The 135,309-nt window shown below is 36.5% G+C and overlaps 7 protein-coding genes across 24 annotated transcripts; 3 read left to right on the top strand and 4 right to left on the bottom strand.

Moving 5' to 3' along the window:
- Nucleotides 1–6,144: 6,144 nt before the first annotated feature.
- LOC110616786 (E3 ubiquitin-protein ligase RHA2A) lies at nucleotides 6,145–7,046 on the bottom strand. Its single transcript, XM_021759277.2, has one exon. The coding sequence runs from the start codon at nucleotides 6,959–6,961 to the stop codon at nucleotides 6,452–6,454; it is 510 nt and encodes a 169-aa protein (XP_021614969.1). The 5' UTR covers nucleotides 6,962–7,046; the 3' UTR covers nucleotides 6,145–6,451.
- A 24,781-nt stretch (nucleotides 7,047–31,827) lies between these two features.
- Nucleotides 31,828–40,045, bottom strand: LOC110616970 (protein PHYTOCHROME-DEPENDENT LATE-FLOWERING). The gene is made up of 12 exons (XM_021759517.2): nucleotides 39,811–40,045; nucleotides 38,547–38,628; nucleotides 38,396–38,460; nucleotides 38,233–38,295; nucleotides 37,103–37,183; nucleotides 35,821–35,979; nucleotides 35,639–35,731; nucleotides 34,174–34,973; nucleotides 33,976–34,103; nucleotides 33,642–33,793; nucleotides 33,229–33,267; nucleotides 31,828–33,151 (listed from the first exon to the last, which is right to left on the bottom strand). The coding sequence occupies exons 1-12, from the start codon at nucleotides 39,937–39,939 to the stop codon at nucleotides 32,120–32,122; spliced, it is 2,823 nt and encodes a 940-aa protein (XP_021615209.1). The 5' UTR covers nucleotides 39,940–40,045; the 3' UTR covers nucleotides 31,828–32,119.
- Nucleotides 40,046–44,269: 4,224 nt separating this feature from the next.
- On the top strand, nucleotides 44,270–47,650 carry LOC110617465 (fructose-bisphosphate aldolase 3, chloroplastic). Its single transcript, XM_021760247.2, has 6 exons — nucleotides 44,270–44,616; nucleotides 45,291–45,560; nucleotides 45,677–45,786; nucleotides 45,898–45,988; nucleotides 46,438–46,707; nucleotides 47,099–47,650. Exons 1-6 carry the CDS (start codon nucleotides 44,452–44,454, stop codon nucleotides 47,375–47,377), a joined length of 1,185 nt encoding a protein of 394 aa, XP_021615939.1. The 5' UTR covers nucleotides 44,270–44,451; the 3' UTR covers nucleotides 47,378–47,650.
- A 154-nt stretch (nucleotides 47,651–47,804) lies between these two features.
- On the bottom strand, nucleotides 47,805–59,169 carry LOC110617467. Of its 4 annotated transcripts, none has more exons than XR_002488375.2 (3): nucleotides 58,182–59,169; nucleotides 49,301–49,366; nucleotides 47,805–49,106 (listed from the first exon to the last, which is right to left on the bottom strand). XR_002488375.2 is itself a non-coding variant. In XM_021760248.2 (2 exons), exons 1-2 carry the CDS (start codon nucleotides 58,606–58,608, stop codon nucleotides 49,337–49,339), a joined length of 447 nt encoding a protein of 148 aa, XP_021615940.1. In that variant the 5' UTR covers nucleotides 58,609–59,169; the 3' UTR covers nucleotides 49,185–49,336. The 4 variants fall into 4 exon arrangements, 1 of the variants encoding a protein (XP_021615940.1); XR_006351007.1 differs by having other exon boundaries at nucleotides 58,192–59,169; XR_002488376.2 differs by lacking the exon at nucleotides 49,301–49,366.
- An 18,696-nt stretch (nucleotides 59,170–77,865) lies between these two features.
- Nucleotides 77,866–87,517, top strand: LOC110617268 (CDP-diacylglycerol--serine O-phosphatidyltransferase 1). Of its 12 annotated transcripts, XR_006350998.1 has the most exons (16): nucleotides 77,872–78,445; nucleotides 80,511–80,704; nucleotides 81,538–81,603; nucleotides 81,689–81,748; nucleotides 82,314–82,404; nucleotides 82,904–82,958; nucleotides 83,092–83,171; nucleotides 83,299–83,415; nucleotides 83,504–83,588; nucleotides 84,801–84,892; nucleotides 85,146–85,399; nucleotides 85,515–85,603; nucleotides 85,722–85,864; nucleotides 86,275–86,363; nucleotides 86,805–86,894; nucleotides 86,987–87,517. XR_006350998.1 is itself a non-coding variant. In XM_043957446.1 (13 exons), exons 2-13 carry the CDS (start codon nucleotides 80,544–80,546, stop codon nucleotides 85,847–85,849), a joined length of 1,278 nt encoding a protein of 425 aa, XP_043813381.1. In that variant the 5' UTR covers nucleotides 77,872–78,445; nucleotides 80,511–80,543; the 3' UTR covers nucleotides 85,850–85,979. The 12 variants fall into 12 exon arrangements, 4 of the variants coding, with proteins under 4 accessions (XP_043813384.1, XP_043813381.1, XP_043813383.1 ...); XR_006351003.1 differs by lacking the exon at nucleotides 85,722–85,864 and adding an exon at nucleotides 86,683–86,738 and having other exon boundaries at nucleotides 77,866–78,445; nucleotides 86,805–87,517; XR_006351001.1 differs by lacking the exon at nucleotides 86,805–86,894.
- Nucleotides 87,518–88,265: 748 nt separating this feature from the next.
- Nucleotides 88,266–97,086, bottom strand: LOC110617664 (palmitoyl-acyl carrier protein thioesterase, chloroplastic). Of its 3 annotated transcripts, XM_021760609.2 has the most exons (7): nucleotides 94,285–94,439; nucleotides 90,535–92,658; nucleotides 90,308–90,441; nucleotides 90,108–90,221; nucleotides 89,848–90,016; nucleotides 89,681–89,749; nucleotides 88,266–89,591 (listed from the first exon to the last, which is right to left on the bottom strand). In XM_021760609.2, the coding sequence occupies exons 2-7, from the start codon at nucleotides 90,895–90,897 to the stop codon at nucleotides 89,247–89,249; spliced, it is 1,194 nt and encodes a 397-aa protein (XP_021616301.1). In that variant the 5' UTR covers nucleotides 90,898–92,658; nucleotides 94,285–94,439; the 3' UTR covers nucleotides 88,266–89,246. The 3 variants fall into 3 exon arrangements, 1 of the variants encoding a protein (XP_021616301.1); XR_002488415.2 differs by lacking the exons at nucleotides 88,266–89,591; nucleotides 89,681–89,749; nucleotides 89,848–90,016; nucleotides 90,108–90,221; nucleotides 90,308–90,441 and adding an exon at nucleotides 94,534–97,086 and having other exon boundaries at nucleotides 91,584–92,658; nucleotides 94,285–94,441; XR_002488414.2 differs by lacking the exons at nucleotides 88,266–89,591; nucleotides 89,681–89,749; nucleotides 89,848–90,016; ... (1 more) ...; nucleotides 90,308–90,441; nucleotides 90,535–92,658 and adding exons at nucleotides 92,999–93,282; nucleotides 94,534–97,086 and having other exon boundaries at nucleotides 94,285–94,441.
- Nucleotides 97,087–98,114: 1,028 nt separating this feature from the next.
- LOC110616508 (sec-independent protein translocase protein TATC, chloroplastic) lies at nucleotides 98,115–102,061 on the top strand. Of its 2 annotated transcripts, none has more exons than XM_021758886.2 (4): nucleotides 98,115–98,753; nucleotides 99,236–99,537; nucleotides 101,147–101,437; nucleotides 101,609–102,061. In XM_021758886.2, exons 1-4 carry the CDS (start codon nucleotides 98,291–98,293, stop codon nucleotides 101,822–101,824), a joined length of 1,272 nt encoding a protein of 423 aa, XP_021614578.1. In that variant the 5' UTR covers nucleotides 98,115–98,290; the 3' UTR covers nucleotides 101,825–102,061. The 2 variants fall into 2 exon arrangements, with proteins under 2 accessions (XP_021614578.1, XP_021614579.1); XM_021758887.2 differs by having other exon boundaries at nucleotides 98,122–98,753; nucleotides 99,242–99,537.
- Nucleotides 102,062–135,309: the final 33,248 nt, after the last annotated feature.

The following is a 135,309-nucleotide window of genomic DNA, read 5'->3' as shown; positions in this document are numbered from 1 at the left end:
TAAATAAAATCCACTCACGTTCAACAAAAAAAGCTCCAATCTCGCCTTTATATATGGCCCATCACGTCCCTTCATGATGCCCTATATCTAACTCCCTCTTTCTACTCTATCTTTGCTAGCTATAGCTTCTTAGCAATTATGCTTCTAGAAAAAATGTTTTAGCAAGAGCTAGTATTCTTTTTTCTTGATCTTGGCTGCTGTATTCAGAATGGTAACCAGCGCCTGGCAGGGCTCCGGCAACCATGGCATCGACTGCAAAGGAAGCAGTGGATGGCCGTGGTCGTGGTCTTGGTGGCACGAGGAAGGAGGGTTCTTTTGTAAATATGCATGAAACTTTATGGCAAAAGAACAAAAGAAAAATTTAGAAACAAGGCTTTGCAATTGCACTCTCCTGAGTTTCTTAATTAGCCTAGTGAAGAAAAAGGCAGAATTGGGAGAGTGACATTATTGCATCGCGGGGAATTGAGGGTAACGGTCCGATTTAGCTCAATGTTACTTAGGTCTTTTAATTTTCTTTTTATTCCTTGTTTGAGCTCATGTCTTTATGTTTATTTACATCTTTGCCTTTTCTTTTCTCCTTTTTCCTGGTTCGTGTTGGATCATGGGATGTAAGAGATGCATACGAGGTAGCAAGCTAAGGTAAGTTTTTGTTGAATTTTGGGGAGAGGAAATGTTTGTAATGCTGCTGCGCATGCATAGCTTACACCTATCATGTATTTGCTTTGTTTTATGTTTGATGATCAAAGAAAATTATTTCAGTTTCCCCTCTCTCTTTCTTGCTTAATTTTCTCAAAATAGTTTACAGGAAATGGATCTGATAGCCAAAAACTCGATAAAAGTTGGTAGCTGCATATTCTATGGTTTTTTTTTAAATTATTTTTTAAAAATAAAATTTACTGCACCCTTTTGATCCCTGATCACTTGAACTGTGATCTTCTTTTGGTAATTGAAAGACAAGTGAATATGTTGTCAGTTCTAAAGAAAGGGAAAGAAAAGAAAAGAAAAGAAAAGAAATATATGTGAATTGTCCATTTCAACTTCAGACTTGATAGGGGCATGTGATGTTTGCAATTCAAGAATTTTTGTTCATTTGGATTCCTCAAAAATGGTGGCCTATGAAGCTGTGCTGGGCTTTACTTAAATATCTGTGACTGACCGACTGACTCTCAACTGGTGCATTTTTTCCTTGACCACTCTTTATCTAAAGAAAAAGACAAAATGCTAAAGAAAAATGAATGACTTTACAAGATCATATTTATGATCTTACTGTATTAAGGGCTAGATTTTTATATCATTAAATTTATAGACTATTCAGATTAATCTCTCAGTTTGCTATAAATAAAAAATTTTCATTTTAAAATAAATTAAAATAAATATGATTTTATAAGAATTTCTTTGACTCAACTAGCGTTGAATTGATCAAAAAGAAAAATTTCAGCTTTTGAAAATGATAAAAAAAACAAGGTGCAGCTTTTTTTTAAGAAAAAGGAGCATTAGAGCATTTGCCTTGTTGCCACCACCCTCCTCCTGAGTTAGCGGTTGATCTACGGATTATTATTAACTCATCATTTCCAAATAATGAAACTGAGCCATGCAAAAATCAAAATTTAATTGATGAAATTATTATTATTATTATTATTATTTCAACACCACTACCTTGATCTAAACATGCAATAATTGCAATAAGAAAAGGCAAATCTTTAAGGAAATATAACTTGGGATTATAAATCTAGTCTTCTGTATGAAAAAGAAAAAGACACGTCTGCTACCAGCTCTTCTCAACTAAAAGGTTGCCTTAGTCTTTTTATTTTCCTGGACAGATTTTGCAGCTTTGTGAAAGAAAAGAAATTAGAGATATCAAGAACATGGGTCTCATGTTAAAAAAGTAATCTAAAGTTGTAAGAAGAGAATTCAGAGATTAATAAACAGACAGGATTTATTGTAAATATGCTTAAATCCTTAATTCTGTAGAAAGAACAGGAGAAAAGTTTCTTCTTTCCTAATGCGACTAACCAAGAACATATTCTAGCTTGAAGTTATTCATCATGATCCTGCTCAAACTAATCTAGAGAAGCCTGATTGCTTGGAATTTGAAAGAGATTCTTGTTCTTTGTGAAGCTCTAAGGCCAATTTTTTCAGTTTTTGATTGGGAAAATGAAGCTATAGTAAAAATAACCATATCCTTAACTTTGCCCAGTAGTCAAAACATTAAGCAACGAGGTTGCTGATTGGGTTGCTTCTGTTTTAAGCAACAAACTTCCTTGCATTTTGGACTGCATATTACATATCGCTTCTGGTTTTGGAAAAGTTGATGAATCCTTTTCTTAATGATCATGTCATGTTTGTTGTTCAAAAGAGAATTCAATCCTTCATTTTATATCAAAATTAATGACTATAATTTAATCTGAATGGATTATAACTCGAGATCCGTAGACTCTAAAAATAATTTCAAAGAATTTAAGATAGTAAGTAATGCAGTGATAAGCAAATAATAAAATTTAAGGTCCTCAATAATCAATTTCATAAATTTAAATTTGGATCATCATTTATAAATTATTAAAACAAAAGACTTGGATCGATTAGTTAGAAAGTCATTGCTTTTTTCAATTTTATTTGACTAGATTATTTTATAAATATTTACAAAATAATCGAGTTAAATAGAATTAAATTATTTATAAAAAAGAATTAAATTTTATTAAAAAAAGAATTAAATTTTATTAATAAAATTCAATTAATTTCTATTTATAAAAAATATATTTACTTTACTTGTTCATTCTCTGAAAAAGTGTGAACAATTATTTTGTAAAAATATAATGTAACATATGTATTATGAAATAAAGAAAGGAGGTAAGTTAGTTTGTGAATAGAATTAAAGAGAAGAGTGAGTAGGCCATTTGTAAAAGAATGAGTTTCAGTGTGGAGTTTATTTCATTTGAACGTAGAAAAAATGCTGCTATTTTCAAGTAATAATTTCTGATGGAAATAAAATTATACAAAAAAAAGTATATATATTTTTAAATTTTTTCAAAATTAATCGTTTCAAACAAAGTTTGAAACTTCAACTCTAAACCATTGGTCCATGTAATACTTTGATTTGGGCTCTGACGCTTTGGGCCATGTAGGTTCGACTTTTCAATGTTGTCGTAATTTTTCCCGATCTCAAGACCTGCTTAGCGGAATGCGAAGGAACCTCCGACAAACAAACAAAAAAAAATAAATAAAAAAAAAGGACGAAGGAACCAAACAAATTCAATAACAATACCCTGAAATTTCGAATTTGAAATCTGATTTTTTTTTATAAAAAAAAAAAAAATTGATGTTCCCTCTGAGCCTGTTTTGCAGCTGCTCCTCTCTCAATGGTTTTTCCAAAGATTAAACCTGAATTTTCGCATTTATAGCACAGTGGCCTTACCATTGTATTGAAATTTACCCATGTTTTCAATCGAACAGGCAAGAAATTAACTGGTCAGTTAACTTGCACACAAATTTTTTTTTTAAATGGCATTTTTCATTTCATACTTAATTTGTTTATAAAATTAAATCACATAAATATTAATTGCAATTATTTGAGCTCATTTTTTGAAACTAAAAATAAATATTAAGAAAATTTATTATTTAATCGTTATATTATAAAAAATTTATTATTTTTTTAAAAAATTATTAATTAGCTACTCAATTTTAAAAAATATATTAAAATATCTTTTAAATTTTACTAATTAATCATTCCTTTTTTTTAGTTTTAGAGGTTTAATTTTTTTACAATTTAATTCCTAAAGTTTGACAAAAAAATTTTTTAATTCTTATTTTTGTAAAAAGTCTACCACTTTATTTTTTTCATATTAAAAATATTTTAAATTTTTTATAATATTAAATAGATAAAAATTAACGAATTACTTAATTAATATATTTTTTAAAATTAAAAAACTAATTAATGTATTTTCTTAAATTACAATAATCAAATAGTAATTTTATTTAAATATTAATGTAAGTATGAAAAAAAAATTCTAAAACAATATTTGAATAAATTTTTACATAATAATATATTTTTAATATTTTTTAAAGTAAAAATTTTTAATTTAAAAGAGTTAACTATTTTTATTCTAAATAAGAAAATTTATTATAAAACAATTAAATTAATTTTTTTAATTAGATATTTTTATTCTCAATCAAGCTACTATATACTTATTGGTGAACTATGTTTGGATTATTTTTCACCTGGCCATAACATATTTAAATAAATTCTTCTCTACATTTAAATAAAAACTTCATAATTTTTCGTATATTTATTTTATTATTTTCACATATATGAACTATATAGCCTTTACCATTAAATTTGAAGCAAATGAATATTCATAGTTTCTTATGATAACCAGGTTTTAGAAGTCCGGGTTTTGGCAGAGTCATGTTAGAATGATTGAACCTAAATTCAATTAGAATTCAAGGCGTGACTCTATATCTTATGAAAGAAATTGGGTTAAAATCAATTTGAAAAGGCTTTAATTCTATAAATTCATTGGCCTACATGGAACAAAAAACCTCATAATGTATGAGATCGTGTCCCAAGATCGTCACATGAAATTAAATGATCGATAAAAGAAAATAACTAAATACCTCCATACCTATGACCAGCATGAATATGATAAAAAAAGTATTAACGTCGGTCGGTAGTTATACATCACTAAAAAAATAAAATAAAATAAATAAAAAAATGCTTAAAAAAAATTGAAATCAAACTTACAAAAATATATTCAAAATCTAATCCTAATTGCATTTAAGATATCAATTTCAAATAATACTTTTAATTTCTGCTCTCCCAACTCATTTAGAATCAAAGATTTCTTATATGTGATGAGAGGATTTAATTTCTTTTAGTTTGAAAAGTTTTTTTTAATAAAAAAAGGGAAAATTACTTCTTAGTCCCTGAGGTTTAACGTAATTAATACTTCTGTCCCTCTATTTTGGCGACCCAACATTTAAGTCCCTCACTTTCTCTTCTGTCCAAATTCGTAGTCCTTCCGTCTATTTAAACCGTTTGGTCAAAAAGTCAAAAGTGAGAGGTGATAATTTTTTCCAAAAATACCATTCTCTCGATGTGAAATTTCTATTTTTTTTTTCTATTTCATGTTTTCTCCAGTTGTAGAAGAAGAAGAACAAGTTGCAGAAAGGTAGGAAGAAGAAGAAGAAAGAAGAAGAAGAAAAAGAAGAAGTTGCAAAAAGGGTAGGAGGAAGAAGAAGAAGAAGAAGAAGAAGTTGCAGAAAGGGTAGGAAGAAGAAGAAGAAGAAGTTACAGAAAGGGTAGGAAGAAGAAGAAGAAGTTGGGTTTAGTGAGGGTTAATTTTGTCAATTCATGTGTCCTAAACGGCTATTTTGGACAGAAAGACTATGAATTTGGACAGAAAATAAAGTGAAGGACTTAAGTGTTGTGTCGCCAAAATAGAGGAACAGAAGTGTTAATTACGTTACACCTCAGGGACTAAAAAGTAATTTTTCCATAAAAAAAATTATAAAAATTTATTTGAATTCTTTTACCAATTATGTCATCAACAAATTAATATCTCTATTTTGTTTTTGTTTGTTTATTTATCTTTTCTTTCTTTTACCTGCTCATTTTTCTCACAAATCCCATTGTTTAGTTTTTCACTTGAAGTAGCAGTTGCAGAAACTGCAATGCATCTGGAAAAATAATTATATAAAATAATATTAAAGTCAATTATATATATATCTATTATTTCATAAATATTAAATGTGAGTATGGATTTAACTCGATTATAAATATATTAAACTAAATAGATTTTAGATTTAATCCCAATTGGCTGCTTTTTATCAAAAAGACTTTTTTGCTCTTAACATATCAAAATCTAAACATTCAACAAAAGTCCTTGACATTTTTTCCTTGTTTTTTTTTTAATTTGCATAGGAAAAGCCACATTCTAATTCCTAAAATTAATTAAGATTAATAAAAAAATTGCCAAAAATATAAATTTACTTTAATTCAGGGGTTAAAAATTAACAGTTAAAGATTAAAATTGAAAAAGTTCTGGAATTAAATTTTAATAATAAAAAATCGAAAAAGATATTTAAACCGACATTTTTGGAAGAAATAAGATTTTAAAAAATCTAGAAGCGGAATAATACGTCCGAATATTCTGCTAACAACAATAGCATACTGTATTTGTACGTCTCTAACAAGTGGTAATAGCCTTTGTACAAGACTACTCTCTCCTCTCATAACAAAACAAACTCTCAAATTTCAAAATTTACAATAATAATAATAATAAAAGAACCCTCGGGAGCTCTAAAAAAGATAAATAATTGGAAAAAAAGATAAAAAGAGAAATTCCATGGTCAAAACTGCCATAAAACTTTCAAATTTTACCCCCCAAAAAAATCGCGGACTGCCATCATCCACCGTAAACAGCCGTCATGAACGCCGCATCAGGAACAAAACGCATCAACTAGTAGAGAACCAATCCAGCAAATCCCCACCCACGCGCCTCCGCGTGAATTCGACGCGCTGATTGGAGACGAGCGGCGAGCGGCAGAGTGGACAGTTGAAATTGAGATGATCAAGCCAGCCATCAAAGCAGTCTTTGTGAAATACGTGACGGCAATCAAGCTTCCTGACCTGTTCCCCATCTCTCAGCGTACACAAGCACACCACACAATCCGATCCTACCTTATTGTTATCATCGCCTCCTCCACAACAATACCTGTAAGAGAAAACGCGGTTGAGATTGAGCTGCTCCGCAAGAACGATGAGGCCAGCAAGGCTAGAGCCCATTGAGGCCAAGAGACCATCGTCGATTACGCCGTGGGAAGAGCCGAATCGGGAAAGACCGAAAAAGTGAAAGAAGGTGAAGAGTAAAGAGCGGAGATGATCAACGCATTTAGCGATGAGTGCTATAAGCAATAAAGGGATGGAATCAGACGATACGTCGTTTAGCTGGTTCTGCAAGCCCATGTTGGTCTGTTGTATATCCAGGAAGAAGGAAGAAAAAGGAGAAGGGTTTCTTAATATATAAATATAAATATATATTAGACAGAGAGGGTAGCGTATATTTATAAGCATTAAAAGGAGAGAAAGGGAACGGTCATTCTTCTTTAACCAGTCGCTTTTTAGATCATCTCTGCGTACAGACAAACTTTAACATTTGGCAATTTATTAAATACTAACTTGCGCAATATTTATATTTTAAAAAAATAGAGTAATATTTAATAAATTTAAACTCAATATAATTATAATAACAAAAAATACCTATAAACACGGCGTAGTTCTGGGCTTATATATGCCCTTCTGTTTCAATACTATTACATTAAAAACACAAAGAATAGTTATACTGAGACTTTTATCGAACACCTAAAGTGCAATTCAATGAATTGAAAAGACTTGATCTTTATTCACATCAGAATTTTTTTTTTTTTTTAGTGAAGCATCAAAAGTTATTTTTCAAGTAAAAGAAATTGTAACAAATTTTCAATGAACAATTCTTCTTGTAAGAGGACTAGCTTTATACAATAATACCATCCTCTCTGTGGAAAAATCCAATTGATAATACCTTTCGATAATTACACCAAACTAATGAGTTTCTAACTAATCTCTTCATCCCTAGTTTCCTAAAATAACTGATTCTCAAATGAGATAAATTTATGATGAACTAAACCAAAGAAAGTAGTTATGTTATTGCATGAAACGAGAATATAGAGAATTTGAGAGGGTGAAAGAAAAGAGAGAAGTCACGCACAGTTTGTATTCGGGTTAGAGAGAGAAGTGAGGCACGCTTTGTGTTTGGGTTTTTGGCGTAGAAAGGGACGTGGAGGTCAGGTGGAAGCTGGCGTTGCCTAAAGAGTGGGGTGGAGATCGGGTTCCAGTCTCATCAGACGCCATGTGTAGTGGGCCCCTTAAGCAAATTGTCTTTCATTTATTTTACCAGGAATGAGGGAATATGTACTCCACTACCATTGTGTAATCTAATCTCCCCCTCATCACTGTATGCATGAATTTTCAATAATAATTTTAAATTATTTAATTTTAATTTTTTTAACTACGTCCACTAATATTTAAAGTTTATTTCGAATTGAATGAAATATTTAATTAGTTTTTTATATAATTAAAGGTATTAGGTCAGCATATTAAGAAATAAAACGCTCTTAATATTCATTAAATTCAAATAAGATCTTAAAATATAATTAATTATAATTACAATTTTTATTTTTTAAATAAAAATTGAAAATTGAGAAAGTAGAACTTGAGACTTCTCAAATGTTTTTGAATATACTTACCAAATTTAATGCACTTACCATAACTAAATTTGTGAGCAGTGGTTATTTTATTTTGTTGGTTTAATTTTTTTAATCATTATTAGATAACTAACTAATGCTTAACTCAAAAACAATTTATGTGTTGATTAATAACACCTCATGTGTAATTTTATTAATATATTTATTCAAAATAATTAATTTATCCCTTTTAAACTTTTATCCAAATTAACCTAAAAATTTAAATTTAATCCATCCTAAAAAAGGAAAATTTTAATATTTTTTTTAAATTAAATATTTTAAAAATTTAACTCAAAAACAAAAAATTGAGCTTCTAATTTTGGTTGTTAAATCACATGATAAGAAATTTATCTAGAAAAAAAAATATTTAGTTATATTGAATTTAAATTAATGTTTATTGAAATGACTTATAACTCGTTAAAAATATATCACATAATTTTATTGATTCAAATGGAGAGAATACTTGAATATTTATGATTTGTCATTTGAAAATGTGGAGTTAAAGCAAACATATTAAAAGTGTCCGGTTTAATATATCACATAATTTTATTAATCTAAGCAAAGAAAATATTTGAATATTTACGATTTATCATTTAAAAATGTGGAGTTAAGGCAAACACATTAAGAATGTCTGATTTTCACAAATACTAAAAGGGTTAATAGAATTTTCATAGTTTTATTTTTTACTGTTACAAAATAATCCACGGAATTTCAATTATCATGAAATTTTTTTTATCTATTAATTAGTATAATAAATTATTAACTAACCTAATCATCTTATAATATAAATATAAAATAAAATATTAATTTAAGGTACATGTACGCAGTTGTATTACTCTTATTCATCATTTCTTTCTGACAATTAAATAAAATACTGAATTTAGTATGAGAATAATTACTTCTAGACACCAACTGCTCACTTTTTTCCCTGCAAATTGCGAAGTCATATCCACACTATCACTTACAAAAAAAAGTTAAACAAAAATTAAAGATTTCTATTTGCCTATCACTAAAGAAATTGAACATATAGCTAATTTAAAACTATCATTATCTTTTGAAAATTGGACGAAGGTAAATTAAGTACTGTCCTTAATGAATGCAACCTATCATCGAATAAAATCAAATTATTGTTTTTTTAAAAGAAAAAACCCCTAAAAAAGAAATGATAATCACAACTAACTTTGGAAGTATGCATGAATTATTAAGCAATTTTAGTAGAAATAAGCAAAAAGTTGCTATCAAAGCTTGGTTTAAAATAAACTGTACATAACTTTCCCTCATCCTTTCACATGTACTTTTCAATTTTCCAAATTATCTTCTCATTTCCAAAGTATATTTAATTAATTATTCTAAAATTTATTAAATACATGCTAATGTACGCCCCTTCCCTGGCATGGTAGTAGTTAGGTTAAACATGTAGTTGGTATGGTGAAGGGGAGAATATATATTATTATATGAATAAAAAAATTTGATATTTTGAAAATTTAACCAATGAATGAATTGATATTGGGCAATTAAGAAGGGACCACAGCCATGTGCAAAGAATGATGTAAAGGAGAATCCATTAATTCTCTTCTTATTAGGGACCACCCCCACCATGTCTCTTTCTTCTCCCCCTACCTTCAAAGGCTTTGGGCATATCCTTAGAGCTCCATTTCTTCATATCCCAATAAATAAATAAATAAATCATTTTTCAGAGTGTATTTATAATATATAATTTTAATATTATTTAGTTAAAATTGGTTGGTGAATTTAGTTGATATTTAAATAAAGCAAATTTTATAAATTATTATACTTCAACGAAATGTGAGCATAATTTGGAACAGGAAGCATGTGTTGTTGAAGCAAAAGATGCGGTTGGGCGGTGGGGGAGATTAAGACACAGGCGATGGTAAGCTCTGACTGTCATAGATATTGCGTGATCTTCGCTCTTTATTTTACAAATTACTCCTTTAAACTATATCATTTGGATTTGTTGGTATCTCCCTTCTTTCAGATTTGCGTATCCAAATGTTCACACTGTCTGCCTAATTTTTATTTATTTTTTTATTTATTCCTATAGTATATAATATAACCAACTTGTGACTTTTTCCTATTTAATTATCACCTAAATATTTAATTATTAGGTTATTATTACTAGATCAACTCCTGAAAATCACACTACTCAGAGAAAAAATATTTACTTTTTATTGTTATAAAAAAAATATTTTTTATAAAATCATGTTATTTAATTTCTTTTCGAATGAAAATTTTTTATATTAAAAAAATCTCCTTCTGAAAATGAGAATTAATGGAAAAAAAAATCAATTTGATTAAATTTTTATAAAATTTTTCCTTCTAATATTTTTTTCTTTTTCCTATTTCCGTTTATCCAAATAAAAAATTACGAAAAGGTAATTTATCCTTAAAATCATGACAAACAAGTCCTTATAATTATGCCTCACAGCATCTGTAATAAAAGACTGGATATTGCATAAACAGTGATAAAAGAAATATTGACCTGGAAATTAATTTATATAAGGTATTTATTTGAATTATAATAGTCTTCGGTAGCCACCACATACGGCGGCAATCTTGATCCTCAGCTGACAGAAAAATTGCTCTGAAAGCTGTTTATTCAAGCAGGCCCTGTTGGCATTTGTTTATATACAATTTATCTAACAAATCTGTAAAACAACCATTCATGAAAAGCTTTAAGGATACGAGAGTTTCCGCATGAAAACTTTCAGACGTCACTCTTTTTTTTTTTAATAATTATGATTTTTTTTTGTATGAAATTTTCAGATCTGATGCTTTAAGGCTTTCTTTCTTTAGATATATGTTTCATGTGGAGTTATTTCTTATTTTTTGTGATTTTGTATTTTTGCATGCAAGTGGTTGCACCTTCTCTTCTCCTGCTTTAATGGTTAAAATCTTAGATAGACTTTTCCTCCCTCTTCTACCTTAATTCGACGTTGGTCGATGATGGTGGCTTCTTGAGTAGAGATTCGGAAGTTGCAACTTTAAATCACTGAATAATATACTTCGCTCACCTTCGTTGGTGCTTTTGTTAATCTATGGTAGCTCTTGACTGGGTACTTGATATGACGCTCATATTTCTTCTTAGTGACTATGGGTATTATATGATCAAGTGGTTATTAGGGTTATATTTTTGGAGATGTATTTGTTAATTCTATGAGTCTTTCTAAAAATTTGTTATGTTCATTTTTCTCTTTTATGTTTTGGTATATAAATAGATAGTTTTTACTAATTTTTCGATAGAGTTTTTCGGTCAATATTTTCAATTAAATACTGCGATTTTAAAAAAGCGACTCTTTTGACTCTTGCTGTTTTCTTTGTCATCGAATTAAATTCAGGTCAAATTTTTAAACTTTTAGAATTTAAATTTTATGTTACTCATAATATCTTTTTGAACCCTAAAAATTATTTTATGTAATTCTCTTAGTTTTTAGGCTTTTTAATGTAAATGATTTTAATGATTTTGAAAAACAACAAAGAATTTATAAAAAAAAGGGTAAAAAGCAGTGAAGTGGGAAATATAAAGAATGTCTTGAAGAGAGAGTGGTCCTGCTTTGGTCCTACCCCATTTTTCTTACTCCTAACTCTTTGTTTTTTTCATAAAAAAAAAAAAAAAAAACCCACTCTTTAAATTAATGGTGCATACAGGAGCATCTCAAAATAAGACAAAATTAATTAAATTTTGATTAGTTAAAGGTCCTTATAGAATTTGATTGATTAAATTGTGATAGTGAAATTTACAATGACATTTAGGCTTTTATATTATAGGTTTAATTATGACTTATAATGATACCCTTAGGCAAAAATTAGGTTTATTACTAAAATAATGCCAAAAAAACTATTTACCAACTTATTATGGTTTTGAAAAAATTTTTAAAAGTAGACTTAGCTTAATAAAACCTCATTTGAAAAAAATAATAATTTTCTTTTAAATTAGTACTCTTAAATACGCTAATAGAAACACTAATTTTATTATATGCTCTAAAAACATGCCACCTTAAAATTTTATCCATAATTTTTTTCTTTATTTTTAAAATTACTGATATTTTCAGAAATATTTGATACTCTAAAAAAATGCCATTTTGATTAGAGAAATTTTAACTTTAGTTGTCACATCAAATTTAAAATTACTTATCCACTTTGTATTTTTTATTGAATTTTAATCATCGTTGAATTTGAGGTGAGGTCCAGTCTCTGGAAAAAAAATATTCTAAGCCTAAAACCTATCAAAAGTTCAACCGGCCCAATATCACATACTTCAGTCAGTAATTAAGGCATGTCGGACAGGATAATGTCAGACTAATCCTGTGTGGATCTATTAGGAGATGGCCTAATCCAGTGATATGATGAAAGGTAAGAGAACAGGTCTAGTTACCTTGCAGCTTTATCAACATGCGCACCGAGAGAATTAAATAGCCGCTTGACAGATAAAAGTACACTAAAATATTCGTACGTACGGGTCTACGTGACAAAAATAGGTGGTACTATAGTAGAGAGGGAGAATAAGAAAAAAAGAATATAAAGGGAGAGACATGATCTTCTCAAACTAAACTTACTCTCATACTCTTTTGAATACAGAATATCAAATTTATTTTTTTTATTAGCATTTTAAAAAGTAAAGATTAATTTTATAAATAGTTTGAAAACTGTCTTATTTTTGTAAATTATTCTTTTTTTCAATTTACATTATTTAAATAATGAACCCTCATAGTGAAGATGGAAGTTTTTATTTTTTACATAAAATAACCCAGAAGATATTTTGTAGTAAGAACATAACATAAATAAATAAAAATGAAATGATATTACATGATAAAGGGAGTCCTATCTCTATTATAGAAATGAAAATTTTTACCATAAAAGTAAATAGATAGAGCATGGTGGGTACCCAATTCAAGATAAGATAAAGATGACACACTGTACGTACTATTACTACCATTAATTTTCAACAATCAATCTGATTTGATGGCAACTTCACACCTAAATCATCCATAGCTGTATCATTTTGATTGTGGGTCTTTGGATTTTGCAAGAAATTATGATTTTTAACCAATATATTAATTGATTGTTGATGGCTTGTGATAGGAGCTAACGAGAATACAAATTAAGTTGTGATTAAGAGGTTCATGCACTAATGGGGATTCCCAAACCCTGAGGAAAGGTTCTTGATTTGATTAATTAGGGCTTATTTGGAAAATTTTCTCTTTACGTTTCTTCTTTTTTCTTTAATAAGCATAAAAATTTAGTTGGTAAAATTTCTGGTTCTTTTCCTCGTTAGTTGCTATAGCAAAAGATTCAAATGGTCTTTGCTGTACTGTGTTATCTTATTATGGGTCTGAACTAATGCAGATAAGAACGAATTCAAGATTTAATTTTGGAGCGACAAATTTATTGCCAATTGATATATCTGATTTTCCTCTTACTCCATGATAGATTCAGTTTTCTTCTTGCTCCATCATATGGGTCTCTCAATATTTGATTTGATGAAAGAACCTGCAAAATAAGAAAAGATGGTTAGGGGTCGATCGGGGATGCCCCGGTGGAGACCCTCCGACGTTCAAGTCAGGTTCATGAACTAGTGTAGTACGGATAAACAAGAATGGTAGAGAAAAATAGAAAAAATGGAGTGGAGGAAGAACAAGGAAGAACCCCCAAAAGAATATTCCCCCTCCTTTTTACCCCTCCTCACATCTCCCGGTCTCCCTGCTATTGTGCTACCTGTCTATGTCACTTAGACCTGTACGTACGGACGTGTCAGACCCCCTCTCCATACCAGGCGGCCATTTAATTTCCCTGGTGCTCGTGCGGACAGGGCTACGAAGTGACTGGACCAGCTCCTCTCCCTCACGTCACATCACTAGGTTGGACTTTTTCTTGCTGGATCTGGACTCGCAGGTGACTCATCCGGCCCGGCGTGTCTGGATCGAGGCCTAAGATGCTGAGTTGGTCAATCTAAGGGGTTTTGTGGGTTTTGGACCAGCTAATTCACTTAGGCCTGGCCTCGCCCAGGGTGGATGAGGCCCAGCGGTCATCAATTACCCCTTTACCTCCTCAACAATTAATCCATGAGTGATGAGAGGGTAAATGTCTATTATGACTGCGCTGCCCTAGAATGGCTCTTGTCAAAACGTCTTTCCTTGCCTTTTTATTTTCTTGCTTCTTTACTTTAATGTTTGAATGTATGGTGATCTAGAGATGTGTATTCGATGATCAATGATATTTTACCTCGGTTTGTGCCTTGTTTATACTCAGATTATTTTGTTTAAGTTTTTTTTTTTTCACTGCGAGCTGATCCGGGCTGGGAACATGGCCTTTTGCTTTCGTTTATCCTTTTGTGCGTTTCGCATTTGTGGACCTTTTCATATAGGGAGCTCGGCTCTCCGCTATTTCTTCCATACTTAGCTTTATTCTATTTGGTTGTTTACTTGTTGTGCGTCCATCTGTACTGCGCGTTCGGGATCTCAAATTTTGTTCTTTGCTTAGGCTTTTGTGCCTATAGCCTATGATGCTAATTGTGCTATGAGCTCATGAGTTCGGGACTTAGTTTTCTTCACTAGCTCCCGAGCTCTTTTGTGAAGTCAGGCTTAATTTCTTGCTTTCTTATCTAGCCTTATACAGGCTATGTTTCAGCCTGTCTGCTTATTGGTTTAGCTTTAGCTTTTCTTTTATAGGTTTATAGCCTCGCCGGTATAGACATAAGGCTCAGCATGGAGATATGTGTGGCCCCTCTGGACTTTTGGGGAGATCAACCCCAGGTCGAAGAGGTTAGACTATCTATTTTGGGCTTGACCGTACTGGGGTTCGATTCTTTTATATCCAATGAGTCAAGGTGTTCTACTGCTCTGTCCGATCATTCAGAATGGTTTACTCGGCCTTTTACATTACTCCTGTTCCCTTGATTCTTTATCTGAGTATTTGGTTATCGGGTATGTCTCGGTTGTTTGGGTTTTTTGCCTCCGAGTGCTTTCCGGGCTATCTGCCCTCAAGCGTTTTGCAGGCTCTTTGCTGCTTAGACCTTTCTCTAGGCTAGTCGAGCTGGTTTAGTGCCAACGGTCAATTCTCAAGGCCAGTGCCTCTCATGGTTGCCCCTGGTCTTTTGTTTGGTTCTCTATCTCGGTATACATTTTGCTTAGGATTCGCTTTGCCTTAATTTGGTTTGCCTATTGGCTTTACCAGTATCGAGCTCATTTTCTTGAGATCGACATGGCGCTTTGGCGTTTTGGCTCCGTGAGCCTTGCATTGGCCATTAGTAGGCCACATTGCTACATGATACGGGCGTTGGGGCGCCTTAGTTTAATTTCTTTATACACCGGCTATTTTGCAAGATCGAGGTCTTACTAGCCTATAATCTGAGCTCTTTTGAGAGGTCGAATTCAGATTTTTTGTTCCAGCACCCTCTTGAGGTCAGCATAGCGCTTTGGCGCTTTTGGCTGTTGTGTGAGATCAAAGTATCTTTACCTTATGACCCGAGCTCCTTTGGGAGGTCGGATTTTAATTTTTCATTTGTGGTCCGGTGCCCCAATCTTTTACGTGAGGTTGGAATTGTGTTCTTATGTGTTGTTTTTATGCGTTGTTATCGTATGCTGCTGTTTACTGTGAGCATACGGTATTTTTTAATAAAAGGAGAAAGAATAGTTCCCTTCGTCCTCTCAACTTGGTTTTGTGGTGCAGGCGGTCTTTTTCCGAGACCAGTCACCTACCTCACTGGGGATTTGCTCAAGATTCAGACTCTTTGGCCTTATTGTCGCTTCCAGGCTCATCGGCCTTGCTCAAGATCCAGGCTCTTTGGCCTTACTGTCGTTTCATCCTCTCAGCTCGGTTTTGTGGCGTCGGGAGTCATTTTTCGAGGCCGGTCACCCACCTCACTTAGGGCTTACGCAAAATTCAGGCTCTTTGGCCTTACTGTCGCTTCCAGGCTCTCTAGCCCTGCATGGGATTCGGGCTCATTGGTCTTACTGTCGCTTCATCATCTCAGCTGGTTTTGTGGTGCAGGGGGTCATTTTCCGAGGCCGGTCACCTACCTCACTGAGGTCTTGCGCAAGATTCAGGCTCATTGGCCTTACTGTCACTTCCAGGCTCTCTAGCCTTGCATGGGATTCAGGCTCATTAGCTTTATTGTCGCTTCATCATCTCAGCCGATTTTGTGGTGCCGGAGTCATTTTTCGAGGCCGGTCACCTACCTCACTGAGGTCTTGCACAAGATTCAGGCTCATTAGCCTTACTGTCGCTTCATCATCTCAGCCGGTTTTGTGATGCCGGAGGTCATTTTCCGAGGCCGGTCACCTACCTCACTGAGGTCTTGCGCAAGATTCAGGCTCATTGGCCTTACTGTCGCTTCCAGGCTGTAATACCCGGCTAGACTCCGGTATCGGAATTTCTACCGTCTGGTGGAATCTCGGATGTCGGAAGCCTCTAGTAGGGTAGAAACATGTTTTCATAAAATGTTTCAATGTATTTCATGGTTTTAAGTAAAAAGGAAATGAGTTTTTGCATGAAAATAATCTTGGAGGAAGATCCAGGTTCGGCCACCGAACATGCATGCACTTCGGGAGTGCTTTAGGCCCCCAAAAGCATAAGTGAGGGAAGTCCAGGTTCGGCCGCCGAACATGGCATGCATGCGGAGGCACGTTCGGCTCCCGAATGTGGCCTGGCCAGCCACCTATAAAGGGGTCCCTTAACCGAAAACGGGCGAGTTTTTCTCCCCACTTTCGGCCAAGGTGAGCTCTCCGCCGTCCCTCACCGATCTTGAGTTTCTTCCTTCAAATCTTTCACGATTTTCACTAGTTTTCACTTTGTTTTGAAGATTTTCAAGTATAAAGCAAGTTTTGGAGCTTTGAGGTTCAAGAAACTCAAATCTCTCCCATCTCCGAGCTAGGGTCGTTTTCCTCTCGATCTTCAAGAGGTAAGGGCCGATCTTGAGCTCACTTTATGTTTTAAACAAGTTATAAGTTGTTTCATGAAGTAGAAATGCATGTTTAGGTTGTTTTGAGTTTATGGGTTTAATGTGTGTTTTTTAGCAATGTGGGTATGTTTGAGGTGTTGTAGTTGGGGTTTAGGCTAGTTTGAGACCCCTATGAGCTTGTATGCTTGATTGTGTATGTTGGGAGTGTTGTAGAATAGGTTTATGCATGTTTGAGAGGTTTGGGAGGCGTTTGTGCATATTGGAGCTGAGTTTCTGCCACTTTGGAGAAACTCAGGTTCGGCCGCCGAAGGAACTTTCGGCCGCCGAAGGAACTTTCGGCCGCCGAACCCGCTTGTGGAAGCAGCCTTCAGCTGCCGAAGCCTGCCCCCGAAAGAGGACTTTCGTCTCTGGAGGGCAGTTTCGGCCGCCGAAAGTGCCGCCGAACATGCATGAGTTTCGTCTCTGTCTGGGAGTTTCGACCGCCGAAGGTGCCGCCGAACCTGCCTGACTTTCGGCTCTGGAGGGACTTTCGGCCGCCGAACCTGCCGTCGAAAGTGCCCTGTTCAGCCTTCCTTTGCATGTATTCCATGAATGTTTTGAGGCATTTTTAGGGGGTTTTTGGGGAGTATTCTTGTAATACCTGGCTAGACTCCGGTATCGGAATTCCTACCGTCCGGTGGAATCTCGGATGTCGGAGACCTCTAGAAGGGTAAAACCATATTTTCATGAGATGTTTTAATGTTTTTGATGATTTTGAATGAAAAGAAAATGAGTTTTTGAATAAAAACAACCTTGGAGGAAAGCTCAGGTTCGGCCGCCGAACCTCAAGTTCGGCCGCCGAACATGCATGTGTTTCGGGTGAGCCTTAGGCCCCCGAAGGCATAAGTGAGGGAAGTCCAGGTTTGGCCGCCGAACCTCAAGTTCGGCCGCCGAACATGGCATGCATGCGGAGGCACATTCGGCCCCCGAACGTGGCCTGGCCAGCCACTATAAAAGGGTCCCTTAGCCGAAAACAGGCGAGTTTTTCCCCATTTTCGGCCAAGGTGAGCTTTCCGCCGCCCCTCACCGATCTTTGATGTTTTTCCTCTAGATCTTTCAAGTTTTTCACTTGCTTTAACTCTGTTTTGAAGATTTGAGCTTTTGAGCAAAGTTTAGGAGCTTTGAGGTTCAAGAACTCAAATCTCTCCCAACTCCAAGTTTGGTCGCCTCTACTCTCGATCTTCAAGAGGTAAGAGTCGATCTCTAGCTTATATTATGCTTTAAGTAAGTTTTATGAAGTTCGTGGGGGTAGAATGCATGTTTAGGTTAAAGTTATGTTTATGGGTATAAATGTATGTTCATGAACAATGTGGCTTGCAAATGCTTGTGTATGTGTGTTGTAGTTGGGGTTTAAGGTAGTTTGAGACCCCTAGGAGCTTGTATGCATGTTTTGGTTGAGCTAAATGCATGATGGTATGAGTTTGAGGCTTTTGTGCATGTTTGAACCAAGTTTCTACCATTTGGGAAGAAACCAGGTTCGGCAGCCGAAGGGACTTTCGGCCGCCGAACCCTCTTGTGGAGGCAGCCTTCGGCTGCCGAAGCTTGCCCCCGAAAGGAGACTTTCGTCTCTGTCTGGGAGTTTCGGCCGCCGAAAGTGCCGCCAAACATGCATGAGTTTCGCCTCTGTCTGGGAGTTTCGGCCGCCGAAGGTGCCGCCGAACCTGCCTGACTTTCGGCTCTGGAGGGACTTTCGGCCGCCGAACCTGCCGCCGAAAGTGCCCTGTCCAGCCTTTCTTTGCATGTTTTGCATGGATGTTTTGAGATGTTTTAGGGGGTTTTTGGGGGATGTTTTTAGAGTTATGTTCTAGTATGTTGGTCCCTCATTTGAGTCCACCTGTGTAGGTTTGGACCCGAGGAACCAAGGACCCCAGCAGTGAGTCAGCTGCTTCAGTCAGCGTCAGAGCTAGCCAGAGGTGAGTGGAATAACTCTTATGCTTTTAAATAAATAAATCAGTTTAGCATGATTCACGCATCATGAATGCCATGAGATAATAGGGTTTTGCATTAGACTCACGAATATGTTGCATTGCATATTACGTTTGATGATGTGGATGGATGTTGAATGATCCATTAGTCCCTCTATGCTATGATGATGATGATACGGTACGGAAGACCAGTGAGGCCCATTCTACGCCCCTGGCACTATGTAAGAGAAAGACCAGTGAGGCCCATTCTACGCCCCTGGCACAGTTGGACCATGTTATGTTATGTTATGTAAGAGAAAGACCAGTGAGGCCCATTCTACGCCCCTGGCACAGTTGGTCCATGTAGGGGACTATTGGTGACAAATTCATCCTTGATGTGATTAGCTGTGATGTGATGCATTTCATGTTATCATATGTTTTTAAATGTTTTACTATTCTGCTCACTGGGCTCTAGTAGCTCACCCCTCTCCCTTAACCCCCAGGCTTGCAGGTACAGGGTAGACCAGGAGGTCAGCAAGAGTAAAGAAGTCCTTGTTTTGTAATAGATAGAAAGTGGACATGACAAACTTTGTAATGATTTAATGATATGTTTAGCCATGTTATGTAATGATGGTATTAAGGTTTAGAAGTGTGCTTGACCATAGTCTATTGTAATCCCTTTTGTTATATACATGATCTTGATGTCTATTGATGTTTATGTTTTACCAACTCAACTTCTGATGTATCGCCCATTAGGGCAAATGATGAGATCCCACTGAGGGATTAATGTTTAAATTATGCTATGTTTAGTGCATACACAGGTTGAGTATGGTGTATGATGAAAGGAAAGTTTTAAAGTTTTAATTTTTATGTATGATTGTTGATCATGTATGGGATTAAACAGGTTCACAGGTTACATGTCAGGCTTGCTACGGGTCCCGGCGGCCTTAAGCCGATCTGGATCCTAGCGCCGGTAGCGGTCCGATTTTCGGGTCGTTACAGAATGGTATCAGAGCCCTAGGATCATATGGTCGGACCTAGAGTGTCGGGCTCATAGATGTTATAGAAGGTCAAGCACAGTAGGAAAGGTCATGTCCACTAGGATAGGATGTGGAGTCCTGTCTTACATGATGATGTGAAATGCTATGATATGAATGATATGCTATGATGTGTGATGCGGGTTCATGTGTGCCCACATGAACCATATGATGCTAATGTTTATGTGATGTGTACTGTTTTTTAGAAAACAGGATGAGAGGAACTCGTCGATCAGCAAGATTGACTGGAGTACCACCTGAGGATGAGGGCACGAGCGCCCGTCCTCCGGCATTGCCTAGAGCAATGTCTAGTAGGTCTAACAGAGAAAGAGCAGTAAGAGACCCTAGAAGGTCTTTGGATCTGGGAAGAAGCAGATCAATCAGAGGAACAGTTCAGGGAGGAGCGTCCGAGGACATGGGGGATGATATGGATGTAGAGCAGAGGAGGGATGGCAGTCTGGGAGTCAGTATGTCAGAAGAAGGAATGGGAGAATCCCAAGGAGGCACTCAGGCCTCGGGATTTGTTCAGCCACCTTACTACCCACCCTTCTCACAAAACCCTGGGTATTCGATGGGAGGCACGATGACTACCACAGCTTTAGCCCTTATCCCACACAGATGCCATACCCACCCTACTACCCACCATATTCACAGTACCCAATGTATCCACCTCCACCTTACTATCCAAATCCAGCAAACCCTACCCCAGGGGATGCTGCACCTCCTCCCCCAGCAGAACCAGCAGCCCCAGTTACCCAACCTCCTAGACCTAGCTCAGCCAGTGGGAGCAAGGTCAAGATGACCGACTATATGAAGTTGGGTGCTCCCCAGTATGAAAAAGGGGATGACCCGTTTGTGTATCTGGAGAGGGTCAAGGTGATCACAGATGAGATTGGGGCTGATGATAGTAGAGCCATTCAGATGGCTGGGTTCACACTTAAGTGCAAGAAGGCACGAGAGTGGTTCAAGAATTATGTGAACCCGAAAGTGGATAGCATGTCTTGGGAAGAGTTTGCAAACGAGTTTGCGGGATGGGCTTTCCCAGATAGTTCAAGGGAACTGAAGATGATTGAGTTTGAGCAGTTGAGGCAAACTGATGAGATGGGTGTAGAGGAGTTCACAGACAGATTTTTGGAGCTGTTGCCTTTTTCAGGGCAAAGCCTTGACACGGATCAGAAAAAGTCAAGGAGGTATATCATGAAACTCCACTCCAGATATTCCTCCTTGATCCAGTCAGCAGATAGGGAGAGCTTCCATGCCATAGTGGATATGGCCCGGAAAATGGAGGCCAGTGCCATCGTTCAGGGAACAGTTAAACAGTCAGTGGCACAGCCTTCTGGTTCTAAGACCCCAGGCTCTTCTTCTTTTAGTGCAGCAACTTCAGGCAGCAAGAGGTGGAGCAGTACCACCAAGAAGCCAAAGAAGAACAAGTTTTGGAACAAGGTTAAGTCCAGTCTGGGACTAGGGAGTGGCTCAAGCTCTGGTGCTGATAATGCAGTTTGTGCAAAGTGTGGTAGGCTACACAGGGGAGTTTGTCGGGCTGGGACAGCAGCCTGCTTCAGATGCGGGCAAGAGGGACACATGGCTCGGGAGTGTCCTAGGGCAGCTTTTGGGGCACAGTCTCAGCAGGCAGCTTCTGGTAGTGTGGCTCAGCCAGCAGCTCCAGCCATGACTCAGGCCAGTGGCAGAGGCAGAGGGAGAGGGGCAGCCTCTTCTTCAGCGGGTTTCAGAGGTGAAGGTCCATCAGCTCCAGCACGGATCTTCACGATGACTCAGCAGGAGGCAGATGCATCTAACACCGTGGTGGCAGGTAATTTAGTCATTGGTTGTTCAAATGTGTATGCCTTGATGGACCCTGGTGCATCTCATTCTTTTGTTACACCGAGAGCCGTCCAGAGGTTAGGGTTGATGATCTCTAAGTTAGAGTGTCCTCTCTGGGTCAGTGGACCCAAGTGTGATCCATCAGTGGCAGAGTCAGTCTGCCAGTGTAGTCCTGTGTTTGTTGAGGGAAGATGCATGTCCGCCGACCTTGTGGTTCTAGACTTGACAGATTTTGACGTCATTCTAGGGATGGACTGGTTATCTACCCATGGTGCTACCTTGGACTGCAGGGACAAGGTAGTCAGGTTCAGAGGTCAGGATGGGTCTGAGGTTGTCTTCAGAGGAGACAATAGGGGTACACCTAGAGGTCTGATATCAGCTCTTCAGGCTCGTAGGTTGCTTAGGAGGGGATGTCAGGGGTATTTGGCTCATGTGAGAGAGCTTAACAGTCAGGTTAGAGAGCCCACCTCGGTGCCAGTGGTTAGAGAGTTTCTAGACGTCTTCCCAGACGAGCTGCCAGGTTTACCACCTGCTAGGGAGATAGAGTTCGAGATAGAATTGATGCCTGGAACCCGACCGATCTCTATCCCTCCCTACAGGATGGCGCCAGCAGAATTGAAAGAGTTGAAGGAACAGTTGCAAGAGTTGGTAGAAAAGGGCTTCATCCGACCGAGCACTTCACCTTGGGGTGCACCAGTTTTGTTCGTGAGAAAGAAGGATGGATCCCTTAGACTTTGTATCGACTACAGACAGTTGAACAAAGTCACTACCAAGAACAAGTACCCTCTGCCAAGGATCGACGATCTATTTGACCAGCTAGCCGGAGCAGGTTGTTTCTCCAAAATAGATCTGAGATCGGGGTACCATCAGCTGAGGATCAGAGATGAGGATGTGCCAAAGACGGCTTTCAGGACCAGATATGGGCATTTTGAGTTCCTTGTAATGCCGTTCGGGTTAACTAACGCCCCTACAGCATTTATGGACCTCATGAACAGAGTGTTTAGCCAGTACATGGATCACTTTGTTATTGTCTTCATAGATGATATCTTAGTGTATTCCAGGAATGCAGAGGAGCATGCCCATCATCTGCGGTTGGTCTTGCAGACCTTGAGGGAACATGGCTTGTATGCCAAGTTCTCTAAATATGAGTTCTGGCTGAGGAGCATTTCGTTCTTGGGGCATGTAGTGTCGGAGAATGGGATTGAGGTAGACCCCAAGAAGACAGAAACTGTGGCTAACTGGCCTAGACCCACTTCAGTGACGGAGATCAGGAGTTTTTTGGGTTTGGCAGGTTACTATAGGAGGTTCGTTCAGGACTTCTCGAAAATAGCAGCTCCTCTGACCAGACTAACCAGGAAGAATTAGAAGTTTCTGTGGACCGACCAGTGCGAGGAGAGTTTTGAAGAGCTTAAGAAGAGGTTGACTTCAGCACCAGTTTTAGCTCTGCCATCTAATGATGAGGACTTTACAGTCTTTTGTGATGCGTCCCGTGTGGGACTGGGTTGTGTACTAATGCAGAATGAGAGGGTGATCGCTTATGCTTCTAGGCAGCTGAAGAAGCATGAGTTGAATTACCCCACACATGACCTGGAGATGGCAGCAGTAATCTTTGCACTCAAGATGTGGAGGCACTACCTCTATGGGGTTAAATGTGAGATCTTTACGGATCATAAGAGCCTGCAGTACATCCTGAGTTAAAGAGATTTGAATTTGAGACAGAGGAGATGGGTGGAGCTGCTGAGTGACTATGATTGCAAGATTCAGTACCATCCGGGTAAGGCGAATGTTGTGGCAGACGCCTTAAGCCGGAAGTCACTAGGCAGTTTATCCCACATATCGGTAGAGAGGAGACCCGTGGTGAAGGAGTTTTACAAGCTCATTGATGAAGGTCTACAGATGGAGTTGTCTAGTACAGGTGCATTAGTGGCCCAGATGAGAGTGACACCTGTGTTTCTGGAGCAAGTGGCTCAGAAACAGCATGAGGACCCAGAGTTAGTGAAGATTGCCAGGACTGTTCAGTCAGGCAAGGACAGTGAGTTCAGATTTGACAGTAAGGGGATCCTCCGCTATGGGAGTCGATTGTGTGTACCAGATGACATAGGGCTAAAAGGAGACATTATGAGGGAGGCTCATAATGCAAGATACAGCGTTCACCCCGGAGCCACCAAGATGTATCAAGATTTGAAGAAAGTTTATTGGTGGCTAGCGATGAAGAAAGAAGTGGCACAGTTCGTGTCAGCCTGCGAAGTGTGTCAGAGGGTGAAGCTGGAACATCAGAAGCCGGCTGGAATGCTTAACCCGCTACCTATTCCAGAATGGAAATGGGAGAATATAGCTATGGACTTCGTAGTGGGGTTACCGGCAGCGTCCAACAGATTGGACTCCATATGGGTGATTGTGGACAGACTCACCAAATCTGCTCACTTCATCCCTGTCAGGAGTGGCTACTCTGTGGACAAGTTGGCGCAGGTATATGTGGATGAGATCGTCAGGCTGCATGGGGTTCCGGTTTCGATAGTGTCGGACAGAGGGCCCCAGTTCACCTCCAGGTTTTGGCGGAGTCTGCAGAATGTCATGGGTACTAGGTTGGATTTCAGTACTGCCTTCCACCCCCAGACGGACGGACAGTCCGAAAGGACCATCCAGACTATCGAAGATATGCTTAGAATGTGTGTGCTGGACTTTGGCGGTTCTTGGAGGCAGCATCTACCTTTGGTGGAGTTTGCCTACAATAACAGCCATCATGCTAGCATCGGGATGGCTCCATATGAAGCTTTATATGGGAGGAAGTGCAGGTCACCTGTTTGCTGGGAGGAAGTTGGAGAAAAGGCCTTGGCAGGGCCTGAGCTAGTAGAGATCACCAGCAGGGTGGTACCCATAATCAGAGAGAGAATCAAGACTGCTGCAAGCAGACAGAAGAGTTATGCAGACATCCGCAGAAGACAGGTAGAGTTTCAGGAGGGGGATCTGGTATTGCTCAAGGTGTCTCCAATGAAAGGAGTGGTTCGCTATTGGGAATGTGTCGTACAAGCTAGATTTGCCTGCTTCAATGGCAAGAATCCATCCGATTTTCCATGTTTCAATGTTGAGGAAATTTGTGTCAGATCCGGGCAAGGTTCTTAGTGAGCCTGATGTGGAGATCCAAGAGGATCTTACCTATGTTGAGCAGCCAGTGCGGATCATAGACACCCAGATCAAAAAGCTAAGAAACAAGGAAATCCCGATGGTGAAAGTCCTATGGAACCACCACAATATGGAAGAGTGCACCTGGGAGACACGGGAGTCCATGCTCCAGCAATACCCTTATTTTTTTTTTCTGAGGTTTGTCCCTTGTGAGTTCTATGTGTTTTATGTGTATGTTATGTGTATGTCATGCTATGTGTTAGTTGAGGAACATTCGGGGACGAATGTTCTTAAGGGGGGAGAATGTAATACCTGGCTAGATTCCGGTATCGGAATTTCTACCGTCCGGTGGAATCTCGGATGTCGGAGACCTCTAGAAGGGTAAAACCATGTTTTTATGAGATATTTTAATGTTTTTGATGATTTTGAATGAAAAGGAAATGAGTTTTTGAATAAAAACAACCTTGGAGGAAAGCTCAGGTTCGGCCGCCGAACCTCAAGTTCGGCCGCCGAACCTCAAGTTCGGCCGCCGAACATGCATGTGTTTCGGGTGAGCCTTAGGCCCCCGAAGGCATAAGTGAGGGAAGTCCAGGTTCGGCCGCCGAACATGCATGAGTTTCATGAACAATGTGGCTTGCAAATGCTTGTGTATGTGTGTTGTAGTTGGGGTTTAAGGTAGTTTGAGACCCCTAGGAGCTTGTATGCATGTTTTGGTTGAGCTAAATGCATGATGGTATGAGTTTGAGGCTTTTGTGCATGTTTGAACCAAGTTTCTGCCATTTGGGAAGAAACCAGGTTCGGCAGCCGAAGGGACTTTCGGCCGCCGAACCCACTTGTGGAGGCAGCCTTCGGCTGCCGAAGCTTGCCCTCGAAAGGAGACTTTCGTCTCTGTCTAGGAGTTTCGGCCGCCGAAAGTGCCGCCGAACATGCATGAGTTTCACCTCTGTCTGGGAGTTTCGGCCGCCGAAGGTGCCGCCGAACCTGCCTGAATTTCGGCTCTGGAGGGACTTTCGGCCGCCGAACCTGCCGCCGAAAGTGCCCTGTCCAACCTTTCTTTGCATGTTTTGCATGGATGTTTTGAGATGTTTTAGGGGGTTTTTGGGGGATGTTTTTAGAGTTATGTTCTAGTATGTTGGTCCCTCATTTGAGTCCACCTGTGTAGGTTTGGACCCGAGGAACTGAGGACCCCAGCAGTGAGTCAGCTGCTTCAGTCAGCGTCAGAGCTAGCCAGAGGTGAGTGGAATAACTCTTATGCTTTTAAATAAATAAATCAGTTTAGCATGATTCACGCATCATGAATGCCATGAGATAATAGGGTTTTGCATTAGACTCACGAATATGTTGCATTGCATATTACGTTTGATGATGTGGATGGATGTTGAATGATCCATTAGTCCCCCTATGCTATGATGATGATGATACGGTACGGAAGACCAGTGAGGCCCATTCTACGCCCCTGGCACTATGTAAGAGAAAGACCAGTGAGGCCCATTCTACGCCCCTGGCACAGTTGGACCATGTTATGTTATGTTATGTAAGAGAAAGACCAGTGAGGCCCATTCTACGCCCCTGGCACAGTTGGTCCATGTAGGGGACTATTGGTGACAAATTCATCCTTGATGTGATTAGCTGTGATGTGATGCATTTCATGTTATCATATGTTTTTAAATGTTTTACTATTCTGCTCACTGGGCTCTAGTAGCTCACCCCTCTCCCTTAACCCCCAGGCTTGCAGGTACAGGGTAGACCAGGAGGTCAGCAAGAATAAAGAAGTCTTTGTTTTGTAATAGATAGAAAGTGGACATGACAAACTTTGTAATGATTTAATGATATGTTTAGCCATGTTATGTAATGATGGTATTAAGGTTTAGAAGTGTGCTTGACCATAGTCTATTGTAATCCCTTTTGTTATATACATGATCTTGATGTCTATTGATGTTTATGTTTTACCAACTCAACTTCTGATGTATCGCCCATTAGGGCAAATGATGAGATCCCACTGAGGGATTAATGTTTAAATTATGCTATGTTTAGTGCATGCACAGGTTGAATATGGTGTATGATGAAAGGAAAGTTTTAAAGTTTTAATTTTTATGTATGATTGTTGATCATGTATGGGATTAAACAGGTTCACAGGTTACATGTCAGGCTTGCTACGGGTCCCGGCGGCCTTAAGCCGATCTGGATCCTAGCGCCGGTAGCGGTCCGATTTTCGGGTCGTTACAATTCCAGAGTCATGTTCATGTATATTTGGTCCCTCATTTGAGTCCACCTGTGTAGGTTCGGACCCGAGAAACCGAGGACCTCAGCAGTGAGTTCAGCTGTTTTCGTGTCTGTCAGAGCTAGCCAGAGGTGAGTGGAATAACTCCTATGCTTTAAAATAAATAAATCAGTTTTAGCATGATCCACGCATCATGAATGCCATGAGATATAATAGGGTGTTTGCATTAGAACTCACGAATATGTTGCATTGCATAATATGTTGTTGATGCGGATGAATGTTGAATGATCCTTTAGTCCTCTTATGTTGTGATTATGATGATACGGTACGGAAGACCAGTGAGGCCCATTCTACGCCCCTGACACCATGTAAGAGAAAGACCAGTGAGGCCCATTCTACGCCCCTGGCACAGTTGGACTGTTATGTTATGCTATGTTATGTAAGAGAAAGACCAGTGAGGCCTATTCTACGCCCCTGGCACAGTTGGACCATGTAGAGGACTATTGGTGACAACTTCATCCTTGATGTGATATGATTGTGATGTGATGCATTCCATGTTACCATATGTTTAAATGTTTTATTATTCTGCTCACTGGGCTTTATAGCTCACCCCTCTCCCTTAACCCCCAGGTTTGCAGGTACAGGGTAGACCAGGAGGTCAGCAAGAGTAATGAAGTCTTAGTTATGTAATAGATAGTGTGGACATGAAAAATGTTGAGATTTTATGTCTAGTACAGTCATGTATAAGTACAGTATAAAAATGTAATGATGTTCATGGATGTTAGAGGTGTGCTTGACCATAGTATGTTGTTATCCCTTTTAATGCATGATCTCGGATGTTTTATGATGTTTATGTAAACCAACTCAACACATGTTATGTCACCCATTGGGAGCATTGATGAGATCCCACAGAGAGGTCAATGCTTATGTTTATGTTATGTATAATGCATGCACAGGTTGAGTTTAGTGTATGAGATAATGTATGAAAGAAAAGTTTTAATTTTTATGTATATTCTTGATCATGTATGGGATTAAACAGGTTTACAGGTTTTATGTCAGGCTTGCTACGGGTTTCGGCGGCCTTAAGCCGACCTGGATCCTAGCGCCGGTAGCGGTCCGATTTTCGGGTCGTTACACAGGCTCTCTAGCCTTACATGGGATTCAGGCTCATTGGCCTTACTGTCGCTTTATCATCTCAGCCGGTTTTGTGGTGCTGGAGGTCATTTTTCGAGACTGGACACCTACCTCACTAAGGTCTTGCGTGAGATTCAGACTCTTTGGCCTTACTCTTTCTTCTGAATTTTTTCTGCAAAATAAGAGTTTGCACAGAGCGTATATAACGAGAATGCTCGTTGTTAATTCAATAATATTCATCAATAAATAATATGTCGTACATGACACTTAGTTTCATATTTCCAATGAATGCAACTACTAGCTCTAACTAACAATATTAACTATTGCAATTTAGAGATGCAATAAATAATATTTTGCGTGTGTAAATTTCTCCCAGATTTTTCAATCTATAAAATAAATGATATTTTTCTTAGGAATGTCTGTACTAACATTAATAATAAAATTTTCATGACAATACTTGAATTTTAATGTTATATAAGCAATTGTCAAAATATCTAAACTCAGGTAAGCATACTCTAATTAAATTTAACGTTATTATTTACATACAAAGCATATCTTTTAATAATCTATGAAATTCTTTGTCTTCAACAATAATTAATAAAAAAAAATTACAGTAATCAAAGGCAGTCTCGAAATTCTAAAGCAAAATAATGAGCATACACAGCAAGATGTAATTTGAGTGACCGGAGCATATATATACCATGGGTATTTAAAATAATTGATTAAGATCTTGTAAATTTCTCCAACAATAATTATGCTAATGACAAGTAACAAACAGGTGGCAATCTTATGTGTACCTTATTTCAATATCAATGATTATCCAAAGTGTGACGAGCACCGCCTCGGATGAGTGCGGGTTCTCGAAAATCGGGTGAGTGCAGGTTCACGCCAATCCACCCACATGGTGTCTGATCAGTGGATTTCCAGTTATTCAAAAGACCAAGTTCATCATGAAGGCCATTCTTTAGATCTGGGAGGTATTGCCCCTCAGAATTCAACCCATCAGAAGTATGAACCAATAGCAAAGTGACAATCCAAAGTCCTGTAAACCCTGCTTTAAAAGTTCTCCTTGCCGACAACACATACGCTCAGTTCCCCTCTATCTCTCTGAATGCACACTTTTCCATCTGATTCTCTCTCTTCGTGTCCAATATATATGGTAATCAGGTAATGATATATTGTTGTTCGCTCTTGCTTGCTCTCTCTCTGTGTGTAGAAATTGGGATGGTGGATTTGGCTGGTGGCTGGCTGGTTTTAGTTTTTTTCCATTTCTCTCTCTCTCTCTCTCTTTTTTAGTGCCTTAGCAAAAAGGTTGTTGTGAACCCAACCTGTTTAGCCCTCTCTTGAGATCTGCCAATCGGGTGGTACTGTCGGCTTGTACAATCCAATTTTGAATGCTTGACGTCCTGGTGCTAGAGTTGGTCTATTCAATCCGAGGTTGAAGGCTTGCCAACCTGGTAACCTTACCGACCTGTCGAGCTCTTGATTGTCTGACCTACGGGCTTGACCATGTAGATCCCTCGATGCTTCGATCAAGCGTCCTGGTGCTAGAGCTGGCCTATTCAATCAGAGGTTGAGGGCTTGCCGACCTGGTGACCCAACCGACCTGTCCAACTCTTGAGTGTTCGACCTACGGACTTGACCATGCAGATCCCTCGATGCTTTGATCAAGCGTCCTTTCGATGCTTCGACCAGCGAAACCATTGGTGGTCCTACTAGTGGTGCTTGATCGGTCGTCCTTTCGCCGTTCAGATGGACTAATGCCGACCATGCCGACCAGGGGTATCTCAGTTCACCTTGTCTTCAAGCTGGACGACATACAGAGTCTGAGTTCATCCACCTCGGTCAGCCTGGACATTTGATCATTTCTTATTGTCTCCATGTTGCCTCGATACTTGAGGGGCGCTGCTGTGCAACCAAGTTGGATGGCCATGAATCGTGCCCTATCCGACCTGAAATGCTAGTCCAACCTCGCCTATTTTTTATTTATTAATTTCCTCTCTAACTTGCTAACCTGGGACTTTATAGCCGACCCATCTCACATTTACAACATATACACAGCCGACCTCACAATTTCAACAAATATATACATCACTCACCCTTTTTTCTTTTTATAGAGAGGATTAAATTTTATACTCATAGATAAGTATTTCGATCTGAAGTTTCACTTCACCGGGTTTCAAAGAATAAGTTAGTAGTAATAAAATTCAATAAACATTAAAACAAACTTCTTGAAAGACTATCAAAATATTCTTGAATATAATGAATTTTTCTTTTTAGCTGGGTTACTGTAAGCCCAGCTTCCTTTTCGCACAAACTTTCATACCTTATGTGGATCTCAATGGGTGAATTTATGAACTTTAGAAATAGTAAAATCTCTTTCGTTCTCCACAGACGGCGCCATTTGATATATCTGATTTTCCTCTTACTCCATGATAGATCCGATTTTCTTCTTGCTCCATCATATGGGTCCATCATATGAGTCTCTCAATATTCGATTTGATGAAATGATCTGCAAAATAAGGAAAGATAGTCAGGGGTCTACCGAGGATGCCCCCGATGGAGACCCTCCGACGTTTAAGTCAGGTTCATGAACTAGTGTAGTACGGATAAACAAGAATGGTAGAGGAAAATAGAAAAAGTGGAGTGGAGGAAGAAGAAGGAAAAACCCCCCAAAAGAATATCCCCCCTCCTTTTTACCCCTCCTCACATTCCCCGGCCTCCCTGCTATTGTGCTACCTGTCTATGTCACTCAGGCCCGTACGTACGGACGTGTCAGACCCTCTCTTCATGTCAAGCGGCCATTTAATTCCCTTGGTGCGCGTACAGACAGGGCTGCGAAGTGATTGGACCAACTCCTCTCCCTCACGTCACATCACCGGGTTGGGCTTCTTCTTGCTGGATCTGGGCTCGCGGGTGACTCATCCGACCCAGCGTGTTTGGATCGAGACCTGAGATGCTGAGTTGGTCAACCTAAGGGGTTTTGGACCAGCTAATTCACTTGGACCTGGGCGAGACCAGGGTGAATGAGACCCAGCAGTCATCACCCATAATATATTAGTAATATAATTAATGGTAAGTAATAAATTTATATTCTTTTGAAAAAGATGGCCATAAAACTAAGCTTTTAAAATAAAAGCCCATGGCCCAAAAGCAATAAAACCCCAATTTGCCAATTTATATTGTGGTCAAAACCATTATCAATAGTCATCAAAAACAAATTGGCAAAGCTCATCCACCCTCATTTTACCTAAAAACCAAACCCAAATCAAAAGGGAAAAAGATTGGAAGTTGACGGATTAAATTTAATAAAAATTTCAGATTATTTTTATAAGAAAATAAAAAAATAATAAAGAACCGAAACTCAAATCATAAACTTCATTGCTAGCAAAACCTATGCATGCTAATCATACATATATTCCTAGCCCTACTTTTTCCTCAGACTATGTAAAAACATACACATATATATAATGTTTTACACAGCATTAGCATAGGCATCACCAGCAAAGATGCAAAGGACAGGAACACTTTCCTGTGTCTTTGTATTAATATCTATTTGGGTATTTACATCACCCCCAATTATGCACCCCATATTCTGATATCGATAAGAGTCCTATTGTCGACATTAAAACATGATACCTTTCATTCAGAACCAACCATGGCGAAAGCCATTCCCATCACTCCTCTCCTGGACTGCCGAGTTGGCGCTCCATTCCAAGATGCCAGTTTGTAGTAGTTGTTCAAGTTGTTGTAGGTTAACCTGAGCTAATGATGAACTCACATGCTCAGCAAAGCTACCTGCTTGTTGCTGTGAATATGGCATTTGCAACTGCTGCTGTATCTGTATCTGTGGCAGCTGCTGATTGTTCATAAGATAAGCTGGATTTGGAATACTTGGTCTCTGCATTTTTACCATTCCATTGCTTTGGATTGGAATTCGACTCATAATAGCTCCCCCCTGATGTGCTACTGGTTCCCCCAGTGCCAGCTTTGCCAGAAGTGAAGAAGGGTAATCAGACATCATGCAAAAGCATTTTGTCCTCTTATTCGGACAAGATATATTGCTGCCAAGATTATTAAACTGCCCCAGGTTGCCAATCCAGGGGACTTGTTCTCTTTGCAGTGAATTCATGGACCCTCCCAAGGCCATAACAGCATCTCCTATCCCAGAAATATCACTATCCCATTGCATCATACCTGGAACACCAATAGCTGCACCCAATCCTCCCAACAATGCCTTCTTTTGCATGAGTTGCTCCTGATGTCTCTGGCTTCGCATTATCTGAAACTGTAAGTAGTCATGTTTGTTCAAAATCTCTGGCCATTGTGGATTTATAGGGCTTACTTGTGCTGCAATGTCGATCTGTGGTTTGGATAAATTACTGGGCAAGTTTTGGAAGGGCAACTGGAAGTTTACATGGGGTAGCAGCTGCCTTCTGGATAGAATATTTTGGGATGATAGCTGCCAGGTGTTAAGGGCTGACATTCTGCTCTTCATGGGAGGAAGTATAGAAGTCGATAATCCAGGGATTAATATTGGGGCTGACTGTAGAACAGATCCACATGGTGCAGCATCAGTCTGTATAATATCAGGATGTTGACTACTCGACTGGCCTTCGCAACTATGAACAGAAGGATCTGGGCGATCTCCAGCTATGTGGTATCCTTCCTTTACCAACTACATAATAAAGAATGTCACAGAACAGTACAAGCACAGAAGAATTGAATAAAAGCTACCAACAGCAATAGACTTACCAATGACTGGAATTGAGCAGCAAAGATATCTGCAAAATGCTGCCAAATGAATGCACGTAAGCATTTTAGTCCAACCACCTTGATTGTTAATCTCTACTAAATGCCAATTTTGAATAAAAAATTTTCTCATGTAATCCCAAATATTTTTTTCCTGCATCATTTCATACGGTAATATGACAAACAAAAAATGAATTCCTTAGGTCCGACAAAAAGAAAAAAAACATTTTTTCCCCAGTTAAATGGCAACACTGAAGGAAATGCTACATCTTCTTGTAGTTCCACAATTGAAGCGCATACCAAAATAGAAGCCTTCAGGAAACCCTTAGCCATTAATGAAAGACTGAGTACCATTTGGAGTTTATTTCAAGATTAGAAGTTTATTTCAACTGTAAAATGAAGATGGGGGAACATACAGTAGTAGGACAGTATGTTGAAAGAGGCAAACTGATGGAATCTTTCTCTTCTTCTTCATAAACAACAGATGTTTCCACCTTTCCCTCATTGAGCATCTCTGTGATGACTAATTTAATCTGGGCCCCACAATCATCCTGGAAAATTCTGTTTCCTGGACACCAGCAAATCATTTAGCAACAGAAAGATTAACATTTATAGTGAAAACAAAAGGTAAATGCGAGACAAAATAGACATTCGGACAAAAATGAGCAGCTTCGTGTACAAACGTCAATGTCCTGGTCAAATAAGCATTAAGTTTTCTATCTATGAAACAATTTGATAAAGGAGTCCTACTAGTGTTAGCATCTTTCAAGCTCCTGTCCTCAGAATCAGCAAGATGGTAAGCAACAAGATCATATCGAAAAAATGGTCTATTTGGCAACTGTTGCTCCAATTTGCGCTTCTTATCATTCTTTCTATACCTGAGTGCATAGAAGAAATGCTCTAATCAGTGTCTGAAAGATGAAAAAATAATAGACATTTGGATCGCACCTTTGCATCACCCTTCCAATCTTCGAAAACCTTTCCAGGTTCGGGTTACTAGGCAAAAATGTATTGTTGATATTCCAAACATATGAACTGAAAAGGTCAGTAGTTTCAAGAGGCTCTTGTTTCACAACATCTGAAACCATGTGCAGATTCCCTAAAGCAGAACTTGTATCAGCTGTACTTAAGTTTCTGGTGCTGGCAAGTGAATCAATCATCATTATACTTGAGTCCCTGGGACAAAAATTCTTCTTTTGCTTTGCAGGAGCAGATGCCTCTCCTGGCAACAACTCACCTTGAAACAATCCTATTGCTGCTGCTCCAATATCAGAAGCTACTTGAGATTGAGAACTGGGCAAAAATGTATCGTTGACAGTCCGAACATCTGAACTGAAAAGATGACTAGTTTCAAAAGGCTCTTGTTTTACAACGACATTGGACAATCCAGCAGGCAGCTTTGTGTTCCCTTTAAGGATAGGTATACAAACTGTTGCATGAGAGAGACTCTCAGAAGGAACCAAAGAAAGAGTTTCTTTCTGATCTCTGCCAATGTTTGTAGAGAATGAACACAAATCTGCTGCAGGATATTTGTTGCAAACATCCACTGATTGACAGTTATGAATGTTCTCTTGTGCAACCTTACTGAGGACAGCTATTGAAATATCCTTACGTGAAGTTGGGACTTCTGTACCATGATATGCTACACTGGGTCGAAAATTGGATTCCTGTGCACTGTTTTGTGAGTTGAAGTTTTGTACACAACTTAGCTTTCTCTTTCTCCAACCCCAGGTGATTCCCAAATTAATCTGCAAAAATTTTCAACGGTTCACAAGTATTCTCTTTGAAATTTATCATGCATGAATAAATAGTACCCTTGTGTTGTAATCACAAACTCAAACTATTCAAAATACAACTACGTAGGAAAGGAAAAGAATTCGTAACTGTGACAATTTTGAAATTGAGGCTTGTATTCAGAGAAACTACACACTAAAAGCCCAAGGAAAAAATCTCTACGAAAAATAATGAGGTGTTGAACTCATGATTAAGAGTTTCTCCTATTCCCACTTGTAAAGGAAAAACTTCAGCATCCCTATATATAAGCACTTGTAAACTTCTCCTTCTCATAATGAAAAATTGCAACTGGCTCTTCACGGACATAGGCACACCGCCGAAAAGTGAAATTTCTTTTGTTTGCATTTCTATTCTAGCATGTGAATGACTTCCATGTGTTAGTATTCAACAGACAATTCCCAAAAAAACAAAAGGAAACGAAGTCTATGTTAATAGGAAGGCATTAGAAAACAGAAAAGTGGAACCAATGTAGTCAGCCTAAAATATTGGCGGTTTAGAAGTCTAACATATAACTAGATGCAAGAGGCAAACTACCATTTATGGCAATGGCTGTGGACCTCTGCAATCCAACAACACATTTCAGTTCTTCACAATTATTCAACTTTGGCATGATAAATACCTTCTTAGTTAGTGATACTTCATGATCCAACAATGGGTCTGGATTCAGGCGAAGATCAGGTTGCAAAGCCTTAAGAATGCGGGATTCAACTTTCTGAACAAGAATAAGATAATAAGTATAAGATCAATGGAAATAAAAGGAAAACCCATTTCAAATTTCTGCTGCCAAGCATATTTACTAACCAATAGATCTTCATATGACCAAGATTCATTTGATATAGATAAAACATCCTTTACAACATTTTCCATAGACATATGTAGAAGCACTTTATGAATAGTTGGAGAGGTTTCAGCTGAATCAGCACCTGCCTTCTGGGACAAACAATTACGATAATCTTGAATCTGCAAATAGATTATCAGAATTGGGTGACTTGCACTAAACACACTGTCTCCGCTAAGAACTGATATCTCTACAGAGGAGCTCAGACATTCCATGGACAAAACCATATCATGTGCTTTTATATATCACCAAAAAGTAGAGATGCACATATACATATCAAATATTCTACATATGCACAGGAGAGATGCTGTCGAAGAAGGGTGTCCCAATGCATAAGATTTGCTGAATTGCAAGCTCAAATGAGAATTAAATATGTTAGTATAGGAATATATCCGTCACGATCCTTTTCTTAGTATCCACATTATTATTTTCTATTAGGATGTAATTAGCCTAGAATCCATGCTCTTCCTTTAGGGTATACCTTCCCATATTGGAAAACTTGTAACACTGAACTTGAAGGAATAATCATGCCATTGTTCCACAATTTCCCTTCTCCTATTTCACAAAATAAATGCAACCTTCTCCTTTGTCAGGAGGAGGATGTTTCCTTGGTTTCTTCTGCCACCTCAGGTTCTGATGGAACAACCTCACTATTGTGCCAAGGAAACCTCAAATACACTTTTAACGCACCGATATAATTTCTAAGACGCTTCATGCAATAACTCCATCTGCTATAAATATCATATGATTAAACAAAACTCCAGCAAATCATAAATCAATGACCACATCCCTAAACAATCAGAATTTAATGGAAAGGAGAGCGTTAATCCATCCCAAGGTCCGGTTTTGTGAAGTAAGAAGAGTTGGAGAAAGAAAAGCCAGTAGCAACTTGTAGTAACCCACTACTTAATAATGATATGTGATAGAAAAAGGAAAATTTAGCAAGGATATTATTGAAATTTCAAAAAGAAAAAAGAAAAATACACAAGGTCCCAGAAGTTAATTTAGCTTTGTATTATAAGATTGTCACTAGGCAAAACTTAAGTAAATACTATGTAGAGTGTAGGAGAGAATGACATGTAAAGAGTCTAACAATCATGCACTGGACAAAAGCACTATAAGCAAAAACCCATCATATATAAACCACATAAGTTCTCTCAGTTTCAACCAAATTCAGCAATTTACAGATCACTATATTAAAATTGTAAGCACAAAACCCACAAGTAATCCATAAGTTTAACTCACCTCACAAAGAACTGCTCCATTGACGTACTTGCAAGATATTTGATCGAAAATGTCTCCAGGTAACCATCCATACTCAATGGCCTATGCAATTAACAAATACGGAATAAGATAACAAAGCAAAATTGAACATCAAGAGATTGCAACTTTGTTTTTAGTGTGTGTGTGTGTACTTGTGCAACCTAGTACACTCCTATCTTAATCAAAAGTTTCTGGCAGAGACCATTTTCTGTTCTATTCATGTTTTACTTTACATACAACATATTACTATTGCTCTATTCCAAGTCAAGCGAGAGGTCATTACAAAGAGATGTTCTAGAAACTTGCAAAAAGATTGATCATAAATGAAACGGTTACAGATGGAAAAAAGAATATGGATTTGTATTCATATATTGAGGATTATATAAGAACAAAAAAAATCTTGGATTCCTTTCAAAAATAGCAAAGATTTCTTTGGAATAACAAGATTATTCAAATTTCAATACTCATGAAGAAAGAGTTGTAATAAATGCAAAGAGAGTATGTGTGAGAGTATGTGTGTGGATGTGGGTGTGCAGAATAAAACAGAAACATGATATAAATACTCTGGCATGCTTACAGCATTTGAAACCACATGGCCTAACACATGATAACACTTACAAGTAAAAAATATATGGATTCTTCTGTTAACCAGGGAAATTTCTATGAATCATCCAACTAAGGATAAAGGATGCAGCAATTATCAACTAGACTTGCGGTATTAATTTTCAGTATGTTATGAATATTGGATCATCTGATGATTTTGGCTGAAATGATGAGAGCCTTGCCCATATAAAGTAAAACATTAACACCTTGTTATTCACAGTATTACCACAGTTCATAACATGGCAGATTTTGTAAGCAAGTGTCTAATCATTGGTTGCATCACAAGCAACCATGCATATAAAGACAATTTGGGAAAACATTCTTTTAGTCAATACTACGTAATAACCCAAGATGTTTGCCTCAGTAAGCGACGAAGTTGGTGGACAAATTATTTATTCCATGTAAAAGGAAAATATTAATGAGTATTAACATAATACTTGCCCTCCAACAAAAGCATAAAGGGAAAAGTCGTCATTCTATATTTGCAAACAATAATGGAACACCCTTACAGTGAAAAATGCCTCTGAGGCTCTATCATAAGGAATCAACTGCTTTGGTACATCATTGAAAACCTGCAATCAGTTTTAGAGAGCAGTGAAATGTTCAGACAATAATACAATATATGCCAAAAAAATATGTGGAAGTTTTTTCTTCAAAAGAATGCTGACTAACCTCTGAAGGCTTTCCAAAAGAAAACCCATGTAGGAATAGATTGATCGAAAAGGACGCCCCAAGATCTGCACTAAAACAAAGACCATGTCTAACGAAGACCTTTATGCAATTATGCTCATGGCATGGCACACTGAAAGACGGCCCATATTACCTTCCAACGCTCGGTGCAGTGCAGGTTCAGCCAATTTATTTGAATGACTAGCAACCTGATCTTCTACAAGATCCAATCTACCCTGCATTAGAACCACGCGTGTGTTTAATTAGTTTTGTTTAACACATCTATTAATCGATAAAAAAACTTCAAGTCGCAAACTCCATTGGGGTATCATAGTTTTGTTAATAATTGTGGTGGAAGATGCTTGGATGGTAAAAGTACACTTGGAAATGTCAAAATCAGCAACTTATATTAACACAAAAGCGAATGTCCTAAAGTCATTTGATAGAATGAGCAACATTTAAAAAAAAAAAAAAGAAAAGAAAAAAGAAGAAGAAAGCAGCTCGAGCCTTGGGGAGGAAAAAACAAGGCCTTTTTTAGTTGGAGATAATAAACTTGAAATTGTCAGAAAATACTAAATTTTATTTGTTTGGTTATAAATATTATGGCTTTCTAAATTACTCCACTTCTCGAAAAGTAACTTAAAAAGTAACCTTTTCAAATCAAATCGAGGTTTTCAAACCAAATCGAGGTGGAAGGAAATCCCCGAGTTTTGTATCTGAAAACGACAAAAGCTTCAAATAAAGGTGAAAAGAAGTATTTGTGGGATGGGCCATCTGCCTTCTCATGACGAAAATATGTAAGCTATTCTATGATCCATTTTTTGAACTCGTAAATATTTCTCTTTTTATGCAAGACTGCGTTTTGACCAATGAGCTATAGCCATTGCTGCTCGAGTGGATCCAACTGTACCAATAAAACTGTTATATATTATACACATATTGAACAATATGCTCTAGAGCCATTGGTACTAGAGTCCAATCTAATCTAGTCGATTAGAAGTTTCACTATATCCATTTACCACCCGGATAAATCAGCTAATGCACATTTGTTAATTAAAGGCTTCTCAGAAATTTGCTTAAATAAACATTTGAAATAATTAACTATTACCTCACTAAAACACATAAAAGTTTGTAACCAAACGAGAAATAAAATGAATATAATGCAGACAGAAATAGAGAGATAGAGGGGAGGGAGAGGGAGAGAACAAGTATTTCATGGTTCCACCAAGGCATGGACTTTTGATCAATCTGCAAGTCCCAACTCATATGCTGCATTTCTTTAAAATTGACCGATTTTTCATCCATAACATCACCCAAAACAAAAACACTTTCACCAAGGAGCCAAAAACAAACTCTACACTTGCACATGCAAAGTGAACCGTCAATTCAAAGAACACCAAAAGGCACTATGCATATACCTCATTAACCTTCACTTGCTCTTGGTGATCATTTCCGTTTCCATTTTCGGTTTCGCTGTCCTCATCGATCCGAATCGACCTAGGCGTATATCTCCAACCCACCCTGGCAACCTTGAAAGAAACACCCATTTTTCACTTCATTCAGGAATTTCAACAAACACCTTGTTAATGAAATGATATATACAATAAGTCAGTGAGAAAGAGAGGCAGTGAGGAACTGCGCTATAAGAGCGACTAAAATTGTAGGGATAATTACTTAATGGAGAAGGTCCCAATTTATAGGTTGCCAACTTTGCCATGTAGGCGTCGAACGCGTAGGGACGTTGTGTTGGTGGGCTTAACTTTTGCCCTTTGATTTTTCACATATTTACCTTTAATGCCCCTCCCTCTACTGCTTTTTGGGCTTTTGCAGTCTTTTCCACTTTTGGAAGTAAATTCCAAAGCCTCTTTTGGCATTTTTATTTTGCATGCTTGAAATGTGTTGGCCATTTGTTAAAGGCTTTCGCTTTGATCTTATCTTTATTTTATTTTAAATCAGACCGGTAAGATTACCATAGCCTCATTATTTTGATTAAATATAATTGTGCAATCATCATTCTAAATTCCGTTTAAGGAAACCAACAAATCATATATATAAATTTCCATATATTACGAAATTATTTTTGTAATTATTTTATTTTTATATTTCATTTTAATTATTAAATTAAATATTATTAATATATTTAAAAATGAAATTACATATTTTAATTTAAGGCATGCATTCTTTGGAAATTCTATCCTTCGCCATATATGGATAAATTTTTCGAGGATTTCTTGCCAAAGTGTAATAAGCTATTGCTTTTTAGAAAATTAATTTTACTTTTTAGAAATAAATTTAATATTATTAAGTTCAAAATTAATAATAATAAATTATTTTATATTTTATATTCTTAAATTAATTTTTAATATGGCAATGAACAGTGTATAATAATAGTTAACTAAACAAAATTAAAGCCATATGACTTTTTTTTTTTTAAATAACTTTTAAATGTGCGTTTATTTATATTTATTGTAATTAAATATGCCAACTAATAATCGATAAGTCTAATTCAGTATTGAAATAATCAAACAGTTTTAGTTTATGAGCTAAATCATAATTAAAATAATTTTTACTTAAAATTAATTTAATTTAATTTTAATAAATAATATTTTTTTATTTTATTTTAATTTAATTTAATTTTAAACTGTACATATTAAATACACACCTAATTATAAAATTTGATAAATAGACAATTCTAGCCGGTAGCCAGGTTTAATATAAAATAGAGTAAATTATCCTATGAATTGTATACAATTAAATAAAATATTATGAAATATAAACAACTATACTAAAATGAAAAAAAAAAAAAAGAAAACTGAAAAGGTGACGGTTGTTCTTTTCTTTTAAAAAAAATGAAAAGGTAACATTTTAAAAATTCAAAAATTGAAAACAAAAACTGTAGCTGATTAGATTTTGTTAAGGATTACTATATATGGACCTTTTTATTAAATATAACTGTATATCATAATTTTAAATTTATTTAATTATGGAAACAAACAAAAAAAATGACATTTATAAATTTCATATACTAAAATTTTTTTTCCAACTCATTAGTATATTTTAAAAATAATTTTATTTATTAAATCCAAAATTATTAATATTAAATTAGCTATTATTTTATTCAACTTTTTACTTTTTTTTTCTTAAATTAATTTCAATTTGGCAATGAAAGCTAATACAGTAGCTAATTAAATAAAATTAAAAGATGCGACTATTTATGTTTGTTGTAGTGCTCGTAATTTCTTTTTATTTTTTATTTTGTGTGATTTTTATATTCATTAGTTTTTATATAATATATTAATTTTCAATAATTAAATAAAATTCTAATTAAATTATTTATAAAAATAAAACTAAAGTATAAGTTTTTTAAATGAGGTTTTATTTACAATAAATAAATTAAATATATATAAAAATTTTAATATATTATTACTATATTATACTCCTCAATATAATAAATTTTGAGTTAAAATGAAAATTGATGTAACTCATTAACTTAAATATTTTAAACAACAATATAATTCTTTTTTTTTTAAGAATATAATTCCAGACAATTAAAATACAGAAAAATCAGAAGTTCATTTTGATTGTAATTATTTTAAAAGAAAATAAATATTTAATTTTTTAGATTTAGTGATACTCATTAATTAGTTTATTAATTTAAAAAATTAATTAAAATATTTTTAAGATATTAAAAAATTTATTAATTAATTTTTTATTTATTTATATATTAAATATTTTATTATTTAATCTTTATAATATGAACACAATTTAATAGTTAATTTTTTTAAAATATATTAAATTTCATAATTTGGATGAAAAGTGTTAAATTTTTTAATTTAATTTTTAAGATGAATTAAGTCATTCTCAAATTTAACAGATATTATACAAATTAAATTAAAACCCTTGATAGTAAAGGGCAAAGCCTCTTTAGGCTTTTTTCTTTTTTTTTTTTTTCATTTTCATGCTTGAAATGGATTGGGAATTTATTAAAGGCTTTTGATTTGGTCTTCTATGTTTACTTAATGGAGATGAAGATTATTTTGCCCCCATTTTTAATATACAAATTAGATTGAATGCATATTTTGCTTCTCAATTTTTCACAATTTTTTTTTTATATTCCTCTGACTTCATGACTATTTTATTTATTTCTTAAATTTTCAAACTAGAAATAATTTAATCATGTTACAGACGAATAATTATATATTATTATTTTATTTTTAATTATTGAATAACTTAGCTATGTATATGAAATAACTAAGTTATTGCATTAGATAACAATTAAAATTTTAAAATGGTAAATATTTAAACGGTAAAATCATAATGTCAGCGTTAATAGAGATCAGCAAGATTCTTGTTATACCAGCAATTATAAAAATATCGATCAATCAATGAGATATTTTATTAATTAATTGATCATATTAATATCAAAATTTTAAAAAATATTATAATTTCATCATAAAAATAAATATATATAATTTTTTATATAATTATTTTTAAATTTTAAATAATTAGATTACACTTTTTGCAATTTATTAACTTGAATATCAAAAACTACATAACATTTTTTTATAGATAAACTAATTACAATATAATTTTATTTTCAACGACATCAATTATAAATAAAAATAAAGCATTTTATCATATTTAACATTTTTTTATAAAGTAAGTTTTTCTTTAAAAAAAAAAGAACCAACTCATTCTATTCAAAGTGTTACTAATTAAGAATTTTAATTAAACTGTAGAAAGAACGTAAATGGAAACGTGTGCTCTTTAGTTGCACCTATATTAAAAATACCTCTAATTAAATAAATAATTAATGAAAAAAATTATGACCATGAAGTTTATAGAACATTAATAGATATAATTTTAATAATTCAGTCCCAGACTTAAAGCTTAACTCCGTACCGTATAATTTTTATTATTTTTATTTTTTTATACATATTAATAATGATTTTTTTGAATTTTCAATATATCCATTTTAAATATATTAAAATGTATTAAATATTAAAATATATTTTAAATATTTATTTAAAAAATTAATAATAAATTATTTTAAAAATAAAATAAAATTAAATAAGGTGATAATAATCAATTTATATGTTATGATAATCTAAAAAAAATAAAAATAATATCACAAGCTCAACCAACAATTAAACCTAGCCCAACCTATCCTTAATCCTTAAAACCCATCTACTAAAACTACCATGGAATGCCCTGCTAAGGAAATCCGGGGTAAAACCTCCTTTAATACTAGAGGACTCACAAGAAGATTTATAGAGAGACAAAAAGAGCCCTTCTAAAAAAAAGCCAATACTTTTTTCAGAAGATGAAATTTAGTCTTCAACTCTTTATATGCATGCAGTTTTGTTTGAGAAAAATTGAGCTTAACGGTTGCGAGTGAAAAGACTCGAGCCATGACATTTATAGTATCCTATAGCCATGTAGGAGTCGCTATGACTTTTGAAGTTTTGACGCTTATTTCACCGACTCTCTTCAGCTACTCGTCATCATTAATATTGGTTGGAAAGCAAAATTCTTCCAGGAAAACAATAAAAAGACAATATCAATAGATTCTAAAAATTCTTTTCTCCTCATGCTCTAGATCTCAACAAAATCAACTATACACATCAAGAAAAAAGATTGAGGCAGAGAAAACGTGCTACATTTTCTCTTCCAAAAAGTCTAGAGAGAGTACCTTCTTTTCATGTTACTGAAGCATATGATAAGCTATGATTATTGACTCATAAATCATTATAGAATATTATATTTCACTCCCCATAATTTTAAAAAGTTTCCACAATATTTGAGGGGTAATATGGTAATAAGACCAAGTAACCAACTAAGGGCTGTTTGATATCTCCGAAAGTCCATCCTGGTGTTCTCCCAGCGGACTCCTCGAGAAAGACAAAGCCTTCACTCCACTTTCAGCCCACCTACCACCTCACAAGAAAACTGAAAAGCACACTGCGAGAAAGCTATTTCCTTTTCTTAGACGTCAGTTATCAAACACTTGTCTTTCTCTCTCGATCTCTTTCTCGATCTCATAATTACTTTGAACGTCAATGGCCTCTGCAAGCTTCGCTAAGCTAAACGCAGCGTCGTCCGCTTGGATCGGCCAACAGTCCTTTGGTCAGCGACCTGGATCTTCCTCCGCTCGTCTTACCACTCGCCGAGTCTCCCTTCCGATCCGCGCCAGTTCTTACAAGGACGAGCTTGTTCAAACCGCTGTTAGTTTCTATCCATCCCTCTCTTTCTTTTAACCTCATGTGTTTTATTATTTTGCTGGCTAAAGGAATCGAATTTGAGTTTATGCTCTCTTAGCTGATTGAATTGTTCGTTTTCCATCTTATAATATATAATTGGATTTCGCATTAATCTTTTTTTTTTTTTTTCATTTCCCTTGGTATGCTTAGCATTTTGTTTCAAGTTTATATATATTTCTGGTTTCTCCATCAGTTGATGATTTTAGCTTTTCAGCCTTAACGAAATCATGGCAGCTGATAATGGGGTTCGTTACCTTTTTAAAACGAAGATTTGAGCGTCGCGAAATAGGGTCTTTAGGATTACACCGCAATTTCAATTCCACATCTCTGATAACGTGTTTGTATACAAAGAGCTGATTTAATGAAAAGTTCAGAAGGGGGAGAAAAACGCTTCCCCTTATCCTCGTTCAGTCGATTTGTTGGGCTCGTAATTCATTCCAATTCATCTCTGTTTCTATTATGAGGCACTTTGAGTCTGTGGTTCAACTTTTCTTAGAATAGCTGACTTAGAAAGAATTTTCTTTTGCCAGGATTTTCTATTTTTTATGATGTTTCATTCTTTTTTTTTTATGAGAATTCCTGGTGTCTTTATTAGTTCATTGAGCTTAACTGCCTTTGGCTTGTTCTTGATGGTGCAGAAATCCATTGCATCACCTGGTCGTGGCATCCTCGCCATTGATGAATCTAATGCAACTTGTGGAAAGAGGTTGGCATCTATTGGCCTAGACAACACTGAGGTCAACAGGCAAGCATACAGACAACTGTTGCTGACAACTCCTGGCCTTGGTGAATACATTTCTGGTGCCATTCTTTTTGAGGAAACACTCTACCAGTCTACAACTGATGGAAAGAAGTTTGTGGATTGCTTGCGCAATGAGAATATTGTACCTGGTATCAAAGTTGACAAGGTATATTGTCCAAAGGATTCATAATTTTCTGTCCTTGACAATGTGTTTTTGTTAGTTGCTTTACTGGAGTTTTTTCTATGTTTCGAGAAGCTTATTATGCTACTTTTGCACATCAGGGCTTGGTACCTCTTCCAGGATCAAACAATGAGTCTTGGTGCCAAGGCTTGGATGGCTTGGCCTCAAGGTCTGCTGAGTACTACAAGCAAGGCGCACGTTTTGCCAAGTGGTATGTCTGATGTACGTTCTCCTTTGTTAATCCTTTATTTTCCCTAGAATCTAAATAGCATTTTTTATTGACTTTGTGGCACTATTGTCAATGTTCATATGTGTTATTCAGGAGGACAGTTGTCAGCATTCCCTGTGGCCCTTCTGCTCTGGCTGTTAAGGAAGCTGCCTGGGGTCTTGCACGTTATGCTGCAATTTCTCAGGTATTCTTTCACTTTAAATCTATTTCTTACTTATATTGGCAAAGACCCTTTCAGCAAAGTTAGATATGCGATTTCATGGGACCTTTTGTTAGAAGTGCATCGCGAGTGGTGCTTGTGGATGTGACTGTAGCATATATTAACTCTCTGATGCAGTCTGTCAAGCAATAAGAAAGTTGAAATATCAGTGAGATTTCAATCAATTTCAGTCTCTGAAACTTCTGGTCTTGAGGTCATCCATTTCCCTTTTAAAAGAATACATATTTGTCTTTCAGTCATTTGATCAATTTGTCTGGTTTATGCAAGGGGGAGTAGGATTTAGACCTTCTGCATTTTTTTTCGCTGTGATGCCGTGGACTGCCTTGCTAGATTAATCAGCATGCATATGCCAATAATGACAGGTTTTGATGTTCTGTTTACGTTCTTTTCTTTTTTTTTTTTTTTTGGTTCAGGACAATGGTCTAGTGCCCATAGTGGAACCTGAGATTCTTCTTGATGGGGACCATGGAATTGAGAGGACACTTGAAGTTGCAGAGAAGGTATGGTCAGAAGTCTTTTACTACTTGGCAGAAAACAATGTCGTGTTTGAAGGTATCCTGCTTAAGCCTAGCATGGTAACACCAGGAGCTGAACACAAAGCGAAGGCCCCTCCTGAGATCATAGCCAAATACACTCTCACAATGCTCAAGAGAAGAGTGCCTCCTGCAGTTCCTGGAATCATGGTATGAATACCTGAATCACAATTTTGTCAGGGATCTAAGTGGTATAATGTTGCTCACATCAGCATTTGTCCTCGCAGTAATGAATTTTTAAGTGCATATGGCCAAAAAATAAAATATCTCTTTCTATATACAAGGTCAAATTCTTAATTACTTCACTGCAGTGAATGACATGAGAAGGATATCTTTTTGCAACTTCATTGTTAAAATGAGATAAAAATCAAAAGTGTGGAACATTAGACCATATCTGATACTGTAAATGAGTTGTTTTGTTAAGCATCTCCACTTTTCCTCTGTTGGATGTGATTTATCTCTGTGCGAGTGTCACTGATTTCATTTGAACTTTACTGCATTGCTTTAAGAATAACGGATGCAACTTCTTTTCACTACTCAGTTTCTGTCGGGAGGACAATCTGAAGTGGAAGCAACACTAAACCTCAATGCAATGAACCAAAGCCCGAACCCATGGCATGTGTCCTTCTCATATGCACGTGCACTGCAGAACACTGTGCTTAAGACATGGCAAGGGCATCCGGAGAATGTGGAAGCCGCACAGAAGGCACTTTTGGTACGGGCCAAGGCAAATTCCCTGGCTCAACTCGGAAAGTATTCTGCTGAGGGTGAAAGCGAGGAAGCTAAGAAGGGAATGTTCGTTAAGGGATATACCTATTAAGCAGCATTTCAAGGATGGCCATGCTTCTTGACTTGTATCAGGGTGTATTTTATATTTCTTACATGTTAGTACTCCTTGCTGAGGAAATATAGCATTAGATAAGCCTTTTGATTTTCTTTCCCTCCAGTTTTTAAAGACTTAGAGGCTTGAATAATACCCGGGGAAAGAAAGAAAAGTTTTTTGCAAACTGCTGCCTATGAAGTGATGGGTTTAGTGAGATAAATATTTAATAACATGTATGCTTATCTTCATTATTATTTTTCAATTTCCTTACGACGTGTTCTATTGATGCTTAGAATGCTAATTAGTGCTTGTGCCGCAAAAGATGCCAGTGGATGGTGTTTAAGGAGCTTGAACTAATTATACTTTCCCATGATAATTGGATTATTCTGTTTTGATTAAATAGCTTCTTGAAGGCAATATTGCAGCAAATTTGCAGTTAAAAGCTATCAGGAGTACGATGGTATTAGATACAATAGGTGGATTGAGTCTGTCAAGAATTTCACATCAGAAAACGTTTCATTCACAGATCATTTGATTTTTTGGCGCCGAAGTATGCTCGTATCAATGGCTGATGCTCATTCCTCTTTCTTCTAACTTATTTTTTTCTAAGCCACCAATTAACAGGCTCCCAAATGCAAAGTATTCTTCAAGATTACTCGGCAGCTAGTGTGCAATCTGTCGATCTTAGAAAATCAGAGCCTTATTGTCTAGTCCCAAATACCTCGCGGGAGATAAGAAGGCGAATTTCATCCTCGCACCATATTCAGATGTGGGTGGTTAGGACAGGCTTCTTAGTCTTTTGGCGGTCTTTTCCAGATCCAAATCCCAAACTTCTGAAGCTACCCAAGGTTTTTGCAAACAGGCCCCATTTTTTTCCCCTCAGTTTGGTTGGCTCAGCCACCAAGAACTCTGAAAATCAACTTCAAGCGGAGCTATCGTTCAAAGTACACATTGTTTTGGTTGGAAATGTATCCACTCGCTCGGAATCGTCGTTCCGATTACTTTGGAAGCACTTAATGTAGAAAAGCCTACTGTTGATCATTGAGGCAATTCCTTTTCAGTTGATCAATCCATTAATGGCGGCTCAACTGCTCACTCCTTCCAGGAATTTCCTCTGTTGTGGTGAGTCATATGTTAATGAAAAGTCGTTTGCTCTGAAAATTATGGAGGATAGACAAGTACTTCTGTACTCTGTGAATCTTGTTTTTCTTCTGTCATATTCTTATCCTGTGTTCTCATATCCAAAATGATTATAAGTTCTCTGAATTCTCTTAGCTTGTCTTAATATCTCTGTGTTTTCCCCACCAAAACTCAGGTCAATGCTCGGGGATCTAAAATTCCTCGTCCATGGCTGGTTTTCAATGAGAAGATAAAGGTTAATGCTGCTCTCAGTTCACAACTTCATGTAAAATAGATGAAACCAGTATGTTTGTGTGTTGTTCCTCTCAAGTAATAGCTAATTCAATGCTAAGTATATAATTCCATTTCTGGATATGATCATTCTAAGACCTCAATTCTTCAGCCTTTTGCTCAAAACTATAGGAGAGTATTGAGCATCATTCACTTTCTGTAGGAACCATAACTATCTTTTCTAAGACCATTCCTTGTGTTTTAAAAGTGCCAAGAAATGAGCTTCATTTCTGTTCCAGTAAATTGTTTCATCCTTCACTTCCTCGAGACTAGGCATCCTGAGATTTTAATTTAAGAGTTCTTCTGACAAACTCTCCTGGAAAACAGAAAAATAGCTTGTTGAGATTCCCAGTTCAAGGACAAGCTCAACCTCTATTGCAACCAGTGGATCAGATTAAAAGGAAAAAAAAAAGGGTAGTGCAAGAGTACTCGCATCTTTGTCAATCTCAGAAAGATAATTAAAAATCATTGACTTGAAATTGGGAGTAAACTTGAGCAATGCAGCCATACCGAGAAGATCATATTGTGTGTATCCCGTTTGTAACTCTAAATGTTTGAGATTGTACAGCAGAAAACCTTCAGGAAAAAAAAATCATTTGGCACTAACTTCAGACATTGATATCATGCAATATAATATTAAAAATCAAATTTCAACTGCTACTTTACCAAGAAGTACATTTCTAGCTGCAAATGATTGACACCCAAATTCACTACGACAAGATGTGCTTCAAATAATAACTAAAATATTGAGAAGGCAACATATCCACTGAAGGAACTATGTCAGAAATTGTTATGCTCAATAGCCACGTTGACTTTGCAACCAACCTTCAAGAAGTATCCGAGAAACACTACCTGATTAACTTGCTTGTTACATTAAGTAATCTATGACAACCTGTCGAGAGGCAGCTCAAATCTCCCAGTTACGTAATCCTGAAGCTAATGATTCTTTTATAAAGTATATTGAATCTCAATAACAATCTAGCTGCAGATTATTAATCCTAGCAGCCAAAAACTTAAAATTAACAGCAAGACATTATACATTTTGGATGAAACAATTATTAAAATATCCAAATGCTCTAGGATTATTTAATCGAGAATAAAGTCATAATAAATTATTAACACTATATATGAAAGGTAGCATTCTGACAAAGCTAGTTTTTAAAAAATGGAAGTGTTCAACTTGATATAGGGTCTTTGGCATTGCTATTAGAGATGCTATGGAGAAAAACACTTGCTTAAATATATTAGTTAAAATATCAAAAAAGGATTAAGCTTATTTGACATGTTTTAACCATAAAAATACTAAAATACAAAACAGATTCTTCAAACTGCATAAAAAATGTTATTTGACCTTAAAACTCAATACCAAACAAAATAGGGCCTTAATCTAATTAGATTAAACTATATTGGAAGTAACTCTTATGCCCTTCTCATCAAACATAATTTAGCCACATTTTTTTCTATCTTTATTACTGTTTAATTACACAAATTTTCAGCTTAATTTATGTTTTTGTAATGTTTTTGCAGAAAAGGGAGAAAATGGAAAGTTGGAGAAAAAGTGCAGAAAAAGCTGGGAAATTGATTGGGCTAGAGTGATTTGACCAAATCACCTGCAGAAAACCAAGGCAGAAGGCTAAAGGCAGAAACCTGAAAGTGATTCACAGAAACGATTTGGGCAAGTGATTTGCCCAAATCACCCGCCCAAATCACACTGACGCCAGAGAAACCAGAAGCGCGGGAAAGAAGAGCAGAAAATCAAAATTCAAAACAGGAGAAGTCCAATCCTACTTCAAACACTACAAAGTCAATTCCAAGAGCCACGAGAAGGTCTTTTCACTCAAAGAATTCCATTCACAATTAAATACAAAATCAAAAGAGGAATCAAAGACTACAAAAGACCAAGTCAAGATTAGGATTTCCAAACCCTAATTGGATTATGATTCTCCATCTATAAAAGGGACAGCATCAAAACCAGCAAGGATCATCTCCACCATCGGAACCACTGCAGAATTACAGCAGCAAGCCTGCGGCAGCCTCTCCATCTTCCTTTCTTCTATCTCTTTGTGTTTTTGTCCACCATGAGTGGCTAAACACCTTATTTTCTAGTTGAAGTTGGGAAATTTCATATTTGTGATGAATTGGGAGATTTAAAACTCCATTATTAAACTCTTATTTATTTTCAATATTTATGCAACTTGATCTTTCTATTATTATTGCTTTGCTTTTAGAATCAATTAAGGCCTATTGCTTTTAATTGCATGAGTAATATATTGTTTGAATGATTTAGGTCCGTAATTGCTTAGATTGTTTAAATTCAAGTATAATCGGTTGCATAATCTAAACTTGACCACGCGGTTGGCAAGGTTAGAATTAGGTTTCTCTAAGTCTTAAGGCAGTTAACAGTTGAAAAGTAAAAAACCCCAAGGACGTTCCTTGGCAACTTGTTAACTAGTGTTTGATTAGCGAATATTTCTTAATCATACTAAAACTAAGGAGAAATTTGGATTGTGAGAAGCGTCTTCCACATCCTAACTAATTTATTGAAATAAATAGGGGTATCAAAAAGATCAATGATCAATTCTAAACAAGCTGAAATAAATCCATACTTCAACTAGAATCCTTCTCCCATGGATTTACTCATTTATTTAATTACTGCTTTCTTTTACTCAGTTGTAATTCTTCAAAACAAACCCCCCTCCTTTTATTTACTTTTGTTATTTATTTGTCCAAGTCATTATTAGGAAAATTCGTAGTGTCAAATCCATGTGGTTCGACCCTATTGCCACTATCTACAAATTATTTTGTTGATTGAAAATAGATTTATTTTTTACGGCTTCCACAATCGCTATCAAAAATTGGCGCCGTTGCCGGGGATTTGATCTAACTAACGTATTTTCCTTTTATGACCAAGGCTAATCGTCAAGAAACTCTTCTTTACAATCCAGAGATTGAACGTACTGCCAAGAGCTTGAGGAAGCAAGCAAACTTGAGGAACCAAGCCTCAAACCATCTTCATCAACAACAGCAACAAATCTGGTATCTGCCATACAACCTGCTGCACAAATCGTTGTTGTACCTGTTGAATAAGTTGCTGAACCAATTGCTGAAACTGCTGTACATGCTGCACTTATTGAATCTGTTGCTGCACAAGCTACTGCACTCAAAACCAACCCTTAAAACTGCACCAGAATCAGCCCTAAAACCAGAAATTTTTGCTAACAAAATCCCAGAACCAGCCCCTAAAACAGTAGCTAAACCAGCTGTTATAAAGATAGTCACAATAGCACCTGAAGAGTTAGAAAATGCAGCAGCTACTACTCTTGAACCAGCTGCTGTCCTTGCTGAATTTGAAGCTAAAAACGTTGAGGCAAGATCTCCAATGGCACAAGAAAGAACTCTTCGTGAACTAGCAACACCCTTGGATGATCAAGCACTATGGTGCATCGCTTACCCACCTTTGGCAGCCCCTTTTGAGCTCAAAACTGGATTAATTCATTTCCTTCCAAAATTCAGAAGTCTGAAAAATGAAGATCCATACAAGCACCTTAAAGAATTTCACATTGTGTGTTCAACAATGAGGCCTCAAGGTATTTCCCAAGAGCATGTTAAATTAAGAGCTTTTTCCTTTTCTCTTGATGATTTTGCCAAAGATTGGTTGATCTATTTACCACATGGATCCATCACTTCATGGGACGGGATGGTGAGAGTCTTTTTGAGCAAATACTTCCCAACCTCAAAAGCTATTGGCATCAGAAGAGAGATCAGTTGCATCAAGCAAAAGGATTATGAAGAGCTATATGAATATTGGGAAAGATTCAGTCGATTGTGCACAAGCTGCCCTCAACATGACATCTTTGATAAGTCACTCATTGAATACTTCTATGGAGGTTTGCTACCTTCGGAAAGAAAGTTCATAGGCGCAGCATGTGGAGGATCAATTGAAGACAAGTCACCTCAAGCCATAAGGGATTTAATTTCCACCATTGCAGCAGCCTCACAGCAATTTGGAGACCAAGAACAGCCACCAAGAAGGGTGAATGAGGTGAGTACATCCACTTTAGCATCCCAAATTTCTAATCTCATCAATGTTGTCCGTAGCCTTGTTGTGGGTCAAGCCCAACAAGTCCAGCAGATTCAGCAGCCCAAACCATGTGGAATATGTGCAAACTTGAGTCACCCTACTGACCTATGTCTCTCCCTTCAAGAAGAGGACCAGCAAGTACGAGGATTTAATGGGCAAAGGAGGTATGATCCTTATTCTAACACCTACAACCCAGGTTGGAGGGACCATCCGAACTTCAGTTATGCAAGGGCCAATCAATATCCAAGCTATCAACAAAGAAATCCAGCCTAAGCAGCACCTCAAAAGTCCAACACTTCCCTTGAAGAGATCGTGAAATCCTTAGCAAATTCGGTGCAAAACCTTGAGCAGCAAATGGCCACTTCAATGAGTAAGCTTGAATCACAAGGAAAGCTACCCTCCCAAACTGAAATCAATCCAAGGCAGAATGTTAGTGCCATTACACTAAGGAGTGGGAAAAAGCTTCAAGACAGCAAGGATGAGCTGCGATCTGCCCAAATTCAAAAACAGGTTGCTAAGGAGAAACTGCCGGAAAGTGATCAGGGGCATCGATTTGCCCAAATCGCGGACCCAATCAGTGGACAGACAGGACAGCCAGGCAAAATCGATTTGCCCAAATCACCAGAAAGGGCAGAAATTGATTTGCCCAAATCAACAGACCAGGCAGAATCTAGTCGGAGGCAAAAAACAATACAGCAACCAGCAGAAAAGTTCAAGGTACCTCCTCCCTTCCCAAAGAGATTTGCAAGATCACAAAAAGAAAAAGAAGAGAAAGAAATACTTGCAACCTTTCACAAAGTGGAGATCAATATACCTCTCCTAGATGCTGTCAAACAAATACCAAGGGACACCAGCCAAGAGGATGAAGAGAATAGGAAAAATTTGAAAGAAACAAAAACAGAAGAGACAACATGCTGCACAGACTGGTCTAGAGGCGATTTGCCCAAATCACTTGTACAGGCAGAATCTGATTTGCCCAGATCACTTGTACAGGTAGAATTCAATTTGCCCAAATCAGCAGCGCCGACAGATTTTGATTTGCCCAAATCATCAGTGCAAGCAGAATTCGATTTGCCCAAGTTCAGTACCAGATTGCAGCCACCATTTATGGAGAAATATGAATTGGAGTTCAAAGTACTGCCCAATCACCTAAAAAATTCAAACATAGGGGCTAGAGGCACACCTCACTTGAAAGAGGAGAAACTAAACATGTTACTTCATGAGTACATAAAAGAAATAGGATGGGTTATAACCAAAACGAAAGGTGTGCTGCACTTCTTACTTAATTCTGTTGGGACTCTTTTCCCTCCCCCAATTACTTGAGCCTTGATCAAGTCAGGAAAGTCCAGCCCACGACTTTAAACCAGGGTGCTACTGGGAGGCAACCCAGCATAGGCGATTTGCGCAAATCGATGGAAAAATCAGCAGAACTTAACTACAGCAAAGGTGATTGTGATTTGCCCAAATCACTGTCCAAATCAGCAGAACCTCCAACAGTTGATCAATCTGCAGAATCTCGCCTTGACAAAATGGAGGCCCGAATCATACACATGGAGCACCTACTGCAATTGCTGGTGGACAACTTTCTGCCCACAGACCATGGCAGCCAGTGATTTGGCCGAGTGATTTGCCCAAATCACTGACCAAATCACCCCTAGATCAGGAAGTCCCTTTCTCTCTTAATTTTTCTCTATATGTTTTACATTGAGGATAATGTTTAGACTAGGTGTGGGGGTACTGGGGAATATTTTTGCACTGTTTGCACCATCTTTTGCTTTCTTTTTTCTTCTTTTTGCATTTTCTACCCTTTTACACACACCAACTTTTTTTTTCTCTCACACACATTTCTTTTTGCACTCATATTCACTTCTGCACACATGCACACACACACAGATTTTGTTTTAGCCTTTGCTCTACTCAGCATAGATGACAAAGTTAAAAGAGCCTCCTATCTCATGACCCCATTAAATTTTCCAACCCTTTAAGCCTAAATTGAATAATTTACAGTGTGTTACCTTCACTTATGGAGTTTTTCTCTTAAATTGGATCTTTGCACTTGCTATGGTCAAGGGAAAAATATATATACATGCAATAAAAAGTTAGTGTGACTCTCTATGAGCTGATTTGCCCAAACTGTTATGAAAAAAAGAAAAAGAAAAGAAAAAAAAATAATAACTCAGCAAAATCAAAAAGCACAAAACATAACCTGTTTCGATGGTCAAAGACTATGAACAGAGCTAGTAGCCACTTGAACAAGTGACCAACTGAGTAACCGGGAGTGGGTATCACCAATATGCACCTTCGCGTAAAAAGGTTGGTGACTTTTTCAGGCAAGAATAAGAAAAAGTGCTGCTGAATGAAAATAAAAAGAGGCAAGTCACTCTTAGAGGTTGCATTAAGCCTAAAATGAAACAATAAGCATGATCAAATAGAAAACTTTTTCTTGGCCATGGTGGGTGGGAAGAAACAAAGAAAGAGAGGGCAACCTTAAGTGCATATACTCTACACCGTAGTGCTTCAATTTGGGAATCAAGGGGGGCTGATTAAGTGGTACTTAGGCTCAAAAGAAAAAGAGGCTTGATTGACTAAGTTATTTGTTGCTTGAGGACAAGCAAAAGGTTAGGTGTGAGGGTATTTCATCAAACATAATTTAGCCACATTTTTTCTATCTTTATTACTGTTTAATTACACAATTTTTCATTTTAATTTATGTTTTTGTAATGTTTTTGCAGAAAAGGGAGAAAATGGAAAGTTGGAGAAAAAGTGCAGAAAAAGCTGAAAAATTGATTGGGTCAGAGTGATTTGACCAAATCACCCACAGGAAACCAAAGCAGAAGGCTAAAGGCAGAAACCTGGAAGTGATTCACAGAAACGATTTGGGCAAGTAATTTGCCCAAATCACCCGCCCAAATCACACTAACGCCAGAGAAACCAGAAGCGCGGGAAAGAAGAGCAGAAAATCAAAATTCAAAAGAGGAGAAGCTCAATCCTACTTCAAACACTACAAAGTCAATTCCAAGAGCCACGAGAAGGTCTTTTCACTCAAACAATTCCATTCACAATTAAATACAAAATCAAAAGAGGAATCAAAGACTATAAAAGACCAAGTCAAGATTAGGATTTCCAAACCCTAATTGGATTATGTTTCTCCATCTATAAAAGGGACAGCATCAAAACCAGCAAGGATCATCTCCACCATCGGAACCACTGCAGAATTACAGCAGCAAGCCTGCGACAGCCTCTCCATCTTCCTTTCTTCTATCTCTTTGTGTTTTTGTCCACCATGAGTGGCTAAACACCTTATTTTCTAGTTGAAGTTGGGAAATTTCATATTTGTGATGAATTGGGAGATTTAAAACTCCATTATTAAACTCTTATTTATTTTCAATATTTATGCAACTTGATCTTTCTATTATTATTGCTTTGCTTTTAGAATCAATTAAGGCCTATTGCTTTTAATTGCATGAGTAATATATTGTTTGAATGATTTAGGTCCGTAATTGCTTAGATTGTTTAAACTCAAGTATAATCGGTTGCATAATCTAAACTTGACCACGCGGTTGGCAAGGTTAGAATTAGGTTTCTCTAAGTCTTAAGGCAGTTAACAGTTGAAAAGTAAAAAACCCCAAGGACGTTCCTTGGCAACTTGTTAACTAGTGTTTGATTAGCGAACGTTTCCTAATCATACTAAAACTAAGGAGAAATTTGGATTGTGAGAAGCGTCTTCCACATCCTAACTAATTTATTGAAATAAATAGGGGTATCAAAAAGATCAATGATCAATTCTAAACAAGCTGAAATAGATCCATAACTAGAATCCTTCTCCCATTGATTTACTCATTTATTTAATTACTGCTTTCTTTTACTCAGTTGTAATTCTTCAAAACAAACCCCCTCCTTTTATTTACTTTTGTTATTTATTTGTCCAAGTCATTATTAGGAAAATTCGTAGTGTCAAATCCCTGTGGTTCGACCCTATTGCCACTATCTACAAATTATTTTGTTGATTGAAAATATGTTTATTTTTTACGGTTTCGACAACCGCTATCACCTTCTCATCTATTTCTATCTACTAACTCTATATATCATGAATTATTGAAGGGTAACCACAGATAAAAGAGAAATCTTGCCTCATATGATGATAGTTTAGTAGGTCTTCATAATATAGGACCTTCTACAAGAGATTGTAATTCTAAATATTTTAAGAAGAAATCTAGAAAATTTAGTTTAAGTACTAGCATCATGTTTATTTTGGACTTCCGTTGATTTAATGCTTCTAATTAGAGTTTGTGTACTATTTCTTATATTGGGATATTATAAAAACCAATGCAATCAAGGTATTTCGGCAAAAAATTATTATCATTGGCCATCGCACTTGATCAAATTTAACAGTTTATTTCTTTTTTCCCTTTGAGTGTTCTCACATTCTACATCACTTCCCCTTGAAGAGGATTACATAACCCTCTCAAGAGTCAAAGAATTGTGGAAAGACTCATTTCATGATCATTGTTTATATCCAAGTATCTTATCCAATAGTCTAGGAGCTGTGGGATTAGTGGATCACAAAGTGAGTTCCAGGAACCTAACTGCACCTGAACAAAAAAAAAAGGATATGTTTCCTACTTGTAATCTGATTGGAATGCCCTTAGTATTCGACATTACTACACAGAAAAAGGAGTTTGTGCTTGACTGGTCCATGAAGTAATGGGTCAAACACTGAGTTCCTAGAATTTAATTGCAGCTGAAATAAAACATGGTGTTCAGTATAACATACAGCATCAATAAACCTATAAATGTATATACTATGTAGCATATATGGACACACATCTTCATAATAAAAAAGAAATTGTATGCAGTTGCAATGTTATCTATAGCCTAGAGTCAAAAACCTTAACTTTCCTTAACTCCTCTCACGCATATAGGAATCAATTCAATACAAGGCAATGCCATTGACATTGTAGTTTTGCATATCTTTTGTTATTAGGAATGAATTCACAGAAAATCCTCAAAAATCAAACCACATGGGCACCAGAAAATAAACAATGATAGCAATGTAATGCTCAATAAGAACACATTGACAATCTTGAATATTCATGAAGCTCACATATATGTCATATGAAAAAACATCTGGTCAGAATTGGATGTTCCCATCTTGTTATCAAATTCAGCAATTACATAGTTCTTGACACATGACTGGCGTCCTCCAAATATTGTGCGGAAGCAAAACATATATAAGCAACACAGTCACATCTAGTTATGAAGCACAACAGAAAGAATTATAGCAAAATCAGAGGAAAACATTTTCAATACCTTAACCCACCAATTTGTGTACAGCGAGACTCCTGATATGAGGTACTTTATCAAGTGTCCTCACAACCTTATTCCAGTAGCCACAGCATTCGTCCCTTTTATACCCATCAGAAGTACGAAATTGAACCAAAGAAGACAAATTCTTAAAACAGAATTTCCCAGCCTCGAACCAAATTATACTTGATGAAATAAGGTTTGGACAATCAATCTCCAAATTCACTTCAGTTTCTTTGCGATTAAAGTACTTAAGTTCCAGCTTCTTCAATTTCACAGAGCAAACCGTCAAAGTATCCATGCCATTACAGTTCCCAAGCTCCAAAATCTCGAGGTTGGGACACGCACTAATCAAATCCAAAGCCATCTGATCTATCAAATAAATTTGTTCAAGATAAATTGATTTCATCGACCAAACACGCATACTTGACATGTTAGTTTGCAATGTCAAATCACATCGACTCAGCTTTAAGGCTCGAACTTCCCATTACTAAGAGCAGAAAAGGGAAAATTGTAAGTATCCCATATATGGGGTTCGTCGATGAATAATCAAGAACGAGCTCTTGAGCTCGGTTCTTGGTCGCATTAACGAATGCAGGAAACAACATGGAACTGTAGCGATCTTCGTAGATGAAATCGAGCCGGAATTTGATGAGAGGGGAGTGGGAGCGGCAAACAGGGTTCGGCGAATAATTGGCGGGTAGTGGAGGGTGTATTATAGGAAAGGGAAATCAGAGTAGGAAAAGTTCAGGGAGGGAATTAATGACCATAGAGCGCACCGTTTTACCGAGCTGGTCGCAATGGCATCTAGGGTCGGCAAGAAAGGAAGAATGTGGAGGATGATGAGATGTTCTGGGAGGTCGTCCCAGTTAACGACGGCGAATGTTGTGCCGGTGGCGCCGCATGTAGCGGTGGTGGTGGAATCATGGTTTTGGTCTTCCCTTCACATTTCAAACGTTGGTTGACGTTTCATTTCAGTCCCCGTACAAGTCAAATTAACTTTTTTTAAGCCATGAAAACTTGTATATTTCTATATGAATAACTAAATAAATTTATTACCAAAAAAATTACTTGATAAATTAAATAATTAAATTATATTTATCTATGAGTAGATGAATTTTTTTTTGAGGATTAAGATCTTCATTAAAAGGCACATAGTCTAAGAGCAGTACATAAAAAGCCTTTAGGATTTGGATTGAAATTAAACTAAACATACAATCAAACTCTAGAAATTTAAAATATTGATTAGAATTCGATCTAGTTGAAGAGCAAATAAATGAGCATTATATTTTAGAATCGTCCATTCTAATTGGGAGAAATATTGAGATCTTCATCATTAACAAGTTAAAAAAACTTTAAAATACACACTAAAGCACGAGGATAAGAAAGGTCACAACAAATTTTTAATAAGCTCCAGAAAATGATAAATCTAATTGTAATCAACGCAACTTAAACTTCTATCAAATCAATTAGTATCCACAATCATAAAGAAGAATTAGGAGCACCATATTAAACATGAGTTAAGGGCCATCCACAAATTGAGAAAACATTGACAAATATGAACGAAATGTGCTCTTTGGTAATTTAGATTGCACCTCTAAAACGCTGCTTAATAAGCCACCATCATCGATCATTGACGGACTAGAGAGAGAGGAGGAAGACTGACTAATTTGGAGCTCTAACTACCTGCATAAAAATATATATATATATTAGAAACCAAGCATTAAAATCATAAAAATTATATAAAATAAATAAACAACAAACCACCGTAAAGTATGGAGAGAAGCCACTCTCCAAACAAGTGAGAAAATCGGATAGGGAGAAACCAACAAGCTATAAAGAATAAATGACTTAACTCTCAAGTAACTATAGAAGAAAGAGAGTTTCTCTCTCCAAAGAAATATATAGAGAACTTATTTGATTTCCAATGAAATATGAAATCTTATGAGTGCATGAAATTAACACCAATCATATGTTTCGGAAGAAAAAAACAACTTCTAAACTTTTCTTCTATATTTAGACTTTTTATGATAAGGGAATGGAGATTGAATATTGAATCTATATCAAATTAAATCTGTGAGTGTCTTTATTTAGACCTTTTATATCAAAATTTTTGTCTGAAAATTTTTAATTTATTTAAAACAAAAAATGCTTTCTTTTTTTATTTAGAGGATGAATATATATATATATATATATACTTTATTTTGATCTTGTATATATAATTTACAAGTTGGTATTATAGAACTTGAGAGATTGCAGTGCATATATATGGAATGAACTAAATTATGATGACTTATATATAGAGCATTTGGATTATGGTTGAGGACATGAACCATGTCAGGCTGAGATTGTCAGGCTGCATGGGGTTCATGTTTCAATAGTGTCTGATAGAGGACCCCAGTTCAACTCCAGATTTTGGCGGAGTCTGCAGAATACTATGGGTACCAGGTTGGATTTTAGCACTGCTTTCCATCCACAGACGGACGGACAGTCAGAGAGGACCATCCAAACAATAGAGGATATGCTCAGAATGTGTGTGCTGGATTTTGGCGGTTTTTGGAGGCAGCATCTACCTTTGGTGGAGTTTGCCTACAATAACAGCCATCATGCTAGTATAGGGATGGCCCCATATGAAGTTTTGTATGGAAGGAAGTGCAGGTCGCCTGTCTGTTGGGAAGAAGTTGGGGAAAAGGCCTTAGCAGGGCCTGATTTAGTGGAGATCACCAGCAGAGTGGTGCCCATAATCAGAGAAAGGATCAAGACTGCCGCGAGCAGATATAAGAGTTATGCAGACATCCGCAGAAGGCAAGTAGAGTTTCAGGAGGGGGATTTGGTATTGCTCAAGGTGTCTCCAATGAAAGGGGTGATTCGGTTCGGGAAGAAAGGTAAGCTAGCTCCGCGATACATCGGACCCTTTGAAATCTTGCAAAAGATCGGGAATGTATCGTATAAGCTGGATTTACCTACTTCTATGGAAAGAATCCATCCGGTTTTCCATGTTTCCATGTTGAGAAAATTTGTGTCAGATCCGAGCAAGGTTCTTAGTGAGCCTGATGTGGAGATCCAAGAAGATCTCACCTATGTTGAGCAGCCAGTACGGATCCTAGACACCCAGATCAGAAAGTTGAGAAACAAGGAAATCCGGATGGTGAAAGTCCTTTGGAATCACCACAACATAGAGGAGTGTACCTGGGAGACACGGGAGTCCATGCTCCAGCAATATCCTCATCTCTTCTAAGGTGAGTTTTTTGTGTTTTGTATGTATATTGATGATTTATGCTTTGTATGTTCATGTTCTATGCTTTACATGTGTTATTTGGTGAACATTCGGGGACGAATGTTCTTAAGGGGGGAAGAATGTAATACCCGGCTAGACTCCGGTATCGGAATTCCTACCGTCCGGTGGAATCTCGGATATCGGAAACCTCTAGAAGGGTAAAACCATGTTTTCATAAAATGTTTTAATGTATTTTATAGTTTTAAGTAAGAAAGGAAATGAGTTTTGTATGAAAATAACCTTGGAGGAAGACCCAGGTTCGGCAGCCGAACCTCAAGTTCGGCCGCCGAACCTCAAGTTCGGCTGCCGAACATGCATGCATTTCGGGAGTGCTTTAGGCCCCCGAAGGCATGAGTGAGGGAAGTCCAAGTTCGGCCGCCGAACCTTATGTTCGGCCGCCGAACATGGCATGCATGCGGAGGCACGTTAGGCCCCCGAAAGTGGCCTGGCCAGCCACCTATAAAGGGGTCCCCATGTCCGAACGGGTGAGCTTTTCTCCTCGTTTTCGGCCAAGGTGAGTTCTCTACCGTCCCTCATAGATTTTAAGCTTCTTCCTTCGAATCTTCATGATTTTCTTATGAGTTTTCACTTGATTTGAAGATATTTGAGCAAAAGAGCAAGTTTTGAAGCTTGGAGACCAAAGAGGTGATTTCTCTCCATCTCCAAGCTAGTATCGTCTTTCCTCTCGATCTTCAAGAGGTAAGCTTAGATCCAACCTTCCTTGTATGTTTTAAACAAGTTTTATGAAGATCTATGGGGTAGAAATGCATGTTAGGTTATTTTTGAGTTTATGGGTTTATGTTGAGTTTTTAAGCAATGTGGGTTGTTTATGCATGTTTGATGTGCTTTGGTTGGGGTTTAGGTTAGTTTGAGACCCCTTTATGCTTGTTGGCTTGAGTTGCTTGTTGTAGAATAGGTAAATGCATGATGGAATGGATTGGGAGGCATTTGTGCATGAAAGAGGCTGAGTTCTGCCCTTTGGAAGAACTCAGGTTCGGCAGCCGAAGGAACTTTCGGCCGCCAAACCTGCCTGTGGAGGCAAGCCTTTGGCTGCCGAACCCTGCCCCCGAAAGATGACTTTCGGCTCTGGAAGGGAGTTTCGACCGTCGAAGGTGCCGCCGAACATGCATGAGTTTCGTCTCTGGAGAGAACCTTCGGCCGCTGAAAGTGCCACCGAAGGTGCATGACTTTCGGCTCTGGAGGGACTTTCGCCCGCCGAACCTGCCGCCGAAAGTGCCCTGTTCAGCCCTCCTTTGCATGATTTCTATGATTGTTTTAAGGTGTTTTAGGGGGTTTTTGGGGAGTATTTTAGAGTCATGTCCTTGAGTGTTTGGTCCCTCATTTGAGTCCACCTGTGTAGGTTCGGACCTGAGGAACCGAGGACCCCAGCAGTGAGCTAGCAGCTTTAGAGTCAGCCTGAGGTGAGTAGAATAAACCTTTATGTTTTAATTTAATGAAAGTTTTGGCATAACTCATGCATCACGGATGCCATGTGATATTCTAGGTTGTTGCATTAGAAATTCAAGAATATGTTGCATTGCATATTATGTTGTTGATGTGGATGAACATTGAATGATCCATTAGCCCTTGTATGGTACGATATGGCATGATGATGATATGGTATGGAAGTCCAGGAAGACCCATTCTACGTCCCTGGCACTATGTAAGAGAAAGTCCAGGAAGACCCACTCTACGTCCCTGGCACCTTGGAATGTTATGATATGTTATGTAAGAGAAAGATCAGGACCCATTTTACGTTCTAGCACTATGGAATATGTAGAGGGCTATTGGTGACAAGTTCATCCTTGATGTGATTTATCTGTGATGTGATGCATTCCATGATAGCATGTGTTCTAAATGTTTTATTATTCTGCTCACTGGGCTCTAGTAGCTCACCCCATTTCCCTAATCCCCCAGGTATGCAGGTATGGGATAGGCCAGGAGGTCAAGAAGAGTAAAGTTATGTCTATGTAATAGTTAGATGTGGACATGATATATTGTAAAGTATTAAACAGTTATGTAATGTAATGATGAGTATTGAGGTTTAGAATTGTGTTTGACCCTAGTATGTTGTTAATCCCTTTTATGTTTTATGATGTTTAAGTTTAACCAAACTTTTATGATATTATGTTACCCCATTGGAGCATTGATGAGGACTCCAATGTGGGGTTGATGATTATGATCATTAGTTGTGCATGCACAGGTTGAATTTGGTAAATGAATGAGAAAAGTTCAAAATTTTTATGTTTATGTTGATCATGTATGGGATTAAACAGGTTTACAGGATGTATGTCAGGCTTGCTACGGGTCTCGGCGGCCTTATGCCGATCTGGATCCTAGCGCCGATAACGGTCCGGATTCCGGGTCGTTACATATTTGATTTCCAATGAAATATGAAATCTTATGAGTGCATGAAATTAACACCAATCATATGTTTCGGAAAAAAAAATAACTTCTAAACTTTTCTTTTATATTTAGACTTTTTATGATAAGGAAATGAAGATTGAATATTAAATCTATATTAAATTAAATCTGTGAGTGTTTTTATTTAGACCTTTTATATCAAAGTTTTTGTCCGAAAATTTTTAATTTATTTAAAATAAAAAATGCTTTCTTTTTTTATTTAGAGAATATATATATATATATATATATATATATATATATATATATATATACTTTATTTTGATCTTGTATATATAATTTACAATTTGGTATTATAGAACTTGAGAGATTGCAGTGCATATCTATGGAATGAACTAAATTATGATGACTTATATATAGAGTGAATAGAATCTAGTTAGGATAATGCCGGTGATAGCCATTCATAAAGCCTAAATGAGTCGTTACAAACTCTTTCAACTCTCCTTTTATTGCTTTTTGGTTAATCTATTCATCCTTTTATTGTCCGTAGTTTTATTTTAGTCGCATCGATGTCAACTTTAACAAGAAGGCGCCATTTGGATTATGGTTGAGGACATGAACCATGTGAGGACCTAACAAGCCACTTCTTTTCTGCGCTTCACTGTGTTTTTCATAGTTTTTGTTTTAAGACTTAACACATTACGCTGGTAAAAGATTCAAATAAAAGTTTCATTTTAATCTTTTAACTATTAGCAAATAGTTAGTTATATTTTTAATTTTTTTTATCAATTTAATAATATTAATTAACATAGTTAAATAAATTAATAAAATATAGTTTTAATAAATAAAATATTAATTTTATATTTAAATAATTAAAATAAAATGGAGTTCTGAATATGAATGGAGTTTTTTATTTTCAATATGAAAAATTTTAATAATATTTTAAAGATAAATATTTAACAAAATTAATCATCTTTGAAAGTCATATTATTTATTTGAACTTGATTAAATTAAAATTATAATATATAGAATTAATTAAATTAAAATTGAAAGTAGAAGAAATTTTAAAACTTAATTAATTATTTACTAATAATTAAAAGATTAAAATAAATCTTTTGTCAAGATTCAATTTAATTTTTATCTTATTATTCATATTAATTTAAGAGTGACGCTAACGGTAAAAATGCATTCGTAAATTGTACACTATTTGTCAAGCACTTTGCGGACATGAGAATTCCGTTTGCAAATTTCGAGCCGCTTCTAATTAGGGATGTCAGCGAGCCGGTTTTTATGGGTACTCGATTCGCCCAAACTCTATTAGAATGGATTTGGAATTTTATAAAACGGATTTGGACGGGTTCGAATTTGAAAATTTTTATCCGTCTCGAATTCGAGTAGGGTTCGGGATTAGGTGATCGGGTACTCGTTACCCGAACCCGATTAGTTATACTAATAAAACTAACCCTAATCCCTCATTCCATTTTTCATTTTACCATACTGCTCTCTCTCTCCCCGTCGGCGCCTCTCTCCCCCGCTCTCCCCACTTCACTGACGACTGCTTGCCGGCAGCCCAATAAGCACCGGTGACGTCTCCTTTCTCTCCCAGCGATGATAAATCTTCTCTCTCCAGTCAGCGATATCTCCTTCTCTCCTTAGTCGACAATAAATCTTTTCTCTCCAGTGGCGATATCTCCCACTTTCTAGTCGGAGACAACTCTTCCCTCTCCTCGGTCGGCATCGGCGACATCTCCTTCTCTCTTATGCGTTGTTTTTTATTTTGGTTTTTATTATTGATATTTGATTATTGAATTGAATTAAAAAAAATCAAGTTCGGGTTCAGATATTACGCAGGTATTGTTAAACGGATTTAGAACGGATACGGATAATAAAATTAAAATATTAAACGGATTTGAGACGGGTTTCAGAATTTTATATATAATTGGGTTCGAGTTTGGTTACCTTCAATTTCACGGGTACCCTACCCGTTTACATCCCTACTTCTAATCCATCTATAATTTTTTTTTTTCACACTCAATTAAATTCCATGTAATAGAAGAACTAAACTTTATAAAATTTAAATTTTCAATTCAAAAAGCTGGAATTCTCAAAAATTAATAACAAATCTAATCTATGTTTAAATTTGAAAGTTGCATTAAAAAATTCATTAACAAAACTTAATTAATTTAAAATTTTAAATATTAAAATTTTAAATTAAAAAATAAAAATTTTTTAATAAAATTAAATATAATTTAATTAAAGTATATTATAATTAAAATTTTAATTTAAAATAAAATAAAAAATAAAATTTTTATTTATAAAGAACTTTCACTCTTCCATCGAAAACTTTTTCTACGTGGAACAAGAGATGTTAATTCAATAATTTTTAATGTTTTATATATAAAATAATGTATAGGAATTTGATGAAATTAGATTTGTGGTCATTAACGGTTAATGAAAGGTAAGTTTTTTAAGATTTTAAATTCAATTTCTAATGACAGTAAATAATTAATTTTTTTCTTTTTTTTGTATTATTAAATTTTAATATTTAATATTTTTATTTTTTTGTTATTTAAGTTTTAATATTTAAATATTTATTTATTTATAACATTAAATATTATTTATTATTTAAATATTAATTATAAAATTTTTAATTAATTATATAAAATATATTTAATATAAAATTAATGATATAATATAAATTTAATAATTATTTATTTAATTAAAATATATATAATAAATATATAAATTTATATATAAACAGTTTATAGTCTATACTATTGAGGGAGAGAGATTTTATTTCTATTTAAATTATATTATTATATTTTAATATTTAAATTTTTTATTTTTTATTATTTAAATATTTATTTATTTATTTATAGCATTCAATATTATTTATTATTAAATACTAATTATAAAATTTTTAATTAATTTTATAAAATTTATTTAATATAAGATCAATGATATAATACTAAATTTAATAATTATTTTGTTTAATTAAAATAATTATAATAAATATATAAATTTATATATTAACAGTTTAAGAAGAGAGAAATTTTTTATTTAAATTATATAATTTTAATTAAATTAGTATAATTTTAATTAAATTAGTATAATTTTATTATTAGTATTAATAGATATTTTTATATAAAATTTATTAATATATTATTATTGATTATTCATATAGTATCATTTTATTATTTATATATTATTATTTATTTTTATTAAATATATAATTTATATTAAATTATTTTGTATTATATAAAATATACTATACATATATAAATATAATCATTTTAAAATTATGTAATTATATATATATATATATATATATATATATATATATATATATATATATATATATATATATATATATTATATTCAAATTTTATCAATAAAATTATATTTATCTATATTTAAATTATATAAAAAATTTAATTTATAAAATTCAATGAATAATATTAAATAAAAAATAATCTTACAAATTCATATATAAATATATAATAATAATAATAATAATATTTTATTAAGAAATTTAACAATTTAAAATAATATCTACGGCTAAATTAATAATATAATCATATAATTAAAGGTATAAATTAATAATATATATAGTAAATAATTTAAACGGCTTAAACAAATATGTAATTAATTTATCTGAATAGAGTGTAATCGAATTGAGTCAAATCTCTTAACGAGTCTGTTTATGAGTTTTTTAACGAGTTTATTTATCAGTTTCTTAACGAATTTGTTCATAAGTCTCTTAACAAATTTATTCACGAGTCTTTTAATGAGTCTGCTCATGAATTTTTTAATGAATTAACTCAATAACCTTTTAACGAAATAGCTTACGAATAATAATAAAAGAATTAAATTTAATTTATTTAATAAATAAGTCTAAAAATTAAGTTATGTCTTAATTTATTTAAAAATTAAATTTTTATTTAGTTAAATTTTGAATAATTCATAAATAAGTTTACACGAAAAGAGAGAAGAGAAATAAAATGGAGGATAAACGCAGCCCGTAACAACAAATTTTTAATTTTAAAGTAAAATATTTTTTAAATACATAAACGCATCCCAATGAGATGATATTTTTTAATGTGATTATCAATTAAATTATATTTATATCCCTTGGCTGATTATTTATAATTTAAAAACTAAAAATGAGAATATTTATTTTTTAATAAAAAGTACTGTTAGTTTTTATAATTTAATAAAATTAATTATTTAAACTCTCTATTTCAAAAAATATATTGATTAATCCTTGGAACAGTTAATTTTTAATTTTTAAAAATTTTAATTATTAAATTATTTTATCCATTAAAAATTTTATTTTTCAAAAGTGAAATTAAATTTCGCGAATTTTTTTTTAATTCAAATTCTGAATATAAAGCATATTTAAAAATTTAAAACGAATATTTTATTTCTTTAATAAATCTATTCAATACACAAATTTAAATTAATTGAATGGATTCTAAACTGAATGGATTCTAAATGCTAAATGATTTTATTAAAAATAATATAATAATATTATATATTTTTCTACTGTCTTTAAAAAAAATAATAAATAAATCACCCCAAATCTAAGCCAACAAAATCCCAAAATTAACTAGAAGTTAAAATTCAATCTTTTCTTTCAATTTTAAATCTCCATCAAAATAATTAATTGATTTACATTTATATGAAACGACAACACCTTTAATTTATGAATCAAGAATCAAAGTCACAAACCAACCAAGGTATCTGTCTCTAGAATTTAAAATTAATACTCATCACAAATTTTTTAAAATAATTAAGAATAAGTTGGAAAAAAAAAATGAAAGGCATCCTCGAAATTCGACATTGATTTAGCTGTCGGAGAAGTAGGCCAAGTTTGGATTAGGTAAAATAATTTTGAAAGGAGTGGCATCTCCTATCTTCTCTACTCACCAGACAGCCTGGGCAAGCTCCTGCTCTTTCATGTCAAAGATTCCATACAAATAGAAAGGAAAATTTTTTTTTATTATTATTATTTTAGTGTGACATTTTTTTTTTCTTTTTGCCTAAACTGTATAGTAGACAAGAAAATTGGAAGGCAACTATGTGTCATTGTCTGGAATTTCATCATCTTAAAAATTGTGCTTTGCTCAGTATTTACCCATTGATCTTTTAAGTCTTAATATGACCCCAGTCGATTCGTCTCCGTCGCTGCTTTGTATAGTTTCCGGCATGTCGGTCCACCGACAGTGAGTTCAACCATAATTTCTTCCGTTGAAATTGACATTAGGATTAGAAAAGATAATCTTTGATGTTGGTTTTTTTTTTTTTAAATGCCTAATTAGAATTGTGTGATGTGTGGTTGATTTTGAAAAATTGTGGCAAAAGGAGATGTCTCATTTTGAGCCACACCTTGTTTTGGTTTTAAAATCATAGGTTTCTTTGAATCCCATGACAATTACATAAGCCAAGAAAATGTTGGGATCATGTTCCTTGGAAATTTTCAACATATGGGGCAACTGGGCAAGTGGGGTTGTTGCTGGGCTTCAATGAAGGGGGAAAATAAATTAAAAAAAAAAAATTGATTGTATTAGGTTGGTCTGTTGAAGGAACAGATTATAAAATATGATGTGATATGTTCTGCTTTGAAAACATGTAACCAAAGCAATGGTGAAATTTTTGTCTGATGTTTTTGGTTTTATGATTGGGCTTGTGGTTAAGATTTTAACTCATACTTTTGTCTTAATTATACCCATACATCATTTTTTGAAGTTTTACAATAATTTTGATAGTAAATCAAAATATTAATATTTAAAAATTACACGGTAAATTATAAAAAAATAATTAAATATCAGTTATTAAAATAAATAATATTGTTGAATAAAAACGTTTATTTGTGAATAAATAAATTTATTTATATTTAAATAAAGGTGTTAGTTGAACAAAAAATGCATGAGTTGCTTTAGAAGCAAAGGAACCTCATCTTCATCAGCATCCTCATCCACAAATACAATGAAACAGTCATGTGTTTGTGCCTTAGTTCGAGGAACCACCTTTTTTATGCGATGTTGTATTGTCGTCGAAAGTTAGAAGAAATAATTTTGTATTTAAATAAAAAAATTTAAATATTTATGATAATTTATATATTTAAAATTAAATTTTTTTAGTTTTTGAATTATAATCAAGAGAACTAAATTAAATTTATATAAGTTAATATTAAATTACAATATAATATTTAAAATTTTATTTAAATAATAAAATACTCCTTAAATATATATTTTTATTAATTTCATTATTCACTCTCTATTTTTACTTTTATATAATATTTAATAAAAACTTAAAATAAAAAAATAAAAACTTTACGATTTAAAATATATAATATTTTATTTTATTTAAGATATTATTAATAAAATTTTCTGAATATAAAGAATATACACATAATTTATAATATTAAATATAAATATTTATTAAAATATTTTAATTTATATTATTTATATGTGATATTTTATATAACAGAAATTTATTTATAATAAATATTTATTTAATATAATATATTTAATATTACATAAAATAAATATAAAATATATTTAATTTTAATATAAAATTTAAACTAAAAAATTATATATTTTATTAATAGTATAAAACTTTAAAAATTATATTATAATTTATCATTAATTTTGTCAGATTCAATTTAATTCTCTTAATTATAATTATGTAAATTAAAAAGATTTAATTTTACTATCTAAAATATTAAATATAAATATAAATTATCATTTAAATTTATTTCCAATACCTTTATATTTTTTTGGAATAACTCCTATATTTTTAAATTATTATGTAGTTAACTCGAAAGTAATATTCAGGTAATATTCTCTCAACGAAAACGAATCTTAAATAGAACTTTGACAATATTTTCCTTATAAAGTATTAGATATTTATAATTTCATAACTACATTAAGGCCATAATAATATCGTAATATCATTTATTGCAATTAAAATTTTTATTGAGATTTAATAAAAAAATTTGATTTTATTATTTTACATTACAACATACTAAATATAAAATAAAATTATTGAATTAAGTAGTTTACAGCCATTAACATATTTAATAACATATAAGTATAAAATCCTTACAATTAAAATATCGTGTTTAGGGTTTGATCAGACTCGGATCATCAAAGAAAATCAATACAAATGAGAATTAGATAAATTGAGTACGACCTGATTCAACCAGGGAATAAACCTAAATTTATAATGTGATGGTTGCTTTACTGATCTATACCGAGATTATAAATGTGCGAGCCAAAAATCATGCTAAAATAAATAGACAGAATATAAATTAATCAGATTCGTATTTATTAACCGACTGTACACTATTAATAAACCGCTTAACATACTGCTAAATACGCTCTTACTAAATATGATGAAACGCGGTATAAGCAAAACTATTTTAATATGAATAGAATATATAAATATTAATATTTAATAATCATATGATTTTATATGCTAGTTGGTATAGTTATATAGATTTTATTTCTACATTTTCTTTTCTCTTTATTAAATTGGTTAGAATTACTATCAATATCAATAGATTAGGCTACAAATCACTAAAATTAAAAAAAATAAAGACAAATATAGGATTTTTTTTTGTCATTAAGAGAAAAAAAAAAGAATTTACCTTTACTTATTAATCCAATTAATTAATTAATTTTCTCTTTTTATTTTACATCATAAATATAGAGTAACTTTATAATAATAATAAATGGAGATAGGTTTAAATTATATGTATAGAAATATGCAGAAAATAATATTTAAATTTAATTTTTCAAATGAAATTTAAATGTTTAAAATATTTTTTTGGATAAGTTTTGATGATGTATTATGCTGAAATAGTTTTTAAAAACTATAATTACCCTCGTTTTTGCTTAGCTTTGTGTTGTAAGTTCTTTTCCTATATATATATATTTCAATAATTAAATTTTTTGGGATTAAAAAATATATTTTTTAACAACTTTCATTATGAGTAGAATAATTTTCTCTTTTGTCTAGATATTTAACAAAATGTACTAAACATTTTAAAAAATCAATAAAATATTTTTCATTTGATTGTGCACGTTAAAATAAATAGTATGATAATGTACGGAAGTAGTTGATTATTTTTTATAAGAGAAATTTATTATTTAATTTTTGAGTATTGTCATTATTAACAAGTTAGTGTCTGCATTTTTAAAAACTTATTAAAACGTTCATATATTTTATATTTATCAATAAAATAGTCCATTTATCTATTTTTTCTATTAAAAATATAGTAAATAATCAAATTACCTATTTTCTTCTTCTTTTTTTTTTTTTTTTCTAGACGCTTCCTCCTCTTTTTTTTTATTGTTCTGATTGTTTCTTTCTCTTCTTTTTCATCTTCATTTTCTTCTTCTTCTACATGCCTCCTCTTTTTTTTCTTTTTCATCTTTATCTTCACCGTCTTCTTCTTTCTCTTTTTGTTTTTCTTCTTCTGCTTCTTTGTCTTCGTGGGATAGAATGAAGAATGATTATTTCGTTAATGAAAAGAAAATATAAATATATTTTAATAGATTTAAAAAAAAAATAAAGGAAGTCTTCTTCTTCATTTTTTTCTTTCTTTTTTTTTATGCAGGAGGAAGAGTTATTTCGTTGACGAAAATAAAAGATAAGAATATTTTAATAGATTTAAAAAAAGATAATAAAGTCTTAATAGATTTTTAAAAATACAGGACTCACTTGTTAATAATACCAATACTCTGAAACTAAATAAAAAATTTTATTTGAGAGTAAAATTGGATTTTAAAAAATTTATCTCTCATTTTTTATTTATTTTTAACGAAAAACTAAAATGAAATGACTATTTCATTGACAAAGTAAAAATATAAAAATATTTTAATATATTTAAAAAAAATACAGAAACTAACTTATTAGTAATATCAATGATTAGAAATTAAATAATAAATCTCTCGTTATATAAATTAACAAAAATAAAAAAAAACCATTTCCAAAAAAAAAATTTCTTTTACAATGTTATACTGAAGGAGGGGATTGGGGAGTGTTAGAACTTTAAAACCTTTTTAAATTTGCTTTAATACATTTATCATCCCCCTAAAAATAATAGAATAAAATATTTAATAAAAAAATAATAACTATATTAATGAAAAATTATATTAAAATAATAATTTTTTTTTTGAAAAAAGTCAGAGGTTCAAAATAGGTTAAGCAACTTTTGAAAAATGAATTATTATATAATATCACAGTGATTGAAATAACAAATTAATAAAGATTGAACATATAAATCTACTATTATCAACTGATTTTTGAATAGTAATTTTTATGAAACATAACATCATGTTTGGATGAATAGAAAATAAAAGAGAAAATAATATTTAAAAAGAAAATAATTTTAATTGAAGGACGATAGGGATGAGAGAATATTGAAAGGACAATAAGTTTTATAATCCATTCATATTTTTTCTCCAAATTAAGGAAAAGTAAGACGAAGCTTTTTAAAATTTTAAATATATTCATATTTTTATTATGCTTTCTCTAAATTGAACTAAATTTAAATAAATTAAAAATTAAAATTTTCATATTTATAAATATATGGTCAAAATTTTTTATTATTTATATTTTATTTTTAATATTTTAAAATTTAATTAAAAATTAAAATAATAAAAATATAAAAGTTACATAGCGGAAGGAATAAAATTTAAATTATTTCAATTCACCATTTAAAAACTCTATAATAATAGTATCGCAGACTTAATCTGGTAGTAAGTGTATTTAAATAAATTTGAAAGATTTCAGGTTTTACTATTTCAATCTTTCGTTTCCATTTAAAAAAAAAACACACAAAAATCATTAAACATATTAGAATTAGGCATTATTAATAATTAAATGAAATATTTAAGGTCAATCCACAATTAAATATCAATTAAATTCATTTACAGCAATGTTTTTAATACTTTCCTTATTATTTAAGGAGATCCTAATATCCCAACATATGACTTCCTACTGGATTTTTTAAAATTTTATAAAAAAAATTAGAATAATAAATGATTTAGGATTTATTTATTTTAGATAAAATATTTTTTTTAAAAAATATTTTTTATATTTTTTAATATTTAAATACTCAAAAAAATTAGTTAATAGAAATATTTTCAAAATCAAATAAAAAATTAAGTTTTTGCAATTTGATAATTTTAATTTTGTTATCACTTTTATATATAAATTTATTAATATATTTTATTTTTAAATTAAAATTAAAAAAATAAAAAAAAAGTTATTTTCACAGGAAATATGTTATAAATTTAATTTATTTTCTAAAACTATGAAGTAGTAAGTTTCATTTATTTGTAGAAAAAAACTCACATTGAAAAAAAAAATAAATTAAGTTTTCATATTTTTATCAATTAAGTTCATATATTTTTTCTCAGGGACAAATGAATCATGTTCTAATAAAATATTTTTTAATTTTAAAAATTATTTACTAATTCTATGTATTTTTTAAAATTTTTATATTAATTAAAATAATAAAATTTTTAATATTATAAACTATAAAAAATAATATTTTATTATTAAAAAATAAATATTATATTAAATGAAAACTCATTTAACCTTTAACAAAAATATAGGTGTTTAATTGAAAAAAGAAATTGAATTAGATATATTTAATCTATAAATAAAAATATAAGAATTTTAATGAGACTTATTTTTAAATATTTTTTATAAAAAATATTTAATCAAAAAAATATCTTCCACTAATTTATTTTTTTAACTGTTCAAATGTTAGAAAATATAAAAATATATTTTTTTATAAAATAAACATAATTTTAATATATACATATTTTCTTAATATTTAGTTTAAAGGTATATGTTTTTAAAATTTTAATTTTTTTAATACCAGTAAGCCAACTAATTATGAATATTTTTATAATAATTATTAATTTATGTAATAATTGAGTTTTTAATTAATTTAAATCCATTATGAAACAGTAAAATTTTCCATTACAGTAAGTTATGATCAGTAATTTATTAATATTTTCTATATAAGCAAAAAGCAAAAATGAACATGATCATCATCTTTATGGAATAGAATCAAACAGTTGTTACAATTTCATTTTCTAAGGTCATAAATGGCAAAAAAATAATTTCTACATGAACTCTATTATGGGATTTTTTTTCCTTTTTTTTCAAAAAAAAAAAAAAATTTATGTACAAGGAAGAAAGAAGCTTTACCTAATTAGAGACACCAACCGAAAAAGACCAAAAGTGGAGCCCTTCCTTTCATAATTATTTATAGGTAAGGGTTTTAATGCAAAACAACTAAAACCTTCAATTCCCCAGCTGGATTATTCTTCCAACAAATTTAATTTTCATCATTTATTGCATTATTTATTTATGGAACTCACACTTATAATTATATTATATGTAATTTTTAATAAATATGTTTAATTTAAATAAATTAACATAATATTAAAAATTAAAAGTATAATAAATATTGAAATTTATTTATACTATTATTTAAAATAAATATAAAATATGTATTTAAAAATTTACTCATCAAAATAAATTTATTATTATTTTTATATATATTAAAGATATATAATTTATATTTTTGAAAATATGGGTATATTAGAAAATGAGAAAAAAAATTGTCTTTTTATAAAGTTTGATGAAGAACTGTATAAAAAATATTTTAATTTTAATTGGAATGATATAATAAAAAAAATGATAGAATTAATAGTTTGCAGGTTACGTGGATTGATGAGTTAGAAGATGAGATTGTTGGGTTGACCAAATTTGTCTTCACGTGTGTGTCTTTGTTTGGATTCTTTTTTTAATTTCCCTAATCTGGACCACTTGTTGTCACCAGTTAATTTTGGCAACTAAAAAACTTCAAATTTTAAAATTCTTTTTATTTAATTAAATTCTTTGATTTCTTAAAAAATTAAAATTCCTAATTTATTTATTGCTGATAAATAAATAAATAAATTTATTTTTTCTAATTCATTTAAATTAATTATTGAAAGTTTTAATTTAACAAGTGATTTTAAAATTAAAATTATTTATTGCTTATTTAATTCATATAATTTTAATTATATATATTATTTAATATTATAAAATATATAAATATTTTAATAAGTGATTTTAAAATTAAAATAAATTTAGAAAATATATATATAAAGAGAGAAAAAAAATGTGGGTATTAAGTCACTCTGAAACTCATATTCTCTTCTCTTCTGTCTGTCCCTCACACACAGACTATCCCTTTCGAATTGTCCCTTTTAAGCCCTTGATTTCGTAATGAAGAGTTCCAATGCGGACTCTCACAACTGTACTGCCACTCCATCTCCACCTCTCCGTTTTCCCCTTTATTCTCACACTTTGTTTTAAATGCCCTTCACTCAAAGAGCCCACCAAACCCATCTCATAACTTTTTTCTATTTGTATAAATTTGATATATATTCTTTTATTTCAACAAATTTAAAATAAATTTATGCAAAACTTTAATTTTGGAGGGTCATTGTTAATATATATATCAAATTTGTTAAGCATTGTTACTTAGTTAGGTCATAGACTCCATCGATTTGATTTAAAATCGAATCGCATCGAATAAATTAAAAATTAAAATTTTAGTATTTATAAAAATTAAATCTATTTTAATTAAGAACTAAATTAAATTGATTTGATCCGATTCAATTTAATTTAATCAATTTAATTTTTTAATAATTTTTTTATATTTTATTTTTAATATTTTAAAATTTAATTCAAATATTTAATCTTAATAGCATATAATTTCTCGATATTATTGAAAATAATATACGGTTATGACTAATAAACTAAATTCTATTTTTTTAATTTTTTTATTAAAATTAAATTAAAATAATTAAAATTTTTAAAATTAAAAATTAAATTGAATTGAAATAAAACTCCAACTGAATTTTTAAATTAATTTGATTCAATTAATTTTTTAATTTGAATTAAATACTGCTCGCGTTAGACTCTATGACTAAAAAATAAACCTCGTAAGATAAATTATCAACTAGTTTATAATTATTAAAATAATTTTTTACATTGAAATTTATTTAAAATTAATTAAATTATAAATTATGAATTTAAGATAAATATTAGTTTTTTACTATTAAATGTATTTTCGTATAAAATATATTGTACAGATTTTAAATATAAAACACTATCAAAATGTTAAATGGACTTATTCACTATGCTATTTATGATTAATATTTTATTTTAAATATAATAAAAATATTATTAACACTAAAATCTAAAAAAACGATATAAATCAAATAAAGGAAAAAAATGTCAAATCAATACATTACCTAGCGTTTCTTGTATGATATATTTAATTTGAAATAAAAATATTTTCAAATTAATAAATTTAAAATTATTGATCATTGTGAAAAATAATGATAATATTTATTTTAAGAAAAAGCAAATTAGCCTTGCCAATTATGAAAGGTATGCGAAGAGTACCATAGGAATTTAAAACAAAGAAAAATATTTTTATAGTGAAATTAATTATTTTTTTTCCTAGAGGTAGTGTTTAAAACTTTTATTTTACTCGGTTAAAAATATTTTATTCGATATTAAAATATTAAAATTTTAAATAATACTGATAATGAAAAATTAATAAATTAATAAAAATTATTTAATATTCACTCCGTTATATAATTTTTATTTATATTTTTATTAGAATTATTATCCATTTAAATAATAATTAATATATAATTTTATTTTATTTTTAAAATAATTTTTATTAATTATTAAAATATATCTTAATATTTAATATAATTTAATATTTTTTAAATTGATATAATTAAAAAAATTATATTTTTTAAGATGCGGAGAAGAGTAAAATTTATAAAAATTATTGGATAGAAAGAGTGTACTTTTTAAAATATAAAGATTGATTAATTAATTTTATCATGTATTAAAGAGTAATTTTCTCATAAAAATTCCCCATCCGCTCTCAAAGTTCGCACGGGGGAGAGAGAGAGAAGCAAATCTAAACACACCGTCAAATCTCTCTTTGACCGTCGTACACTCTCTCTCTTTCTCTCTCTCATCGTCATCGTGGTCCTCATCATCATCTTCTTTATTAACCTTTTCGCCGCTCTGCAACACCCTGAAATATTACCATTAAACCCTTCTCTCTCTCTCTGATTACGCATTTTTCTACTCTTATCAGATTCAGATTTCCCTTTTTCTCTGCAAACAAACACTTCCCTCTCACGCTTCTCTATATAAACATCCCCCTTTTCGACGCCTCTCTTTCCATTACTTCACTCTCCTCCTTTTTCCTCTGCTTTACTGGTTCGGATTGCTTTTTCTTTCTTTGATTTCGATTCTCACTTCTCTCTCGATCGGACCACCACTGTCGTCTTCTCCTCTCCCACCTCCAAATCCTACGGTTAGGACCCCCCTCCTCGTTGTCAGCCTATCGTTAAGTTACGTAACTGCTACATATAACGCCTTGCCTCTTCGAAGCAACCGTTCTTTATGTTACTTTTTTTTTTCTGTGAAAATAGATGACCGTAGGATATGTATAATTCTTATACACGTATGTATATGTGATACGTCCCGTTTCTGAATCAGCTGTAACATCTGCTATACTGTAAGTATTGTTTTCTGTTTTATTAATTTGTTTTTGATTTTCCCATTTTAGTTTTTTTATCCGAATTCTATTTGCTTCCAATTACTTAAAACCACTGTTTTGCTTTGCTGCTTCTCGTTTTTGTTTCTATTTGGGCGGTTTTCTTTTTCCTTTTATAGCCCGTTTTGTTGCATGCAATTGTTTAATTTTGGTTTCTTTTTTCAATTTGATTTCATTTTTGGATTCGCAGATGTTATTTTTGAATAACCTTGTGAGGTTGTAGGTTTTATAGTGGATATGAGTTCTAAAGCCTCGAAATTTTGTTGGGTTTTACTGGTTTTCATCATTGTTGCTGTTCGTTGTTCATTTCTGCATTAGTTTGTTATCACTGTTAGTTGTATTTCTTAGAAGCCTCTTTTTGATTTTTTTTTAACTGTAAAGGAGTCCCTAAGAGTTATTGTTTTCTATCAAGTTCTACAACGTTCAGTATTTGGGAGCAACATGATCAGAAAGGCAGCTAGCTCGTTTTCGTGTTTCTTTGTTTTCGCAGTAGTGCGGATATTTATTATTACTTCTATTTTTTACGTGTAATCTGCTTGTGTATAGTGGGTTTTATTTTATGTGTTATGTGGAAGGGTAACGTGTTGACTTAGAATTGAGATTTGAGTGGGGTGATTTCAAGTTTGATAAGCCATTACTCTTGTTTATTGGATGCCCAATTCTAAGTCTTTAATTGTACGCCTGCATTAAATACATGCTATCCTTGTAAGCTTGATGAGGTTTCAGTTCTTTGCGATTATGTTAGTAAACGATTTGGCTCAGTGTGTTGAATTATACATTGAAATTTAATTGGTCTCTAAATTTGTTGAAGCATATCTTGTAAATGTATTATTCTTGAAAGACAAGAAAAATACCAGTATTCATATTGAAAGCCGAAAAAATAGCATATCAACCAGCTGGAAAGTTGTTCTATAGCAAATCAACCTACAGCTTGGGGTTGCTTTATTTCCAGAAAATGTTTGGTAGTTGTGAAATGAGATGTCTTTCTGGTGAGAACTTATATGACAAGGTGGTAACATCATATACAACAACATAATTTGTGGGGACCATATAACTTTAAGTAGGATGAGGTGTTTGGTATTTTGGTTTACTACATTTATTGGAGTGTTCCTGATTCTTGTACCATATGTTCAGTATATTTTGCTCCTTGAATCAAATCATGGAGGTCACTTTTGGTAGTCCCATTGGTATTGAACTATTGATGTCACTGTGGGGTGGCATTGATAGCATTCCAAGGAACAAAGCCATCATACAGAACATAGGATGGGGCCTAGAGATAAAATTGGAGGTATAACCATGCAAGTAGTAGTTGTATGACTTTAACAATGGGATTTTATGGAGCCCATTTTTATTTAATTAACGGTTTGTTTTCTCTATGTATTGGTTCTATTTGTTGTGATGAAGGTGAACGTCAGCTATTGTTTAAGACTATGCTTTATGTTTGCTTCTGAAATTATGGTGTCTAGGAAATTTCAGACTGACGCTTACAAAATATTTTATTCAAGCAACGGTACTGTCAAACTTCTGTGAAAACAAAGCTATGCGAGTCCATTCGTTTCCTGAAATCTAATATATGGTGGATGAATGACTTTTGTTGAATTGAAGGTGCTGCGAGACTTGTTAAATTTATTTACTTTGTTTAGATGTTCCAAATTTTTGATGTGTAGTAGTTCCAATGCATAACATCGATCTTATGTAGTTTATGTGTGTTGCTTACTTTCTTTTGTGTGAGATTTGGAGAAACATACTAGGAAAAAATTAACTATTGTAAAAATTGCCTCTTTATGATTGCCCTTGTTCATCCAAAGAATAATATCTTTGACTAAGAAATGTTGTTTTCGATCCCTAATACTGTGCAGGATAGATCTTTGAAAAATCTATATTCTCATGGCATGTGAATCATATTCTTATTTCTTTTTTATTCTGTTACATAATTTCTTTATCTTTTAGGTGTCAAATAGAAAGTTTGGAAGTTCTTTTCACAAGATAGGACATAACTGGCTCTCACTATATTTATGGTTTTCAGTGAGCAAGTTGCAGTCTCTAGGCAAGGGAGACTATGGAGCCAAATGGTCACAGAAGAATGAGAAGAAAAGAGCATCTTGTTCACCAAAATGGTGATACGACTATGCCTAGTTTTGGTGATGTAGATCCATGGACTGCATGGGCGTACAAGCCTCGTACTATTTCTCTATTACTTATCGGTGCCTGCTTACTTATGTGAGTACCCTTGTCAGTAAGCAAGTTCTGTTGTTTGTCTCTTAATTGTTGTCAGATGACCATCTTTTCTACATACAATCAATTAAGACTTGCTATATTGGATGGCAAATTATGGATATTTGCTTTTTTAAATTTTTATTGCTCAGTTAGAATAATTTTTCTCCTTGTAATGATTTTCCTATGGAATATTTGGTCTTCATGAATGTTTTTATTAACCTCCAGTTATTTATTGGGGCACTTGATTATATTTTCTTTAAAGCAGTTATTAGACTAACTAATAAACTTTTCCCCTTATTAGAGAGAGGCCAATACATATAGTAATTTATCTAATTATAATTCTAGGGTTTTGTGTTTATCTGAGAGTGTATGTTTCTTATTATTATTTTTTTCTTTTAAAATTGTTTCCGCATGGTTTTGATTTTCTGTTATCTTTCTGTTTGGATGTAGCAGTTTTTAGTTTTCATATGATGGTGTCATTGTAGAATCTGAACGTAAAATTTTGTACTTACTCCTTTGTTATTACTAGCAAGGACAATATGCACCGCAAATGATGCCATATCGTCGACACAAAGCTCATAATCCTTGTATTAATGTTTTGTCTTCTTTCATTTGACATCAAGTGAACAAATATCTGATATCTGCTTGTAGATGCTCCAAATATTGTACACTGGCTTCTTGAAATGCTTTTACCTCCCTAATCTCAACTTGTGTGTGATCTTGCTTGATGTATTGAAAATTGTTAAAATGCTTGTTTGATGGTTGGATGTTGTCTGTATGGGGGATATAGTAGATACTAAAATTCTTTAATAAATTTTCATTAATTGTGTTTCCAGTTGGGCAAGTGGAGTCCTGGATCCTGAAAGCAGTGCTTCTGGTGACATGGTTACATCTGTCAAAAGGTTGGTTTGTGTGTGTAGTGGAAATCGTGTTTGATTTAGTGCCCTGTAAATTATGATCAATGCTTCTTTACACTGTTCCTTGTAGGGGTATATGGGCAATGATTGCAGTTTTTCTCACTTATTGCTTGCTACAGGCACCTTCAACGTAAGTTGCTGGAAGGATTTGTTTGTGTATTAATCTTTTGCAAATGGAGTCTTGAACTATTGAGCATATCTAAGATATATATATATATATTTTATAGCAGTATGATTTGAAAGCATTAAAATCTGGATTGGATAGTTGATTTGTGTCTGAGGGTGCGTGAAAATGACATGATATAAGGAATTACTAAAATAGATATGGGGCGCAAACCTCTGTCTATTTGTAATTTGTCAGCTTGGGCACTAAATAGTGCAGTGAAGCTTTCAATGCATGGTAGAATTCCTTTTTGAGCTAGTAGAGGGTGAGGGGTTAGACTGACTGCTCCTTCTTTATACCCACTGCAAACAGAAATACACATTTTGCAATATTGTGATTACTGATAATAGAGTTGAAGTCACCACAGTGTCTAGAGATTGAATAAGATGATTCAGATCACAAATATTATCGTCTTATAATTGTGTTGTGATGCACTGATATTTTTTTTTTTTATAGATTTTTTTTGATGATGTAAATGTAATTTCTGTCTAACTGTTTCGAGATTTTAACATATGTTCATGTTTTCTGATAGGGTTCTTATTAGGCCCCATCCGGCAATTTGGCGCTTAGTTCATGGAATGGCTGTAGTTTATCTTGTTGCCCTCACGTTTTTGCTTTTCCAGGTTGGGTTCTCCATTCCTCCACCCTTCCTTTTTCATGCCATGTCATTGTACTTGGATACTTTTCTTTGATATATCCAATTTCTGCCTCTATGCTAATAACCATTTTGCACGTTGTATTTTTTTTTTTTGCCTTCTTTCAAAATCTATCTGTTTATGAGCTTGTATTCACCTCTACCGCTTCAACCCACCCCACTGTTGCTTTACTTGTTTTTACCCCTTCCATTGAAAGGTCATTTTAACTGTCCATGTAATTCTTTAGGTTTCATATGCCATTTTTAGTGCTATAAGTTGAAAATTTACCACCCTTTTCAAGAGGACTTTAAGATGAAATTTCCAAATTTGGGAAATTTGCATAAAAATTGAGCAATGGGATATTATTATTCTCTTATGGATTACAATTTTGAGAACTGTTGAATGTTCTCTACTTCTCTTCTTCCTTCCCTTTTCTTTTTAGTGAGAAAAATTAGTGTTGATTATGGATTTAAGTTTCTCTTTTCAGAAGCGTGATGATGCTCGGCAGTTCATGAAGTTTCTCCACCCTGACCTTGGAGTTGGTAATGCTTTAAAATGTTACATTTTTTATTCGACAGTCTTCCAATTATCAAACTTCTCGTTCTTATGTGGGATTTGATGACTGCATAGTGCGTCTCCACCAGTCTTGGTCATTGTTTTTATATCTCCATGCAGAACTTCCTGAAAGATCATATGCTGCAGACTGTCGCATTTATACGCCTGGGAATCCTACAAGCAGGTTTAAGAATGTTTATGTATGAATTCTTCTTATCACATCATATTCCTCATTTTCATGTCTTCTTTTTAATACTCTTTTTTCCTGTTTGCTATTGTTATGATTTTTGGATGTTACAATATTTGATATGTTGATTCTTTTTTTAGGATACCCTTTTTGATGAGTTTGTTCTAGCTCATATATTTGGATGGTGGGGCAAGGCTATATTAATACGTAATCAGCCACTTCTTTGGGTATTATCTATTGGATTTGAGTTGCTGGAGGTCAGTTAAGTCGTCAATGCCTTTCATTGGTTCTTAGAGCATAAGCTCTCTATAAACACAAGCTAATTTAAGTTTCTGGTGTTTTCAGTTCACCTTCCGCCACATGCTGCCAAACTTCAACGAGTGCTGGTGGGACAGTATCGTTCTTGATATTTTGATATGCAATTGGTTTGGTTAGATTTCTTAAGCTTCTGCTGATGTAATTGCTTTTTGCAACTTTCAGGATGTAATCTTAGGTTGCATTTTTCATTTATTAACTAATTCTATATTAAGTAAAATATATGGAAGTTTCGACCTATGAGTATTAGAAGTTAACATCCTCCAGTAGGGCCTTTCCTAAAATGTTTTCAATTATAAGGCAATTCTAGTTTGGAGTGGGAATCAATCTGAACTCTGAAGCAAGTTAATCAGTAATTTTGGACCAATGATATTTTACTTACATTTACTTTATGCTCCCAAAGGCACCTGTAAAGCAATTCAGAAAATTGATGCAGTGTCATTGATTTGGCTAGGGAGAACTTTTTTCCCCTTTCTGAAATACCTTAGGAATTTTAAGTGAGATAAATCATGGTCTCTAAATCCAACACCTTAGCAGCCAGCCAACGATAAGCCTCTATGCTAGTCTCTTAGTTGTTACTACCATATGAGGAAGGAAGGGCAGTAGTAGGATGCACCATTCTTCACTTTAGCTATTATCTTTGATATGTTTAGACTTCAGTAAGCAACCTCACTTCAATTATGTGGTAGCCATGCTTAGGGAGTGGACCCTGCCATTTAAGAAGGTGTGGTTGTTCATGTGACATTAAGCTCAGATTTCTTAGTAACTTTAGCCAAGATGGTGTATGAAACTGATTCTAATCTATGAAATTGGAAGAAATTAATGTTCAATGATGGATGAAATTATCCTCAAAGTTGAGGGAGTAACAGTATATGAAAAACATTGAAGGTTTTATTGAATGACTAAAAGATGTTATTGCTAGAGTGGTAGCAATACGTAGTTACGCTCTTTAGTTTCTATCTTTTCTATATTTGCCTCCCTTATTCAAGAAAAGTTTCATCTTTCAATTAGGATTGCCTGGTTGGCTTGTTAATGATTCCTCAAACATCCATTCTGTTTTTTTAGGGTTTTGTTGCATTTGAGGAGATTACAGTTATCAAAATTGTATTCAAATAATAAACGCTTCTAATCATATTCTAAACTGAATAGTGAATATGGATCGGGGTGCCATTATTAATTTAAGCTGGTGTGAGTAGGCTTATTTTCAAATGCTAATTGTGCTACTAAAGTGAATATAATGATTTGTATATTAGATTTCTAAAATTGATTACCTATCAAATTTTATTCTTGCAGCTAAGTGTGAGAATTTCTCTGGTTTATTTGACAGGTATTTGGGCAGGAATGCTATCGGTTAGGTACTTTGATGGAAAAACATATGAGTGGGTTGGTATAAGTCGTCAACCAAATATCATGGGCAAGGCATGTTTTGAACTTCTAATATGATGTTTGCCTTGATCTTTCCTAAATGTTTTTGGATTTTATTTTTACCCAAACACCATCTGTACGCTCATGCTTCCAATCACTGGAAGTTTGATGCTTTTATTTTTAGTTTTGGGAAATAAAACCTTCACATTAAGTTCAGTGTTAGCCATGTTATGGAACTTCTGTCTAGGCTTCAGTGAAACGTTGGTGCATATTTTAAACTGCTGTATACTGCTTGCTCGTTGCTCAGGTCAAACGAACACTAGGTCAATTTACACCAGCACAGTGGGATAAAGATGAGTGGCATCCCTTGCTTGGTCCTTGGCGTTTTATACAAGTTCTCAGCCTCTGCATGGTGTTCCTGACAGTGGAACTTAACACATTCTTTCTTAAGTTTTGTCTTTGGGTTCCACCTCGAAACCCTATGATTGTGTATAGGTTGATCTTGTGGTGGCTAATTGCCATACCGACGATTCGTGAGTACAATTCATATCTCCAAGACCGGTACTCCCTCAAAATTTTGTTTAGCTGAACTGAATGTGCATTGATTGTTTTGATCATTGGTGGCTAAACTAATTTTGATGCTGCTGCTGCTCGTTTTACTTTGTCAAATTCTTAGGAAACCAGTGAAGAAGGTTGGAGCTTTTTGTTGGCTTTCGCTTGCCATATGCATCATTGAACTTCTCATTTGCATCAAGTTTGGACATGGTAAGCTACATTCTTCTGTCATCTTTACATCTTTATTATATATGTTTTTTCCCTTGGACTGCAATATTTTGCAAAATTATTCTGGTGTCCAATCATTTTTATGTTATTTTCCCACCAGGTCTATACCCTAATTCTATGCCTGTTTGGTTGGTTATCTTCTGGTCATCAATTGGGGTAGCCCTTCTAATATTTCTGATTGTTTGGTCATGGCAACTTCATAGAAGTCTGGGGAGAAAGATGCAGTGATTATGTTGTAACATGGTACACTATTCTTTGATTTCTTCATGAACTTGTGGGTATCCATCAATGTGTAAATACCCAATTCACAGAATTGTAAATACTTGGTCTCTTTGGTTAGTGGATCACAGTTTCATCATTAGAGAATTTTAAACTTTTTTCTTCATGGGTATTCGGAAATGCTTCTAACATGGACTCATGAGTTGCCAATTTGCTAGTTGTAATGTCCCGCAGTTAGCAAATCGGCAAATATACCCTACTTTGTCTTTAGCATTTGTCGTTATTTATCAACACTTCATTTTTCCATTTCTCAAAAAAAAAGAAAAAAAGGTCTTCCATTACATGATGATAATAAGAAATGTTAAATTTTTATTAGTTATGCGTGTAAAAATTTTCCTAGTGTTGACAAATGCGCACATGAATTTTGAATTCAGCGAAGAGCGAGCGAAGCAAGAGAACAAGGTTGTGTTAGTTGGAAACAGAGTGTTCAGAAGTTTACACGGAATGATGGAGATTATACGGGGTAACTCCATACTATTTAGATTATTGTGTTAAATTGATTAGATGAAATCAGGCGCATAAACTTAAGATTATTCCGTGTTAAATTGATTAGATGGAACCAGGTGCATAAAAGTAATTTCAAATATGAGTGAATAAATCTCTTTAATATAGGTGTTGTTGTCCTGCTGGAGATATTTCTCGCATATAATCCAATCAATTTTTAGGATATGCAGATTTTTTTTTTAAATTTATGGCATCCTTTAGAGAGATATCTATTATGGAATTAGATTTAAAAAGATATTTATTTCGGTTTTTTAATAATGTTGATTTTGAAAATATAGTGAATGGGGCTCTTGGTTGTACAATTAATTTCTCCTTATTTGGAAGGAGATACAAGGTAATGAAAACTCTCTACATATCCCTCTAACTCATTCTGATTTTTGGATTCTAATTAAAGACTTTCCTATTATAATGAGATGTTGGCTAAATTGGTTGGGGATTTTGAACTTGACGAGGAGGGTGCAGGCCGAATAAATGATGATGCTAAAAAAAGGTCAAGAAACACTAAACATAACGTTGTTACAGGTTTTCCTTCCTCTCAACAGAATGCCTCTAACAACACTCATGCGATTGTTAATTTGACAGGAAACAGTGAAGCGGCTCCTCCTGTCAAGAGTCGGGATAGTCGAAAGCAATGATCGTCCTGTGTTGGAACTATCGAGGACTCGACAATTCTCGGACAGTTAATGCATTGAAGGATTTAGTTACTAGTTACAAGTCAGACATTTTATTTTTGATGGAAACAAAAACTCTTAGTTATCGTATAGAATTTTTTCGTAATTTTTTACATTTTGATGGTTGCAATAGACAAGGATTGGGAGGTGGCCTTTTGTTAATGTGAAAGAGTCACGTGTCTATTTCTGGGGTTAGCTTTTCTTCGAATTTTATTGATTCGGTTGTTTTGGAAGGGTAATCTTCAATGGAGGTTTACTGGTTATTATGGATTTTTGGAATCGTAACGACGACGTTAGTTTTGAAAGCTTATTCGAGTTTTATTTCGTAAAAGCTCTTTTCCGTGATTTTGTTCGGGAGACTTTAATGATATATACTTAAGAGACGAGAAAGAAGGAGAACATATTTGCCAAATTATCTTATATGCAAGAGTTTGTTTTTAAATGATTGTAAATCTTTCTTAGACTCTAGAACTGATATTTGTGTTAAATGGATTCGTCACAATCCTACTATAACTACTAATACTTTGGTTTGAGAATCTATTATATATAATCGTATCTCTGTTTGGTATGATATCTCTCTTTATTTGATAAAATTTTATTAATACAATAAAAAAAATTAGGATTAAAAAAGTATCACTATGGATATTTAATTATTCTTATTCAATATATTTAGAAGTTACATTATATGATTCAATTTTATGTAATTAATGCTCATTTTTTGTTATTATCCACTTTCTTTAATTGAAAATATTAATTAAATACCTGAAAAGGTGAAGATTAATATAAAAAGTGTAAATTCAACCTAAGATTTCAGATCGAGAAATATATTTTAATTTTCTAAAGAATTTTAATTGTTAATTAAATAACTGAATGAATTCTAATTAATTTAATAACATGAGAAAATATATTGATTTGATGAAAATATAATCTCTGCATTTGAAAGTGGTTTAGAATGAATTTCTTTCAAATAAGTGATTTTTAGTTTATTGAATGTCATTTAAGATCTATTTTCAATTAAAGCTTGAACTCTTAATCTTGGAACACTTTTCTCATAAGTATTTATTAATTCCACAATTATTTTTTAATAGTCTAAATAATTAAAATAATTCAAAATTTAATACTCAATATATTTTTTGTGGGAATAATATTTTTTTCATATTACTTATTAACGATTTATACACTTGTAGGAACCTTTGGATTTTAATTATGAATGTGGTGTTTTGATTTGAATTTTCTTCTCCCCTTGGTGGCCAGCGATTCGATGGTGCTCTACCGTTGGAGATGTTGCTGATCGTTCTGTGATTGGAGCTTATTTTAGAGTGGGTTTTAATCTTAGACTCAATAGGAGCTTTACTACATGTGTATGATGAAAATAACTTCAGGATATGAGTGGCAAGGTTGCATCATGTTTAGCTTCTCTTAGGATGTAAAGAGATCAGAGATCGATTAATGAGTATACTAGAAATTGTGTTTGTTGTTATTCTTGATTGGAGATTTTGCAATCATGATTTGATACTTTATTTTTCTCTATTTATTGCCTTTTGGTATTTTTTTGGAGGCGTGTCGTCTATTTTGCAGTTGATGTGGTGGTCTGGTCGGTGGGTCAAGCTAAAACGTTGAGGCGGTGCGTCTTTTAATTTGTGGTTTTCCAGGTTGGGCGGGATTAGGCCACTTCAGGCTAAGATGATTTTGGTTGCTTTCTATGGATCAAGTTTACTGAGCCTTTTGCCCTATTTTGACGGCCATACAATTTTGCAGGTAAAAAAGATTAAAGACAAAAAAGAAAGACAAAATCGCACACAATGATTTCTTATAATTGATACAATCTAAAAGGCATTTTTGAGAATCATCACACCATTTTATGTGCCCAACTAATTACAATCAAGAGAATCTGTGGCCTTCTGAGCCCTATCACGTCATGGATTATTCCATGACACCAATAATCATTTAGCTCTCGATCAATCAAGACGGGCACGTTCCAAAATCTTTGGGAGGATCAAAGGATGTACATTTACAGTAGAACCCAAATTCAATCTTATGTACCCCATTTTTTAACTTGAAAAATTATTTCTTGTGGATTTGAGGAGACGTGCAAACAAGGATGACCCAGTTCGCTAAATCCCTTCTACTTGAAAACAAATACTTATTCTGTTACTCAAAATTAGCTTTTGCTAGGTTAAAAATGGCTTAATTATCTGCTTTTTCTTCCATATTGTTCTCCCTCTGACAATCTCTTCATTTTGAGAATCTCCTTTGGTCAGAAGAAGATGCGTATATCTTAGTGGTGCCTTGTCCAGCGATCCCAGAAGTCCATTTCCTTCCATTATCTCAGATGCCAGTGAGAACCCATTAAGCAGAGGAACGACATCGTTAGCTTGTTTTAAACCAGTGTTAATGATCCCATCTTCGTCAGGCTCACACAGAGATTGAACAATGTCTGAACTCCCACATTCCCTTCTATATTCTAGTATGATCCCAGAAAGTTGATGGGACTCCAAGAACTGGTCGGGGATTGTCTGTACATTTGATTAATTAGTTAATAATTATTCATCAAGTAATTATGAATGACTATAGTTTTTCTTTTGTTTATGGTGTTGATTATTACCTCTAGCATCCATCTTACGTACTTCACATTGTTGACATGGTGATTCATGTCCAAATCACTCCTCTTTGGCTACAAGATCAACAATAATTTGCATTAATCTTTTTTTTTTTTTTTTTTTTGTTTTTTTGTGTTCACGTTTTCAGTTTGGTTTGAATTGATTGGTTCACCTTCAAGTTAGTGATGTCGTATCTAGCTTTCTCGTCCAGCTTCGGAATTTTCTCAGGGACTTCTTCTTTGATTGCTTGTTTCTCTATAAACCAAGGAGAAATCTCAGTTCTTACCTCCTCTGGCATCTTCGAAAGACGCCTTGTCTTCTCGTTCATCATCACCCAAGTGCTGTTTTTTTTTTCATGTTTGATTATCATCAGAAGGAGAAGCATGATTTAGAAGAAACACTTCGGTTGAAAAATTCTTACGGAACGCAGACCTTGTTGCCCGTGCAAAGACATGGCCTGTTGCTTGGCTTCGGATGAGCCAATCTCGTCGCATTCCATTCTTTCCTGATGCTCCCACCCATGTGTCTATTTCCACTACCTCTCCCCTGCATGAAGTTCACAGAAGTTTAACACTGTTCATCAATAGTATAGTTAATGATGATGATGATGATGATGATGAGCCAGAACTTACCAGATTGGATATTGATCCACTTGAACTTGCAATTTTGAAACAACCCAGATGAGATTATTCCTCACCATTCCATGTGTGGCTCCAAATCCATTGCTGAGAAGTCCCGACAACCATACATGGTTCAATGCTGTCTCCTACGTTCATATACTTTAAAAATACACATGCAGAATATGGATGGATATTCAACAAATTAGTTAGGTTTAATTAGATTTCGTGGGGTTTCTCACCTGAAGAAGATAGAAGATGCTTTCAAGTGTAGCAGTTTTATCAGGACCAACTTCATAGGACCTTATAACAACCGTCTGTCTGTAGCCAACGCCTTGTTCGACGATGAAACCTTGACGATGAGCATCAATGTTCTGTTTCTTAGTAGGAATGTTTTGACGAATGATATTCTTAGCAGCAAAAGCCACTGAAGCTGCTGCTCCTCCTGCAGCAATTTGGCTGAGTGAATCAATCTTATGAGGCCTAGCAGATGGGGTCCCATTGATTTTAATTTTGTGCAATTTCTGCTTATTAGGATCACGGGTATTATTATTACTGGACGTGCACCTGATTGGGAAGATGATTCTGTAACACAAAGCAGTCATTCTCTCTCTCTCTCTCTCTGTTAATTGAAGATGTGGAGAATTTGAAACTGAGGAATGGGCAAGGAAATGGATTTATATCATAAGGTGGCGGACCATTCAAGGGCTAAGTTTAAATCTAGGCGAGAAATTTAGGGGCATATATCAAAGACAAGCTTGAGTCTGCTAGAAAAATGAATCTTGGTGCATGAAATTTTTGCTCATGTTTTCTTAGACAAGATCGCTGTGCAAGAAACAGCCAAAAGGTCTGGTTTCTGGTTTGGCAATTTCTTCAGTGTTAAAAAAGAGAAATCTTATTAGCTAGTCCATTTGAGTCTGAATTAGCTCCTAGAACTTGGGTTCAATTTTCCGAATGCTCCAAAATTTTGTTTTATGTTGTTTGGAAAGTAGAAGAGTTGAAACTCTCATGTCTTTCCCTCTTTCTTCTCTAACAAGATTCTCACTTTCAACTATCACTTTATGCTTTTGTTTGCAGAAAGTACTCTTTCCAGTCACAAGTATGGAAGTTTCAGGTGAGGGTAGTAAATTTTTTTGTTGAGTAGGACCAAAACTGCAATTTTATCTGCTCTATAATTTTCAGAGACCATATAGGAAATTTAAACAATTATTGGAATTATTTCTTATAAAGGCATATATTCATACGGCCAAATCAACAGAAACCAGTAGTAAATTTTAATGTGTATTAGTTGAAAAAAAAAATGTGGGCAAATCAAAATATTCGTATAAGCAAGCAACAAGAACATGTTTTGGAGCAATGAGGTTTCAAAAGGGAAAGCATCTTCAGCAATGGCAAGTAAAGAGGAATTGTGTGAAGAAGACAAAAGGGCACATCAATATGAAAATTAGGCTGTGATAAGAAGACAACACAGAGAGTCCCAAATACTTCCTTTTGTAACATCAGCTTTCTTGAGTTTAAAACTAAGCTCGTGTGAATTCGACAATTTCAATGTTTTACTTTCAGTCAAGCCAAGCCTACACAAAGCCTTTGTTATTTACGGTTCTATAATTGGATTCTTCTACGTCTCCACTATTTCTTTAGCCTCCTTTCATATTTTCAGCATTACAGCCGAAAGAGTCTTCATATAATAGTTAGATGGATAGTTTACCATCTCACCAAACACTGGATCCAGAATCATTCTCCCACTAGAGTCAGTCCAGTGCTCAAACCAAAAATAAATAAGGAAAGGACGAACTTAAAGGGGAAAAAAAAAAGTTGTACTACTACATCTCTTGCCATTGCAAACAGCCCAATAAAAAGGGCACCAGGAACAATGAGAGGAGACAATACTCAAAGGCTAAACAAGAAGGGAATTAAGAAACATTCTCCAGCAGCATCGGCCATGGGTTACTCACCCAAGAGATAAAATCATACATGGAAAATGCTAAGAACAGTGCATTGTTTTCTTCCTAGATGTTGCGAAACTAGTTGAATACCAAAAAAGAAACCAGTGGAGCTTTCCTTGAAAGGTATAGATTAATGAAAAATAATGAATTTTCAGAGACGCTAAGCATAAAATCCTGAAAAGCAAACCAGAATGGTTCATCAATACAAACACAAATGAACAGAGTTTTGCTGGGCTAAAACCTGTTTTAAGGCTCTGTTTGCAGGAATACTGTAGCAAAACCTAATCTCTTTCATCTCTATGTTATTTCCATGATAAAAGTGGGGGAAAAAATGCATACCAAAAATGCGATTCAAGTCCCATAAACATAAACATGGAGAGAGAAGCGTCTTGCTTTGTGTCCATCAGACGATAGATAAAACTGAGAATAACAACAGACGTGAGACATAAATATGTCAAGGTTCTTTTGTACTTTGTCTCCATCAGTACAAAGACCATGATAAAAAGATTAAAAGAAGGTGATAAAAAAAGAGGTACAAATCATCCTCTATAGTACTTCATCTTAGGATAATGACATCAAATGGACAATTAAGAAATCAATAATAATCAGAGAAAATTACATGCCTCATTTTGGCAATAACATAGGGGGAAAAAATAACAGATGCAGAAAAAATGTCACATTGGAATGCTCTTTGAGATCTGCACACAAGCATATTTTCAGAATCATATACTGACACCAATGCCATTTTCAACAGAGTGTTGCAATAGAGTAATACTTTGCATTTGCAACACAATCCAGTCTATATACACATTGTCACACACTATCATTAAAATACATATCTAGTCTTTACTCTTTTTTTCCCCATTTTTTCATCTAACAGCAGTGAAACATTTCCTACACAAATTGCTAGACCTTCCATACGAGATTGACAACCTTGAATTTTTCAGCAGAGATTTCACGAAGAATCTACCTATCCCAAAAAATCATTATTTCATATACACCCCGGGTTAACCAGCTTTCAGGTATTGCAGCAAGATGTGCTACCTAGAAAAAAAAAATCCAAATCCATCTTGTACAATTAGAATAACAAAGTCTTCCAATTACAATACAGCCACATCTTCACTGCTTGCTTATCTTCAAAGTATAAGACTTACAGATAGCAATCAAGTTGTTCTTAAAACTAAATTCTATAACCAAATTACAAAATCAATATCATTAAACCATTTGGAACAGAGACCAGTTTTAATTTTTCAAAAATCATTGCCACTTTTTCCATGTTTAGGACACCAGTTAACACTTCTCAGCAGAAACAGGGATGAGTCAACTGCCCATCATTTATACATGTTAATGAATGACAATCAAACCTTGTTCAATTTCTGCCCATAATGAACTTATGATACAAGTTCATTAAGAAGTACTATGGTATATAATACCTTCACCTGCGAAAAAGTGAAAAGCTATCTGCAAAATGATGCAGTTTAGTTGACAAGGCCATGCAATCCTTTGTTAGAAGAAAAGCTAGCATGCTGGCATTCTAGACCAATAATATAATAACAAATGATATCTGGCATACCATTTAGACAGTGGAAATAAAGATATTGAAGGGGAGAAATTGAAAGAAAAGCAAAGTACATTCAAAACAAACAGAAAGAACCCAGACAATAAATACATTGGCATTAGGATAGATCAATAGAAGATACATTTGCTCACATTTTTTCCCTTTTTCCCTCTCCAATAACGTTTTTATTGATTACATGAAATCAAGATGCTATTAACTGAATATGGACAACTGAACAAGCTTTATGTGCTCCACTATAAAATTTAAAGTGGAACTGCAGGGATCAAATAGGAGATTGTCCTTGGGGAAAATGAATCACAAAAAAAAATCCTGAAGGTAGATAATATTACTAAAAGTAATGCAAAAAGAAGCAACGTCCCCATTCCCTTTCCCTTCCTCAAAATTTTGAAAAGAATAAACAAATGCGTTATATTTCGTGAAATAATTATTCAGAACTACTTGATACATATCTGAATTTATCTGTATACCTGTTGCCAAATCTTGTAGCACAATTTGACCTCTCAATTAGGTAATAACCTGAGCTGAAGGATCTAAGTTTACCAGTCACAGCCAGTTAAAAGGTAGCTACAGATTCCAACCTCTTGAATCACTATACTGGTATCAACAAATCTACCCATAATCCATCTGTAACATGAAAGTCAATGACAAGGCTATTAGAATGCAAATTAAGCATGAATGCATCATGTGTAAAATGAACTAAAGGAAGAAATTCTTACTTAATGAATCATATAAGTGAATGTACCGAGAGGTGTATGAACATCTTGTGAAAGCTGCCTTCTCACCAACAACCCAAGAAATGTGGACCTTTGACAATGGCGGATTCAAGTGTTTGCATCAAGAGTTTTATCACTACCTTGAATTAAACACTCAATGTACTGAGCTGCCTGCACTTTATAGTCTTTGTTTAGATGCTTCAATAATGCACCATGCGTACAAGAATCCGGCAGGATGTTTCGATCTAGCATTTGTGCATATAATCTCAAGGCCTCCTGCCAATTTCCAATATTGCAGTTCTCACCTATTAATATAGTGTAGGTATACTTATTAGGAAAAACTCCTTTTTCTTCCATCTCTGACAAAAACTTGTAAGCTTGATCCATTCTCCTCACTTTGCAAAAACCATTTATCAGGGCATTATAGGTAATAACATTTGGCATGACACCTTTCTCCAGCATCTCCGAAAAATACATAAATGCCAGCTCTATCCTCCCATTCAGTGCATGTGCATGAATCAATACAGTGTATGTGACAACTGTAGGTGTTTGGCCTTTGCTTAGCATCTCATAGAATACCTCTCTGCCTTTCCTGAGATGCCCACTCTCCAAGTAAGCATGTATGATGCTAGTGTATGTTACATGATCAGGAACATGACCATTGCTGATCATCTTTTGAAACAATACACGTGCTTCTTCCAAATTGCCCAATTTACAAAGCCCGTGCACAAATACATTATAGGTGATAACATCAGGTGGAAAACCTTTTGCCAGCATTTCTTCTTGCAATTTAAATGCACTGGTTTTGCGACCAAGCTTCAATTCACCTACTATACGAGCTGTATATGCAACTCTATCAGGTGAGAAACCCAAATGCAACATCTCATCAAAAAATTCCTTAGCCATCAACATATTGCCCATCATGTAAGATCCAGTTACCAGAGTAGTGTAAGTAAAAACATCAGGAAGAATCCCATAATTGATCATATCTATTTTGAGCTTCTGTGCAGTCTCCAAGTCCTCCAATCTGCAAACTCCATCTATGAGAGTATTGTATGTGACAATAGTAGGACTAAGATTCTGATATCTTAACTCATCAAACAAGACAAAAGCCTCACCTATGTTCCCCAACCTACAATACCCATAAATTAAAGTATTATATGATATTATATCTGGCATCATGTCCTCCTTCAACATATCTGAAAACCATTGTCTAGCATCATTCACTTTTCCCTCCTCGCAAAGACCATATATAATGATGTTATAAGTTGCTACTGTAAGAGATACTCCTCTAGTTACCATTTCTGCAACAAGAGCTAATGCCTCCACAACAAACCCTTTTTTGCAATACCAACAAACCAAAGGGTTATAAGTGTATGCTGAAACTCCCAATCCCATGTTCAACATCTCTCCAAGCAATCCCTTAGCCTGCTGTAATTGCCCTTTGTTTGACAACCTGTTTATCAAGATATTATAGGTTACATCATTTGGGTAACACCCTTTCTTCTGCATCTGTGATAAAAGGTCTATTGCTTGCTGCACTTCTCCTTCCTTACAAAAGGAACCCAGCATGGTATTGTATGTAATAATAGTCGGCTTAATGCCATACTCACCCATCATTCTGTAAATTTCCCTAGCTTTAAGTAAAAGATTTTTATCCCTAAGTGTCCTGAGAATCCTATTACAACTTTTCACATCTGGTAACAACCCACTTCTCACCATCTTATCAAAAACTAGCAAACACTGCTCAATCATCAATTTCTTCGTGTAAATCCACAACAATAGATCGAGAAGCTTAATAGAGACCTCAAAGTTTAGGTATCCACCAACCAACACATCCGCAATGCCGTGCATTTCTATATTAATGACGCTCTCCATCACCCAATAAGCTGATCTCATCAAACTATTCTCCACCAAAATATCAAGCATCACACAAAAACAAAACTCAGAACTCTTAAACCCTGGTTGGGTCTGAACCCATCTAAAAAACCGCAAAGCAATTCTGGGTTTTTCCCTCATCACATTTAGCACACGAATAAGCAGCTCTGGGTCAATAATTACCGAGTTAAACTGATCAGAGACCCAATTTTGATTGCAAAAGGCCCAGGGCTTATCTCGAACGGTATTAAAGATAAGGTCTTTAAAATGAGTTTCAGCGAATGATTCAGTGTTTTTGGAAGCAATATAGGTGCAGTCACGGAGAAAAGCATAGAACGGAAAGAGAAGACGTACCTTGAGAGTGAAAGGGTAAGATATAGCTAAGGCTTTTGAAGCTCTCACACAGAGGGTCATTGATTAAAGAAACTGCCGTGTGCAGGGTTTCTGTAGCATCTGGAGCAAGGAGAAAAGCTCTCAATGATTGCAGCGGTATCAGCAAAGGAGACATGTGGGTTTGGGATTTAGAGTCGATGACATGGGGTAGTGGCGGCGAAGCTTAACAGGCAGTCGTGTTAATAGCTCGCCGCAGTCGATATTTTCGCAGATCACAGAGAAGCTAAAAAAGCAGCAGCAGCATGCAGCCAGTCATGGACTACTGACCCGAACCCGGAAGTTGCTTTGGGTTAGGATCCTAGCCTGGGTACCGTCAGCCGCCCGATAAAATGTCGGTTGGGTCTCTTCAAGTCAGCCCAGCCCGTTATGTTATGGCCTCCTTTCTAATAGGGCAAGATGTGCAAATTCAAATGTGTTCATGGTAAAAATAATAAATAAAATTTCGAGCTTTCGTAAGTCATAATCATGTTATATTATTTTTATTAAAAAATATATTATATTATTTTTATTTTAATAATTTTATTTGTTTTGGTTTCATCTCTTTTTTATAAATTAAATATTAAAAATAAATATCAAACGTTAATTGAATGGCAATAACTCATTAATTTTTGAAATATTTTTATAAATTTTTTCAATTTTTTCACATTGAATTACATTTTATTAAATATTATTAATGTTTTAATATTATTGATTATTATCACCCATTATTAAGAAAAACAATTTAATATTTTCATATGATTGAAGATTATTTAATATTAATTTAAGAAATAAAATAATATGTATAGTAAAACAATAATATGAATATGAATAATTTTATGAGAGAGAATGAAATTGAGTGAGAGATGAGAAAGAGAAAAGATATTTTCTTATTATCTTATAAATATTATATAGTACGTAAGCCAAATATATTAATTAAAATAATAAATTTTGTTATCTTTTTAAAATTGCTTTGTTAATATATGTAAAAAATTATATTATTAAAATTATTAATTTTTTTATATATAAATTATAATAAGCGGATTAAATTTCAGCATCGAAATTCTGACTTTTTAATAGAATCTCTATGTGCATCTCAAAATCTCAAAAATGAAATTTTTAATAGAATAAAATAGAATCTTTATAAAATAAATTTAAAATTTTTTTAATATATTTTAAAAAAAATTTTAAATCATCAATATCAACCGCTGTACCTCCCATATTCGGCCGCGGAACATTAAGTTATAAAAAAATCTCAGCGTGATTTTTAAGAGAAACTCTTCTCTTTTCTTCGGGCAGTGGTAGGCTTAGGATTTCTTGATATTCTTCGTGAACACCCAGTTATTGCTTTTGACGTCTGGGATGACTTTGGATTGGATGAAAATTGAGTTGGGCTTTCCTGGATTGGTTTTGTGCTTCATGAGTGTGGAGGAGCTAGCTATTTGTGCCCAATTTAATGCAATCTCTTTGCATTGTCAAAAAAATGTTACTAGGAGTTAAGCCCTAACGGTTAATGCATGTAGCTAGAATGCGCATATGTGCGGTAAAATCTCGGCGGCCCGATGAGTGCCACACCACCGTTGGGATTGGCCTACCACAGAGCCACGGCACACAATTTATTTTATTTTTATTGTTGTTGTTTTTGGGACAGAAAAATCAAAACAAAATAATAACAGAGGGAGGCCGAAATATGGGAAGCACGAGTACCACTCTCATCCACCATTTGCACTCCCATGGCTACTTCTGTAAGCACTCCCTTTCTATTCGAAACCAACGTCAACAACTTGCTCCTTCTTCTTCTTCGCCTTCGATGAGAGGGAGGCCGAGATTCGGTGGTTTGAGGAGCACCACAAGTTTCAGTAGAGTCGTCTGTTTTGCTGCCGTTAATGATGATATTAGCGAGAAGCAGACGGAGTTACCTACTACTAGCTCTACTACCGGTGGATCTATCGGCTCGCTTCTTGAAGATAGGCCTGGTAAGAGGATAGATCATAATTTGTCTCCCTCCCCATCTTTTCTTTTGTGCACTCAGAATTTTTAGCTAAACTTTGTTTTGCGCTTATTTTTGCATTAATTGGTGGATTGTTGACTCAAGGTTAATATTAATTGATGATAATCAACTGTGCTTATGGACGCTAGACACATTTAACGGTGAATGTTTGTTATGATATTAGCACTATGGTCTATGGGAACTCGCTTTGGGTGTTGAAGGTTACAGCTGGGGGAAAAGTTGGGATTTTTAATTGAGGAGAGCAAGATAAAATGATTTTTCTTTACATATTTTTGTTGAATTATAACTCGACTAAGCGAAATGCAATATGCTGAAATGTTAATACTCTTATCACAAACTTAATTCTGCATGATAAACAATAGATTCTGCTCTCTTCAATCTGCAAATGTATCTGATATCATAAAGAAATGACCCAATTTTGTATGTTGTTTTTTCTTTAAATGGAAGTCACAGATATGCTTGACAGTTCACAAGAAAACTTTGCTCAAAATACTGAAGGAAGAGCAGTTTATGATTTCCTGTATCCCAGTAAAGAGCTCCTTCCCGATGACAAAGAAATGAGTATATTTGATCATCTTGAAGAACTGCGTCAGAGAATATTTGTGTCTGTTTTGGCTGTTGGAGCTGCCATATTGGGATGCTTTGCATTTTCGAAAGAACTCATTATGGTTCTTGAAGCTCCTGTTAAAGCACAAGGTGTGCGATTTCTGCAACTAGCTCCAGGAGAGTTTTTCTTTACAACGTTGAAGGTTAGTTGGAACCAACATATTTCTTGACTTTAAAAATTTTAGTGAGTTGCAATTATGTAATCTTCCTTGTCCAAATTAGAAAAGAAGGGGAAAAATGAAGAGGGAAATGGGTTTTCGTGTCAGGCTAGATGGGGAGGTAGGTTTTATGTTGCGTTGTTTGGCCATGTCCTGAGGCATTTGAAGAACCAAGTCTTCCTGGTTTCTTGAGGGACATTACTGTAACTACTAGGCCATTAGCTACCTAATTTTGAAATCCAAAGGATTATTAGGAACTTCATGATCTATATTTTCCATAATAATATAGGATTACTACTGTTTCTTTTGTTCAGCTTTCTATTTCTTCAGTTGAATTTTGCCTTCCTGTTTGTAATGACTCTGTTTTGATGACATCAACACCCAATTGTGTCAGAAAAATTGTGTTGAGATATACTCATTTTGCTGTAGTGAAGTAACCCCTAGTCCATACAAAGCATGCAAGATTAATATCAAGAGAACATAGAAGAATATGGAAAGTTTAGAAAAAGAAAATGGCAAGAATATAAAAAGAGAATAACAAAACAACCAGCATTAATCTTAAACTAATTGGATTGGCTATATGAATTCTTTCTACCATTCAAAGTTATTCGAAACTAACTCAGCATTAATATCCAAATATTATAAATCTTTTTCCACATTATTAAAAACATACATGAGGGAGTGGTTATAAGTGTAAGAATAGTGAGAGGGATGTAGACAAGTTCCCATAACAATGGGTTACATTAGGGATTAACTTTGAGCTTGTATCTGTTTACTCTAGTTATAGTCTGCTAACTAGTCATATTTAAGATGATTTCTCACGATGCATGTTCTTTGCAAATGAAAATGAGCTACTATTACCCTTTATTGTGGTAATCATCCACAAATAATAAACTTAAAACACAAAATTTTAACATGGTTCACTATCTTAGTAGAGGGCTACATTCACGGACATCATATAATGATTAATTATAAGCTTAAGTCATCAACCCATCAACCCATTACACCCTATCAATCCCGTGTACAATGAATATATTAGTTATTCTTCCTCAGTCTCCTCTAAGAATAGACCTCCAATTATTGAAAAATAAATCTTTCACTCTTTAGAGCATCCCACCGGGATGAGTTATAAGTATAACTCCCTTGCATATGTCATTTCATGGTGGTGTTACTGTAAGGGATTTATATAGATCAGGAATTTCAAGTTCTATACTTTTATATAATCAGAATACATGGTTACTATGTCTTTCTAATTCATATTCGAGATAAATTCACACTTCCATACTGCTTGGAAAGCCATGCTTCACTGTGTAATGTGATCCGTTTGGTGGGAAAGGAATTATACAATACCTGAAGGAGTGAAGATGTCCATCAGTAATCTGAAATTCAGTGATATAACTTATTTGCATGAATGGTTGCAATATCCAAATTTATGTCTTTATGACTAGCTGATGCCTTGATATTTCAACATATTTGGCACTCCTTGGTAATTTTCATATCATTTCAGTATCCCCATTCAGAAAGAAGTCATTCGGTTATAATTGGGCTTAAGCTAGCCATTGCTGATTGTAACAATAACTTTGGTGCCTTGCAGGTATCAGGATACTGTGGCCTTCTTCTGGGAAGCCCAATTATTCTTTATGAGATTATAGCCTTTGTTCTTCCAGGTTTAACGAGAGCAGAAAGAAGGTTCTTGGGGCCAATTGTCTTGGGCTCCTCAGTACTGTTTTATGCTGGAATTGTCTTCTCCTATTTGATTCTGACTCCAGCAGCCTTAAATTTTTTCATTAGTTACGCAGAAGGGGTTGTGGAATCTTTATGGTCTATTGACCAGTACTTCGAGTTCGTGCTTGTGCTAATGTTCAGCACAGGTCTGTCTTTTCAGGTAAATCTCCTTCCCTTCTCTTCTTTCTCTGTTTGTCTCTAATCCATATTCTTCATTGTGATCATTGTAATATAGATGATAAAATTCTGCAGTTGGAACTGCTAGAAACTTTGAAAACTTTTTTGCTTGATCTTGTTGATAATGGATTAAAAATTCAATATTGGGCTACAGGTTCCTGTAATACAATTTCTACTTGGACAAGTTGGTCTAGTGACAGGGGATCAAATGCTGTCAATTTGGAGATACGTGGTTGTTGGGGCGGTTGTTGCAGCTGCTGTGGTCACACCATCAACTGATCCTCTTACTCAGGTGCTTCTTGCTGCACCTCTTCTCGGTCTTTATTTGGGCGGCGCGTGGATAGTGAAGCTCACAGGCCGGTCACCGTAATTTTTACATTCATCAAATTTCCTGGTCAGTGCATTTAGAGGACAGGAATGGCCCCTATATAATTGGAGTATATAGTAAATTGTCTATCAAAAGGAATGAAGGATAATTATTCTTTAAATCTCCGGTTTGATTTATGCTCATCCTTACTCTCTCCCCCCTCTCTGGTTATGTAGTCGAGAAGTTTCCTCAGGCTCAGGAGCACAATTGGCTAATTTTTAAGGCTTTGTATTACGATTCTGGTATGGTTCAGAACTGAAACTGAAATCAAAATTAAACGTTAAGGCACGGATCATGTAGTCGAGTAGTTTCCTCAGGCTCAGGAGCACAATTGGCTAATTTTTAAGGCTTTGTATTACGATTCTGGTATGGTTCAAGACTGAAACCGAAATCAGAATTAAACATTAAGGCACGGATCATGTAGTCGAGTAGTTTCCTCAGGCTCAGGAGCACAATTGGCTAATTTTTAAGGTTTTGTATTATGATTTTGGTATGATTTAGAACTGAAACCGAAATCAGAATTAAACATTAAGGCACTAATTCGCAGTACTAATTGTTATAATAACTGTTATAATTATTTAAGTGGTTAATTAGATATTATAATAAGTAAAATTTTAAATATATTTCTTAAAATTTATTTGTCACTAGTCTTAACTAATTTCATTAAATACATAATTAATTATGATTTAATTAATACACTCTGTTCCGAATGTTTTATCACTGTGTCCAGTTTAGATTCACTTTACATTATCTTACCTACAAATTCAAAATTTATTCAATTCATGAAAATATTAACTCTTTTATCTCAACTTTCATTTGATATAATTTAGATCTAATTTCAATAATTACACAATAAGTTATGAAGTTGTTAACACAAACTGTTCTATTACAATCTATCATGGTAGATTTGTACTTTTAGTTCTCATATTAAATTTCTTTACTTTAACCCTTTTAACTTTCATATAACATATTTGTACAATTAAAACAACATTTTTGGCAAGTAAAATCAAACTATAATTTCACATATTCATTATAAAATCAAAAGAAAATAAAAATTAATACATGTACCAAAATTTTCTTGAATTTCTCTTTTTTTTTTCTACTTCTACTATGTGACTATCTCCTTTCTCTTTGATATTCCTTCACCCAGGTAAATTTATATTTTAGGGAATGATTAAATAAATTGAAAATTAAAATTTTATAATTCAAACTCATGCATGAAGAAATGAGAAAATGCTATTTCCTACACATTTCTAAACTCACCTTTGATTTTCAAGCTTGGTGTATATGGAACCCTAAACTTTTCTTCTTCAATTCCTTTAATATATGACTCTTCCTTTAACTCTTGGTCTTAGGGTGAATTTTAATTAAAGTAATAAGTTAATTTGATGAGAGTTTAGCTTGCATTTGGTGGAAGAAAGAAAAAGCAAAATATTTACTTTTCAACGGCATAAGGTACGACAATAAGGTGGGCAGAGAAGATAACCCATTCTTTATTTTGCTTTGTCATTTTCTTTCATGTTTAGTTAGGTGACACATGGAGAATTTAGGTGAAGATGTGGAAAACATGAATGACTAAACTGAATTTTGTCTTTAAACTTTCCATATCCACACTTTAACCTACTAAACTCTTTACTATATTTCAACTTAGCTTTTAAATTTTCAATATTCATAGATTGACCTGCTAAATTATGCTTTTAGCCTTTAGAAATCCTTTTCACTTAAGTAAGCATGTCAGATTTTAACAAGCACCTGAAGCAAGCACGTCGGAAAACCTTAAGCACCTCCCAAAAGTGACTCGCTTCCGACTCGCTAATCACACTATCTACTTTATTTCTGGATATATCTGTTGCTTTATTTGAATTTTCTATAATTCAGTTATTAGCAGTTTAGAATTATGCTAGTACCTCCTCTAAATAGCTCGGGATAAGCTATTTCTTAGGGAAGGATTGAATAAATTGAAAACTAAACATTTATAATTCAAATTCATGCATGAAGAAGTGAGAAAATGTTATTTCCTACACATTTATAAACTTACCTTTGATTTTCAAGTTTGGTGTATATGGAACCCTAAACTTTTCTTCTTCAATTCCTTTAATATATGGCTCTTCCTTTGGTTCTTGGTCTTAGGGTGAATTTTAATTAAAATAATAAGTTGATTGGTGAGAGTTTAGCTTGAATTCGGTGGAAAAAGGAAAAAGCAAAATCTTTACTTTTCAATGGCATAAGGTATGGTAATAAAGTAGGTGGAGAAGACAACCCATTCTTCATTTTGCTTTGTCATCTCTTTCATACTTAATTAGGTGACACATGGAGAGTTTAGGTGAAGAGGTGGAACACATGAAGGATTAAATTAAATTTTGTCTTTAAACTTTCCATATTCACACTTTAACCTGTTAAATTCTTTACCATATTTTAATTTAATTTTTAAATTTTTAATATTTATGAATTGACCTACTAAATTATGTTTTTAGCCTTTAGAAGTCATTTTCACTTAAGTAAGCATGTTAGATTTTAACAAGCACCTGAAGCAAACACGTTGAAAAACTCTAAACACCTCCCGAAAGTGACTTGCTAATCACACATCTACTTTATTTTTGGATATGTCCGTTTTTTTATTTGAATTTTCTATTATTCTGCTATTAGCAGTTTAGAGTTATGCTAACACCTCCCCTAAGTAGTTTGGGATAAGTTAACACTTCCCTAATACCACTCGCTCTAATAATGAAATGGTCTAATCTATATCTAATGATGTCACTATTCTAACTATAGATACAGGTTTGAGTATGTTACAAGTAGATAAACACCGAATCAATAGATAAAAAGAATTAGATTACAAGAATCAAAATGAAAAAATAAAGAAAAAAGCGATATAAAAATTGCAAACCCTACTTTAATAATGAAGCAAAAGAAATAATTATAATAATGTAAATATTCATCTAAGTAATTAATATATAGTAATATATCTACCACAATAATTTTTAGGAAATTATGATTATAATAATATAGCAATAAAAATAAATTAATTCGATTTAGCTAAACTTTTTATGATTAGTTTTTTAAGTTATTAATTAGAAAATACTATAATTTTAAGTTTAATCAAAATTACAGTAAAAATTTTCAATTTTCAATGATAAAATTCTAACTTTTAAATTTATTATAAATATAACTAATTTTTAAAATAATTTATTAAATGAGATAAAAAAAATTAAAAAATTATATTTAATTATAATTATAACCACAACTTTTAATATTATACTTAAATTTTTAAAATTTTTTTTAGGATTATAATTAATTCTTAAAATAATTTTGGTCAATTCTTTAACTTTAATTAACCACGTACTCTAAAAATATTTTAACTCTTATTATTTTAATCTTTAATTTTATAATCTAATCAACCATATACTTTAAAAAATATTTAACTCTTGTTTTTCTAATCTTTAATTTAAATTTTAAAATCTCTAATTTAAAACTAATTAAACTTAAAAATTTATTTAAAATGCATAATTTTTATCATCTAACTAATATATATCTTAAAAAATATTTAACTTTCATGATTCTAATTTTTAATTTAAATTCTAAAATTCTTAACTTAAAATTAATTAGACTTAGAGATTCATAATAGAATTTCATATTTCATTCAAATTAGATATCAGAATAATAAGAGTTAAATATTTTTAGGGTATTTACATTAGTTAGAGTTAAAAAATTTATATATATTTAGTTAAATATTTAAAAAAATAAATAAATAACAAGTGATATAATATTTACATTAATTTAAAATTGATTAAAATTATTTTAAAAAAGAACTATAATTATAAAAAAAAAAGTTTAAATATAATATTAAGAGTTGTGGTTGTAATAAATTGTAAATTTTTTGCCATTTCGATCTGATTTGATAAAATTTTAGATATTTGCTGTAATTATAATAAATTTAAAAGTTAAAATTTTATTATAAAAAATTAAAAATTTTAACTATAATTGTAATTAAATGCAAAATTATTTTTTTAATAAGTTTTAATTTTTTAATTAGTATAGTTATTTTTACTAAAATTAAAGAATATTCCTTTGTAATTTGTAATTTTAGTTTTCGAAAATGAATATTCATAAGTTAACTTAGACCATTTATTTTATTTTATTTTATTTTATTTATAATTTATAGTTTAAAAAATTAACTGGCTTAATTTCATTTATTATTCATAATTTTATAGCCATTATTGCTATTTCAATTTTGATCTTTTATAAAAGATTTACTTTAATTTTTTTAATTGTATCTTTTTCTTTAAGCCCTATATTACATTTAATTAATATAAATTAGTAATAATATGTCTCTTATTTAACAAATTACAAGACATCAATCAATATATATATATATATATATATATATATATATAAATAAAACATAGAATGTACTATTTATAAATTTTTAAAATCTTAATATCCTATATAATGTTAAATATTTACTAGTATTATAATACTACTCTTGTTGCTTAGAAACAAAAAAAAATTTATGAATTTAATATAATTAATTTATTTGTTTTACTTAATTTTATGTTTATAAATAAAAGATTCAGTTGGTTTTAATTTATAAAAAATTTTATTTTAAAACAACTAAAAGTGAATTTAATTGAATTATTTTGTAAAAAATTTATTTTCAACATGGAATAAGATAATATATAATAACATAAAACTTTTTCTAACAAATTTTGTTTTCAATAGTGTTTTTTCTTTTTTCTTAATACAAATATAAGTAGGGGTGAGTATTTGATCGATTCGGTTTAAAATCAAATCGAACCGAATAAAGTAAAAATTAAAATTTTAGTATTTATAAAAATCAAATCGAACTGATTTTAATTAGAAATCGAACTAAATCAAATCAGTCTGATTTAATTCGATTCGATCAATTTAAATTTTAAATAATTTTTTAATTTTTTACATTTTATTTTTAATATTTTAAAATTTAATTAAAATATATTAATCTTAATATAAACTAAACTCTTTATATTATTGAAAATAATATACACCTCTCAATTAGTTAGACCGTAGGTAAGATGATTTACTTTATAGGCGAAGTCTCTGGTTCAAAGAAGATGAAAATGAATATAAATTCAATTAAAAAATTAAATTAAATTTAAATAATTAAAACTTTTAAAATTAAAAAATAAATTAATTTTTTAAATTAATTCAATTCGATTATTTTTTCAGTTTAGATGTTCCATCTAAATATCATTTTTTAAACTTCCTTATAAATTTATAAACAGTTGAAAATACATAATTTTTTTATGAAAACTTTACGATTTAATTTATAAGTATTATTATTATTTATAATTTAATTTTTTTTTAAAATTATTAAAATATTATTATCTATATCCTTTCCGACAGTCTTTTTATCCGATTTTAACCACTTTCATCATTAAAATCATAATAAAAAAATAAAATAATTTGTAAAATCTTAAATTACACTTCTTCCAACAAGAAAATCCTAAATTAAAATTCAAAATCACTTGTGTATCAAGATCCAAACTCGATAATTCAAATCAAATATCAATTCCTAAATTCAATTTCAGTAATAGATCTACTAAATTCAAAAACCTAAAAGCAACATCAATTCCCTAAAAGGTAACATCGGTTTTCAAATCCAGAAACATCAACAAGATCCCAAATCAAGAAAAAAAAAAGAACTCAAATAATATATAAAATCGAAGAATTATCTACACTCAATCATAAATTCAAACACAAGAAACTTTGTTTAAACTTCTTCAATCACTCACCCAAACCAAGAGGCAATTTACTTGCCGACAAAAGGCTGTATATGGTAACAAGAAATGAGATCGATTAGGATGTAGACGTCTGATACCCGGCTAGACTCCGGTATCGGAATTCCTACCGTCCGGTGGAATCTCGGATGTCGGAAACCTCTAGAAGGGTAAAAGTATGTTTTTATGATATGTTTTCATGTTTTTAATAATTTTAAGTATGTTTTTAAATGAGTTTTTGTATGAAAAGTCTTTGGAGGAAAACCCAGGTTCGGCCGCCGAAAGTCAAGTTTGGCCGCCGAACATGCATGCGTTTTGGAGGCACGTTAGGCCCCCGAAAACATGAGAAAAGGGGAGTCCAGGTTCGGCCGCCGAAACTGAAGTTCGGCCGCCGAACATGACATGCATGCGGAGGCACATTCGGCCCCCGAACGTGGCCTGGCCAGCCACCTATAAAAGGGGCACTTAGCCGAAATGGGCGAGCTTTCTCCCATTTTCGGCCACAGCTAGCTTCCGACCTCCCTCTCCCCAAATCTTGTGTTCTTTCTTCAAATCTCCTCCATTTTTCTTGAGTTTTAACCTCACATTGCAAGTTTTGAGCTTTTAAAACAAGTTTTGGAGCTTTGGAAACTCAGGAGCTCATTTGCTTGGATCTCCGAGTTTAGGTCGTCTCTCTCTCGATCTTCAAGAGGTAAGAGCCGATCTTAAGCTCATAGTATATTTTAAGTAAGTTTTATGAAGTTTTATGGGGTAGAAATGCATGTTTAAGTTAGTTGAGCTATGTTAGGTTTTATGTGATTTGTGAGCAATGTGGCATGTTTGAGTATGTTTGAAGTGTTGTAGTTAGGGTATATGTTTGTTTGAGGCCCCTAGGAGCTTGTATGCATGTTTTGGTTGAGTGGTATGCATGATTTGAGCTTGGGAGGCGAAATGTGCATAGGAGAGCTGAGTTTCTGCCATTCAGGAGAAGCTCAGGTTCGGCCGCCGAAGGGACTTTCGGCCGCCGAACCCCCTTTGTGGAGGCAGCATTCGGCTGCCGAAGCTTGCCCCCGAAAGAGGACTTTCGGATCTGTCTGGGACTTTCGGCCGCCGAAGGTGCCGCCGAAAGTGCCTGACTTTCGGCTCTGGAGGGACTTTCGGCCGCCGAACCTGCCGCCGAAAGTGCCTTGTTCAGCCATTTCATGCATGTATTTCTATGATTATTTCATGATGTTTTAGGGGGTTTTTGGGGAGTATATTAGAGTTATGTTTATGTATGATTGGTCCCTCATTGGAGTCCACCTGTGCAGGTTCGGACCCGAGGAACCGAGGACCCCCGCAGTGAGCCAGCTGCTATAGAGTTTGTCAGAGCTAGCCAGAGGTGAGTGGAATAAACCTCAAGTTTAAATCAATGAAATATGAATTTTGAGCATGACCATGCATCATGAGTGCCATGTGATATTTTAGGTTGTTTGCATTAGATTCCACGAATATGTTGCATTGCATACTTGATGATGTTGTGGATGGGCATTGAATGATCCTTTAGTCCTTGATATGTTATGATGAGGCATGTTATGGTATGGTTGCCGGTTGTACCCATTCTACGTCCCGGCCAGAGTAAGAGAAAGACCAGGTTGTACCCATTCTACGTCCCTGGCATATTGGAACGTTATGTTATGTTATAGTAAGAGGAAGTCCGGTTGTACCCATTCTACGTCCCGACATTTTGGAATGTAGAGGACTAGAGGTGACAATACCATCCTTACGTGATATGTTTGTGATGTGTTGCATTTCATGTAAGCATGAAATTTTAAAATATGTTTTCTCTATTCTGCTCACTGGGCTTTGTAGCTCACCCCTCTCCCCTAACCCCAGATGTGCAGGTACAGGGTAGACCAGGAGGTTAGCCAGAGTTTTGAAGGATGTTTATGTAATAGTTAGGTTGTGGACATGACAATTGTACTATGATGTAATGTAAAAGATTATAGCATGTTATGTAATGAGATATATTGAGGTTATAGTTGTGCTTGACCCTATGGGTATTGTTGTCCCTTTTGATACATGATCTATAGATATGTTTATGATGTTCATGATGGTCCAAGCTCAATGTATGATGAGATACCCCATTGGAGCATTTGATGAGGGCTCCAGTGGTGGTTTATGTTTATGATTATGTAATGTACAGGTCGAGCTTGGCTGATATATGAGAATGTTTACAGATTCTTTTAAGTTTGTTTGATCATGTATGGGATTTTCAGGTTTACAGGTTATATGTCAGGCTTGCTACGGGTCCCGGCGGCCTTACGCCGATCTGGATCCTAGCGCCTGTAGCGGTCCGGATTTCCGGGCTATTACAGAGTGGTATAAGAGCAGCCTAGGTTCATATGGTCGGACCTAGAGTGTTGGGCTCATAGAAGTTATAGGAGGTCAAGCACAATAGGAAGGATCATGTCCACTAGCATAGGATGTAGAGTCCTGTCTTGTATGATGACGTGAAATGCCATGATTATATACATGTGCATTGATGCTATGATATGTATGCTATGTTTATGATGCAGGTTCATGTGTTTTCACATGAACCATACGATGCTAATGTTTGTGCCATGTGTGCTGTCTTTCAGAAACAGGATGAGAGGAACTTGTCGATCCGCAAGATTGACTGGAGTGCCACCTCAGGACGAGGGCACTGATGCCCGTCCTCCAGCATTGCATAGGGCAATGTCTAGTAGGTCTAGCAGAGAAAGAGCAGTGAGAGACCCTAGAAGGTCTTTGGATCTGGGTAGAAGCAGATCAGTAAGAGGAACAGTACAGGGCGGTATGTCAGAGGAGTTGGGGGATCAGATGGATGTGGATTAGAGGAGGGACAGCAGTCTTGGAGTGAGTATGTCGGAAGAGGGAGTGGGAGAGTCCCAAGGAGGCACTCAGGCCTCGGGATTTGTTCAGCCACCTTACTACCCACCCTTTTCTCATAGCCCCGGGTATTCGATGGGAGGTACATCGGATTACCCCAGTTTTAACCCTTATCACTCTCAGATGCCATACCCACCATACTACCCACCATACTCATAGTACCCTATGTACCCACCTCCACCATATTACCCAGGTACAGCACACCCTACCCCGGGGGATGCTGCACCTTCTCCACCACCAGCAGCACCTACTGTCCCAAAAACCCAAATACCTCAACCTAGCTCATCTGGAGGGGGCAAGGTTAAGATGACCGACTACATGAAGTTGGGTGCCCCGCAGTTTGAAACTGGTGATGACCCGTTTGTTTATCTTGAGAGAGTCAAGGTGATAACAGATGAGATAGGGGCGGATGACAGTAGAGCCATTCAGATGGCTGGGTTCACATTAAAATGTAAGAAGGCCCGTGAATGGTTCAAGAGCTATGTGAACCCTAGGGTGGACAGTATGTCTTGGGAGGAGTTTGCCAACGAGTTTGCGGGATGGGCTTTCCCTGAAAGCTCCAGAGAGCTGAAGATGATTGAATTTGAACAGTTGAGGCAAACAGATGAAATGAGTGTAGATGAATATACTGACAAGTTTATGGAGTTGCTGCCATTTGCTGGGCAGAACTTGGACACAGACCAGAAGAAGTCAAGGAGGTATATCATGAAGCTCCATTCCAGTTATTCCTCCTTGATACAGTCAGCAGATAGAGAGAGTTTCCACGCCATAGTGGATATGGCCAGGAGGATGGAGGCTAGTGCTATCATCGAGGGAAAAGTCAAGCAGTCAGTGGCACAGCCTTCTGGGTTCAAGACCCCAAGTGGGGGAAAGATAGACCCCTCTTCTCTGAGTTCAAGCAGTAAGAAGTGGAGTAACACCACCAGGAAATCAAAGAAGAATAAGTTTTGGAGCAAGATTAAATCAGGTCTGGGATTAGGAAGTGGTTCGAGCTCTGGTGCAGATAACGCTGTTTGTACAAAATGTGGTAGGCAACACTGGGGGGTGTGCCGGTTTGGGACAACAGCCTGCTACAGATGTGGGCGAGAGGGACATATGTCACGGGAGTGTCCTAAGACAGTTCATACAGCACAACCTCAGCAGACAGCATCAGGTAGTGTGGCGCAGCCAGTAGCTCCAACTGCTACACAGGCCAGTGGCAGAGGCAGAGGGAGAGGATCAGCCTCTTCTTCAGCAGGGTTCAGAGGTGAGGGTCCGTCAGCTCCAGCAAGGATCTTCACCATGACACAGCAGGAGGCTAACACATCCAACACCGTGGTGCAGGTAATCTCGTCATTGGGTGTTCTGATGTGTATGCATTAATGGACCCGGGTGCATCTCATTCTTTTATTGCTCCGAGAGCCGTTCAGAGGTTAGGGTTGATGGTCTCTGAGTTAGAGCGTCCCCTATGGGTCAGTGGACCCAAGTGTGACCCGTCAATTGCAGAGTCAGTCTGCCAGTGTAGTCCAGTTTTTGTAGAGGGAAGATGCTTGTCCGCCGACCTTGTGGTTCTAGATTTGACAGACTTTGACGTCATTCTAGGGATGGATTGGCTATCTACCCATGGTGCTACCTTGGACTGCAGGGACAAGGTAGTTAAGTTCAGATGTCAGGATGGGTCAGAGGTTGTCTTCAGAGGAGACAAAAGGGGCACACCTAGAGGTCTGATATCAGCTCTTCAGGCTCATAGGTTGCTTAGGAGGGGATGTCAGGGTTTTCTAGCTCATGTCAGAGAGCTAGACAGTCAGGTTAGAGAGCCCGCCTCAGTGCCAGTGGTCAGAGAATTCTTAGATGTTTTCCCAGACGAACTGCCAGGTTTACCACCTGCTAGGGAGATAGAGTTCGAGATTGAATTGATGCCTGGAACTAGACCGATCTCTATCCCTCCCTACAGGATGGCCCCAGCTGAGTTGAAAGAGTTGAAAGAACAGTTGCAAGAGCTGGTAGACAAGGGCTTCATCCGACCGAGTACCTCACCTTGGGGTGCTCCAGTGCTATTTGTAAAGAAAAAGGATGGATCCCTTAGACTTTGTATCGACTACAGGCAGTTGAACAAGGTCACTACCAAGAATAAGTACCCTTTGCCAAGGATCGACGATCTATTCGACCAGCTAGCAGGAGCGGGTTGTTTCTCCAAAATAGATCTGAGATCTGGGTACCATCAGCTGAGAATCAGAGATGAGGATGTACCAAAGACAGCTTTCAGGACCAGATATGGGCATTTTGAGTTCCTTGTGATGCCGTTCGGGTTAACCAACGCCCCTGCAGCATTCATGGACCTCATGAACAGAGTGTTTAGACAATACCTGGATCACTTTGTTATTGTCTTCATAGATGATATCTTAGTGTATTCCAGGAATGTAGAGGAGCATGCCCATCATCTGAGGGTAGTTCTATAGACCTTGAGGGAACATGGCTTGTATGCCAAGTTCTCCAAGTGTGAGTTCTGGTTGAGGAGCATCTCGTTCTTGGGGCATGTAGTGTCAGAGAATGGAATTGAAGTAGACCCCAAGAAGATAGAGGCTGTGACTAACTGGCCTAGACCCACCTCAGTGACAGAGATCAGAAGTTTCTTGGGTTTGGCTGGTTATTACAGGAGGTTCGTTCAGGGCTTCTCCAAAATTGCAGCTCCTCTGACCAGATTGACCAGGAAGAATCAGAGGTTCGTATGGACCGACTAATGTGAGGAAAGCTTTGAGGAGCTCAAGAAGAGGTTGACTTCAGCACCAGTTTTAGCTCTGCCATCTAGTGATGAGGACTTTACAGTCTTTTGTGATGCGTCCCGTGTGGGACTGGGTTGTGTACTGATGCAGAACGAGAGGGTGATTGCTTATGCTTCTAGGCAACTGAAGAAGCATGAGTTGAATTACCCCACACATGACCTTGAGATGGCAGCAGTAATCTTTGCACTCAAGATGTGAAGGCACTACCTCTATGGGGTAAAATGTGAGATCTTTATAGATCATAAGAGCCTGCAGTACATCCTGAGTCAAAGAGATTTGAATTTGAGACAGAGGAGATGGGTAGAGCTGCTGAGTGACTATGATTGCAAGATTCAGTATCATCCGGGTAAGGCGAATGTAGTGGCAGACGCCCTAAGCCGGAAGTCACTAGGCAGTCTATCCCACATCACGGCAGAGAGGAGACCAGTGGTGAAGGAGTTTTACAAGCTCATTGATGAAGGTCTACAGTTGGAGTTGTCTGGTACAGGTGCGTTAGTGGCCCAGATGAAAGTGACACCCGTGTTTCTGGAGCAGGTGGCTCAGAAACAGCATGAGGACCCAGAGTTAGTGAAGATTGCCAGGACTGTTCAGTCAGGCAAAGACAGTGAGTTCAGATTTGACAGTAAGTGTAACGACCCGGAAATCCGACCCGTCACCGGCGCTAGGATCCAGATCGGCTTAAGGCCGCCGGGACCCGTAGCAAGCCTACATACCTCCTGTAAACCTGTGGAATCCCATACATAACAACATATACATGATCTGTAAAAATTTTTCTTTTCTCTTATCCAAGCAAAACCTGTGCATGCACAAAATCATACATAAACCCCACACTGGAGTCCTCATCAAATACTCCAATGGGGTATCATCATCATACATAACAGCTTGGATAATCATGGTCATTAACATCATTACTCATTAAACACTCTGTACATAACGGGGATTCACACACCTCTAGGTCAAGCACTACTATAATCCTCAATACATCATCAAATCATTCATTACATTACATGGTCATAAATACTCATTACATCATGTTCATGTCCACTACTATCTATTACAACATACATGACTTAACTTCACTCTAGCCGACTTCCTAATCTATCCTGTACCTGCAACTCTGGGGATAAAGGGAGTGGGGTGAGCTACTAGAGCCCAGTGAGCAGAATAATAAAACATCAATTTAAATCATGCTTTCATGTATGCGCCATAACACAAACATTTCACAACAAGGATGAACTTGTCACCATTTAGCCCCTATCTTTCTTACTTATACATGCCGGGGGCGTAGAGCCGTAGCAGGCACACCCGGACCTCCATAATCTGTCATAGTGCCAGGGGCGTAGAGCCGTAGCAGGCACACCTGGACTCACATAGGCTATCATGATATACAAGGGCTAATGGATCATTCAACATTCATCCACATCAACAACAAAGTATGCAATGCAACATATTCGTGAATTCTAATGCAAACAACCTAATATATCTCATGGCATTCATGATGCGTGAATCATGCTAAAACATTTCATTAATTTGCTTTAAAACTTAAAGTTTATTCCACTCACCTCTGGCTAGCTCTGAAGAGACTCTGAAGCAGCTGGCTCACTGCTGGGGGTCTCGGTTCCTCGGGTCCGAACCTACACAGGTGGACTCAAATGAGGGACCAAACATACATGAATATGACTCTAAAATACTCCCCAAAAACCCCCTAAAACATCCTGAAAACATCACATGAAAACATGCAAGAAATGGCTGAACAGGGCACTTTCGGCGGCAGGTTCGGCGGCCGAAAGTCCCTCTGCAGCCGAAAGTCATGCAGGTTCGGCGGCACTTTCGGCGGCCGAACCTCCCAGACAGAGACGAAACTTGAGTTTCGGGGGCAGGCTTCGGCAGCCGAAACTGCCTCCACAAGGGGGTTCGGCGGCCGAAAGTCACTCGGCGGCCGAACCTGAGTTTCTGCCGAAGGGCAGAAACTTGGCTCCCTTGTGTCCACAGCCTCCAAAACGCCTCAAAACATGCATAAACTTGTTTCTACACATGCATACACATCATACATCACTCCTAGGGGTCTCAAACTATAACATACCCCAACTACAACACTTCAAACCACACATTTCCAACATACATTGTTCAAATCACAACATAAACCCATAAACCTAACAACAAGCCTAAACATGCATTCTACCCCATCAACTTGCATAAAACTTTCATAAAACATAAGAGAAGCATAGATCGAAGCTTACCTCTTGAAGATCGAGAGGAAGAACGACCCTAGCTCGGAAAATGGAGGGATTTAGCTCCAAGACTTCCAAGCTCCAAACTTGCTTAAAAACACTCAAAACCTTTTGTGGAACCTTAAAACTCAAAGAAAATGGTGGGGATCGAAGGAAAAACACAAGATTTGGGAGAGGGAGGTCGGAAGCTTGCTGTGGCTGAAAATGGGAGAAAACTCTCCCATTTCGGCTAAGTGCCCCTTTTATAGGTGGCTGGCCAGGCCACGTTCGGGGGCCGAAAGTGCCTCCGCATGCATGCAAGGTTCGGCGGCTGAACTTGGAGTTCGGCGGCCGAACCTGCATTTCCCTCACTCAAAATTTTCGGGCGCCTAAAGTCCCTCCGAAAGCATGCATGTTCGGCGGCCGAACTTCGAAGTTCGGCGGCCGAACCTGGGTTTTCCTCCAAAGATTTTTCATGCAAAAACTCATTTAATTTCTTACTTAAAAACATGAAATACATGAAAACATTTCATAAAATCATAGTTTTACCCTTCTAGAGGTTTCCGACATCCGAGGTCCCACCGGACGGTAGGGATTCCGATATCGGAGTCTAGCCGGGTATTACATTCTCCCCCCCTTAAGAACATTCGTCCCCGAATGTTCCTCAACTAACATACAAAGCATGGCATCAATCATAACATACAACATAGCGTACAATATATCATACATGCAACACATAGAACAACTAACACTCACCTCAAAACAGATGGGGGTATTGCTGGAGCATGGACTCTCGTGTCTCCCAGGTGCATTCTTCAATATTGTGGTGGTTCCAAAGGAATTTCACCATCGGGATTTCCTTATTCCTCAGCTTTCTGATCTGAGTGTCTAGGATCCGCACTGGCTGTTCTACATAGGTGAGATCCTCATGGATCTCCATATCAGGCTCACTGAGAACCTTTCTAGGATCCAACACGAACTTCCGTAACAGAGAAACATGGAAAACCGGATGGATTCTCTCCATCGAAGCAGGCAAGTCTAGCTTGTACGACACATTACCGACCCTCTGAAGCACCTCGAAAGGACCGATGTACCGTGGAGCTAACTTACCCTTCTTCCCGAACCGAACCACTCCTTTCATAGGAGACACCTTGAGCAAAACCAAATCCCCCTCCTGAAACTCTAGCTGTCTTCTGCGGGTATCTGCATAACTCTTCTGCCGACTAGCAGCAGTCCTGATTCTCTCTCTGATTATGGGTACCACCCTGCTGGTAAGCTCTACTAACTCCGGACCCGCAAGAGTCCTCTCTCCTACTTCCTCCCAGCAGATAGGTGATCTGCACTTCCTCCCATACAAAGCTTCATATGGAGCCATCCCTATGCTAGCATGATAGCTGTTATTGTAGGCAAATTCCACCAAAGGTAGATGCTGCCTCCAAGAACCGCCAAAATCTAGCACACACATTCTGAGCATATCCTCTATTGTCTGGATGGTCCTCTCTGACTGTCCGTCTGTCTGTGGGTGGAAGGCAGTACTGAAGTCTAATCTGGTACCCATAGCGTTCTGCAGACTCCGCCAAAACCTGGAGGTGAACTGGGGCCCTCTATCTGACACTATAGATACCGGGACCCCATGCAGTCTGACAATCTCATCTACGTACACCTGCGCCAACTTGTCCACAGAGTAACCACTCCTGACAGGGATGAAGTGAGCAGATTTGGTGAGTCTGTCCACAATCACCCATATGGAGTCCAATCTGTTGGACGTCGCCGGTAACCCCACTACGAAGTCCATAGCTATATTCTCCCATTTCCACTCTGGAATCGGTAGTGGATTTAACATTCCAGCCGGCTTCTGATGCTCTAGTTTCACCCTCTGACACACATCGCAGGCTGACACGAACAGTGCCACGTCCTTCTTCATAGCTGGCCACCAATACACTCTCTTCAGATCCTGATACATCTTGGTGGCTCCAGGGTGAACACTATACCTGGTATTATGGGCTTCCCCCATAATATCTCCCTTCAGACCAATGTCATCTGGCACACATAATCTGTTCCTGTTGCGGAGGATCCCCTTATCATCAAACCTGTACTCATTACTCTGGCCTGACTGAACCGTTCTGGCTATCCTGACCAACTCTGGGTCCTCATGCTGTTTCTGAGCTACCTGCTCCAGAAACACGGGTGTCACTCTCATCTGAGCCACTAAGGCACCTGTGCCAGACAACTCCAACTGTAATCCCTCACTCATAAGTCTGTGGAACTCCTTCACCACCGGCCTCCTCTCTGCTGAAATATGGGATAGACTGCCGAGTGATTTCCGGCTTAGGGCGTCTGCCACAACATTCGCCTTACCCGGATGGTACTGAATCTTGCAATCATAGTCACTCAACAGCTCTACCCATCTCCTCTGCCTCAAATTCAAATCTCTCTGACTCAAGATGTGCTGCAGGCTCTTATGATCTGTGAAGATCTCACATTTTACCCCATAGAGGTAATGCCTCCACATCTTGAGTGCAAAGATGACTGCTGCCATCTCAAGATCGTGTGTGGGGTAATTCAGCTCATGCTTCTTCAGCTGTCTAGAAGCATAAGCGATCACCCTCTCATTTTGCATTAGCACACAACCCAGTCCCACACGGGACGCATCACAATATACTGAGAAGTCATCATCACTTTTTGGCAGAGCTAACACCGGTGCTGAAGTCAACCTCCTCTTAAGCTCCTCAAAGCTTTCCTCACACTGATCGGTCCATATGAACTTCTGATTCTTCTTTGTCAATTTGGTCATAGGAGCAGCAATCTTTGAGAAGTCCTGAACGAACCTCCTGTAGTAACCTGCTAAACCCAGAAAACTCTTGATCTCGGTCACTGTGGTGGGTCTAGGCCAGTTAGCTACAGCCTCTACCTTCTTGGGGTCTACTTCAATACCCTGTTCTGACACAATGTGCCCCAAGAATGAAATGCTCCTAAGCCAAAACTCACACTTGGAGAACTTGGCATACAAGCCATGCTCTCTCAAGGTCTGCAAAACTGTCCTCAGGTGATGGGCATGCTCCTCTGCATTTCTGGAATACACTAAGATATCATCTATGAAGACAATAACGAAGTGATCCAGATACTGACTGAATACTCTGTTCATGAGGTCCATGAATGCTGCAGGGGCGTTGGTCAACCCGAACGGCATCACAAGGAACTCATAGTGCCCATACCTGGTCCTGAAAGCTGTCTTCGGTACATCTTCATTCCTTATCCTCAACTGATGGTACCCTGATCTCAGATCTATTTTGGAGAAACAACCTGCTCCTGCTAGCTGGTCGAATAGATCGTCGATCCTCGGCAAAGGGTACTTGTTCTTGGTAGTGACCTTGTTCAACTGTCTGTAGTCGATACAAAGTCTGAGGGATCCATCCTTCTTCCTCACAAACAAAACCGGAGCACCCCAAGGTGAAGTACTCGGTCGGATGAAACCCTTATCTACCAGCTCTTGCAACTGTTCCTTCAGTTCTTTCAATTCAGCTGGTGCCATCCTGTAGGGAGGGATAGAGATCGGTCTGGTACCAGGCATTAACTCAATCTCGAACTCTATCTCCCTAGCAGGTGGTAACCCTGGCAGCTCGTCTGGGAAAACATCTAAGAACTCACTCACCACAGGCACTGAGGCGGGCTCTCTGACATGACTATCTAACTCCCTCACATGAGCTAGAAACCCCTGACATCCCCTCCTAAGCAACCTACGAGCCTGAAGAGCTGAGATCAGACCTCTAGGTGTACCCCTCTTGTCTCCTCTGAAGACGACCTCTGACCCATCCTGATCTCTGAATCTGACTACCTTGTCTCTACAGTCCAAGGTAGCACCATGGGTCGATAACCAATCCATCCCTAGAATGACGTCAAAATCTGTCAAATCTAGAACCACGAGGTCGGCGGAAAGGCATCTTCCCTCTATGAAAACTGGACTACATTGGCAGACTGCCTCTGCCACTGACGGGTCACACTTGGGTCCACTGACCCATAGGGGACACTCTAACCCAGAGACCATCAATCCTACCCTCTCCACGACTCTCGGAGCAATAAAAGAATGAGATGCACTCGGATCCATTAAGGCATACACATCAGAACAACCAATGATGAGATTACCTGCCACCACGGTGTTGGATGTGTTGGCCTCCTGCTGAGTCATAGTGAAGATCCGTGCCGGAGCTGATGGACCTTCACCTCTGTATCCTGCTGATGAAGAGGCTGACCCTCTCCCTCTGCCTCTGCCACTGGCCTGTGTTGCGGCTGGAGCTACTGGCTGCACTACACTGCCGGAGGCTGTCTGCTGAGACGGTGCTGCAAAGGCTGCTCTAGGACAATCTCGAGCCAAATGACCCGCCTGTCCGCACCTGAAACATGTGTTTGTCCCTGCCAGACATACTCCCTTGTGTGGTCTCCCACATCTCATACATGCTGTAACCTCTGCGCCAGAGCTTGAGCCACTGCCTAAACCCAGACCTGACTTGATCTTGCTCCAGAACTTATTCTTCTTAGATTTTCTGTGGCCTCTGTCCCACTTCTTACTGCCTGCAACTGCTGCACTCAGAGAAGAAGAGTCTAACCTTTCCCCACCTGGGGTCTTCGAACCAGAAGACTGTGCCACTGACTGTTTTACCTTCCCCTCAACGATAGCACTAGCCTCCATTCTCCTAGCCATATCCACTATGGCATGGAAACTCTCCCTCTCTGCTGACTGTATCAAAGAGGAATACCTGGAGTGCAGCCTCATAATATATCTCCTTGACTTCTTTTGATCTGTGTCCAAATTCTGCCCAGCATATGGCAACAACTCCAGGAACCTGTCTGTGTACTCCTCCACACTCATCTGTTCAGTCTGCCTCAACTGTTCGAATTCTATCATCTTCTGCTCTCTAGAGCTCTCAGGGAAAGCCCATCCTGCAAACTCATTTGCGAACTCCTCCCAGGACATACTGTCCGCTCTCGGGTCCACATAGTTCTTAAACCAACCACGTGCCTTCTTGCACTCCAGTGTGAACCCAGCCATCTGAATGGCTCTACTGTCATCAGCCCCTATCTCATCTGTAATAGTCTTGACCCTGCTCAGATACTCAAATGGGTCATCGCCTGCTCTGTACTGAGGAGCACCCAACTTCATGTAATCGGTCATCTTGACCTTGCTCCCTCCAGATGAGGTAGGTTTGGGTACTTGTGTTTCCGGGACAGTAGGTACTGGTGGTGGTGGAGGTGCAACATCCCCTGGGGTAGGGTTTGCTGTACTGGTATAGGGAGGTGGAGGTGGGTACGTGGGGTACTGAGAGTATGGTGGGTAGTAAGGTGGGTATGGCATATGTGGAGGATAAGGGCTAAAACTGGGGTAATCCGATGTACCTCCCATCGAATACCCTGGATGGTGTGAATAGGGTGGGTAGTGATGTGGCTGGACATAACTCGAGGCCTGAGCGCCTCCTTCTGATTCTCCCATGCCCTCTTCCGGCATGCTCACACCGAGACTGCCATCCCTCCTCTGATCTACTTCCATATCCTCAGACATTCCTCCCTGCACTGTTCCCCTTACTGATCTGCTTCTACCCAGATCCAAAGACCTTCTAGGGTCTCTAGCTACTCTGTCTCTGTTGGACCTACTGGACATTGCCCTAGGCAATGCTGGAGGACGGGCATCAGCGCCTTCGTCCTGAGGTGGCACTCCAGTCAATCGTGCAGATCGACGAGTTCCTCTCATTCTATCTTCTGAAAAACAGCACATAGCATAAACAATCATTAGCATCATATGGTTCATGTGGAAACACATGAACCCTCATCACATACATAGCATCACATCATAGCATTTATGCACATGCATATCATCATGGCATATCATATCATCATATAGACAGGACTCTACATCCTATCCTAGTGGACATGATTTTCCTAGTGTGCTTGACCTTCTAGAACATCTATGAGCCCGACACTCTAGGTCCGACCATATGAACCTAGGGCTCTGATACCACTCTGTAACGAACCGGAAATCCGACCCGTCATCGGCGCTAGGATCCAGATCGGCTTAAGGCCGCCGGGACCCGTAGCAAGCCTACATACCTCCTGTAAACCTGTGGAATCCCATACATAACAACATATACATGATCTGTAAAAAATTTTCTTTTCTCTTATCCAAGCAAAACCTGTGCATGCACAAAATCATACATAAACCCCACACTGGAGTCCTCATCAAATACTCCAATGGGGTATCATCATCATACATAACAGCTTGGATAATCATGGTCATTAACATCATTACTCATTAAACACTCTGTACATAACGGGGATTCACACACCTCTAGGTCAAGCACTACTATAATCCTCAATACATCATCAAATCATTCATTACATTACATGGTCATAAATACTCATTACATCATGTTCATGTCCACTACTATCTATTACAACATACATGACTTAACTTCACTCTAGCCGACTTCCTGATCTATCCTGTACCTGCAACTCTGGGGATAAAGGGAGTGGGGTGAGCTACTAGAGCCCAGTGAGCAGAATAATAAAACATCAATTTAAATCATGCTTTCATGTATGCGCCATAACACAAACATTTCACAACAAGGATGAACTTGTCACCATTTAGCCCCTATCTTTCTTACTTATACATGCCGGGGGCGTAGAGCCGTAGCAGGCACACCCGGACCTCCATAATCTGTCATAGTGCCATGGGCGTAGAGCCGTAGCAGGCACACCTGGACTCACATAGGCTATCATGATATACAAGGGCTAATGGATCATTCAACATTCATCCACATCAACAACAAAGTATGCAATGCAACATATTCGTGAATTCTAATGCAAACAACCTAATATATCTCATGGCATTCATGATGCGTGAATCATGCTAAAACATTTCATTAATTTGCTTTAAAACTTAAAGTTTATTCCACTCACCTCTGGCTAGCTCTGAAGAGACTCTGAAGCAGCTGGCTCACTGCTGGGGGTCTCGGTTCCTCGGGTCCGAACCTACACAGGTGGACTCAAATGAGGGACCAAACATACATGAATATGACTCTAAAATACTCCTCAAAAACCCCCTAAAACATCCTGAAAACATCACATGAAAACATGCAAGAAATGGCTGAACAGGGCACTTTCGGCGGCAGGTTCGGCGGCCGAAAGTCCCTCTGCAGCCGAAAGTCATGCAGGTTCGGCGGCACTTTCGGCGGCCGAACCTCCCAGACAGAGACGAAACTTGAGTTTCGGGGGCAGGCTTCGGCAGCCGAAACTGCCTCCACAAGGGGGTTCGGCGGCCGAAAGTCACTTCGGCGGCCGAACCTGAGTTTCTGCCGAAGGGCAGAAACTTGGCTCCCTTGTGTCCACAGCCTCCAAAACGCCTCAAAACATGCATAAACTTGTTTCTACACATGCATACACATCATACATCACTCCTAGGGGTCTCAAACTATAACATACCCCAACTACAACACTTCAAACCACACATTTCCAACATACATTGTTCAAATCACAACATAAACCCATAAACCTAACAACAAGCCTAAACATGCATTCTACCCCATCAACTTGCATAAAACTTTCATAAAACATAAGAGAAGCATAGATCGAAGCTTACCTCTTGAAGATCGAGAGGAAGAACGACCCTAGCTCGGAAAATGGAGGGATTTAGCTCCAAGACTTCCAAGCTCCAAACTTGCTTAAAAACACTCAAAACCTTTTGTGGAACCTTAAAACTCAAAGAAAATGGTGGGGATCGAAGGAAAAACACAAGATTTGGGAGAGGGAGGTCGAAAGCTTGCTGTGGCTGAAAATGGGAGAAAACTCTCCCATTTCGGCTAAGTGCCCCTTTTATAGGTGGCTGGCCAGGCCACATTCGGGGGCCGAAAATGCCTCCGCATGCATGCAAGGTTCGGCGGCCGAACTTGGAGTTCGGCGGCCGAACCTGCATTTCCCTCACTCAAAATTTTCGGGCGCCTAAAGTCCCTCTGAAAGCATGCATGTTCGGCGGCCGAACTTCGAAGTTCGGCGGCCGAACCTGGGTTTTCCTCCAAAGATTTTTCATGCAAAAACTCATTTAATTTCTTACTTAAAAACATGAAATACATGAAAACATTTCATAAAATCATAGTTTTACCCTTCTAGAGGTTTCCGACATCCGAGGTCCCACCGGACGGTAGGGATTCCGATATCGGAGTCTAGCCGGGTATTACAGTAAGGGGATCCTCCGCTATGGGAGTCGATTGTGTGTACCATATGACATAGGGCTAAAAGGAGACATTATGAGAGAGGCTCATATTGCAAGATACAGCATTCATCCTGGAGCCACCAAGATGTACCAAGATCTGAAGAAAGTTTATTGGTGGCCAGCAATGAAGAAAGAAGTGGCACAGTTCGTGTCAGCCTGCGAAGTGTGTTAGAGGGTGAAGCTGGAACATCAGAAGCCGGCTGGAATGCTTAACCCGCTACCTATTCCAGAGTGGAAATGGGAGAATATAGCTATGGACTTCGTAGTGGGGTTACCGGCGATGTCCAACAGATTGGACTCCATATGGGTGATTGTGGACAGACTCACCAAATCTGCTCACTTCATCCCTGTCAGGAGTGGCTATTCTGTGGACAAGTTGGCGCAGGTGTACGTTGATGAGATAGTCAGACTGCATGGGGTTCCTGTTTCTATAGTGTCAGATAGAGGACCCCAGTTCACCTCCAGGTTTTGGCGGAGTCTGCAAAGTGCCATGGGTACCAGGTTAGATTTCAGTACTGCCTTCCACCCCCAGACTGATGGACAGTCAGAAAGGACCATCCAGACTATCGAGGATATGCTCAGAATGTGTGTGCTGGACTTTGGCGGTTCTTGGAGGCAACATCTACCCTTGGTGGAGTTCGCCTACAATAACAGCCATCATGCTAGCATCGGGATGGCTCCATATGAAGCTTTATATGGGAGGAAGTGCAGGTCACCTGTTTGCTGGGAGGAAGTTGGAGAAAAGGCCTTGGCAGGGCCTGAGCTAGTAGAGATCACCAGCAGGGTGGTGCCCATTATCAGAGAGAGAATCAAGACTGCTACGAGCAGGCAGAAGAGTTATGCAGACATCCGCAGGAAACAGGTAGAGTTTCAGGAGGGGGATCTAGTATTGCTCAAGGTGTCTCCAATGAAAGGGGTGGTTCGGTTCGGGAAGAAAGGTAAGCTAGCTCCACGATACATCGGACCCTTCGAAATATTGCAAAAGGTCGGGAATGTGTCGTACAAGCTGGATTTACCTGCTTCAATGCAAAGAATCCATCCGGTTTTCCATGTTTCCATGTTGAGGAAGTTTGTGTCAGATCCGGGCAAGGTTCTTAGTGAGCCTGATGTGGAGATCCAAGAGGATCTCACCTATGTTGAGCAGCCAGTACGGATCATAGATGTAATACCCGGCTAGACTCCGGTATCGGAATTCCTACTGTCCGGTGGAATCTCGGATGTCGGAGACCTCTAGAAGGGTAGAATCATGTTTTATAAAAATGTTTTAAGGTGTTTTATGATTTTAAGTATGAAATTAAATGAGTTTTTACATGAAAAGTCCTTGGAGGAAAACCCAGGTTCGGCCGCCGAAAGTCAAGTTCGGCCGCCGAACATGCATGCGTTTTGGAGGCACGTTAGGCCCCCGAAAGCATGAGTGAGGGAAGTTCAGGTTCGGCCGCCGAAAGTGAAGTTCGGCCGCCGAACATTTGCATGGATGCGGAGGCACATTCGGCCCCCGAACGTGGTCTGGCCAGCCACTATAAAAGGGTCCCTTAGCCGAAAATGGGCGAGCTTTTTCTCCCCATTTCGGCCAAGGTGAGCTCTCCGCCGTCTCTCACCCATTTCTGATGTTCTTCCTCTAAATCTTTCGAGATTTTCACTTGTTTTCACTTGGTTTGGAAGATTTAAGCTTTTGAAACAAGTTTTGGAGCTTTGGGAACTCAGGAGCTCATTTTCGTGGATCTCCAAGTTTAGATCGTCTCCCTCTCGATCTTCAAGAGGTAAGAGCCGATCTTAAGCTCCTTATGTGTTCTAAATGAGTTTTATGCAAGATCTAAGGGTAGAAATGCATGCTAGGGTATATGTTGAGTTATGGATATATATATATTGATGTTTGAACAATGTGTGTTGTTTGAGTATGTTTGAAGTGTTGTAGATGGGGTATATGCATGTTTGAGGCCCCTAGGAACTTGTATGCATGCTTTGGTTGAAAAATATGCATGTTTGGAAGGTTTGGAGGCGAAATGTGCAAAGGGAGCCAAGTTTCTGCCCTTTGGCAGAAACCAGGTTCGGCAGCCGAAGGTACTTTCGGCCGCCGAACATGGCTGGGGAGGCAAGCCTTTCGGCTGCCGAAGTTGCCCCCGAAAAGAGACTTTCGTCTCTGTTTGGCACTTTCGGCCGCCGAAGGTGCCGCCGAACCTACCTGAGTTTCGTCTCTGTCCAGGACTTTCGGCCGCCGAAGGTGCCGCCGAAAGTGCCCTGTTCAGCCATTTCATGCATATTTTCTGTGATGTTTTCATGATGTTTTAGGGGGTTTTTGGGGGATATATTAGAGTCATGTTTATATATGTTTGGTCCCTCATTTGAGTCCACCTGTGTAGGTTCGGACCCGAGGAACCGAGGACCCCAGCAGTGAGTTCAGCTGCTTCGGTATTGTCAGAGTCAGCCAGAGGTGAGTGGAACTAAACTTAATCTTTTAAATTAAATGCTTTATCATGTTTCATGCATCATGATTATGCAGTAGGATGATTGCATTAGCTTTCACGAATATGCCGCATTGCATAAATTGTTGTTGTTGTGGGTGAAAGTCCTTTGGAACCACCACAATATAGAAGAATGCACCTGGGAGACACGGGAGTCTATGCTCCAGCAATATCCCCATCTCTTTTAGAGGTTAGTATCCTTGTGTGCTATGTGTTATGTATGTATGTTATGTTGTTTTGCTATGCATGTACCAGTTGAGGAACATTCGGGGACGAATGTTCTTAAGGGGGGGAGAATGTAATACCCGGCTAGACTCCGGTATCGGAATTCCTACCGTCCGGTGGAATCTCGGATGTCGGAAACCTCTAGAAGGGTAAAAGTATGTTTTTATGATATGTTTTCATGTTTTTAATAATTTTAAGTATGTTTTTAAATGAGTTTTTGTATGAAAAGTCTTTGGAGGAAAACCCAGGTTCGGCCGCCGAAAGTCAAGTTCGGCCGCCGAACATGCATGCGTTTTGGAGGCACGTTAGGCCCCCGAAAACATGAGAAAAGGGGAGTCCAGGTTCGGTCGCCGAAACTGAAGTTCGGCCGCCGAACATGACATGCATGCGGAGGCACATTCGGCCCCCGAATGTGGCCTGGCCAGCCACCTATAAAAGGGGCACTTAGCCGAAATGGGCGAGCTTTCTCCCATTTTCGGCCACAGCTAGCTTCCGACCTCCCTCTCCCCAAATCTTGTGTTCTTTCTTCAAATCTCCTCCATTTTTCTTGAGTTTTAACCTCACATTGCAAGTTTTGAGCTTTTAAAACAAGTTTTGGAGCTTTGGAAACTCAGGAGCTCATTTGCTTGGATGTAATACCCGGCTAGACTTCGGTATCGGAATTCCTACCGTCCGGTGGAATCCCGGATGTCGGAGACCTCTAGAAGGGTAAAATCATGTTTTTTGTAAAATGTTTTCATGTTTTTAATGGTTTTAAGTATGGAAGAAAATGAGTTCTTGCATGAAAATAGCATTTGAGGAAAACCCAGGTTCGGCCGCCGAAAGTCAAGTTCGGCCGCCGAACATGCATGCGTTTTGGAGGCACGTTAGGCCCCCGAAAGCATGAGTGGGGGAAGTCCAGGTTCGGCCGCCGAACCTCATGTTCGGCCGCCGAACATAGCATGCATGCGGAGGCACATTCGGCCCCCGAACGTGGCCTGGCCAGCCACCTATAAAAGGGTCCCTTAGCCGAAAATGGGCGAACTTTTTCTTCCCATTTCGGCCAAGGTGAGCATTCCGCCATCCTTCCCCAATCTTGAGTTTTTCCTTCCTTTTTCCATGATCTTTACAAGTTTATAACTTTGGTTTTGAAGATCTTTGAGCTTAGAACGAGTTTTGAAGCTTGGAGACCAAAAGTTGGAACTTCTCCCATCTCCAAGTTTAGATCTCCTCAACCCTCGATCTTCAAGAGGTAAGAGCCGATCTTAAGCTCAATGTATGATTTAAACAAGTTTTATGAAGTTTTAAGGGGTAGAATGCATGTTAGGGGATATGTTGAACCTATGGGTTTTTGATGACTTTTTGAACAATGTAGCTTGATTGTGTGTGATTGAAGTGTTGTAGATGGGGTATATGCATGTTTGAGGCCCCTAGGAACTTGTATGCATGATTTGGTTGAGATATATGCATGATTAGTGAGTTTGGAGGCGAAAATGCACAAAGGAGCCAAGTTTCTGCCCTTTGGCAGAAACCAGGTTCGGCAGCCGAAGGCACTTTCGGCCGCCGAACATGACTGGGGAGGCAGGCCTTTCGGCTGCCGAAGTTGCCCCCGAAAAGAGACTTTCGTCTCTGTCTGGGAAGTTCGGCCGCCGAAGGTGCCGCCGAACCTACCTGAGTTTCGTCTCTGTCCAGGACTTTCGGCCGCCGAAGGTGCCGCCGAAAGTGCCCTGTTCAGCCATTTCATGCATATCTCTTTGTGATATTTTCAGGATGTTTTAGGGGGTTTTCGGGGAATATTTTAGAGTTATGTTCAGGTATGTTTGGTCCCTCATTTGAGTCCACCTGTGTAGGTTCGGACCCGAGGAACCGAGGACCCCAGCAGTGAGTTCAGCTGCTTTGGTGTTGTCAGAGTCAGCCAGAGGTGAGTGGAACTAAACTCAATCTTTTAAATTAAATGTTTTATCATGTTTCATGCATCATGATTATGTAACAGGATGATTGCATTAGTATTCACGAATATGCCGCATTGCATTGATTATTGTTGATGTGGGTGAATGTTGGATGACCCAATTAGTCCATGACAGGAAGACCAGGACCCCATTCTACGGCCTGGCACGGAAATGAAAGACCAGGACCCCATTCTACGGCCTGGCACGATTGTGGACTCGAAGACCAGGAGCCTAGAGGAGGCCCTGGGATAATGGTAAGTAATGTATGTATGACAGGAAGACCAGGACCCCATGCTACGGCCTGGCACTATGTTAGCTTGGACTAATTGGTGACAAGTTCACCCAACCTTTATGTGAACTGTTTGTGTTATGATGCATTTCATAGAGCATAGTGTTAATGTGTTTTAATAGCTCTACTCACTGGGCTTTTAGCTCACCCCTCTCCCTTTACCCCCAGGCTTGCAGGTACAGTATAGTGCGGGAGTCCGGATAGAGTAAAGAAGTCATGCTTATGTAATAGCTAGTAATGGACATGATCAAATTGTAATGTAAAAGTACAGTATAGTTATGTAATGAGTTTTATGGATGTTAGTGTGTGCTTGACCATAGAATGTTGTATCCCTTTTTATTACATGATCTTAGAGATTTTTATGATGTTTATGTAAACCAACTCAACAGATGTTATGTCACCCATTGAGGGCACAGATGAGATCCCACAGAGGGATCAAAGTTATGTTTATGTTTATGCTCAGGTTGAGTTTGGTTGATGAGTATGGAAAGAAAAGTTTTAATTTTTATGTATATTGTTGATCATGTATGGGATTAAGCAGGTTCACAGGATGCATGTTAGGCTTGCTACGGGTCCCGGCGGCCTTAAGTCGACCCGGATCCTAGCTCCGGTAGCGGTCCGATTTTCGGGTCGTTACAGAATGGTATCAAAGCCCTAGGTTCATATGGTCGGACCTAGAGTGTCGGGCTCATAGATGTTATAGAAGGTCAAGCACAATAGGAAAAGATCATGTCCACTAGGATAGGATGTGGAGTCCTGTCTTGCATGATGATGTGAAATGCCATGATAATATGCATGTGCATTAATGATATGCTATGGTATGTGATGTATGTGATGAGGGTTCATGTGTGCCCACATGAACCATATGATGCTAACGTTGCTTGTGATGCGTACTGTTTTTCAGAAAACAGGATGAGAGGAACTCGTCGATCAGCAAGATTGACTGGAGTACCACCTGAGGATGAGGGCATGAGCGCCCGTCCTCCTACATTGCCTAGGGCAATGTCAAGCAGGTCCAACAGGGACAGAGCAGTAAGAGACCCTAGAAGGTCTTTGGATCTGGGTAGAAGCAGGTCAGTCAGAGGAACAGTTCAGGGAGGAGCGTCAGAGGATATGGGGGATGATATGGACGTAGAACAGAGGAGGGATGGCAGTTTGGGAGTCAGTATGTCAGAAGAAGGAATGGGAGAGTCCCAAGGAGGCACTCAGGCCTCGGGATTTGTTCAGCCACCTCACTACCCACATTTCTCACAACATCCCGGGTATTCGATGGGAGGTACATCGGATTACCCTAGTTTCACCCCTTATCCCACACAGATGCCATACCCACCATACTACCCACCATACTCTCAGTATCCAATGTATCCACCTCCACCCTACTATCCAAATCCAGCAAACCCTACCTCAGAAAATGTTGCACCACCTCCACCACCTGCAGAACCAGCAGCCCCAGTTGCTCAACCTCCTAGACCTAGCTCAGTCAGTGGGAGCAAGGTCAAGATGACAGACTATATGAAGCGGGGTGCTCCCCAGTTTGAGACCGGTGATGATCCGTTCGTGTACTTGGAGCGGGTCAAGGCAATTACAGATGAGATAGGGGCGGATGACAGTAGAGCCATTCAGATGGCCGGGTTCACGCTTAAGTGCAAAAAGGCACGGGAGTGGTTCAAAAATTATGTGAACCCGAGAGTGGACAACATGACTTGGGAAGAGTTTGCAAACGAGTTTGTAGGATGGGCTTTCCCTGATAGTTCAAGGGAATTGAAAATGATAGAATTCGAGCAGTTGAGGCAAACTGATGACATGAGTGTAGACGAATATACCGACAGGTTTATGGAGTTGTTGCCATTTGCAGGGCAAGACCTTAATACAGACCAGAAGAAGTCGAGGAGGTATATCATGAAGCTCCATCCCAGGTATTCCTCCTTGGTACAGTCAGCAGATAGAGAGAGTTTTCACGCCATAGTAGACATGGCTAGGAGAATGGAGGCTAGTGCCATCATTCAGGGGACAGTTAAGCAGACAGTGGCACAAGCTTCTGGTTCTAAAACTCCGGGTGGGGGAAGGTTAGATCCCTCTACCTTGAGTGCAGCAACTTCAGGCAGTAAGAGATGGGGTAAACCCAAGGGTAAGAAGAACAAGTTCTGGAGTAAAGTCAAGTCCAGTCTGGGATTTGGGAGTGGCTCAAGCTCTGGTGCGGATAATGCAGTTTGTGCGAGGTGTGGTAAACCACACAGGGGAGTATGTCGGTTTGGGACGAATGCCTGTTTCAGATGTGGTCAGGAGGGGCATATGGCTCGAGATTGTCCAAGAGCAGTCCCGATGGCTCAGTCCCAGCAGACAGCTTCAGGCAGTGTAGCGCAGCCAGCAGCTCCAGCCATGACTCAGGCCAGTGGCAGAGGCAGAGGGAGAGGAGCAGCCTCTTCTTCAGCGGGTTTCAGAGGTGAAGGTCCATCAGCCCCAGCACGGATCTTCACAATGACACAGCAGGAGGCAGACGCATCCAACACCGTGGTGGCAGGTAATCTCGTCATTGGATGTTCGGATGTGTATGCATTGATGGACCCTGGTGCATCTCATTCTTTTATAGCTCCGAGAGCCGTGGGGAGGTTAGGTCTAATGACTTCTGGGTTAGAGTGTCCTCTCTGGGTCAGTGGACCCAAGTGTGATCCATCTGTGGCAGAGTCAGTCTGCCAGTGTAGTCCTGTGTTTGTTGAGGGAAGATGCATGTCCGCCGACCTAGTGGTTCTAGATTTGACAGACTTTGACGTCATTCTAGGGATGGACTGGTTATCTACCCATGGTGCTACCTTGGACTGCAGGGACAAGGTAGTCAGGTTCAGAGGTCAGGATGGATCAGGGGTTGTCTTCAGAGGAGACAGGAGGGGTACACCTAGAGGTATGATCTCAGCTCTTCAGGCTCGTAGGTTGCTTAGGAGGGGATGTCAGGGGTATTTGGCTCATGTGAGAGAGCTTAGCAGGTCAGAGAGCCCGCCTCGGTGCCAGTGGTTAGAGAGTTCTTAGATGTGTTCCCAGACGAGCTGCCAGGTTTACCACCTGCTAGGGAGATAGAGTTCGAGATAGAACTAATGCCTGGAACCCGACCGATCTCTATCCCTCCCTACAGGATGGCGCCAGCAGAATTGAAGGAGTTGAAGGAGCAGTTGCAGGAGCTGGTAGACAAGGGCTTCATCCGACCGAGTACCTCACCTTGGGGTGCTCCAGTTTTGTTTGTGAGAAAGAAGGATGGATCCCTTAGACTTTGTATCGACTACAGACAGTTGAACAAAGTCACTACCAAGAACAAGTACCCATTGCCAAGGATCGACGATCTATTTGACCAGCTAGCAGGAGCGGGTTGTTTCTCCAAAATAGATCTGAGATCGGGGTACCATCAGTTGAGGATCAGGGAAGAGGACGTACCAAAGACAGCTTTCAGGACCAGATATGGGCATTTTGAGTTCCTTGTGATGCCGTTCGGGTTAACTAACGCCCCTGCAGCATTCATGGACCTCATGAACAGAGTGTTTAGCCAGTACCTGGATCACTTTGTTATTGTCTTCATAGATGATATCTTAGTGTATTCCAGGAATGCAGAGGAGCATGCCCATCATCTGAGGTTGGTTCTACAGACCTTGAGGGAACATGGTTTGTATGCCAAGTTCTCCAAGTGTGAGTTCTGGCTAAGGAGCATTTCGTTCTTGGGGCATGTAGTGTCAGAGAATGGTATAGAGGTAGACCCCAAGAAGACAGAAACTGTGGCTAACTGGCCTAGACCCACTTCAGTGACAGAGATCAGGAGTTTCTTGGGTTTGGCAGGTTACTACAGGAGGTTCGTTCAGGACTTCTCAAAGATTGCAGCTCCTCTGACCAGACTAACCAGGAAGAATCAGAAATTTCTGTGGACCGACCAGTGCGAGGAAAGTTTTGAAGAGCTCAAGAAGAGATTGACTTCAGCACCAGTTTTAGCTCTGCCATCTAGTGGTGAGGACTTTACAGTCTTTTGTGATGCGTCCCGTGTGGGACTGGGTTGTGTGCTTATGCAGAATGAGAGGGTGATTGCTTATGCTTCTAGGCAGCTAAAGAAGCATGAGTTGAATTACCCCACGCATGACCTTGAGATGGCAGCAGTAATCTTTGCACTCAAGATGTGGAGGCATTACCTCTATGGGGTAAAATGTGAGATCTTCACCGATCATAAAAGCCTGCAGTACATCCTGAGTCAAAGAGATTTGAATTTGAGACAGAGGAGATGGGTAGAGTTGCTGAGTGACTATGATTGCAAGATTCAGTATCATCCGGGTAAGGCGAATGTCGTGGCAGACGCCCTAAGCCGGAAGTCACTAGGCAGTCTATCCCACATCACGGCAGAGAGGAGACCAGTGGTGAAGGAGTTTTACAAGCTCATTGAGGAAGGTCTACAGTTGGAGTTGTCCGGTACAGGTGCCTTGGTTGCTCAGATGAAAGTGACACCCGTGTTTCTGGAGCAGGTGGCTCAGAAATAGCATGAGGACCCAGAGTTAGTGAAGATTGCCAGGACGGTTCAGTCAGGCAAGGACAGTGAGTTCAGATTCGACAATAAGGGGATCCTCCACTATGGGAGTCGTTTATGTGTACCAGATGACATAGGGCTAAAAGGAGACATTATGAGAGAGGCTCATAATGCAAGATACAGCATTCACCCCGGAGCCACCAAGATGTATCAGGATCTGAAGAAAGTTTATTGGTGGCCAGCTATGAAGAGAGAAGTGGCACAGTTTGTGTCAGCCTGCGAAGTATGTCAGAGGGTGAAGCTGGAGCATCAGAAGCCGGCTGGAATGCTTAACCCGCTACTCATTCCAGAGTGGAAATGGGAGAATATAGCTATGGACTTCGTAGTGGGGTTACCGGCGACGTCCAACAGATTGGACTCCATATGGGTGATTGTGGATAGACTCACCAAATCTGCTCACTTCATCCCTGTCAGGAGTGGTTATTCTGTGGACAAGTTGGCGCAGGTGTATGTTGATGAGATAGTCAGACTGCATGGGGTTCCTGTTTCCATCGTGTCAGATAGAGGGCCCCAGTTCACCTCCAGGTTTTGGCGGAGTCTGCAGAATGCCATGGGTACTAGATTGGATTTTAGCACTGCCTTCCATCCACAGACAGACGGACAGTCAGAGAGGACCATCCAGACCATAGAAGATATGCTGAGAATGTGTGTGCTGGACTTTGGCGGTTCTTGGAGGCAACATCTACCTTTGGTGGAGTTCGCCTACAATAACAGCCATCATGCTAGCATCGGGATGGCTCCATATGAAGCTTTATATGGAAGGAAGTGCAGGTCACCTGTTTGCTGGGAGGAAGTTGGAGAAAAGGCCTTGGCAGGGCCTGAGCTAGTAGAGATCACCAGCAGGGTGGTACCCTTAATCAGAGAGAGAATCAAGACGGCTGCAAGCAGACAGAAGAGTTATGCAGACACCCGCAGAAGGCTAGTAGAGTTTCAGGAGGGGGATCTGGTATTGCTCAAGGTGTCTCCAATGAAAGGAGTGGTTCGCTTTGGGAAGAAAGGTAAGCTGGCTCCGCGGTACATCGGACCCTTTGAAGTCTTGCAAAAGATTGGGAATGTATCGTACAAGCTGGATTTACCTGCTTCTATGGCAAGAATCCATCCGGTTTTCCATGTTTCTATGTTGAGAAAGTTCGTGTCAGATCCGGGCAAGGTTCTTAGTGAGCCTGATGTGGAGATCCAAGAGGATCTCACCTATGTTGAGCAGCCAGTACAGATCCTAGACACCCAGATCAGGAAGCTGAGGAACAAGGAAATCCCGATGGTGAAAGTCCTGTGGAACCACCATAATATAGAAGAATGCACTTGGGAGACACGGGAGTCTATGCTCCGGCAATATCCTCATCTCTTTTAAGGTTAGTCTCTATGTGTTTTATGTGTACGAGATGTTGTATGCCTTGCATGTGCTAGTTGAGGAACATTCGGGAACGAATGTTCTTAAGGGGGGGAGAATGTAATACCCGGCTAGACTTCGGTATCGGAATTCCTACCGTCCGGTGGAATCCCGAATGTCGGAGACCTCTAGAAGGGTAAAATCATGTTTTTTGTAAAATGTTTTCATGTTTTTAATGGTTTTAAGTATGGAAGAAAATGAGTTCTTGCATGAAAATAGCATTTGAGGAAAACCCAGGTTCGGCCGCCGAAAGTCAAGTTCGGCCGCCGAACATGCATGCGTTTTGGAGGCACGTTAGGCCCCCGAAAGCATGAGTGGGGGAAGTCCAGGTTCGGCCGCCGAACCTCATGTTTGGCCGCCGAACATAGCATGCATGCGGAGGCACATTCGGCCCCCGAACGTGGCCTGGCCAGCCACCTATAAAAGGGTCCCTTAGCCGAAAATGGGCGAACTTTTTCTTCCCATTTCGGCCAAGGTGAGCATTCCGCCATCCTTCCCCAATCTTGAGTTTTTCCTTCCTTTTTCCATGATCTTTACAAGTTTATAACTTTGGTTTTGAAGATCTTTGAGCTTAGAACGAGTTTTGAAGCTTGGAGACCAAAAGTTGGAACTTCTCCCATCTCCAAGTTTAGATCTCCTCAACCCTCGATCTTCAAGAGGTAAGAGCCGATCTTAAGCTCAATGTATGATTTAAACAAGTTTTATGAAGTTTTAAGGGGTAGAATGCATGTTAGGGGATATGTTGAACCTATGGGTTTTTGATGACTT

Source organism: Manihot esculenta, chromosome 6, assembly GCF_001659605.2.
Source record: "Manihot esculenta cultivar AM560-2 chromosome 6, M.esculenta_v8, whole genome shotgun sequence".
NCBI classification, from domain to species: Eukaryota; Viridiplantae; Streptophyta; class Magnoliopsida; order Malpighiales; family Euphorbiaceae; genus Manihot; species Manihot esculenta.
The sequence above is the reverse complement of the archived record's forward strand: the minus strand, read 5'-3'. Positions and strand labels throughout refer to the sequence as shown.

What these genes read in the sequence shown, in the direction of transcription:
- LOC110616786 (XM_021759277.2), bottom strand. Translation starts at nt 6,961, where the DNA reads ATGGGCTTGCAGAACCAGCTAAACGACGTATCGTCTGATTCCATCCCT.
- LOC110616970 (XM_021759517.2), bottom strand. Translation starts at nt 39,939, where the DNA reads ATGGGTGTTTCTTTCAAGGTTGCCAGGGTGGGTTGGAGATATACGCCT. An exon ending in AGCAAGTGAAGGTTAATGAG is followed by an intron (nt 38,629 to 39,810) that starts GTATATGCATAG and finishes GTTCTAATGCAG; the next exon opens with GGTAGATTGGATCTTGTAGA. An exon ending in CAACATACTGTCCTACTACT is followed by an intron (nt 33,268 to 33,641) that starts GTATGTTCCCCC and finishes TTCATTTGGCAG; the next exon opens with CATTTTGCAGATATCTTTGC.
- LOC110617465 (XM_021760247.2), top strand. Translation starts at nt 44,452, where the DNA reads ATGGCCTCTGCAAGCTTCGCTAAGCTAAACGCAGCGTCGTCCGCTTGG. An exon ending in ACGAGCTTGTTCAAACCGCT is followed by an intron (nt 44,617 to 45,290) that starts GTTAGTTTCTAT and finishes TTGATGGTGCAG; the next exon opens with AAATCCATTGCATCACCTGG. An exon ending in GTTATGCTGCAATTTCTCAG is followed by an intron (nt 45,989 to 46,437) that starts GTATTCTTTCAC and finishes TTTTTGGTTCAG; the next exon opens with GACAATGGTCTAGTGCCCAT.
- LOC110617467 (XM_021760248.2), bottom strand. Translation starts at nt 58,608, where the DNA reads ATGTCAAGTATGCGTGTTTGGTCGATGAAATCAATTTATCTTGAACAA. An exon ending in GTCTCGCTGTACACAAATTG is followed by an intron (nt 49,367 to 58,191) that starts GTGGGTTAAGGT and finishes TTTTTCCTGAAG; the next exon opens with GTTTTCTGCTGTACAATCTC.
- LOC110617268 (XM_043957446.1), top strand. Translation starts at nt 80,544, where the DNA reads ATGGAGCCAAATGGTCACAGAAGAATGAGAAGAAAAGAGCATCTTGTT. An exon ending in TCACGTTTTTGCTTTTCCAG is followed by an intron (nt 82,405 to 82,903) that starts GTTGGGTTCTCC and finishes TTCTCTTTTCAG; the next exon opens with AAGCGTGATGATGCTCGGCA. An exon ending in TTTGATATGCAATTGGTTTG is followed by an intron (nt 83,589 to 84,800) that starts GTTAGATTTCTT and finishes TTTATTTGACAG; the next exon opens with GTATTTGGGCAGGAATGCTA.
- LOC110617664 (XM_021760609.2), bottom strand. Translation starts at nt 90,897, where the DNA reads ATGACTGCTTTGTGTTACAGAATCATCTTCCCAATCAGGTGCACGTCC. An exon ending in ACGACATCACTAACTTGAAG is followed by an intron (nt 89,750 to 89,847) that starts GTGAACCAATCA and finishes TTGATCTTGTAG; the next exon opens with CCAAAGAGGAGTGATTTGGA. An exon ending in ACGTAAGATGGATGCTAGAG is followed by an intron (nt 89,592 to 89,680) that starts GTAATAATCAAC and finishes TCAAATGTACAG; the next exon opens with ACAATCCCCGACCAGTTCTT.
- LOC110616508 (XM_021758886.2), top strand. Translation starts at nt 98,291, where the DNA reads ATGCATGTAGCTAGAATGCGCATATGTGCGGTAAAATCTCGGCGGCCC. An exon ending in GCTTCTTGAAGATAGGCCTG is followed by an intron (nt 98,754 to 99,235) that starts GTAAGAGGATAG and finishes TTTAAATGGAAG; the next exon opens with TCACAGATATGCTTGACAGT. An exon ending in GCACAGGTCTGTCTTTTCAG is followed by an intron (nt 101,438 to 101,608) that starts GTAAATCTCCTT and finishes ATTGGGCTACAG; the next exon opens with GTTCCTGTAATACAATTTCT.